The 144,179-nt window shown below is 35.4% G+C and overlaps 6 protein-coding genes across 8 annotated transcripts; 1 reads left to right on the forward strand and 5 right to left on the reverse strand.

Annotated features, from left to right (window-relative positions):
- Nucleotides 1-3,573: 3,573 nt before the first annotated feature.
- LOC140750058 (aldehyde dehydrogenase 1A1) lies at nt 3,574-22,687 on the reverse strand. Its single transcript, XM_073083378.1, has 11 exons — nt 22,590-22,687; nt 19,389-19,493; nt 18,815-19,082; nt 12,966-13,082; nt 11,955-12,142; nt 9,142-9,244; nt 8,294-8,478; nt 6,713-6,877; nt 6,141-6,298; nt 5,274-5,348; nt 3,574-3,840 (listed from the first exon to the last, which is right to left on the reverse strand). Exons 1-11 carry the CDS (start codon nt 22,614-22,616, stop codon nt 3,771-3,773), a joined length of 1,461 nt encoding a protein of 486 aa, XP_072939479.1. The 5' UTR covers nt 22,617-22,687; the 3' UTR covers nt 3,574-3,770.
- Nucleotides 13,183-48,915, reverse strand: LOC140750059 (uncharacterized). Of its 2 annotated transcripts, none has more exons than XR_012103152.1 (6): nt 48,608-48,903; nt 48,178-48,310; nt 47,887-48,066; nt 47,567-47,762; nt 46,645-47,481; nt 13,183-13,254 (listed from the first exon to the last, which is right to left on the reverse strand). XR_012103152.1 is itself a non-coding variant. In XM_073083379.1 (6 exons), exons 2-6 carry the CDS (start codon nt 48,667-48,669, stop codon nt 47,177-47,179), a joined length of 876 nt encoding a protein of 291 aa, XP_072939480.1. In that variant the 5' UTR covers nt 48,670-48,672; nt 48,855-48,915; the 3' UTR covers nt 43,260-47,176. The 2 variants fall into 2 exon arrangements, 1 of the variants encoding a protein (XP_072939480.1); XM_073083379.1 differs by lacking the exon at nt 13,183-13,254 and having other exon boundaries at nt 43,260-47,481; nt 48,608-48,672; nt 48,855-48,915.
- LOC140750187 (aldehyde dehydrogenase, cytosolic 1-like) lies at nt 25,243-35,035 on the reverse strand. Its single transcript, XM_073083584.1, has 11 exons — nt 34,729-35,035; nt 34,529-34,633; nt 32,046-32,313; nt 30,244-30,360; nt 29,434-29,621; nt 28,953-29,055; nt 28,446-28,630; nt 27,834-27,998; nt 26,307-26,464; nt 25,935-26,009; nt 25,243-25,485 (listed from the first exon to the last, which is right to left on the reverse strand). Exons 1-11 carry the CDS (start codon nt 34,756-34,758, stop codon nt 25,416-25,418), a joined length of 1,464 nt encoding a protein of 487 aa, XP_072939685.1. The 5' UTR covers nt 34,759-35,035; the 3' UTR covers nt 25,243-25,415.
- Nucleotides 48,916-51,330: 2,415 nt separating the features above from the next.
- Nucleotides 51,331-72,199, forward strand: LOC140749981 (uncharacterized). Of its 2 annotated transcripts, none has more exons than XM_073083253.1 (6): nt 51,331-51,554; nt 57,681-57,875; nt 58,775-58,913; nt 61,030-61,168; nt 61,831-61,990; nt 72,095-72,199. In XM_073083253.1, exons 1-6 carry the CDS (start codon nt 51,417-51,419, stop codon nt 72,134-72,136), a joined length of 813 nt encoding a protein of 270 aa, XP_072939354.1. In that variant the 5' UTR covers nt 51,331-51,416; the 3' UTR covers nt 72,137-72,199. The 2 variants fall into 2 exon arrangements, with proteins under 2 accessions (XP_072939354.1, XP_072939356.1); XM_073083255.1 differs by lacking the exon at nt 72,095-72,199 and adding an exon at nt 62,899-66,203.
- On the reverse strand, nt 55,650-57,666 carry LOC140749980 (uncharacterized). The gene is made up of 2 exons (XM_073083252.1): nt 57,369-57,666; nt 55,650-57,157 (listed from the first exon to the last, which is right to left on the reverse strand). The coding sequence occupies exon 2, from the start codon at nt 57,131-57,133 to the stop codon at nt 55,943-55,945; it is 1,191 nt and encodes a 396-aa protein (XP_072939353.1). The 5' UTR covers nt 57,134-57,157; nt 57,369-57,666; the 3' UTR covers nt 55,650-55,942.
- RabX4 (RAS oncogene family member RabX4) lies at nt 71,840-78,013 on the reverse strand. Its single transcript, XM_073083256.1, has 5 exons — nt 77,746-78,013; nt 76,611-76,810; nt 74,135-74,227; nt 72,318-72,431; nt 71,840-72,109 (listed from the first exon to the last, which is right to left on the reverse strand). Exons 1-5 carry the CDS (start codon nt 77,867-77,869, stop codon nt 72,026-72,028), a joined length of 615 nt encoding a protein of 204 aa, XP_072939357.1. The 5' UTR covers nt 77,870-78,013; the 3' UTR covers nt 71,840-72,025.
- Between the last annotated feature and the right edge of the window lie 66,166 nt (nt 78,014-144,179).

Consider the following 144,179-nt stretch of genomic DNA (forward strand, 5'->3'; position numbering starts at 1 on the left):
CGAAAAAGGAAAAGGTGTTAGGTTCGGCTCTATTTAATTTTTTTAAGTTTTAGTTATCTTTAGTTAGATATCTCGAGTTTTAGGTTTTAGTTTAGGTATTAGGTCGGTAAACGTAACAAATACTACAATAACTTATTGAGTATAAATAAATAATCTTATATTTGCATTGTCTTGATTTTTAAGAATCGTATAAGAAATCCATTAAATAACAAGTGCATCGAATACTTAAAAAGTAAAAACTTACCAAAATATAATTGAGGTAAATCCGTTTATAGCTTATTAAGTTAGGAAATTCACAAAAAATTAGTTCAAAACTTTTTTCACGCACTAAAACAAAGTTTCATTTCCTAATTTCACTGAAACCTCCCAAGAAGTTCTGAAACAACTAAACATCACTTAAATAGGGTTTTTAAACACGAAATGTCAATTTATATGAACTTTTTAAACACTTATTATTAAGTATATAACTTTCACAAGTTGTTATGGAGACGCATTCGTATCGTAGGCAACGTTCGCACCCCCGGGGCGAGTTGTAGATTGTAGCAGCTATGGAGGCGAGTGGCGCCGGACTCTGTAGCGCATGCTCTGTGCTACTCCGTGTTTCATGTTATTTGAGCACCATGGGTAACTTAATATGATACATGCATCCACTATAAATATAGGGTGACGCAATTAATTACCCTATTTTGTTTTTTAATAAATTTTGTAATTTATTACAAAATAAAAAAACCGAATTTTGAGTAATGGAAATCTTTACCCTGATAAATATGCTCTGGTAAAGAAGGTGGAAGACACTTGACAGATATCAGATTTTCTAATAAGCAAAAAAAAAGTTACAGGTCCTGGTAAAGATTTGTATTACTCAAAATCACTTTTTTTATTCAGTACAAAAGTTATTTAAAAAACAAAATAGGGTGATTAATTTTGCGACCTTATTTTAATTATGAAACATAGCTGTAACCACAGTCCGTTTCAGCTAATATCAAAATATTGGCAAATTTGGGTTGAAATATTGTCAAAAAGAAATAAAATCGGGTATCACATGTACTTACACATTACAAATTGAAATATCTTAATTCCAGAAATATTTGTCAACAACTTAGTCACTGATGGGCACGAGTCTCGTCGCACAGGGGTTAAGACCATAATCCATCCTGAGAAAGTGCGGATTGGTAGTCTTCACACATCGTCGAGTACTTTTTTAGGGTTCCGTACCCAAAGAGTAAAAACGGAACCCTAATACTAAGCCTTCGCTGTCTGTCCGTCTCTTCGTCTGTCACAGGGCTATATCGCCGGAGCCGTAATAGATAGAGACATAAATTTTACAGAGGATGCATAACGGTGGCCGCTTTAACAACAAATACTAAAAATAAAATAAAGTTGATTATTAAAGGGGGTTTCCATACAACGAACCGGATTTTTTCGGCATTTTTCGATCTAATTGTTAAACCGTACTAGAAAGACGGTTGAAATTTTCACAATCCGTTTACTACTATAACTGGTACTATAATAAATACAAATAAGAACCATAAAACATATTTTAATATAGTTATATTATTTTTTATTATACGTTGTTTACGTATCATTCACCATCACCCCAACGCCATCTATTGTTGTGTCATATAACTAAGTATTGTTGAAAATAATAAAATGAATAAAAATAAGAAAAAAATAATGAACATTTGTTGGTACGGAAGCCTCCATGTGCTAGTTCGACTCGTACTTAGCGAATTGTTAATATCCCTTAGGCGTGTAGATGTCCTCGCGAAGTTTTCTTTACACTTCCCTCAAGGCTCTTTGTAAAGGAAATTACTAGTTTCAGTAAGTCTATAACTTTAAGGTTCATAACTGCTTATTACGTTACACTTAACAGAGACTGAACCCTTTTGGAAGGTGGTAGAACCCTTTGTGGTTCGACTCCGGCGGCACCACCGCCACATCTATTTCTACCTAATAACAGCAGTGTTAGGCGCTGCTGTGTTCCGGTTTGAAGGGTGTGGTAAGGGAGACAGCCTTCTCCGAGGCGTTCCAGCTTAGTCCTCAGGGGTAGCGGCGCATCTGTGGCCGACCTCAGGTAGCAATATCTAATCCTATCTGGGGTTGATTGCAGATGTCCATGGGCGGTAGTAACCACTTACCATCAGGTAGACTGCATGTCTGCTACTCTTACATTATAAAAAAAAAAAACCTTTCTCAGTCTGAGAGTCATCCCGCGCCCAGCCATGGGACAGTAATGGGTCGAGGATTGATTATTGCTATCGTGTTTCAATTGTGTTTTATTTTTCCATTTGGGATATGAAAACGAGACATACTTGTAAATATACAGGATATTTACGAGAATTCCAGAACATCAGAATCTTTACTCAAGTGGCGAATGCTTCCAAACATTTCAGTTTTATAAAGGAAACGTTCACAGAGTTAACGTTTGTCAAAAGAATCACTTGACTCGCTTTTGTATGACGGTCCTTACAATAAGTCGCTTAGAAATTAAAGCAAGTTGGATATTGTTATTAATATTTATTTAGACACAATTTAATTCGTAGCATAGATTAAAAATCACTGAAAGCTATCGATCGTAAGGGGTGGCAAATTCTGATGCGTGATTCTGTACTTCAGAGGGATATAAGCTATCACGGGCAAGGTGAGATTATCGTTTGCTTAAAAGTGAAGGAAAACATCGTGAGAAAATGTATATTCTATTCTACTTTTGTAATGGACATTGGGATATTATTTACTTAAATATCCAAACTATTTAAAAGTTTTCTTACTAAAGATTAACATTTGAAAATTTCTGCATAATTTTCATTTCTACAAATTGTGAAACTTCGATCTTTGGTAAGCAATAGATCGATTATTCATAAAGGAAATTGTCTGCATGTTTGGCTTAAAAGAGATACACGGACCTAAAAAAGCCTTTTAAAAACTACAAATACATAACATGACACAAGGGCCAACTGATTAAATCGATTATAATTATTTGCTATCGGATTTATTTAGGATATTTTTCTTCTTTGAATTGATTTTTTTATTTCTTATTAATATGTATCTCAGTTTGTTTGTTTATTTATTTTGTCTATTTCCAATTATACTGTGTGTTGCAATTTTGCAATAAAGTATTTTTCTTTCTTTCTTTCATTTACAACACACATCGTATGTGTCAAACACATGTGTGAAGATGAAAAACACCATTCTATACAATGTGTATGAACGTATTTATATCATCCATAAAACCGCGCGGACAGTCAAATTATTCTACAGAAAAGAATGATTTATGACATGTCTTTAGACATAGATTGAGCCTAAGAGTTCACATTAAACTTAGCTTTAGAGGACAGGTAAGAAAAAACGGGCAAGCTGGCAATATTAAATTCCACAGTTTTCATATAACGCTTTTACTTTGAGTAATGTTCAGACCCTATCTACAATACCTGGACTACTACAATTAATTAAAGGATCAACGTTCTAGGGATTAATTCTATTCATGAAACAACCTTTCTCATCAAATGAACTTTATTTAAAACATGTTTGAAATAACAAAGAAATATAACTGGAAAAAAATAATTAACGTAGCAGTTATGTTTACTTTCATTATTAATAATTATTCTATCCAATATTTACCTCGACATTTGATAATTTCTAGTAACCATAAATTGTCAAACTTCACTCTTGGTAGGCAAATATTAGATAGCTTGATTTATTGATAATGAACGTGTGTCGGCACATGTATAAGTACAAATCCAAGTTATGTAAGTGAACAAGTTGAACATTTTTTACAATTTCTTCGGTAAGGCAGTTATAACACTTTTTACTTCAAGGTAAGCTTCAACACTCATCATCCCACTGAAACAGAAAATTGAAAATTTGGTTAATGTGTTGTCACATTCAGGAAAATAATATTAAAATAATGTCGAGATTTCTTTAATTTTTCTTTATGATTGAAGTAACAAACGAGTTTGCAGTCTATTCACTGAAAAGTGGTCACATCTAGATTCGAAGAAAGGAATAAAATATGTAAATAGGAAAAGAAAATTAAAAGAACTTTTCATTAATTCATTCATTTTCCGTTATGTACGAGTATCCAGGAGACAACACACCCCTTGTTGGGTGTTATTTATTTGGAATAAAATTGTGAAGTTTGGTCTATTTTTAGATCTTAATACTTTAAAGGGCCATTTAGATGGAGAGAGTTTCTCGCACGTTTCGGGTCGAGAAATCGTAAGCAACTATCACAATCTATAATTACCATAACATAATCGTATCAAAATGTTTACATACAGGCGAGAACTACAATCTCGCCTACGATTATGTCATAGGAGACTTGCATATTACTTATCGCCAGGCGATAATTGCCTGTTTACGCGACGAAATTATAGTAAGGAGATTCTTGCTTATGAGAATCTCGACTTATAAACACGATCTCGTATGACATATTTTGAAATTCATACGAGTATCGTACGTATCAGTTTGAATCGTCAATCAGTGCAAGATTTCTCATTCTAGTTTATCTATTATGCAATTCAAGAAACAACGTGTTCTCCGTGTGCTCCCACACTATTTCTTCTCGCTGTCCATTTTTTAACCCAATACCTTTTCTTATTTTTCCGTTTAAATACAAGAATAAATTAATCGGAAAATTTGATATAATTTAAAATTAAAACATTTCGCGCACTGAACTCATGGTAGCAACTGGTATAAAATCTCGAAATACGATTAATGCTTTTGAAATTCTGTTTACACGGACGCAATAAAATATTCCATGCGAGGCAATTATCGCCCAAGGTAACGAGCGAGAAGAGCGAATGTTTAGCCAAACAAAATATTTTATAATCCTTCGATAATCGTATCTTCGAGACGAGAAACTCTCTCAATCTAAATGGGCCATAAGAGTCCGAAATGTTTGTTAGTCCAGAAATTTGGATTTTTTAACATTAATATTTTATTGAATTATTTTAAAGAACAAATTCGTAATAAGAAAATTGCTTTTTAAAAAAAGTACTCTAATTGGTTAAAACTAATTTAACTTAGGTAGGAGCCTAATTAAATTTATTGTTTGGGAATTATGTATAGAATCTTAAATAGCTGTATACAGAGCCGGATTTGGGGAAGGGATTTTTGTAATTGCTACTGACAACACTTCCATTTAAGCACATTCTTTGTTATTGTCAGCAATAACGTGTTGAAGGAGTTGACGGAAAAAAATGTTCCGTGTATTAAAAAAAAGGGCTTTCGCTCCTCCGGACCTGCAAATCCGACCCTGTCTGTATTGTACTTACTTTTCTCGACCGAGCCCAGATTCTTTAAAGCCTCCAAATGGCATTTGTGGCGATGTGCTAAAATAAGTGTTTATCCTGAAACAAAAAATAATATTACTAAACCTCTTAGCTTACTCGTGTTTTTGAGAACATCAAATTAATATTATTAAGCCTAAGCCTTTTAGCTTAGTATAACATCCAAAGTTGTTTTCTGAATTTTCTCGTTTCAGAAACATTAAGTTTCCCTTAAATACACGCCGTGGTTTTATTACACTTTGAATAGGACAAAAGTGAAAACAATATTTCGCCTCTTCACATCAGGGGTCAGGGTTCCAATATAAATTCGTACTTCTGAGTTTAGCGAATAACGTACGTATTGAAAATAACTTTATGTTTGTATTAATGGAGAAGATAAATATCTTGGGGATACGTAAATGCTTGGTATATCCTCATGATCTATTAATATGCATAATAGTCACGGTAGGAGAATGTTTGAATATGTTCTGGTTTGAAGACACACCCTATTTCAAGGGTACTTCATTACGGGAAGTATAATTTTCCGAGGCTTTCCAGCTTAGCCCTCAGGTAGCGTTACATCTTCGGCCGACCTCAGGTAGAAATTCAAGGTGGCAGATCACACAGTCACATCATATGTACTTCGACTCCAGAGACACCTCTACAACTCCTATTTCACCTTAATAACAGCAGTGTTATGCGCTGCTATATTCTGATTTAAGACACATCTTATCTAATCTTATCTGGGGTTGATTACAGATGTCCATGGGCGGCAGTAACCATATACCATCAGGTGAGTGCCTGCTCGTCTATTCATATTATAAAAATGTAACATGAAATGAAACGATGACTACATGGTTAATATATATTTACCATACGACTCCCGCCTCCACGTGTTTGCTGAACTGCAAGGCAGTGTCAATGTTTGTAGTGAATATACCAGCTGCGAGACCGTAGTTGGTGTCGTTGGCACGGTCGATGACTTCTTCCAGTGTATCAAACTTTAATATACTCTGAACGGGGCCGAAGATCTGTCGAGAAAGTTATTAGGTTCTATCATCATTGATATAAGAGAGTGTCTTGTCATAGCGCTTACTTAGTGAAAGCTGATACATTGGCAGTAACCAGAATTAACTTCCAACATTACGAGTATATTTATTATCTTAACCATTACTACTAACTGTGCTACGAAACGCTACACCTTTGTTAGCCAGATTACAGATTTGGCATGTATTGTAGGCCGGAGAACAGATAGATATTTTGGACAATCCAAACACAGACAGGCAAATGGAAGTCCAACTCAACCACTGACAGTCGTTTAAAACCACATAAAATATTCCCTTTGTTATACTCATACACGTGAATAAATAAGTAGTAAATAAAACGACGAAAAAAAGGCCCTTATTATTGTACTTTACGCAGTCTGGTAGAAATGTTATTTTTACCTCCTCCTTAGCAATGGTCATGTCATCCTTGACATCAGCGAAGACGGTCGGCTCGACATAGAATCCTTGATTTCCAATCCGCTTTCCACCCGTCAATAACTTCGCACCCTCCTGTTTACCCTTTTCGATATATCCCAGAACTTTTTTCATCATCTCCTCGTCGATCTAAACAACAAATAAATGTAATATTTAATGTTCATTGCTAGAACAACAAGTTGCTTCAATTATTAGTGGTTAACGCAACTTTCAGACTATTTGGCTTAGTAACTTAAGCATGTCAAAACAAAAAATCGGCTTTTGATGTGTTTTTCGAATAACATCTAATATGTACCGCTTGTTGCTCAGACAACAAATTAGACGCTCTAGTGGAAGCGAATTAATCTACTGTTCAGAAGCTTCGTAAAAATCAGTGCATATAGTGCAACTGTCGCTCAAGTTGCTTATAAAATGTAAAGACGTAAGACGCTCTTTCAAAAAATGTTAGTATATTTTGGGCGAAGTATTATGGATAAAGTCAATTCTACTGTAACATAGATATTAAAATGAGTTAATAATGTTTATTTAGTCAAACTCCGTAGTTCCTGGTAAACTGAAATCATAGCGTGTATTATCGGTTTAAAAACAACAAAATACACGATAATATCAGTGGTCCTATCAGAATTATGCCAAAATTAATTAAAGTGCAAATATGTATATTAATATTCTACAATTTGGAGCATAATTATTATAATGCGTACGCAACAGTTAGCGTAATGGCGTCACAGCGGCATGTTTATTAAATATCAAGGAAAATAGGAAAATAAGAATATTTTTGCCTTCATATTTAACAAACATGCCGCTGAGACGTCATTACGCTCAGGTTAATAAGGGATCAGGTATCCGGTGTTCAATTGATTTTTATATTATAGAAGTAGTAAACGAGCTAGCAATAGCCACTTGAAAGTAAGTTGCTATTGCCGCCCATGGATATTTTAAATAATCCTAAATAAGATTGACCCCCTCCCTATATAATATATATTTGTATATTTCCTTCAACACACCTTTCAAAACAGTGTACAACATCGCTTATGGCTGCTGTTATTAGGTAGTAATGGATGCGGCAGTAAAACACCAGAGGAGTCGCCAATGCACCGCCGGCTTTGGATGAGAGCTCTTTTTGCACCTTTTATGAAGATCTCCATGTCATAGCGCTCCGGGAATACCTCAGGAGGAAGTTCATTCCACATCTTGCACGTCCGTGGCAATAACGTCCGTGCAAACCGAACCGTGGAGGGCCGCCACGAGTCCAGTTGGTGTAGATGAAAATTCATCCTTCGGCCAGTGGTTCGATGGAGGAATGTTGACGTAGGCATCAGGTCAAATAGTTCATCGGAACACTCACCATTGTAAAGCTGGTAGGACACGCAGAGGAAATCTATGTCCCGCCGCAAACTTAAACGTCCTAACCGATCGAAGGTCACAGGGTTGTTGACTATTCGTACCGCGCGTTTCTGCACGGAGTCAAGTGGGTTAACTTGGTATTGAGACGTTCCTGCCCAAAGTTGCCAGCAGTACGTGTCGTGTGTGTGTGTTGTCGAGTACCTGAGGGCCTTGCTGAGATTTGGGGTCTTTCGGGTCACCGACGACCCTCGCCTTCGCGAACGCCACCGCCCGTTTCACGAACTCATCATATATCTCCGCCTGCACGAACAGTCTTGACGCCGCTATGCAAATCTGCCCTTGATGCGTGAATACCCCGAGAGCTGCGTACGGCACTGCGATATCCACTGAAATTGGGAAAAAATCTATAGAATTTGTTTATATTATTTATTTTCGGGCATTGGGTAACATATATATGTCATTGACTTTGGACACTCACACAAAAACGACAGGATCGGATGACGGCAAAACTACGATTTAAAACATGTTTTGAAAATGAGATCCAGAGCTTTATATCTTTCTTTATATATTCGTGGGATACGTCCCCAAAAGTGCTGCATACAATTATGTCGATTATGTTTGCCTAATAATAACAATGTTAACCAGACGTATGAACAGTGTAATAGGGAGAGGCACTTGTCCCTATAAGTAATGGGATCACAATAGGGCTACGGTATCCCCTACCAGCCGTAAGAGGCCACTTAAAAGATGCTCCGGGGTAGCAGCAAGGGAGAGATCGAACCGTCTAGCAAGCGACCCCGGAAAGAGCGACGGTATATGTGGTCTCATACCGTCGTAAACAACAGACTATGTGGCGAGCTCTGAAGCTCACCATGTGGCCAATTCCATGTGGCGAGCTTCAGAGCTCAGAGTAAATTTAGTCTTCAGGATTAGCAACATATCTGCGCCCGAATACAAGCGGTACTCCAATCCTGCCTGGAGTTAATTACTACTATATTAAAAAAAAGAAATAACTGTTTTCATAAATACACGTAGATTCCATTACTTACGATTAGCATCATTCATAATAACTAGAGGACTCTTCCCACCGAGCTCGAGTGTAACCCGTTTTAAGTTGTTAGCTCCAGCTGCTTGCTGAATTAGTTTTCCCACCTGAAGCAGAGAAAGATATTGAAGGAGTATGTTCGACCCGGGAGTTATAAATAGTAGATCCTATTTCTATGGCAGTGATAGCCTAGTGGTTAAGAAACATCGCGAGGAATCTGTATACCTGAGAGTTTATTAAAAAATAATCTCAATGTCTGTGAAGTCTACCAATGCACTTGGCCAGAGCGGTGGACTATGGCCTAATCCTCCTCATTTTGAGAGGAGACCCGTGCCCAGCAGTGAGACAGTAATGGGTCTGTTTAACCTTAATTGGTAGGTCTTTTAAATTTTCATAATGCATTATCTACGTCTTTCGCAGCTATGATATCAAATACTCAAAATGAATGAAAATTTGATCATACAGGACCTCCGTTTTCAAGATTGGCTCGTATCATAGGTATCATAGGTATCATCATAGTTCCACAAAAAATAAATCCAATTCATATGATCCGTTTGACGCCTACGAATCCAGACTAAGAAGCCTCGGCATTTTTATTTGATACTTTCAGTTTTTACGTAATTATTGAAATAGCAACAACAGATTTTTGCAGTATATAATAAAATATAGTTAGGAATACATTAACTAAATTATTTATACCTTTTTTGTACTATACACCGAAACTCGCGATGGCAAATTTCCCATTGATACTGTGAAAACCTTGCAGAGACAAAAGGGCCATAACTGCATATTATGGACTCTTTCAAATTATTTTTGGGTCATGAAATAATTGTTAAGTTATTTGTTTTATTAAGTTAAAATGGAGTTCAAATAAATTTTTGGTCTTCAAAAAGTTATCCATTTAAAGTACCGTACCGTACCGAGCTCCGTACCGTAAAAAATATACCCCAAACCATAACCGATTCCGATATAAAAGTTTCGGATAAGGACGGGGTCTAAATGAGCTACTATTATGAAAAGTTTTCGTCCTACCAAGCCGAAGTCGGTTTACAAATAAGATCAAAATATCACCTACTCATATAAACATATTTTCACAGCATATTTTGCTAATTTTCTATGCTTTTACAATTCCTGAAAATTTAACAAGCCTAACTGAAACTATCGGATAATCCAAAATAATTGTTTATGCGTAACGGAATCAGATACCCGTAGGTATAATATTTTTAATAAATCAGTATCCATATCTGTAATTTCATGTCCATAACATGCCTACCACACACCATTAAGCAACGTAATTGCTGATGTAATAGCAGAAACGAACGATAGGTGTGTAGGTGGTGCCTTACCTTTTTCTCTTAACGAGGGGGAAACCTTCAAAAAGTACCCGACAACGTGGGAGTGGCGCCGGGTTATGTGGGATTTTTACCACACTAAACCCTTTTATAAAATTATCAATTTTAACCAATCATATTTAACCAAATTAACTAATTTATATAATAATACAGTATGCATATTGCTTTTTCTTTACGGCTCTACTATGTAAAGTAAGACTTACAAAATATATTTCAGCAGTTTTTTGGTATCTCTGATATGTCAGCAAAGTTCTAATGACATTAATAATGATTTTTTATCTTTTAAGTAATTATAACTAAGACCTGAAACAGTATTTTAGGAAGCGGTTAATTTAATTGGATACGTTAAATTGTATAACCAAATTGACGTTGGGCTTTTTACGTTGCCTACAAAGAGCTTAAAGCTTAGGCGTTATATATCTATATATTGGTATAATTTTAGGTGTACCATACAATTGTACTAAATTTATGTTTGTATAAAGAAGTTCCTCAGCTCGATTTCTGACAGAAGTTGCACAGTAGAAAACGTAACGTAAGGATAATAATTCGCCAAGTACGAGTCGAACTCGCACATGGAGGCTTCCGTACCACCAAATGTTCATTTTTTACTTATTTTTATTCATTTTATTATTTTTAACAATAGTTAGTTATATGACACAAATATAGATGACGTTGGGGTGATGATGAATGAATGATACGTAAACAACGTATAATAAAATTAAAATAACTATATTAAAAGATGTTTTATGGTTCTTATTTGTATTTATTAAAATACCAGCTATAGTAGCAAACGGATTGTAAAAATTTCAACCGTCTTCCTAGTACCTACGGTTTAACAGTTAAATCGAAAAATGCTGAAAAATACCGCTTTGTTGTATGGAGACCCCTTTTAATATTCAACTTTATTTTATTTTTAGTATTTGTTGTTATAGAGGCCACCATTATGCATCCTCTGAAAAAAAAAATCATGTGTCTATCTATTGATACCACCAAGCTCCGGAGCTATAGCCCTGTGGCAGACGGACAGACAGCGAAGTCTTAGTAATAGGGTTCCGTTTTTACCCTTCGGGTACGGAACCCTAAGAAATTATGCCTCTTCCATGCGATTTTCGTCTCTCACTTTGAGTCTTTCTATTATAATGTTTATGTTTGTGTAAGTATGTGTGCAAACATCAAGATTCGAGCTACGTGAGCGACCGATTGTATACATTACATTTTTTGTTCTAAGTCATGCGCAGGTTTATTAATTGTTTCATTGATGCAGTTTTGTAGATAATAAAAATTAAGGAACTACAATCCCTGTTAGAGGTCGTTGCGAGGAAATCTGTAAGCCTATGTTTGCTTAAAAAATCTAGTCTAAATTAATTTGGATTGTTATTTCTGGTCAGTGTTTAATATTTTAATTTATCTCAGTTTGTGTTCGTTGTCTGATAAGAGCTTGGATTAATGGAAAGTGTTATTTTACCTCAACAGACCCGGTGAAGGAGATCTTAGCCACATCCGGGTGGTGTGTTAGAGCGGAACCGGCTCCCGGGCCAAATCCGGGTACAACGTTGACCACGCCAGGAGGTAGACCCGCTTCAGCCAACAACGCAGCCAGAGCCAGCGCGGTTAGAGGAGTCTGTTCTGCTGGCTTCACGACCACTGTACAACCTGAGCATGGGAATATATAAAAATATACAATTCATAATTGATCGCCTTTTCCATTTTTTTTAAATTTGGTGTGTTAGTAGATACGAACAGTGTAAGCGCCAGTATGGTTTGATCGGGGAGGCACCACCGCCACACCCATCGCACCCGTAGCAATTTTGGTTTTGGTAGAAAGGTGTGGATTCCGGCTGACAGTTGGGGTGAATGTATTCGTCAGGTCTTGCTTTAGGTAGTACCTTTTCCATTATAATATAGACTTGGTCGTTGCCATTAGATAGACTGTCTTATTTTCAATCTTAGATTCATTCTTAAGATAATAAATATTTTTACAAGAATATGTTTTTTTTCCTTATCATTATGAGAAGAGACCCATGCCCAGCAGTGAGACAGTAATGGGTTGCTGATGATGTTTTTTTCTTTAAGTAAACTTTATAAAAAATGAAAATTTGTACTTGCATTCAAGACATTTACTTTTGAAGGTGGTAGAACCCTTTGTGGTTCGACTCCGGCGGCACCACCACCTCACCTATTTCTACCTAATAACAGCAGTGTTAGGCGCTGCTGTGTTCCGGTTTGAAGGGTGTGGTAAGGGAGACATACTTTTCCGAGGCGTTCCAGCTTAGTCCTCAGGGGTAGCGGCGCATCTGTGGCCGACCTCAGGTAGGAATATCTAATCCTATCTAGGGTTGATTACAGATGTCCATGGGCGGCAGTAGCCACTTACCATCAGGTGGAATGCATGCTCGTCTGCTACTCCTTTATTATAAAAAAAAATACCTTTGAAGGTTTGAGAGTAATATGCAAGAATATAAACCAATCATTTTACCTGCAGCTAAAGCTGTAATCACTTTGCTAATGAACATCAAGATGGGGACGTTCCACGGTAGGATGAGACCACATACTCCGACAGGCTGCTTCAGGGTATATGAGAACAAATCACCTCCTGTAACCAATAATCATCATTATATGAAAGGTGGTAGAATCAGTTCCTTTCTCCCTTACCACACCCTTCAAACCGGAACACAGCAGCACCTAACACTGCAGTTATTAGGTAGAAATAGGTGTGGCGGTGGTGCCGCCGGAGTCGAACCACAAAGGGTTCTACCACCTTCAACCTTCAACCAATAATTCACACCTTGCGTGTGAATTATTTTTGACATAATAATATGAGGCCATCATAGGTCGCGTTCCGATCCGGTAGTAGTTTAAGAAAATATTGTAACTGACAATTTGTAAGTGCCGCCGTTGGCCTATACAAAATAAATATATTTCATTTCATTTCATATTTCATTTCATTTCATTTCATTTCATAGTCAGGACTTGGGTACTAGTGCATGGTCGGTTGGGACCATTTACTATCAAGTACATTGCATACTCGTTGCCGATTTCCATAATATAAAGGAAAATAATAATAATAATATCCCATTTCTGTACTGATCTTTCGTCAGAATGAGAAAGTATCAGGTCCAATTCCATAATACTTGCCAAATGCGAATTGGCAGACTTCACACACTTTTGATATAAAAAATCCTTTAAAAGCCTATTGCATCTTAGATACAATTTTGAACAAAATTATCTTAATTAATAATTCTTGCCACGAACGTGCAAGTTGTGGAATGTACTTCCTCCTAAGGTATTCCCAGAGCGCTATGACATGGGGCTCTTCAAAAAAGGTGCAAAAAGAGCTCTCCTTCAAAGCCGGCGATGCATTGGCGACTCCTCTTGTGTTGCAAATGTTCATAGGCGACGTTGACTACTTTCCATCAGGTAGCACGTCTGCTTTATCGTTAGGCTCAAATATATGAAAAAAAAAACTTTTTTAATCTAACATTTTAAAATCACAGCATAAGTGACTATAACTGTCGAACTTAGTTCAATCAAAAACGTGGGAAACAAGCAATATGTGCTATTTACATAAGACCACAGGGCAACAGGGTACAACAGGTTCCGTTATATTTCCTCGGGATCTACATTTGAAGTACTCTGGTAAATATATTTCTCCTCCTAGAGAGAAGATAACGAGCTAATAGTGGTTGTTCTCAATAACTGTTTCTACTTGATACACCGATGTTATAACAAGATACGATACGATATTTGCAAATACAAACAACACACTTGAATGTGCATACTCCAAAGTGGAATACGATTGCAAAGATATTTTCCTTCCCACTTGTAGAATATATAATTCTATTTCTCGTTTAAGTGAAGTACTTTGAAGGTAGTACTTCAATTCATGCTATTATTATGCTAATAGGTAGTTAATATTTTTTCTGGCTCCGGCAAAATTTATAAATTTGATTTGTTTCTTATTAAGTTTTATTTTCGGCCTATCTAATAAATTATAAGTATCTAGAGGAAATTTATTTGGTAGTAATAATATGTAACAGGGACGGAAATAACTTTTTCAAATTAACTTTTAGTAAAAGTATATTTAAATTACACATTAGGCCATGGTTAAGGCCGTCACATTGTCATTTTTACGATTTATTTTCGAAAAACTCTGTCATGTAGTTTTCCTCGCCATGTTTACCTTGACCGTTATAGGAAGTGCTCATTAATTTCTAATACACACATAACTTTTAAAAATCAGGGGATCGTGTCTGAGATTAAAACTTCGGATCCCTGAGAGGCTGAGTTTCAACCACTAGGCAAATCACTGCCCCTAATTATTTGATCCTAAATATTAACATTAACAATAACTCAAACAACACTCAACAACAAGAAAGTGTTGATAAAGCAAATGAAAATCGGATACCAATGTAATAGTAGGGGAGCCATACGATTACATATACGAGGACAATGGACATATACGATTGTGTAGATTAGACATTAGAATGAAGAAAAGGTTATATGATATTTTTCGATTCAGCGGTTGCATTCTTATTCTGGCGATTTGAAAAAAATGTATGAGAATGTATGAAAAGTAATGTATTTTCCTAAAAATGAGCCTTTTCCTTTAGTTTGTGATGCATCATTATTTCCCAGGGGTTCATGCTAATAAGTGACACTATCAGATAGCATAATAATACAGGATGTTTTTTTTTTCAAAATGACTTTTTTTTCACTACTTCGACGTATGGTAATCGGCAGATTACGATGTTTTCCGTTTTCTAGCATAATTTCCTTTATATTAAAAAGAAAATTTACCACGTTCAAGCATATCCAGTGAACGATTTTTTTGATTCTGCATACCCCCCGACATAGAAAGCTCATTTATGGTTTAGGACACTCTACAGGGTGTAAGGTATCTCCCATATCTTAGTCTGATACGCTCCAGAAACTCCCGAAATCCCCTCTTGGGCTCCCCAACCATAATCAATGTATACGCCCAATGTTTGGCGATATCCGCGAAATTGTTTTCCAACTTTACTGTTTGCGAGTTTAATCCTCATTAAACATTTGATTTCCTGAAGTTTTGACCCAAATTGTTATAAATACGTAAACTTTAACAGTTTATTCTTATTAATATCCTACCCTCCCACAGTTGGCCAATAATTTGTACCCAACAACAGTATTGGAGCAAATTGGACTACACTCCCAAGAGTGGCGATAAATCCGATTGAACACTGGGTTATAAGGATTTTAGTCAGTTACCGCCTTACGCAGGCCCGTGTCGACATACAATGATACAACTAAGTGTTAAAGTTTTTGATTCTTCTAAATATCGTTTAACAGTTAAAGGGTCATAGCCACAGGAAACATTTCTACAGCTGCAGATGTCGGAGTCAGTATTCACGCTTTCAAAATATCTAAGGGGTAATTATTATTACGCAAAGTTCGAAAGCTGTCGATTATTGCCTCGAAAACATTGTCAAATTTACTACCAAAATTTGATATGCAAAAATTGTTTAAGTTTGATTATTGTTAGTAACGGACGTTAGTCGAAATGTATATTCTAAGTTTGTCTAATTTACCATAGATATATCAAAATAAATAACAACCAAAATGTTTGCCGCCATAAACATTTAATTAAATACTTAGAATAGGATTTAATTAGTTCTTATCTTCATATTAGATCTTGAGTTTGAGGTTGTCATTTACATATTTCGAGACTAGTCTTCTAATTAGAGTTAGAACTAAAACTAATTATTTAGTTACCTGTAGATTCCATTCAGGGGTCTAACCGATGTAAGCCGAGATAGTAATCTTACGAATTTGTTGAATCCCAATCTAGACGTACGGCTATGCGTCCCCCAAATTGCCTTCACTCATTTAATTAATCCACACATTAATGAACCCTACTAAAATGAAAACATTAATAGAATTAGTTCAGTGTAATTTTATTAATGGTCCATCTGTTTATCTTAGATGAGTAAAATATATAGATTGATCTTACGTAACAAGAAAGCGTAGCCAGTTTTGAGGATTGAAATTGTTGCTTAAATAAAGTATTGCCACGTCGCCGTTCTACAATGTCCATTCAATATGTTTGAAATACTTATTTATTTAGTACGTAAATTACGTAGTATTCGTTATTTATACGTAAAAGTGTCTCTTAAAGTGTTTTTATTTATCAACAATTCAAACAATAAATGATAAAACATTATTTTGTGGCTTCATTCAATTTCATGTCGATGAAGTAACTTTTTATTTTACTTATCAAAACTATTTATAGTCAGGAAATTTATAGCCCGTTTGATGCAATTATTAAATATTTGATTCAAGAATATTTGGTATGTGACCATACCAACTAATTGAAACGGGACTAATTATACTAGTATGTCATCGTCAACAACCCATCCATTACTGTCCCACTGCTGGGCACGGGTCTCCTCTCATTATGAGAAGGATTAGGCCATAGTCCACCGCGCTGGCCAAGTGCGTATTGGTAGACTTCACATACATTTGAGATTTTTTTTATAAATCTCTCAGGTAGGTATGCAGGTTTCCTCACGATGTTTTCCTACACCCTTTAGCAAGTGATAATTAATTTCTAATACGCACATAACTTTTCAAAAATCCTGGGGCTTGAACCTCGGAGCCCTCGATCGAGAGTCCGAGTTTGTTAACCACTAGGCTATCACTGCTTCTACTACTAGTATGTATATTATATATACTATATTGTTTTAAATATAAGTGTTACCAGTGTGATTGGTTTAGAATTCAGCCTTTCACATGGAGGGTGCGATAACCCCAAGCACCTCTGATTTTTCAAAAATATGTGCAATGTGCATTTAAGAAATTCATTTCATTAGCTTTAACGGCAAAGGGAAACATCGTGAGAAGACCTGCATGCCGAGGAGTTCTTTAAAAACGTTTTGAAAATTGTGTGAAGTCTACCAATATATGCTAGGCCAGCGCGGTGAATTATGACCTAATCTACTACCAACTATGGTTGTTGTTGATGATGATGATGATGCAGTGAATTGTGCAAACTAAAAGCAGGTATTATTTCATAGAATCAAAATAATACGAATAAATAAAAATCCTAACTTCCCAGAATATCTGTAATTTAATGAATACCATTTTAACAGAGACTATTTATTCTCTCTTTATTAATTCTATGAAATGTTACTTCATAATACTCGTACATGATTAAAACGTAAGTATAAAAAGGTATGTTTTACGTACATCATAACGAAAAAATTAAATCGCTTTAAGAACACTCGTGTGTCTGTCTGTGAAGCCAATCTTACGCCAATTCTCTGAATCTATTAGGTTGAAATTTAATGCAAATAATTTTATTATTTAATGTATTTTTTTTTTGCCGGACCAACTCGCATCGTGTGTGTTGTTTATATTTACTGCTCAATGTGAAATTGATTTAATATTTTACACAGTACTTGTTACGTATAATAGTACATTACGATACGAGGACGAAAAATTTTTTTCTGACAAGTGTGAGTTTGCAGGCCGAGCCGCAGGCGAGGACTGCAATCACACGAGTCAGAAAAACATTTTTCGTCCGAGTGTTGTATAAAATTTTATATTACGGGGTCGGAAATGGGGGTTTTGCGCACGCGAAGCGTGCGTAAAACGTCAATTTACGCACGCCGTGATATAAAGATTATTATAATAATTAAGAGCTTGTTATACAGAAACTCTAAGGTACTACGGTAGGTATTAAATAAATCGGCGAATTCAATATTATTGAGATAATGGAACAATGAATGACCTGATTCTGCAGCTAGAAGAAGACCAAATTCAATTTGAAACATATAGATATGAATTATGACTATAATAACCTAATTAAAAACCTAACCTAACCAAACTTCAGACGTAAACAAAAGAAGATCTCTTGTCTCGCCGAGCAATTTATAATTAGCCCTTGTATGTGAATTTTTTTTCTAGGTATTCAATACCATAGATATAAATGAGATTTTGCTCACTATAATACAACAAGATACGGTCGTAGAAACAATGGTATCCGTATGATACTCAGCCTTTCAATTGGGGGAGTCCTTTTCTTATAAAAAAAACTTAAAGAGAAATTTAATAATCCCTACTTGACCGGCGTAGTTAACTATAACCTAAACCCTTCTCATTTTGAGAGGAGACCTGTTGAATGGGACAAAAACGATGTGATTATGTAGAAAGGGACAAATTACGGACTCATTTCGGATACTGTTTTACTTAAAGCTGACTGACATGTACTAAACATTTCGATGTTTTATCAAGACTCTGTGCACCTTTGTCCTTCACCTGAGCATGTAATGAAGGTTGAAGCTAACTTACCTATAGGCATAGTATCTCCCTGTATCTTATCCGCTAAGCTTGCCAGGTAACGGATGGTATCAACCACCCTCGGTATGAACGTGCGGCTCATGGTGATCACGGCACCATTGTTGTAGGTCTCCAGCGCGCAAAGGTATTCCTCATCGCGGTGCACCAGGTCTGCAAACTTGTTGAGCAGCTTCCCCCGGTCTTGTGCATCGATCAAACGCCATTCTGAGTTCCGGTGGAACGCGCGTTTCGCCGCACTCACCGCCAAGTTTATATCAGCCTGTTGATGCAAGTTAAAACGTCAGTACTCCATCCAATTTATAGTTTTTATTGTATGTCTGAAGAACTGAGGTTTTCAATACATCACATACTTTTTAAGTATGCTTCGATTGATTGAGAGAAGTCAAACGGTGCTGTAGATTTATTCTTTTAAAACGTTTTATTAATTATGGAAATATATTAATTTAAACCTTTTTGATCTTACAGTCTACGTGCTATAAAATTTCATATATCTAAATATCTAAAGAATAGGTGTTCTGAAAATTTAGGAGCAGTTGTTATACGTAAATATGAAAGTTTAACCCACCTGATCTCCTTCGGCAACCTTGGCTATGACTGATCCATCATGAGGATCGTAGGTGTCAAATGTCTTCCCGCTCTTTGCGTCTACCCACTTGTTGTCTATAAAGATCTGGAATAATACAATTGAATTACCAATTATCCTTTAGGTTTTGTTGACTCTTCTCATTCTGAGAGGAGATCCGTGCCCAGCAGTGGGACAATAATGAGTTGATGCCGGAATAACAATTGAGATTAATTAATTACGGGTAGGTAAGTATAATAACTCTGCATCCGGTTTTTGCGCCGTAAATTCCAATTTTCCCGCACAAATAGAAGCTTTCAGTAATTCTCATATTTGCAATACACAATTATCGTTATGTTTGCAAAATAAATATTGAAACTTGATATTTATTTTCAACTCCAATGTTCGTTTAAACGGACTTTTAATTAAACACTCTCTTTTTTCTTTAATCTCAATATCATTATAAACAGTCAGAATTAATAAATTGTACTTGATATGTTTGAGAAAGGTGTTTAATTTTTATCTGACTCGGAGAGTAATGTTTTTTGAGCATACATGGGGCTGTTAGAACCAGAGTAGCGTAACTACAAAAAACGATTTACAATATGGAGAAAAGTAAGTGTATCCGTTGTAGTGTAGTCCGCTCTGAAGTTGTTGCGAGGAGGTGTAGTCATACAATTTATTATGGCGACGCGATTCATTTCTATATTCAGAGCGGACTAATAGTTTAACGCGGACTATACAACATTTCTAAATTACGAAAATACAGATAGGTCAGAAATCATTAAAATGCAGTTAGGGCTTTTTTTGTAATATAGGAGTAGCAGACGAGCATGCAGGCCACCTGGTGATAAGGGGCTACTGCCGCCCATGAACATCTGTAATCAACCCCAGATAGGATGAGATATTTCTACCTGAGGTCGGCCACAGATGCGCCGCTACCCCTGAGGGCTAAGCTGGAACGCCTCGGATAAGTATGTCTCCCTCACCACACCCTTCAAAACGGAACACAGCAGAACCTAACACTGCTGTTATTAGGCAGATATAGGTGGGGCAGTGGTGCCGCCAGAGTCTTACCACAAATGGTTCTACTACTTTCAAAGGTCACTCTGGTTCTAGCAGCCTCATATGTAGGTACGTACTATGTATGTTCTTTGGAATGCCTGGCAGCCTAAACGGTTTGACGGATTTTAACATACCTATGAGGTGCCATTAATTTCATTTAAAATGTGCCAGTGACAACAGGTGTATTTTAAAAATGTCCACCTGAGGGTATATGGGAACTAAGTCTTAACGACATGTACTATTATATATATTGTTTTTGTGTGTTTGGTAATAAATTAGGAAATATATGTGATCGGATATCATATGGAATTTTGCAATAGTGTAGTTACACAGTTCGTATATAGATATATAGTACCTACTACTATAACAGTATGTTTATGCCAAAACATGTACATTGTTTGCACAAAATATAAAGATAAGATAATATCACGTTATTATCATAAAGATACGCACAATTTGTATATTAAACACACGAAGCCGCTAAAATATCCCTAAGATATAGTGAAGACAATGTTTAAACATTCGAAAATAATATTATAGTCCGCGCCAAACTGCTAGTCCGCTCTGAAGTTGTTGCGAGCAGGTGTAGTCATACAATTTACTATAGCAACGCGATTCATTTCTATATTCAGAGCAGTCTAGCAGTTTTACGCGGACTAAAACAATCAGTTAAAAAACCTGATGTTTTCTTCGTTCAGTACACATAATTAGTATTAGAACAAAAAACCCAACTGCTTTAAAATATGAGATGAATCCAACGACACCTCATATATATAAAATATATATTAAATATATATAATAAATATTTCTTGATCCAACTAACAACTTTTATAATTCCCGCGCAGAATACAACTCGAACTTCAAGAGCGTTTTATTTTTCTTTTTTATTCTCACTCTTATGATTATTATTATTTAATCGTACCAGCCAGTCAATATTTCACTATCTATATAAATGGGCACTTATTATAAAACTTATTATTATAATAACTAATTAAAATACTTCTATAATTAAATAATTTGAATATATTTCTAAGAATATGTTAAAATCTGTCGAGCCGTTTGACCTGCAAGGAGTTCCAAAGAATAAGGCACAAACGATTACATAGTTTATCATTGATAGGCTCCAAAAACATTACCGTCCACAGTCGGGTAAAAAGCATATCTAAATTGCTAATAAGCAATGTTTTTTCCATAACTTTTTGAGTTTTTGTATCGAGAAAATAATTACGTACGTTTATTTTGAAATATGTACATAATTTACCTACTATACATCCTTTTACTACCAGTAATATATGAATAAAACGGCCTTTATTATATTATAACCGTGAATGGCATGCCAAAAATAAAGTTTGATTTTCATAAATTTTTCCTTCCTAATAAATTACTCCTTCTTAATATGTCATAAATTAAATAGTGTCTTTAAATGTTGCAAGATAAACATATTTTAAAGTTTTTAATCTATCAAATACGTACCTACACGTAATAGATAAAAATAATTATCTAAAATATAATTTTTAATACCACCACGTTTTTACAACTGACTAAAAAGTAGAAAATTAATTACACGAAAAACTTGGAGCGCATTCGACAAAAAGTGATGCATTATAGTTAATCTAAAAATTATGTTGCACTGCAAATTGTGTGAATTAATCGGTCATCTTTCTGCTAGTCTCCTTACTAATTTATACCTATTTTCCAGCGTGTGTATAATTTGAAGGTGAACCTATTTTGAAGGTGGTAGAACCCTTTGTGGTTCGACTCCGGCGGCACCACCGTCACACCTATTTCTAGCTAATAACAGCAGTGTTAGACGCTGCTGTGTTCCCGTTTGAAGGGTGTGGTAAGGGAGACAGACTTTTCCGAGGCGTTCCAGCTTAGTCCTCAGGGGTAGCGGCGCATCTGTGGCCGACCTCAGGTAGGAATATCTAATCCTATCTGGGGTTGATTACAGATGTCCATGGGCGGCAGTAGCCACTTACGATCAGGTGGACTGCATGCTCGTCTCCTACTCTTGTATTACTTATTAAAAAAAAAATAGAATCACTAGTTTGTATGTACTTTGTACGAATTATAATTACTTTACACTACACTAATTACACTTAAATCACTATAATTACAATTACACTACTAGAAACCTACCTTAGTATATTTAATTTCAGGCGCCATTATTTAAAACGATTGTGATTCGCGTATAATAACGTAAGACTGGTATATAAGTGTAACACATTCCTATATATATATAAGTATATTTGATATTGTCTTTGGCAATGATAAACTGCAAATATATTTCGTAGCGTAAAACTAGCGATAACGTATAGTGATAACTTAATGACGTCAAATATATTATCTCATTGGGCTCTTATCCCCATAACAAATGTCATAATTACCGTGCAAAAGTCTTTTTAGGGTTCCGTACCAGAAAGGTAAAGACATGATCAAATTAATATGCCACTGGTGTCTGTACACCTGTCCGTTTGACACAGGGCGTTTATCTCCCGAATTTTAATAGATAGACACAAATATGTTGCTATGACCGCAATAATAACAAATACTGAATTAAAATAAAATTGGTAGGTAGAAATGTGCTGTGTCTAAAAGTAGCAGAAACGGCGCTTTTTGTTTGAGAGTCTAGTTAATCTATATAGTTTCCAAAAAGCAAATAAATAGTCGATCTGACGCTAAGAGAACGTCTGTTAGGACCCTAACTCACACAGAGATGAAAAGGTCGATGCTTGTAATATAAAGCATAACAGGAAATTAATCTGCTACTTTTGCAACACTAATTTCATTTTAAAAAAGTAAGTACAAAAACCAAAAGTCAGTAGTAACTAATTTTATGTTTTGCATAATGATTAACTTATGATCATGTTAAATATAGTCCGCGTTAAACTGCTAGTCCGCTCTGAATAAAGAAATGAATCGCGTCGCCATAGTAAATTGTATAACTACACCTACTCGCAACAACTTCAGAGCGGACTAGCAGTTTGGCGCGGACTGTACATTGGTAAGTACCCATACGTGAATTTATTTCTACGATAATTTATCTTTATTAACACTCGAATGATAAGTAGCTTAAATCAAGATATTAAATTATCAATTTCAATATTTATTAATTCAAATATCGTCTATTTGCAACTGTAAGCATGATACTCCTTTTTCAACTATTAACTACTGAGTGAGTATACGTCACTTCTTATCTAAGGCGTTATAAATTAATCGATCTAATCCTATCTTTGATTGATTACAGATGTCCATGTACAACAGTAGCCACATATAGTCCTCGTAAAACTGCTAGTCCGCTCTGAATATAGAAATGAATCGTGTCGCCATAGCAAATTGTATGACTACACCTACTCGCAACAACTTCAGAGCGAAGTAGCAGTTAGGCGCGGACTATACCAGATATACTACATACTCATTATCTGTATGCTAGTTTTGTATTATAAAAGGTGTAATGTGTCACTTTACAACTTGAGCTACAATACTCATTGCGGCAAGCCGTTGTATTCTCTCGTAGGTCCTTTTGAGTATTACATCACAAGTCAGTATAGCTTGCACAATTATTGTGCAGTTGGAATGTATGTTACGTACCTCTACTACAATGTTACGTTTGTTTTTGGGATAAATTGTACTTATTCTCGTTCTCTCGCTTTCTCGCTCTTTGGACTTAATTAGGCTAGGAATAGGAAACTCGCTTAAATTGAAAGTGGTAGAACTCTTTGTTTGACTCCGGCGGCACCACCGCCATATATGTTTCTGCCTAATAATAGCCGTGTTAGGGTACTGTGTTTTGGTTTGGTAAAAAAAACATTCTATCCGAGGCGTCCCAACTCTTCAGGGGTCGTAACACATCTGTGACTACCATATGGGACTTTAATCTTATCGAGGGTTGATTATAGTTGTCTTTGGGCAGCAGTAGCCACTTAACATCAGGTGGACTACATACTCGTCTACTACTTCTAGACCTTGACCTTGACCTTGAGGATAAGTAACAATATTGATAGTACTATTGATACTATCGATATCACCGATATAATCGATACTATTAATATCACAAGTTAACTAATACTATTGATGAGAAGCAATAATATCGATAAAATAGATAGTATTACTTGATAATACTATCGATAGTATCAATTTTTTAAATGTAATACTGTCAATATCATCGATACTCTCGATAGTATCGTTGTATTTAATCGAAAATAGTATAAATAATATCGATAGTATGGAAAAGTATTGATAGTATTACATTATCGATACTTTAAAATCAACTGATCCCTAATTTAAGCTTTTGTATTAAGTAGCATTAGTACTACTAAATTTTTGATTAAATTCAGATACTCTTTATAATTAATACGTTTTCTATACTAATATTTTTATGAGATACTTCCTTGCTATGTACTTGATTATAGAAAGGCAATACTATCGCAGTTGCTTCAACTATCGATAGTATATATCGGTATTCGATACTATCGTTACTATTTTTATATAACTAATCGATAGTGTCAATATTATCGATACTATCGATAGTCTATAGATATTTTAGCAATAGTCGACTATCGATAGGCAACTGTAACTACTTCTATAGTATAAAAAAACTCAACAAGTGTCAAGTGGAAAATCAATCAGCGACACCACACAATAAACTAGAGCTTATACGAGTATTATCGAATAACGAACAATCATCGTAAATTTCGCATTAATACCGGTAAAAAAAGTTATCATTATTTTTATGTATGTTTGAGCAAGTGAGATTGGAAAGGTTTCCCTTGAAAGTAAATAAAACAACAGATAAATGTTGCTTTCATATAATAAGGATTTTACATATAATAATAATATACTTTTAATATTTGCATACAATTATTATAACCTTAATGTTTCTTAATACAATTTAATAAGCCCAATTTATTGGAATTATATTGGATACATTTAAATTGAAAGATTTATAACATTTTTTGATATTTCTTATAACTTCTTAGACATATTGATAGCAACTGTCTTCACTTCTAAGTAAGCTTCTACGCCATTTATGCCGCTGAAATGAAATAAAAAAACATTTAGTATATTTATTTTATCATCAGCAACCAATTAATCTCCTATCGATTGACAAAAGTCTTATTTTAGAGGGAGGAATTAGTTATTATCTGCTTTAACGGTGAAGGAAAACATCTTGAGGAAATCTTCATGCCTGAGAGATATTTAAAAAGTTCTTAAAGGCATGTGAAGTCGAGGTTGACTATGGTCTAATCTTTCTCATTCTAAAACACTCGTCTCCAGCAGTGGGACGTTAATGGGTTGAATGCATATTGTTTTCTCAAGGTGTTTTGCTTTATTGTTGATTATTTTCTAATACACACACACATAACATTACGCGATGTCTTGTTTTTTATGTATCCACCTGGGATTTGAACCCAGGACCTGCAATAAGCGGCCGAAAAGTACACTAGAATTTTCTCGTTTTTATTTGAATCGCTTTATACGTACTTTTCCCTTCCGATTCCCGATTCCTTGAAGCCTCCAAAGGGAGCTTGTGGTCCAAACTCCATATAGGTGTTTACCCTAGAAAATAATGTCGATTAGTTAAAATAGAAATGTTTATAAAGATTTTTGAAAACATTATTTATATCTATTCAGAAAAGTCTTTTGTTTGATGTCCACATAGATAAGTATAGATCTCTCACCGCCTTGTAATTGAAGGAAGCCATTAAATGTCTTAAACGGCTGACATTTCTGTCAGCCATTTAATGGCTGTCATGGTGTAATTTACGCGGAACAATGCCGAAATGCACAGCTAAGTATTCTATACCTACATATACGATAATCCGCCGATAAAGTTTAAATACATTTACTACTTACCAAACAGTGCCAGCCTCCACATGTTTGCTAAACTGCAAAACGTTTTCGACGTTATTAGTGAAAATGCCAGCTGCCAGCCCGTAGTTAGTGTTATTGGCGCGATCGATCACTTCTTCAAGCGTGTCAAACTTCAGAATACTCTGCACAGGGCCGAAGATCTACAACATATGCCCGAAAACGTTTAGTGTTATTGCCGATCATAAAGGCCGAACATACTGAAGCGCTACATTATCCAGTGATACGCGACGCTTGTTGATTCAGATCTAATCTATATATTTTCTATGACCAAAAGCGCATTAAGAACTACGAACGGAATTCGAACCCCGCAATTTGCCTGAGAAGCCGTATTTTAAACCAGTAAGTGACTTTGTATCACTAGGCCACAGACTCTTTTTAAATGAAATAGCGACAGAAATGATTTTTAGATTTAATTTTAACTTTTGATTAGAAATTCATTATTAACCTTTATAGCCATCCCTTCCGGCGGGGGTGGGTCGCTAGGTGGATACATATTTTTTAACGCTTTAGATTCCACGCCTTGATTTAGAAAAGGTAATTAATTTCCAATTACTGAACAAATTGATTGTGGATTTCCTCGTAAGTTATACGAAAGCTAGCAAATGATAGTTTAATGAACATCGGCTGAGGAGAATTAGTTTGCTTGTTAGGGTGTACTTTGTACATATCAAACTTTAATACTTTGATTGGTACCTACATGGATCCACCATTGCTATGAATGGAAAGTGAAATGTTATTTCATGAAATAGAAGTATATTATTTACACAAAATACACTTATCTATCCAAATTTTGGTAATCAAACGCTTTATTATTAGCAATGATATGTTTTCTATAAAGAGCAAAAGTTTAATAAAATCTATCTTTATAAAGTCTATCTCATTGTTAATGGTATTTGCCGCCCATCTATGTATCTATAATCAACTGCATATAGAATACGGGTTATACAGGGTGAATTTTTCAAACGGGTCTTCAAGGCCAAATCCGAAACTATAAGGACTAGCGAAAAATGCTGAAAGGAGATACGAGGCCGATTTTGATAAAAAATAAAACTGCATCATTACTTTTTTAACCGACTTCAAAAAGGAGGTGGTTAACAATTCGGCCGGTATCTTTTTTAACCGACCGAACCTCATATTAGACACGCGGTTTACATCGTTATCCAACGAAATATATAGAGCACCGACTTCAGAAATATGTACTAAATCAACATTTATTTGAATTATTTTTTACTTTGTAGTGACATAGAAGTCGGTTGTATTTTTTTTTTAATTATTTTTCCCTGGCCGGAAATCGAACGAGTGCATTTTGAAAAAAAAACCTCTATATAATTCCACTATCTGATAGTGTTGCTTATAAGGATCAAATTCTTGCCCTATTTGAAAAATTCACCCTGTATGTCCTTCCAGTCCGAACCAAACAAATCCACCAGTTCTACCACCATTAACAATCTAAATGTATAATAATTTATACTGAAACATCAAAATAAATTATTTGAATTAGAATATTACCTCCTCTTTGGCAATGGTCATGTCATCTGTGACGTCAGCAAACACAGTGGGCTCAATATAACAGCCGGTGTTGCCGACTCTCTTTCCTCCGGCCAATAATTTAGCACCTTCCTTCTTACCTTTTTCAATGTACCCCAAAATCTTCGTCATCATTTCGGTATCAACCTATAAAACCGAATAAACATTTGATAAACTTAAAAAATCTGTGATTATATTTGTTCTATAGATAATAATAGGTATAAGTAGATAAAAATAATTTATTTATCATTCAAACGTGACTCTCACTTTCTTATCCAAATAAGGTGATGTTTAGATACCTAAACTAATAACTAGTAAATAAATTATTATCTATTTATACTTATATGTAGAAATAATTAAATATACAGTTATTCTAGTACTATTAGATATTTCCCAGATTGTCCCTGTAGTCCCGAGACCACAATAGGGCTACGGTATTCCCTGCCTGTCATAAAAGGCGACTAAAAGGGGGCTTCCGGGGCTTTAGTGCGGTAAAAGTCCCACATAGCCCACCGTCGCTCCCACGGCCTCGGGTGCCTTTTGAAGGTTTCCCCCTCGTCAACAAACAAAAAAAGGTATTTCTCAGATACTAGCCTGTGGTCCATGTTGTGTGGTAGGTTCACATGGATTCCCAATTTTTATAGTTTTAGCATACTCCACTGCTTTCTTTACGAATTCGTCGTAAATCTTGGAATGGACGAATAAACGTGACGCAGCTATGCATATCTGGCCTTGGTGGGAAAAAATGGCTTGCGCTGCATACGGTACTGCTTTGTTTACTAAAAAAAATATATACATAAATCTACACTCAAATCGAGAGGTATTGAGCAGCTTTAACATTTTATATTATGTTATAAGTTTCAAGTGTTTTTTTTTACAGTAATTGAGTCATTAACGTTATTAATAGCGTTAGCGTTAGACTCGCAATAATAATTAACGTAATTTTCATTCCATGCGAAAAAATACACGGCTTATTTAATTCTAAGATTAAATACGAATAGCATGGATTTAAATTAATAATACAATATTCATTGTATGAACTTATGTCATAAAATAATTGTGTGTGTTAGTTTTGTGTAATAAAACTTATTAAATTCATACGGTCAGCATCATCCATGATAACCAATGGACTCTTTCCACCGAGTTCCAACGTAACTCTCTTCAAGTTGCTTGCTCCAGCTGCCTGTTGTATAAGTTTGCCGACCTGTCAATTAAATAAATACATTAAAAATATTCCATATTACTAGAAATTTAAAAAAGTTGGTATATTTATAAGATATGATATTTGAAAATGATATGATATTTTAACTACGGGGTAGTTAAATATCATATCATTTTTGCCTTCCAAATATCGCCATTTCATATTTTTCTTCATAATAGTTGACAAATTTCGATCTTTAATAGATAGATTGAGTATTAATACTGGACGTAAAAAATATTCTTTCTAAACTAAATATAAAACTCCTCCTGTGTTTTTAAGATGTAAATAGATGTGGAAACAGTACTCCCTTGTCGTTCGTTTCCTTGTTCATTGTGGAACCACAAAAAGTTCCAACCTCTTTTAAATATTATGACGGATTACCTCAACAGAACCAGTGAAGGATATTTTCGCGACGTCAGGGTGGTGAGTGAGAGAAGAGCCTGCGCCGGGACCGAACCCGGGCACCACGTTGACGACGCCGGGGGGTACGCCCGCCTCCGCCAGTAGCGCTGCCAACGCCAGTGCAGTCAGCGGCGTCTGCTCCGCCGGCTTCACCACAACCGTACATCCTGGACATTGATTTCGTATTGTACAAGATCCCTTTTGACATATCAGAGTAGCAAACGAACATGTAGTCCACCAGATGATCCTTTGTTCCATTCCCATGAACACTTTTTATATAATAAGAGTAGCAGACGAGCATGCAGTCCACTTGATGGTAAGTGTCTACTGCCGCCCATGGACATATGTAATCAACCCCAGATAGGATTAGATATTTCTACTCGAGGTCGGTCACAGAAGCACCGCTAGCCGTGAGGACTAAGCTGGAAAGCCTCGGAAAAGTATATCTCTCTTACCGCACCCTGCAAACTAGAACACAGCAGCGTTTAACACTACTGTTATGAGGTAAAAATAGGAAATATATCGACAAACTCAAATAAGATTAGAACCATACCTGAATTCGGCTACAGATTCATAATTGCACTAGAGGAGTAAGTTGGAACGACTCGGATATATGTCTCCCTTACCACATTCTTCAAGCCGGTGCACATCAGCATCTGAACTCTGCTGTTATTAGGTAGAAATAAGTAGAAGCGGTGGTGCCTCCGTAGTCGAACTACAAAGGGTTCTACCACTTTCAGATTATACCTCATACTTTATAGAAATGTTTGTGATAGCATTTAGTTTTACCTGCAGCTAAAGCGGCGCACACTTTCCATGTGAACATTACAATGGGTCCATTCCATGGTAGAATAAGTCCACAAACACCTATTGGCTGTTTAAGAGTGTAGGTAAATAGATCGCCACCTGCAATATAGTACACATCATAATCATCATCATCATCATTATTATCATCATCAGCAACTCATTACTGTCATCAACTGGGCACGGGTCTTCTCTCAGCTTGAGAAGGATTAGGTCATAGTCCATAGGTCGCGCATGCGCATGGTATCACATACACATTCACATACCTTTGAAAATTTTTTTGCATGCAGGTTTCCTCACGATGTTTTCCTTCGCCGTTTAAGCATGTGATAATTAATTTCGTATACGCTTCTAAAGTTAAACTTTGAAAAATCAGAGGTGCTTGGTATATGAACCTCGGACCCCTCTGTCAAAAGGAATTTCCTACCCACTAGGCAATCACTGCTTTTACGTACATAGTGTAAGATAGTACACAAGTACTTATTCAATGTAAGTTACAAGAGCACTCTCATTATTTATATCTTATCCTTTATATCTTTCTTTCTATATTATAAGTAGCTTATTTACGTTACGTCGATTAAGTGGATTATATTACTATACAGTTTATATAATAATTATGTTTGTGGAATGATTTGAAAACACCTTGATAACATTATTGGCCCCGTTCATACCTACAGACATTGACCGTGCTGTGACAGATAAGATAATATCTTTTTTCTTTGCAATATTTCGACAGGCACGGTCCTTATCTGCGCTGCCGTGTTATGGAAGATATAAATACGTTCAAACAGTGCATAGAACGATATCACGTTTTCATTATGCCACGGATCATGTCAGACAAATACAATGTCTCGGTATATATAATAGTTTATAAAACTAAACACCACGCTTTTATTATTAATGGAACTAAAAACTAATAATTGTTGCAATCAAGTACATTTGCCATGAACTTTCTCTAAGGCGCTCGAACACCGCCTCTAAAATTGATAAAAATCACAGGTTACGTGACATACATACATAGGTCAAGCTAATAAAAGCATAGTTATAAGTCAGGTAGCTAGTTTCTATGGAATATCTTAGTAGATATAATGGAGTATCATTAAAATGCATAAGGAGTAGGACGATTAACGTACAGCTATTTATGGTTCATGTAAATAGGACTAAGGGGGCCTACACACGAGCGACTGTCACCGGCCGTCGCCACGAATAGTCGTATGTACCTACATACCTTCTAGAATAATATATTGTAGAATAATAATATTGACACCGTTCAAGGATCGTAAGAACACAATCGCATTAACATTTTGTAAATAATCTCCATTTGCGCAAATATTTATTGCATATGCATAAGAAAAAATTACGAACGGTCAATGTTAAAGGAAAACATTAAAGGAAATCCGTAGATTTCCTTCCAAGCGCGTACGCTTGAGAGTTCTTTAAAAAAGTTCTCACAGGTGTTCAAAATGTACCAATCCACACATGGTCAGGTTCAAAATGTACCAAGCCACACGGTGATGAACTAGACTAAGCTAAAACTGTCACTCCGAATTGAGACCTGTGCCCAGTAGTGGGACAGTAATGGGCTGAAGGCGAAATACAAATAGACTTGACTAGTATTGACTAGCTAAAATAATATTATTAGTAACGTCACAATTTTCATTAACAGATCGATTTTTTACTTTTATTTCAAATGTGTTAAAGACATTTTCACAAAATACTTAAAAATAAAGTACGCAACTACTTAAGTAAGCCAGTATCCTAAATACTGTTACAATCTTTTGTCTTACGTGCTGGTATAGTATCGCCTTGAATTTTGTCAGCTAAACTAGCAATGTATCGTATATGGTCCACGTTCATTGCAATGAAGTGCCGGGCGAAGTTGAGGACCATGCCATTGTTGTACGACTCCAACTGAGCGAGATACTCTGCGTCGCGGAGAAGGAGATCCCCGAACTTATTGATGACTTTGCAACGCTCAGCTGCGTCCATTAACCGCCATTCCGAATTCCGGTGAAATGCACGCTTGGCGGCCGCTACCGCCAAATCTATATCCGCCTATACAAAATACAAAATGAATGTAGTTTGGTGTGGTACAGAAAACATACTTTACAACTTTGTCCTCATAGGTAACATTTTATAGTACTTTAGGGGGTCTGACTTTATCCTCATAGGTAACATTTTATAGATAGGAATTTTTGGGGACCCCTTGTGGATTTGACTCCGGCGGCACCACCGCCACATTTTTTTCTACCTAATAACAGCAGTGTTAGGCGCTGCTGTGTTCCGGTTTGAAGGGTGTGGTAAGGGAGACAGACTTTTCCGAGTCGTTCCAGCTTAGTCCTCAGGGGTAGCGGCGCATGTGTGGCCGACCTCAGGTAGGAATATCTAATCCTATCTGGGGTTGATTACAGATGTCCATGGGTGGCAGTAGCCACTTACCACCAGTGGACTGCACGCTCGTCTGCTACTCCTATAAAAGTTGATTACGGATTTCCGGCAATAGCCACTTACTATCAGGATCAGGAGGACTGTATGCCTTTATCTTTTAGTGTAAAGAAAATCTATTTCTATAATCCATTGTGAATTTTTTTCCAGGATTAAATTAATTACGAACGAGAATTGGTCGCTACGCCATAGCTTCCAATTATTGGAAAAATAAATAATAATATACATAATCATAAACTTATGCCTTAATCAAGAAAATTGCGCGAATTTAATTTTAGATGTGCCATTATTTTTTACTACGATAAAAAATACGCGCCTTCGAACGTAAAGAATAGGCTAATAATAATATAATAAGATGTAAAATATTATATGATCAATAAAATAAAAAAAATATGCCAATTTCATTAAACAATTTTTTTGGGGCTAAACGACATGCTTATTTGTAATTTTATTAATGACTATAAAAAAGAACACAAATAATTTCAACATTGCAGTTTATATTAGGTAAAGTCGCTAAATCACTTCGATCTTTTTGAAAATAAAGTACCTTCGCTAGCTGTCAATTTTATTTAAGCCTTGAGGATATTTCGCAATTTATTATGACTCATCATCGTCATCATCAACCCATTATTGTCCCACTGCTGGGCACGGGTCTCCTCTCAGAATGAGAAGGATTAGGCCATAGTCCACCGCGCTGGCCAAGTACGTATTGGTGAACTACACATACCTTTGATATTTTTTTTTTATAAATCTCTTAGGTATGCAGGTTTCCTCACGATGTTTTCCTTCACCGTTTAAGCAAGTGATAATTAATTTCTAATACGCACATAATGTTGAAAAATTAGAGGTGCGTGCCTGGGGTTTGAACCTTGGGCCCCTCGATCGAGAGGCCGAGTTTCTTAACCATTAGGCTATCACTGCTTATTATAATAAATTCCATTTAATTAAGATTTAATTAAGTTTACTTGCTCGTTTTTAAATGTAAAAAAAGCAGTAACTATAATATTTTTACAAAACATTTTTTGTACCTACAGTGAAACATTTATTACGTAGTTAACCGTTACTATCATTGCCTTTTTATAGGGACTTGTTTTATATGAAGTACCGTCCGGCCCTTATCGCGTGACTGGTAAGGCCGCGGACTAAAGATTAGCCAACGGATTTGGGAAATATTCCCAGATTTATTACTCTATATTTTACCACATTATTAAGTGCAACAGGTACATGATACATCATATCATTTTAAAAATAGTTTTTTAACAACAGATAATACACAATTAATTTCAGATCTTATCTGTCACCTTGTCTAAAATTTCGATACCGATTTCGATACCTCCCTATAATTTAAAAGACATTTCAGTAGACTTATCTAAAAAGCATTATTGGCAAGTAATACAAGTTTCATGACAATTCGGTCAACGAAAATATATCATCATAAATCAAAATAATATTGGTTATTTTATCACCCCTTTAAATTCGCACCATCGGACCATATATATACGAAAGCAATAAAATAAAAAAATAAAAAAAAAAAAATACCGCAATAAAATACCCTTTCCAATGAAAGAAATTGCAAAATTGTAATTGATCTAAAAACACTCCAATTATTTGATATGAACACACTGAAGTATAAGAATGATAAGAAATCATGTTTTTCTGGTTTCTGAGAAAATTGCTGAATGTTTTCCAATTTCCACTAATTCGGACCTCTTGTAAATCCGCATACGCATTTAAATTTAACGTTTCGGCATCGCGAAATAATCGCTAGATCTAAATAAGTCGGTTAAAACGTTTCGATAATATAAAATATGTTTGTAAATATTACCTTATCTCCTTCAGCGACTTTGGCAATGACAGAGCCGTCATGAGGGTTATATGTGTCGAAGGTCTTCCCGCTTCTCGCGTCTACCCAATTATTGTCAATGAATATCTAAAGGACAAAAGTTCCATCAACATCTTTTTGACACAGTTTAAGTTATTGAATTACTGATAAAACTCAAATAGAAAGAAATAAATAGACTTTACCTTAGTATATTTCACTTTCGGTGCACTCATTTTTATAATTGATATATTTTAATAAAATATTATATATTAATATATACAAGCACTGTATCTATGTATACTTTAAGCGTTGAATCGAAGCGAACTCTAGTATTCAAATGAACTAAGATCTAGCGGACGTATCTCTAAATAAGCCTAACCTATTACAGACACCTCAACCAAATAATAAGAAATGTTATATGATAACAAATATAATAATATCACAATTGGACTACACTAGCAGTATACGAGTGTACCTTACGCAGACTCTCGAGCTACAGAGGCAATACTATATTTGGCGAATAAGCACTTGTTTTACAAGTCATGATGAAACCGTTTATTTTAATTCAACGGCAAAAACACACGTACATGCGAGAAGTTGTGTGTCGCCAACATAGATTAGTAAAGATTACTCATTCCTAACAAAAAAATGTAACCAGTTTTGACAATTTAAATTCATCTAACTTCGTGTTTAAAATTTTTTTAAAAAATATAGTTTTTAACAAAAAATCCTTTATACTGTTGTTGCTGTCCGCCTCTGGAATTCCCTTCCTAAGTCTATCCATCTATCCAGTTCTTTGTATATTTTTAAGAACCAAGTCAAGGCTCATTACTTGCAGCTTTGACTTGGTTTCCTTCTTACTTTTATCCTTTCTTCCTCATAACATATTTCCTTCTTATGTTTCCCTTCTTACCTATGTTACGCCATTGACACAGGACCTTTCTGATATGTATTTATGTACATACTTTCTTATTTCTATTTATTATATACTATATGTGTACACCCTACCTTCTTACGATCTCATATTTCTTTAACTCCATCCCAAAGGTTGTCTGGAAGAAATCGCTTCTAAGCGATAAGGCTCTCATTTATTGTGTTATATGTATCTTATATGGTGTACAAATAAAGAGTATTTGTTGTTGTTGTTGTTGTTTTTAGATTATTTATGAATGAAACTATATTTCTCCGCACTTTTTCTTCGATTTCGTGTTTTTGTACAGCTGCACATGTCGGCATTGTTCCGCGTAAGTAAGTCTTTAGTCAACATTACAAGCTTTTATTTCACTTGTTTGGTTTGTTCGTATGTATGTGAGGGTCAAGTCTTGCAAATTAAATTTGTTCCCCTTCCCGATATCCGATTGAGCTATACCTTGAACCAATTCACAACATTTTATTATTCCCGCGCAACATGCAACTCAAACAACAAGCGCGTTCTTTTTGTTTTTTATGCTAACTCATACAATCGTACCGGCCTTTAACTATATAAATAGACCAGGATCGATAATTTTTGAAACCAAAAAAAATTACAATAGAATGAAACCCATTGGAAAAGGAGGGGAATATGATCAAAATGAAAGGAAAAATAAATTACGGTCGATCCGAGTTCGGGAAGTGGGAGGGGGTGAGTTTTTAAGGGTAAAAAATGGTTTATCTTGATTTCCGGCTAAACTACACGTCCTATGCGAAAAAGTTAAATGGCAAAGTTGTAGGTAATAAAAAGATCTACAACTTTTGTATTTGCAATTTTTTCACATAACCTCAAAATTTGGATGAAAAATTCAAAAAACCAAGTTTTTGGTTTTTTATTTATATCTTATTCAAAAATTATTTTTTTTTACGAAATTTGGTGAAAACTTACCTTATTATGTCCCAAATACACTGTAATTTATTTGATTAAAAATATTTATTTTTTCGCCTTATTTTCACTTAGTATCAAAAAAGCACCCTAATTTTCAATCGAAAATTCTGACGTCAAAATATCAGCTATTTTCAAAAAGTTTGGGGGCTTTTTGTTCGTTGAACTATCTACTTTCTGATGGTGTAAAAAAAAATATACATTACTATAGGAAATGTTCTCAGAAAATGCAAAAAATTGAAAAAAACCCAATTGTATTTATTGTCGATTCTCTTCTTTATTTTTTTTTGTTTCATACACTTGCTTGTCATCTGACTTATTGCAGATTATACAAACAGATCCATCCATACTGATAATCTGAAAAGACAAAATTAAATTAATAATGCCTTCAAAGTTTTATCATGAGTATAACTAAATTTGTTTGTATAAAATAAACGAAATTACTATTTTTTATTCTTGTACTAAAATATCATTCAATTTTAATTTTTTAGGTTATGTTATGTTAAACATACTATTTATGAAAGAAAATATTACTATTTTTATTTTAAAGTTGATTAATATAGATTAAAATACAGATTGTATTTACCTTGCTATGTAGATTCCAAACGATTTTTTGAATAAAGTAAATTTCTCACAATTCACTTAGAGTAACTGAGCCTGCACGTGTATTTTTAAAAACGATGTTGTACACTGCTCTGTATCTCGAATACTGGCTAACGGTTTTTACAGCTGCTACGAAATAGCAGGTATGTAGTAAGGCCCAGACCCTCCTAGGTCCGTCCCCACTTCTCTATGAAATAACTTACAATGGGCTAAAATTTACCGAAGGTCACTCAGGTATATAAATTATCTTAAAACAGCAGTAAATAGACATCTACGAATATTATTTAAATAAGATTCTACAACTTTTTCAAAATATTGTAGATGTCTTATTAAATATTAACTTTATTAACTTATTTGTTTGTTAATTATTGAAGTATATTTTAATTTGCAACTTTTTCATTTATCAATAAAACATGAAATCGTACGTTTTTTGAGTAATTAAAGTGTAAATTTTAATAAATACCTCAAAATTGTACATAATGATATAAAAAAAATTTCGAATTTGGGTTTTTTTCAATTTTTTGCATTTTCTGAGAACATTTCCTATAGTAATGTATATTTTTTTACACCATCAGAAAGTAGATATTTCAACGAACAAAAAGCCCTCAAACTTTTTGAAAATAGCTGATATTTTGACGTCAGAATTTTCGATTGAAAATTAGGATGCTTTTTTGATATTAAGTGAAAATAAGGCGAAAAAATAAATATTTTTAATCAAATAAATTACAGTGTATTTGGGACATAATAAGGTAAGTTTTCACCAAAATTCGTATAAAAAAAATTTTTTTTGAAAAAGATATAAATAAAAAACCAAAAACTTGGTTTTTTGAATTTTTCACCCAAATTTTGAGGTTATGTGAAAAAATTGCAAATACAAAAGTTGTAGATCTTTTTATTACCTACAACTTTGCCATTGAACTTTTTCGCATAGGACGTGTAGATTAGCCGGAAATCAAGATAACCATTTTTTACCCTTAAAAACTCACCCCCTACCACTTCCCGAACTCGGATCGACCGTAATTTATTTTTCCTTTCATTTTGATCATATTCCCCTCCTTTTCCAATGGGTTTCATTCTATTGTAATTTTTTTTCATTTTTTACCATTTTTAAAGGCTTCGGCACTGGTCTAAAACGGGCACTTATTGTTATAAAAATAACACATCACTGAAATAACACAAAATCATCAATTAAAATAATACCAAAATTTCGTTGAAATACGTTGAATATATTCCTAATAGTATGAAATGAAAGAGTTTTCCGTCAATATTTCTAACATGAAGAACAATATGACGGTATTAAAAAGCTTGTTTTTTAGAACCTTTTTAAAGTGTATCATAATATATTTTTATAATCTATCATTGAACTGTTAATTTCTACGTTTATTTGTATTATACTGAAAATAAATTTGAATAAATACCTTAATTGCAGAAGTATGTATGTAATATATAAATAAAATTATTTGCAACCATATTCTTAGTAATATCTGTATATCTATAAATTACCTACGTCTAATTAATTTAAGATCTTATCACCTTTCTAAGCTATCAGTTAGTTTGACTTATACAACTTAATTTGTAATTGATAGTGTTGACATTTCCTTGTAAAAGATCAAGCCAAAAAATAAGCGTACTTAACGAAAAAAATATAAACGACATTAAGTCTTTATTTTTTATTTATTTTAATGCTTTGTGCGCTTGTAAGTTGCGATAGCATTACACATCGTTCTATTTGTGTCATCGTGACTTGTAAAATCACGTCTTCCTGTTATTTACGTATACAATTGTTATTAATTATAAGTGTGGTTGTATCTAAGTGCGGAGTTCGTCCTAAGTAGGGATGTCGATGTCCTAGGTAAGTATCGATTGTCCCTGTAGTTCCGGGACTAGAATAGGGCTACGGTATCCCCTGCCTGTCGTAAGAGGCGGCTAAAAGGGGGCTTCCGGGGTTGCCGGCGGCAAGAGTGGGAGCTCGAACCGTCCGGAGAGCAACCCCGGGAAGAACGGCGGCATGTGTGGTCGCATGCCGTCGTAAACACCAGGTGTGCGGGAGGAGCGTAAAGTGCTTCCCCCAGGGCAGAGCCCGATCAGGGCATCGCGCTCGGAGGACTCCGGTTGTGTTCCATCGGAGATCCCGGAGTTCTCCACCAAGCGCTAAGGACGGCCACCGGGGGGGTTTTAGTGCGGTAAAAATCCCACATAACCCGGCGTCGCTCCCACTTCGTCGGGTACCTTTTGAAGGGTTCCCCCTCGAAAACAAAAAAAAAAAAGGTAAGTATCGATGTTTGGACTAAAATATCGATCTATTTAACGCTAAGAAGCAATGAATCGATCTAGCGAATCGTTAACCATCGATTCGATCCAGCCTTCACCAAACTGTCATTTGATTTTTCTTTTGCTTGTTAGTTTCGCGTTAATAATTTGTTTTTATCAACCTTTTTGGGCATCAAAATTATATATTTATGGAGGGTAGCAGTAAAATAAATAGAAGATTGATTTTTAAGTCAATTCTCTAGTCATCGATATGTTTGTTGATCGATTCCTAAGGCTTCGATTTGAATCGACTCAAAATTGATCTTTCTTTGGAGGAATCGCCATCACTAGTCCTAGATGGATAATACTATCGTGACTCATCAACTCTGCAAGCGACTCTGTCGGCGTTGATAGCAATTAATCTTGAATGATACTGCCATGCCATCTAAACATACAATTACTTCTACTGAGTTCAATTTATTCTTATTCCTACATTTTATCTTCCACTTATATTAATGCATTATTGTCGTCCAATTCGTGAACTTTTAAAAACCTTGAACGTGACTGAAACGTGAATCTTTTAAAAACCATCATTGTTCAGGAAAGTTGTATCTCAATATTGCATCAACATTATTTTGTTTCGTACCACCCACCTCCTTAAAATTGTTTTGTTTTGTTCCTGCCGAGTGATGTCAAAGAATGAGTAATTTGTCTATTCCTTGTCTAAGAGGAAACGAGACATTGCAACCAACAGAAATAGTCATATTTTGCTTAAAAAGTAAAATTTCGTGCAAAAAAGAATGAAGAATTTCGTCTGACATCATGCAAAACTGCTTATTGTAATATTATAAAAACAAACTTACTTTAACGAGGTCGTGGTACGAAATTTCAATGTACCTATGATTAAAATTATATTGTTTTAAGAGATGCTAGTAGGCCCCAAGGGTAAGAGTATAAACAACTAAGAGAGGACCATACATGATATGTGTATAGACAGATGAACCGTTTATGTTAAACGTTGATAATAATCTTCAAGGTAAAAGATGTTGGCGAATTTAAAATTACTTGCACGTATGCGTTTATGTACGAGTAGATGGCTGTTCGATTACGTAACATTAATTATTTTTAGAACTCAAGTATATATCATGTAAGAACTGCAGTTGCAAAACACTAGATATTTTGACGACATAATCTGATCCATTAATGACATTGAATTAGTATTGATAATTATTATCACAAAGGTGGTAAAATCCCCTGTAGTTCAACTGGCGCGGCACTACCGCCTATTTCTGCTTAATAACTTAACAGCGTTATGCGTTGTGGTTTGAAGGGAGGAAGGCAGGGAGGAGGTAAGGGACACGTACTTTTCAGAGGTATTTCAATTTAGTCGTCAGAGGTATCGGCGCAACTATTGCCGATCATAAGTATGAATTTAATCTTATCTGGGGTTGATTACAAATCAGTCCATGGGCGACACCAGCCACTTATCATCAGGTGTGCTGCATGCTCGTCTGCTCACTGTATATAATATAATAAATATAGTTCAAAAAACTAAAAAAAAAAGCTTTTATGATCAAATCAACTAAAAAGTAGAAAATAATTTTCAATTTAGGAATCAATTAAGGAACAGTAAATTGTATAATTGTAAAAAAAGCGTGGAGTACTCCACTTATCAATTTTCGAAAAGCACCCCACACTTTTTCCACAATTATACAATTTACTGTTCCTTAATTGATTCCTAGATTGAAAATTATTTTCTACTTTTTAGTTCATTTTATCATAAAAGCGTGTTTTTTAGTTTTTTGAACTATATTTATTTTATTAATTTTTAGTATTTGTTGTTATAGCGACCATCATTATGCATCGTCAGTAAAAAAATCAAGTGTCTATCTATTATGGTTTAAGACAGGGGTTCCCAATCTTTTGTAACCCGCGGCGCAGTTACAAGTTTAATATTCTTTCACGGCGCCCTGTCCTAGCTAACTATTTGAAGAAGACAGTCGAAAGAAATAGGTAACTACAATAATAGTAGTTACCTTAGGTTGATCGAAACAAATTTAAAACACCACAATATGAAATTGTACAATACGTTACTATAAAATAATTTAAACGGAAAACAAGAAGAAAGACTTGAGAAAAAACAAAAATTAAATACGATATTTATTCAGTCAAATCAATGTGAAGGGTGAGCTAAGTGATCTCCGCGCAGTTTTTCAAAGCGGGGAATATCACTTGACACTGCTATTCTCATTTCTTGCTCCACATTGATCCGATATTTGTTCTTTATCATAGCTACATCTGAAAACCCAGCTTCACATAGATATGATGTTGCATACGGAATGAAAATTTTTAATGCTTTGGATGTTAAATTTGGATTTTCATTTTGAATCAATAACCAAAACGCCAATATCTGTGGTGTCCAATAATTAGAAGATCGGCTCACGGCGCCCCTCTTTACTTTCTACGGCGCACCAGGGCGCCGCGGCGCACACTTTGGGAACCCCTGGTTTAAGAGATAAAGCCCTGTGACTCACGAACAGACAGCGGAGGGTTTCGTTTTATCCTTTGAGTACGGAATCCTAAAAATCATTGTAGAAGATGTCATTATAGATATATTTCAGTACATTTGAGTTATAGGGAAATAACATTATTATTTTCCAAAGCTAAAAATCAATCTAGTAACTTTGCCTGAACGCTCCATAAGGCGCTTTCTCTCGCCTCGAAAATCGTTAATCCTGAGGATATTGATAAGGACAATGGTACAAAATTATTAAAATCGTGTATTGTCATCGGTTTTAGATAATTCTTCAAAATTTTGAATTAAACTGAACGTTCAAAGTGGATAGAAATCGGGCTCAAATATTCCGTTACTGTTACGTACATACATACAAACGTACAACCCAAGCTAATAAAAAAGTGTTAAAAATAAAAAAACTCCACTTCTTAAAAATATGTCTACGTTACTTCGACTATATTTTATGTTATTTTTTTTGTGATTATATAATAATTCTCTACTTACCTACATTTAAATTATTCTATAGTATAATGTTCGGAAAAAAATTTATAGAGTCTACTTTAATTAATACTTATTACCATAAATGGTAAATTATTATATTAATGAGTAATATATTGTATAATTTGTGGCTGACAACTTAATAAAGTTTATTCACTATCTGCTTAAATCGGTGTCTGAATATATTAAAAATTAGCAATAAGCCTATAATAAATTCTAGTAGAATCTTACGTAGAAAAAATATAATTACAGTTGTAAAATAGTAGTTGCAGAATAAAAGTAATTATAGAACAAAAAATTAATTAATTAAGCAATTAAGTACCTAAGTAATAAAATTTTTGAAGAAAAAAATATAACTCTATATTTAGTGTTTCATTTATGTTGACTTCAAAGTATTAATAAAAACAAAACAAAAAACTATTACAACTTTTTAATACGCGGTCTTCTTAAGTAAATATAAAAATGAGATACCCAAAGGGAATTTTTAGATCTATTATTAAAATTTATATCTCGCCATTTAAGCAGAGCTCCGAAAAAAGTGTTAGTTGACAATCGTACCTATAACTTTTTCAAAAATCGAAATTATTCCATTGAAATTTAACTTTTGTGTTCCATTTATAAGAGGACGATTTCAATGTAATTATGTGGTGTCCTTAGATTAAGGACTGCGGTTTGTGTGATCGCATTTCGCTGTAATCACCTGGAGATGTGAGAGGACCGTAAATGACTTTTCTCCCCCAGGGCAGAGCCCGATAGGAGCATCGCGTTAAGAGGACTCCGGTTGTGTTCCGTTGGAGGTCCCGGAATTTTCCACCAAACGCCGAGGACGGCCACCGGGGGGATAACCCGGCGTCGCTCCCATGTCCTTGGGGTAACTTTTAAAGGTTTCCCCGTCGTCAAAAAATAGCATTAAAAATGTTAAACTTGCGTCAGGACTAGTGAATGCAATCCGGACTCCAGATCGTAAAGTCGGGATCCCGCGGGATTAGAAATATCAATCCCGTGGGACCCCGTGGAAACAAAAGCCTTCATCCTTTATTTAAATAAAGTAACGAAATAATTCACTTCTACCGGCACTCCCGGGATGCAACCCGTTGATTTTCTTTTTATTCTCTAGTTTGCCGTCATATTTCCCGAGGTCGCGGGCAGAGCAGTAGAACAACTAGATAGATAATAGTACAACTAGATAGATAATAGTAGTGCGTGATTATAAAAAATAATGTATTAGCTATTCATACTCGGAACACTGGGGAAACCAATTAATAATAATCTGTTATTAGCATTTTTGTAACAGCTCTTGCATTGTCATTAAAAACTAATTGCTTATAACTATATACTTACACTGTTATTAACTATATTCAAACAATGGTAGTTTTTATATAATATGATTAAATACAAGTAGGTATTGTGTCAACAACACCCACCATCATCATCAACCCATTATTATTGTAGCTGGGCACAAAGATTTCTCCTATATAGGTAATTAGGTATGTACAATTAATTTTAATTCGAATACGAATATAACATCGACAAAAATGACGCTCTTTCTTTACTATGCTTCTTGTCTGGGATTTGAACCTTGGATTTCAAACTTCATAATTAACACTAAGTTATCACTGAGTAGATACCCTTTTATAAACATAATAGTGACATTGTAGTTTGTATTTAAACTTAAGTACCTAATATTCCCAATTAATGGATATCTTATAAATAAGCTCAAAACCTTGTTTTGGAAATTAATACAATATATGTAAGGTGTACTAAACTCAGCTGTATTATTGCAATAAAAAACACTATAATTTCGCAAATCCTACCTGGCAACACCGCCCTGACAGTAGAGCTGGGGGAAACTGCTGTTTTTAAATAACGTATTTATTATCATAATACTATGATAATCTTTTTATATAACATTGTGAGGCTCACAGACCTGTATTTGTTTTGTACTCAATAGATCCCGCATGTGTAGGGACTTAGCCTGTTTCAAGAGTGCACATTGAATTCACATTGGCAAATGTTATTTAGTCCGGAAGTAACATTTATGGACATCGGATGTCAATTGCCATCAAAAAATATGCCGACTCGCGCGATAATAAATTGTACAAATTCCGCAAAAAAATATTGCCGCGATAAAGAATTTCCTTTTATGAGTATTTTTTTTTTTTATGTATGATTTATTTCATAATCATTTATTAATTAAAAAATTTGTTGTCGTTTCACAAGGACAATTAGTAACTGAGTGTGTTTTCATAACTTATAATACATTGCTGATTTTGGTTACAAAGCTTCTATATTAAACACGCAATGAAAAGTAAAACAATCGATATTTCCTCTCGTCGCTAAAATAATATTGTCATTGGGTACTTCAAATTAAGTAACTAGTGTTGTACATGCCAGATTCTTGTTCTCGATTATTTAATCGATTTTTGAAATAGATGAATAATAGTTTTTGCTTAATAAATATTTCGTAACTATTTTTAAAAGCAATAATGTTTCATTAAAATTTATTGTAATGTAAAATTTGTTAAAACGTGTAACGTTTATTGTGTAAAGTAATTTTTAATTACACTGTTGAGAGAATTACTGAGAATTACTCGAAAATCAATCTTCGATCGTTCCTGACGCCGACAACAAGTGTCAGCCGATGGGAAAAAATGGCACGCTTGGTTTTCAATCAAATGACACTGTATCTAAATAGATGACACATACCGTTGTCATTTATTTAGATACAGCGGTCCTAGACAAAATACATGTCGTACATACGTTTAGCCGTTCTTCAAAGTATAAGTATGGTAGCATTATTATAATAATATCATATTAATAAGTTCTAAAGCTATGGAAAAATTAAATTACTATATTTTTAAACTTGCAGTATAATAGATGCAGAATTTTTTACAAAGTCTTAAATATTTATTATAATTTATTTGTTTCAGGTGACTCTGGGTATCCACTGAGGCCATGGTTATTTACACCAATTTTAGATGCAGCTCCTAGCTCTAGAGATAAGATTTACACCCAGCGTCATCTAAAAGCCAGAAATTGTATAGAGTGCTGCTTTGGATTACTCAAGTTACGCTGGAGATATTTACTCAAACACCGAACATTGTATTACCATCCTGTTAAGGCTGGGAAAATAGTACTTGCTTGATCTGTTTTGCATAACATGGCAATAGATGCAAGTTTACCACCTCCTCCACATTACCCAGAAGAAGAAGAGTTACCCTTCACAGATACACAAGAAAGTATTTCCACTGAAGGTAGTCAAAATGAGCTTATTCAAGGCAGAGCTATACGAACCAGTTTAATATTAAGATTACAGTAACTGTTTTTAAAATAATTATTTTAGTTAAATGTTTAGGAATAAAGAGAAATTACCAAAGTATATGATGTTATTTTTATTATTATTTTCTACTATTAACTACTTTTAGTCTTAAAAGTTCTTAAAATATATATTTAGTTTTTTAGAATGTTTTATTTAATGTTTTCGTGCATATATGTATATGTCGGAGAAGGACGGCTCTCATCGACATCATTGATAGAATTTATGGGTTTTGTGGGCGTTGTCATAGGGTAGATGCAGGCACAAATACAGAAATCACAATATTTGTTGTTCTTAACATTTATAACTTCGGATTTAGAAAGTAACTATACTACTACTACTATTACGTTACAAACAAATGATTTGAGCAGCAGGTTCAAGGTAGTGACTACACGCTCCAAAGCACAACAAAATAATGATCCACCTCGATCACGCACATCAGTTCTTATCCATGTTTCCCCACCGCGCGGCCAGATACCTCGACTCCGCTAGAGACCTCTTAAAAGTCTCTACTCTGATTCGACATCTAATACGATAGCAATACAATGACTGTTAATTATAGTTTAAAACAATATTCCCTTCGATTGATCAAGTATCAATAACATTACTAAAATACTAAAGTAACAGTAAGTCTAGCTATATTAAATAACTTCTTTGTTGTATTCGACTCTTCCTCCGACACATATATATTCCTTTACATATCTACCTATTATCAACTCCAGATAAAGGTTGCTCTACATGAAGTTGAATAGATGCATTTCCTTATGCATGCAATTCCTTAGCTGAGTACCTAAGTTCAAAATGATTTATCACATCCTAATACACAGCTATACAAATACAAACACTACTGCAAGGTAGTTGTAACTTACCAAGAGCATGGGCAATTAGTACCGCCTGAAATTTTAAATAAAATGAAACTATATCTTTTGAATAAGTAATAGTGGATTATTTACAATATATATTTATCCCAATTTTCATAACATATAGGAACTTACAACAAAATAATAATCAAAAATCGTAATAACAGTAATATACTATAATGTAATAGAATCATTTAAAATGAGAAATGAACAATATATTACCTAGGTTACACAAAAATGTTACATGTTTAATGTTAATGTCAGTCTTATATTCATATACCTACATCTTTAGTAGAGAGCATCATTTGTAAAAAGTTAATAATTATTTCTTTTTAATTTGAAATAGGATGTTGTATTACAGAGATTGCTGTATCCAGACTTATGGCTAATTGTTAGTCTTAACTTCTGTGAGATAATGAAAACCATCAAAGTTTCTAATCAGTCTTATATCTCGCATTTCGTCCTTTGTTATGAAAACAAAAATAAAATTATACTTTTGTTCAAGAGAATTAAAATTAATTAACATTGGAAATAAAAATAATAAAATTGTACTTTATTTAAAGACAAGAAAAACAATTGTTTCTATAAAAGAGAACAAAATAGTACCTGAATTTAAAATAAGAAATAGATTATAAAGCATATTTTATGAATAAAATGGAAAATTAAATAACACCAAAATACAAGAATTAGTGGAGCAACAAAGAAATGAAAATTGAAAGAATTCATATGATACCTCATTACACATTGCAATTATTTAAACACCATCTGTTCGCTGTGACTGGGATAATGTTTCCAATATGTTAGTACCTATAACAACAATTCTCTCTAAAATTTCATTTCTTTGTTGCTCCACTAATATTCTTTGTGACTCCACCCTTAACCGTTCCAACTCCCTCTCATGCTCCATTTGAACTCTCTTTTCTTCTAACCGTAATCTGCCCTCTTCTATCTGGGCAAAACGGTTAGCAGCGTGTTCAAATAGAGTCTGACGTTGCCTTCTGCGCTGTCCAAATATACGGCGACGACGTGGAGTATATGGAACCCGTGGTGATGAAACTTCTAAAATGAAAAATATTTATGCTATTTAGTATAAAAATTAAATTGCACTATAATACAAAGCATTAACAATTTAAAAAATATATACCTCTTTGCCTTTCAGTGTTAGATGTGGCAGGCACACCCTGACTTGTTGAAGCTACATTCAACAACTCCATATTGCAAGGCTCAGGATTGCGACATAGCTCCAAGACTGGGGTAGTGTTTGCTTGTACGTCTATCACTTCTTCGGCAGGTTGTGGCTGAGTTGAAGACAGCGTGTGATCTGAAGCAGGTTCTGTGGACTTTAGAATGAATGATATAATAAGACAATTGTTGCAGTTATATAAGGATTAATATAATAGGGTGTTGATAATGTTGATAATGTGATGATAACTACAAATCTGCAAAGGTATGTATAATACTAACTTCAAAACCTGCTTTCTGTACTATCTGTCCAGTGACTGATCGTAGACCCATTATTCTTAAAACCCTTTCTTCCAGGGGAGTAAGGGCTTTAATTTTGCTGGGTTCTCCGCCAGTACTGTTTGCATCTCTATTAATCAAAGACGCCTTACTTTTTGTCTTTGTCTTCCAATCAGACCACACCTAAAACAAGTGAAAATATAACAGAAATTTCATATGAATGTTAAAACTAAAAAAACATTATTTTGTTTGTTGGACATATTTATATTCTAGATAAGAATATTAAATATTTACCCTTTTCCATTTGTCTGCCTGTTTTTGAATGCCAGCCCCAGTAGAATTTAATAGTTCGCTGAGCTCATTCCACTGGGCTTCCATTCGCTGCCGCCCTTGAGCTCCAGGGTGCGGTCTAGAAAGATCACCATTTCTAGAAAAATAATAATTTGCATTATTTATTAGCTGTCTAAACAATTTAAAAGTTACCTGCTGCATTTTTTTATTATAATGAATTAGTTCATGAAATGCCCATTAAAAAGGCTATTGGTATTCCATTTATTCAATTTCTACCTTAGTCAGTAAATAATAGAAGCGTTATTGCTTACCAAGAAAAGTAAACATTCCTAAGAAACCACTTAAGAAATAGCTGGGATAAGAGCTGCACTTGAAACAAATCTCAACTTTCGTTCCTAGTTATGTATAAAACAATTATGAATTTTGTACTTACGTTTCCATAAAATCTATCATTATTAAAAATTGTTCACGACTAGCTCGAAGTCGACTTTCCATCTTCTAAAATAATAAGTTGAATAAAAGTTTACAAAGATTAAAACTTCTTCGTTCGCAATTCATAAATATTTTAGTATGTTCTCTTCGGTCAACAACATAACACGTAATTCCAAATAGATAGTTATTTCTACGTCGTAAACAATAAGTACATATACGTGAAATAAAAATCAAATACACATTTTTACCTAAAAATAAACGCTCTAAACACTCGCACAACAATTTGAAATCGTCTAATATTAGCGATGCGCGATTGTTACTAAAAACAATCGAATTATTCGATTGTTATTGTGTTCGATTGTATTCGAATAACTATCGAAATTCTTCGATTGTATTCGAATAACTATCGAACAATCGAAATTGTTCGATTGTTGGTCGATTGTTCGATTGTTCGTCGATTGTTCGATTGTTCGTCGATTGTTCGATAGTTCGATTGTTCGTCGATTGTTCGATAGTTCGATTGTTCGTCGATTGTTCGATTGTTCGATAGTTCGATTGTTCGTCGATTGTTCGATAGTTCGATTGTTGGTCGATTGTTCGATTGTTCGTCGATTGTTGGTCGATTGTTTAGTACACGCAAAACTAGTAACAGCACAGTCAAACGATACGCGAATGTTACGTAAAAAAAGAACTATCGAAGCTATTTGGTTGTTGGTCAATTATTTAGTATACACAAAGCTACTAGCAGCGAAGAGCCCCTAATTTCTGTGTTTAAGAAATCTGAGTCAGTCTTATATATTTGGTGGGGGAAGCGCACGTGCGTCGTGCACCCTTCCGCTGCTTCGTTGCATTCCGTTATTTAATGGTGCGTTCACATCTTGCTTCTCGCACTGCTCACTGCGCCTCGTGGCCACACACTCTCACACCCTACTCGCGTTGTTAACATTATTTTTCTTCAAAGATATAGTATTTCACCGATTTATTTTAATGTAACTATGAGTACATAATTTTTTGTGATAACTTTTATCTATAATATACCCTAAAAAGACATATTTTATATTTTCTGATAATCTTTTTCTATAATATGCGCCATGAAGACGTATATTATATTTTTCAGATGACCTCTTTTTGAAAACGTTGTCATGAAACGAACTTAGGGGATGACTACGACATCTGGATTATCGATGATACTCCATAGTATTTGATACAAAATGATTTATGGTATAATTATTTCTCAACAATATATAGTACAATTGACTAAAATGTAATATAATACTTTACATTTTCCAACCAGTGGCAAGTGACGATAGCTTTGCAACACGACGCACCTGCACATTGTCCTGAGCACACGTATGTGGCCGCGCGGTATAATTTGTATTCGGTTATTCCAAGGTCGATTTTTATTCGTACGTCGATTGTTATTTCAAGGTCGATTTTTATTCGAACGTCGATTGTTATTCGTACGTCGATTGTTATTCGTACGTCGATTGTTATTCGTACGTCGATTTTTATTCGAACGTCGATTGTTATTCGTACGTCGATTGTTATTCGTACGTCGATTGTTATTCGTACGTCGATTGTTATTCGAACGTCGATTGTTATTCGATTGTTTTTTTGTTACTACGAATAAATCGACAATCGATTGTTGATTCCGTCGATTGTCGATTTATTCGATTGTTTTTTTTTTAGAACAATCGCCCATCGCTATCTAATATCAGTCACGCTAACTTCCATAGACAAACTAGAGTTTGCATTTCGACGCTGCGGAATTAGAGATGTGCCAAGTCAGGTCGACTCGAGTCAGTACTCGAGTACTTACATAAACTCGCATACTCGAATACCAAAAGTGATACTCGAGTACCAGTAATACTCGAATACTGACGATACTCGTATACTACAACTACTACTCGTACAAGTAAAAACTTGTTTAATTTTGTGTAGTGAGTGGCGTTTTTTTTTTGCTCTTCCGTGCTATTGGACTGTATGTTATACAAAGTACTCGAGAACTTTGTGAATACTTTGGACTCGAGTACTGACTCGATTCTTTTTTATATGAGTACTAAAGTATTCGAATACCAAAAATGGCCGACTCGGCACATCATTATGCGGAATGGGCGTTTGGCGTTTGGTTATAACATTGTTTGTCTACCGATTTAGCGTTAGCGTGAGACGTTAACGCGCAGTCCGTAGCGTGTGCGGAAAACGAAACGGTTGTATTTTTTCTAGGCCCGCTGGACCGGAATAAAATATTAATTTAACGTGGCGTTTTTATTTTAGTTAATTTAATCTATTAATTTAATTGACCATAACCAATGTTACATTATTACAGCAGATTCGTAACAATAATTTTATATTCATTATAATATAAAATAACGCATAATATTACAATAATTCAAAAACAAAAACATTACAATAATTGAAATAATATAAAAAAATGATATAACGCGTAATATTGCCACCCATAGATATATTAACCTACTTGCCGCCACTAGTTCTCAAATTGGTACATGACCAGTGTTACCAGATACACCGTAATTACAGTAGATTTATTGTACTTTATTTTCCTGCACTTACTTTATAATGTATTAAAATTTTACAGTGTATTTGACTAAAAGCACTTTATTTGACTATATAATTCACTGTACTGTTGCTGATTTACTGTAATTTTTACATCAGTGCACAGTAATATTACAAATCTGACCTGGCAATACTGCACATGACAAATCTTGTTAAACTTGTCGGATCTTGTTGATCAACTAATCAACTAAATCAGCAGTTGATTGAGTCTGCATTTTTGCAGGTCATATAATATGTGGAAAAAACTACCTTATTCCACCCCTTATTTTTTATTTTTTACAGAAGATAATGGATATTATATTTATATTACTGACTTTATCAACATCTGGTGGGTCAAATACACAAAAAATGAATTTCTGAGCGTTTTAAAGGTGAGTTTGTCGTTTTCAAATTACTCGCTGATATGTTGTCCTGACCAATACCTAATTGAGCAATATTTATTCGATATACTGTTCACTGTTTTCTTCGTTGTGTCAAATGAATTATAGTTTGGACATTTCTTTAAAACCGTAAATCTGTCTCAGATGCATTTCCTTTGAGAACTATGTTTAATACCTCACATACAGTGTTATATTCAGTTTATAATTCGAGGGAGATTATGGTGGTAGAACCCTTTGTGGTTTGACTCCAGCAGCAACACCGCCACACTTATTCCTGCCCCATAACAGCAGTGTTAAGCGCTGTTGTGTTTCGGTCTGAAGGGTGTTGTAAGGGAGACATATTTTTCCGAGGTGTTCCAGCTTAGTCTTCAGGGGTAGTGGCGCATCTGTGGCTGACCTCAGGTAGGAATACCTAATCCTATCTGGGCTTGATTACAGATATCTATGGGCGGCAGTAGCCACTTACTATCAGCTGGACTGCATGCTCGTCTGCTACTCCTAATTTATAAAAAAAAGGAAAATGTGCTAATACATATTTTTCTCAGGCATGTATAATTTTAAATGCCCTGAACTTGTCATTACATGATGAGATTGTGTCGTAAGATATCAAAATAAATACACAAATACTTGGTCTAAAACCTAGAATTCTACACTACCAGGTTATCAAAAAAAAAAGCTGATAAAAATATTTATTATAAAAATTTTATAAATGTTTTGTTGTATAATATTGTTTGGTATTTATATGTCTAACTAAATAGTGACGTTTTACCTTACAATAAAACGTTTATTAAACATACTTACCTTCTTCCAAACCTAATAAAACATGAGAGTAGCGTACTTGACTTTCCGAACATTTCCTATTCGTGGTCTCTGTCTTACCTATCTATCCGTCCCTTTCTAACGGTCCGGCGACCCTCTCTCACCGTGGCAGAGGTTTGCAGGTAGCTGCAATGCCTCTTGCGATCATTGGCTCGCATGTTTTCACCAGGCAGAGTTGGAGTATTAGGTTTGGAAGAAGGTAAGTATGTTTAATAAACGTTTTATTGTAAGGTAAAACGTCACTATTAAACTAACTTGACCGTTCTTCCAAACCTAATAAAACATGAGAGATTTGTTTGTTTTCGCCTGGTGAGAGAGGACGCCAAGGTGATGTCATAATGAAACTATTTTTAGATTTGAACCAAAAATAATATATTTCTGTAATTAAATTATATTACAACATAAGTATAATTTTTCCAAGAATAAGTAATCACTGTATATTGATTTCAATCATTAGGAGAAAATAAATTTGTAATCAACGTTTCATTACGGTTGTCTGATGAAGGTTCAACTTCCCGTTGATAGAACTTTATGAAAGTATTAGCAGACCTCCAATTTCCCCTAGCCAATATATCATTAAGAGAAAAGTTTTCAAGCCAATTCTTCGACGCCACTGCTGATCTACAACTTCCAGGGCTCGCATCAATTTTGGCCTCTTTTAAATAACGCTTCACCCAGCCTGATATCACCGTATTTGATGCGGGCTTTGCTTGACCTGCAGTTGTCAGAAATAGACATTCACTCATTGCAGATGAAAGTCTTCTATGTTGCGATAGTTGTATCAAGAGACGAATCCAATGAACGGGGTCTAGAGCCTTATTAGTTGTATTTTTTATGAGCTTCCAGTAAGACTGCCGATGGGTGATTGAATCTGTTTTTGACCCAAAGGTTGGTTTCAAGATTATGTATTCTTCAGATATAGTAGCAGTGATAGCCTAGTGGTTAAGAAACGCGGCCTCTCGATCGAGGGGTCCGAGGTTCAAATCCCAGGCACGCACCTCTGATTTTCAAATTTATGTGCGTATTAGAAATTAATTATCACTTGCTTAAACGGTGAAGGAAAACATCGTGAGGAAACCTGCATACCTGAGAGATTTATAAAAATCTTAAAGGTATGTGAAGTCTACCAATACGCACTTGGCCAGCGCGGTGGACTATGGCCTAATCTTTCTCATTCTGAGAGGAGACCCGTGCCCAGCAGTGGGACAGTAATGGGTTGATGATGAGATATAATACAATGTTCGGGGGAAATTTTTAATAAAGTCAAATCATGAATACGTCTTCCCGAGCATAAAAGTAAAATAGATGCGGTGTGACATGATGCTTCATATAAGCTTTTAGTGTCTGGGTTTTTCGTTGCCAAGTAATTCGCGAAGGTATCTATATCCCAAATGGGTGGTTTTAAGAGTTTAGGTTTAGCTAAGCTTATAGCTTTTAATACTTGTTTAACAAGGATGTGGGAGCTTAATTTATACCGGTTGTTTGGGTCACAGAATGTGGAAACCACAGATTTGTGGACTAGTATGGTGTTTAGGGCGAGCTTGTCTTTCTGATGCAGGTCAGCTAAAAATCGAGCCAGGTCAGATCCAGAGGGCTTGCATTTATTAACATTGTTCTGTTGGGTCCAACTAAGCCATCGATTCCATGCAGGGCGATATGTGTTCAAGGTTGATTGCCGCCAACTAGATGTAAGTAATATTCTTTGCTCTTCAGTCCAATTTTTCAGGTGCTCATCCCACCCCCACATCGCCATATTTCGAGGGTCATCTCTTTCACATTTGGAGGAGGAAGACCTGTGGACACGTCTATCAGAACTCGGTCGAGATTCTTCAAGGTGAACAGGGCTCATAGAGCCCGGTGTTTCAGATCGGGCCTCCAGTATACCTTTTCCCAGCGTGGGGCTACTATAAGATAAATTCCTCGAGCGCGATTGAGGTGAGCCAATATTTTGGGCATTAGATAAGGTGGGGGAAATATCCAAGCCAGACTGAAACTCCAATCGATGCTCAGAGCATCGTAGATACTCGCCTTGTTGTCTCGTCTGTCTAGAGTGCCGTACGTATCCACCACATGAGCTTGTTCCGAGGCAAATAGATCTACCACAGGTGTCCCCCATTTTGCAAATACTCTGTGTGTGATCTCCGGTAGGAGGTGCCACTCTGGTGTCATTTTTTGTCGTGACAACCTGTCCGCATGACCATTGTATTGGCCAGGAATGTGGTAAATCGAGACATGAATCTGGAAATCGTCTAAGATCGCAAACGCCTTGCGTGTTAAATCCATTAATGCTTTGGACTTGGTGCCTCCTTCGTTCCGAATATACGAGACCACTGTCATGTTGTCGCTTTGTATGTGAAGTGCTGTGGATTTCAGGAGTTGATAATGATCGCGAAGTACATTGACTATTGCAATCATCTCCTTCAGGTTGGAATGTAAGGACTTTTCTTCCGAGGTCCATTGGCCCGAGAGAGGTTGGTTGTCCAGCATTGCTCCCCAACCTACGTCGCTCGCGTCGGTCACTAGATGATGCACTGGGGCATGTACGTGTATTTTGGACCGGACCTTGTAGTGCTGAAGCCACCAGCGAAGTTCTGTCATCGTTTCTTTCGAAAGGGGTAAATACCTTGAAGACTTTTTCAACGTAAGGTTTAGTTGCTCTTGAAGGTAGCGATAGTGCAGACGCCCTCTGGGGACTACAAAACTGGCGAAGTTCAGAGTTCCAACTACTTTTTGTAATTCGACCAGATTTGCCTTCCTTATGTGTAGGAGTTTTGAGACTTGTTTTTCCAATTTGCATGTTGATCTCTGTGGCAGATATTTTTCGTTTTTCCAGGGGTCCCACATTACGCCTAGGAATTCTACAGACCTTCTCGGGGAGGTTATAGATTTTTCTAAATTTAGTGTCCATCCCAGGTTTGTTAGGGTGTGGATTGTCAAGTTGACATGCTCCTTCAAGTGATGGTAGTTTTGGTGAACCAAGAAGAAGTCGTCTAAGTAAATGAGGACACGAATCCCCTGATTGCGAAGCTGTTCGCCGATCCAGTTCGTCATCGCCGCGAAAGACTTTGGTGCTGTGCTTAGCCCGAAGGGCAGACAAGTCATTTGCATTAATTTTCCTTTGTACAACAACCGAAGGAATCTCCTGTGAGCTGCGGCAACCGGGAGATGAAAGTAGGCCTGGTGAATGTCCAATTTTGCCATCCAGTCGTAAGGTTGTAAGAAGTCGGGGACTCTGTACGTATTTGTTTAACCGCTTTAGGTTGAAAATGGGTCGCGACGTGCCGTCGCTTTTTGGCCTCAAAAATATGGGTGATATGAAGCTCGGAGAGAGGTCCGCAGGTTCGAGTACCCCTTGTCTGAGCATTTTTGTTATGATGATATCCATCTCTGGAGATGATTGTGTTATTCTGCTGCGAGAGTTGGGTATATATAGCGGGGGTTTGGCCTCGAACGGTATATGATACCCTTTTATCATCTTTAAGATGTGCACCGGTGCTCCCAGGCGTTGCCATTGTTTGTAGTGAAACGTGAGCTGACCGGCAACAAATGTGCTTTGATTGTCAAAATTGTGAACGTTGCCGACTTCCCCGATCCCGGTGGGATAAGGAGGAGCGGGACTGTGGTCCTTTTGAGGACTTGTAGTTATGATGGCCTCTAGAGCTCTTTCCGCTATGAAACGAATTTCGTTTGAACGAACCCCTTGAGGCGTTACCTCTATTGCTCTGGGGCCGACTAGTCGCATTGCCGTGTTGATGCAAGGCTGAGGTAGACGGGCTCGGATCGTTCTGCGGTGCAGGGGTTTTGCGATCCTTATAATTAGGCCAGAAAACATTTTTCATTCCACCGAACTTTTCTATCAAAGCGCTGAATTTGTCCACATCAAACAAATTGTTTATAGTTGGGGGTATTTTACGAAAAGCACTTCTATGGTAAATATCCTTCACAGACGCCAGGGTAGCCTCTCGCCTGCGCTGTATAATTTCGGCCCTATGGCCACACACTATTTGAAGGGTATCGTTATACGCCTTAACGTATTCACCGTTGGTGAATATTTCATTTATTTTATCATAAATCGTGTTGTACGATAATGATGCTCCTTGTTCATTCACCCAAGACAAAAACGTCGTGAATTCGGCTTGTAAAGCCTCACGTTGCTTCAGAAGAGCGTAAGTGGTTCCTGCAAATGCTTTCTCTAAGGTAGCGTCAGAACGTGATACGTCGTAACGCCTAATCTCGTCATTAGCTTGTAAAGCAGTAAAGCCGGGCGAGCGGACGTACAGCTTCTGTACATCGGCGTATCTGACATTGTTCCACTCTTCTTGGTTGAACCGTTGTATGTCACTTAGTTGTTGCACATACACCGGGTCTGCGGCTGGTATCGAAGGCTCCTGTGTTTTGGTGCCCAAAGTCCAGGTGAGTTCAACAGGTTTCCCCGTAGGAGAAGGACCCGCCTCATCAATTAAATCGTCGCTACAATTAAGATCAACGTAGTCGCATTGATCATTATAACTACAACATTGTTGTGGGTAGTTATTGGAGTTAGAACTATTAATTTGATTTTTAAGCATATTGATTTCCCTGAATAATTTGTCATATTTACGATCGCGTCGTCGTTTAGCTTTTGACTTACCTCTTGAACTAGATTCCGAACTTGTTGTGTCGGAATCAGAGGTACTAGTTTCCTGTTCCTTCCGTTTTCTAGGAGATTTCTGCGCACCCTGTGCAGTACTTATGCAGTTAGATCCCTCCATAGTTATTCCAAAACTACAAGAAAACTGAAAATAAGCATTTAGAATCGAATGGTAACACCATTTTATTGAAATACACTTTGTTAAAATTGCTATAATAATATTAATTATTGGAGGGTAGATTATAACAACACATTAATAATCCTTTAACTGATATTAATGCAAAGACCACTGTAAAGTATTGTGGTAATAAGGCATACCACAAACTTAGAATTTAAAAAATATTTAAAAAACTCACCACAAGATATATTCCGTAATAATCACTATATTTTAATATTAAGTAACTGAACACTATAATCTCTTATATCTTGGGGCTACGTCCGTTTTAGATCGAAAGTCAAGACGCCAATGATCGCAAGAGGCATTGCAGCTACCTGCAAACCTCTGCCACGGTGAGAGAGGGTCGCCGGACCGTTAGAAAGGGACGGATAGATAGGTAAGACAGAGACCACGAATAGGAAACGTTCGGAAAGTCAAGTACGCTACTCTCATGTTTTATTAGGTTTGGAAGAACGGTCAAGTTAGTTTAATAAAGCTGATTTTTTTATAGAAAAGTAATGATGACTTGGAAATGGAAAATGAAGATGAACTTTTACAAATCGGTCTCAAAATGCTGCGATATCCAGAAGACCTGAAAAAGCTACAGTTAATATTTGAGGACAAAAAATTGGCTGTTTCAATGACATTATCTCATGGATTCCCTATATACTTAGATATACAGCTACTTGAAGGATCAAAAGAAATGGTAAATATGCTTTTCCTGCCTTTAATATAAGATAGACTTCGAACACCATTAAGAATATTTATAAGAACTCTAAGTTTTAAAATTTTTAAAATTTTTCAGAACTAGTAAGACAATATATTAATATATATTTTTATTTCAACTACTGTATATTATCTCTATTAATGATCTGGTAAAGTTAGAAGTGGCGAATTTTCACACTATTTTTGCTCTCCTGTAGAATTGATAAAATGTAGATAAGTTCAATTGAATCTTACACTGCAATATATATGACGTATAGCAAGAAATTAATAATATTTCTAATACACACATAACTTTTCAAAATGTATCACTAAGCTATCACTGATGTGCATTTACCACATAACATTATTGAACAACATACAACATATTGAAGGTGGTAGGACCCTTTGTGGTGGGACTCTGGCGGCACCACAGCCACACCTATTTCTGCTTAATAACAGCAGTTTTAGGCACTGCTGTGTTCCATTTTGAAGGGTGTGGTAAGGGAGACATACTTTTCTGAGGCGTTCCAGCTAAGTCCTCAGGGGTAGCAGCACATCTGTGGCCAACCTCAGGTAGGTATATCTAATCTTATCTGGACTTGATTACAGATGTCCATGGGCAGCAGTAGCCACTTACCATCAGATGGACTGCATGCTCGTCTGTTACTCCTATATTATTAAAAAAAAAAACTTCAATTCATCACTGATGTTTTTGGACATCTGTAACTAACCCCTTATACATCAAGGGTTCTGTCTGAAGTTGATGACAGATGTGTTCATGTGTGATTCATGAGTTTTGTATTAAAATTGATTTACTCCATGGAAATTATGAGATAAATACAGAAAATAAGAATTGCTTTGGGACTGTATTTATACATACTTGTGATTTTTTTATTTCAGTTTTATCAAAAAGTTACTCATGAACTTATAAATACTGTACATGATTTAAGACTCAGTGAGAATGAGTTGCGTTCTTTATTGATCAAGAAAGACAAAGAGATTGAGGAGTATAAGGGTGAAACAGATGCCAGACTTGCAAGTAAGATGTAATTAACACACTTTTTATCTTAGAAGTAGTAAAGGAGTGTTAAAATTAATATCAAAATAATATAAATTTAAATATTTTTATTGTCTATTGGGTATACAGGAAATTACTGTCTGTCTGTGTCTGTGTGTCTGTACATGTTTATTCTGTAGTTTGGAATAAAATATATTTAGCCACTCGTTTTATTAATGAGCACCTTCCCTCCGTCAAATTAGTAGGGGCGCCATCCAATGGAGGCCCACAGTAAAATATCTATAAGTAACCTTAGATCCGTGCCTCACTCTTAGACCCCATGTCACCAAGGTAACCCATACTGCCCGCTCCTACATGAGCCACCACAACCGCATGATTGGTAGACACAGTAAGTTGTCAGACAGAAAAAAGCGAACGCTGTATAAGGTTTGCATACGACCGGTGTTAATTTACGCTTCCCCAGACTTCCTCACGCGAATCCCACCATTCTAGCAGGTCGTCCAAAATATCTGTTGTCGTAGGGCTCTTAATGCCCCATGGTACGAGTGTGTCAGGAACGCCGACCTACACCGTGACCTGGAGCTCGCTCCCATTCAACAAGCCCTTAAGAAATTCTCTGAAGCGTTCTTCACTCGCTCAGAAAACCATCCTCACAACCAACCCTCTTATTAAAGGTGCAGCAGACTACACTGCCCCCATTCCTATTTGCCATAATTGCCGTTGGAGCGTCGGCCAAGAAGAATCTTGACCGACGCTCCAAATAAACTCTCCTCGGGACTGAACAATCTCCTGGCCGCCCACAGGGAAGAGACTGTCTCCGATAATGATCATCGTCCCTATGATGCAAGTCTTGTATCAATGACACCTTCTGTGTCAATAACCCATCGGGCGCTCCCTATGGTGCACCGCTAGCGTTTCTTCTCGCAGTCCGATGTGGGCTTTACGGTCCCCTAGGACTATAGCTTGAAGGAGGTGTTTAGTAGGTAGGCATCCCTTAAGGATGAGTCCTACACTCCCCAGGCATCGTCGTCGCGGCCTGGACGTGCTTAGAGCATTCACCTGCCTCCCTCCGCAAAGGGTCTCTCTCTTGCATATTCGTCTGGGCGCAAAAAAAAAATAATAAAGGAGCATGCAGTCCACTTGATGGTAGTGGCTATTGATGCTCATGGATATCTGTTATTTACCCCAGATAAGATTAGACTCCTACTTGAGGTTTGCCACAAATGCGTCACAAGCCCTGAGGTCTAAGTTAGAACAGAAAAGTATCTGCCTTAGTACTCTTCAAACTGGAATATAAGAGCACTTAACTCTGCTGTTTTTAGGCAAGGTGGGTGTGACAGTGGTGCCATTGAAATCAAACCACAAAGTGTTCTATCAACTCCAACAATGTTTTTTTATGTTTACTTATATGTATTTACTTATGAAATATAATCAAACCAATAAGTACTTTGTAGTGAACTTTTTTAACATAGAACTATGCTTAGTAGGAAGCATGATTTAACTATTATATATTTTTTTCGTAACCTGAGGTAATATGATAATATACATTACGATTTAGTATAAAGACTAATGTATAGTTTCATTTTAAATGAATTTTCAAAACCATTATTATACATCTACATCTAATGAATTGGGCACTAATCTTTTGTATATTTTTTTTCTAAATAAATCTTATCTATCATTTATGTGTTACTTACTGTACAGCCCGGCTCGAAAGCCAGACAAAATTGTAGGTTTGCGGGCAATCCTAACGTGATATGGTGTATGATTGTAAGAGGTATGACCCAGTCGTCGTCCCAACAGATGAGTAGATAAAACCACCAAACTTGCCTTCTAAGTCGATCTGCGGGCTGGAATAGCATCATTGGTGATGCGCACGGCGCTGTCACGGGACTCAAGGAAGCAAGTACAGCCGGATCTTCCGGCTCTTTGCACTTCACAATTCACACGCGGTAGCACGGCTAGTCAATGTGTGATACAGGAGCGAGAGGGCAGATGCAAAACGCCTGTATGTTCTCGCCGAGCGCAAGACGAGGACTGGTTGCAAGAAGCGACATTGACAAGACTAGACAATTCTGAATATATCCATCTACCCACCTAAAGTTGACAAATATATATGTTTAATATTCTCTTACAGTGTATCTAAAAACTGCATTTTTTCATGATGAAGAACATATGAGTAAACATCCAATGTACTCTAACGTTTTTGGGACATTAGCTATACCGGACTGCTTGTTACAACGGACCCTTGATGATACAGAAGACAAAGTTGTTGTGTATGTATTAAACTATTATATTTTTTAATATTTTCTTGAATTAAGAATGTTTTTAAGAATTACATTTCAGTACTGTTATGTAGACACTGGGTTTAAGTAAATCAGTTTCTTTATCTGTTGTAGATGTAGTAGCCAAGCAATTCATGTGATGTTAAGTGGTAAATACATACTATAAACCCAAGTCTTAATAGAATTTCTTGAAGATTTGGAATTCTATTATCTATTACAAATGATTTCCTTCCTATGCTTACATTTTGTATTGTTTTGGCGGGCTATGAGCGGGAACTACCACGGGCTAGATTTTTATAAAAGGGAAAAAATATGGTATTCATCTGGCTACTAATATTTTAGAATAATTTTAGTTTACGGTTCGACTCCGGCAGCACCACCACTACACCTATTTCTGTCTCATAACAGCAGTGCTGTTGTGTTCTGGTTTGAAGGATGTGGTAAGCTAGACATACTTTTCCGAGGCGTTCCAACTTAGCCCTCAGGGGTAGCGGCGCAACTGTGGCCGACCTCAGGTAGGAATGTCTAATCCTATCTGGGGTTGATTACATGCCATGGGCGCCAGTAGCCACTTACCATCAGGTGGACTTCATGCTCGTCGGCTATTCCTATATTATAAAAAAGTGTACTAACAAATATTTATTGTATTTCAGGAAACAAGAAGAAAAACAAACAGTTGACCGTAAGGTTAAGGTTGAAACAGATTCCCAACTTGTTAAAAATGAACCAGAGTCACAAGTACCTGATATTCAACAACAAATTATGATAAAACAAGAAACAGTTAAACGGAAAGTTAAAATTGAACCTTTAAATGTAAGTCCAAAGAAAAGGTTTAGAATGTTTAAAATATGATATTTTACAGTTTGTAGTTGTAAAAAATATTTAAAGTAACCATGTATGTAGATATATTTTAGTTTAGTGTTGTAATTTTATTTATAACGATGTATTTTATTTATTGGCATTCTATCCTTACTCCTTACTAATATTATAAATCCGAATGTAACTCTGTCTGTCTGTCTGTCTGTCTGGTTGTCTCTTCTTCACGCCCAAATCACAGTACCGATTTTAATGAAATTTTGTACAAAGATAGTCTGAGACCCGAGAAAGGACATAGGATATTTTTTATCCCGGAAATGCCACGAGAACTAGGGATGGCGATCTAAGATCGATTAATCGGAAAATTGATCTTTTGGACCCAAAACGTCGATTATTTTAATCGATATTAGTAAGGATTGAATCGTAAACTATACATTTGATCAAGTTATGATCTTTAGCAAAGTTGAAGGTACGAATTTTGAGTTTTATGTATGTTAGTATGTTATATTATCTTCTTCTAAACCCGAGCTGGCCGGATAGAAAGAAGCAATGGTTGATGACCTCGATGACGATAACAGTAATGACTGATAAGAGAGATGTCTAAAAACTATGGCATGGTTATTCAAAATCAATAAAGATAAATTCGTAATCAATAAAGATTAAATGTTTTTGTTACATGATGTTTTTAATGCTTGCTGCTAAATTTATTATTAACGAGGTGGAATTTTGAGACACTATTGCTTTGGCCTTCAAAGTGACAGAACAGCTTCCTCACAACCCCGCTTTCTCATTATTGATTAAATGTTAATTCTGGCTTAAATCAGTATTGTTTTAGTGCAACATGTATGTTTACGCACGCATTATAAAGTCGAAAATAAATTAATTGTGTCTGTCTGTTTACACAGAAGCTTATGATGACGAAGGAACTCAGGCTAAGATAACCAGACATGTCTACTACAAGCTGCTGGTGCTGCAGGCGTTCTCCTGCGCTACAGGCGCTGTAGGGGGCTGCAAGAGGTGTTTGACTGGTGCTGCACGGCTGCTTGTTGTGTGAAGCGTTGGCCAATGAATGCTGCGTGTGCTACTTGACGCTAAGGGCCCTACCGAACACTGCGCGCGCTACCAAGTGGAATTCCTGTGCGTTGCTGGTGCTGCCGGACTATGACAGGTGTTGTGGACGCTAACTGCGTTATGTGTATGGGTGCTTAGGTGATTTTGTGATTCGCGATACACGGTAGACGTGCGCTTGCATTGCAGCAGCTACCTATGGCGTGTGATTCGCGATATACGGTACCCGCGCGCTTGCATTGCGGCAGCTACCTATGGCGTGTGATTCGCGATATACGGTACCCGCGCGCTTGCATTGCGGCAGCTACCTATGGCGTGTGATTCGCGATATACGGTACCCGCGCGCTTGCATTGCGGCAGCTACCTATGGCGTGTGATTCGCGATATACGGTACACGTGCGCTTGGATTGCGGCAGCTACCTATGGCGTGTGATTCGCGATATACGGTACGCGTGCGCTTGGATTTCGGCAGCTACCTATGGCGTGTGATTCGTCATATACGGTACGCGTGCGCTTGGATTGCGGCAGCTACCTATGGCGTGTGATTCGCGATATACGGTACGCGTGCGCTTGGATTGCGGCAGCTACCTTTGGCGTGTGATTCGCGATATACGGTAGACGTGCGCTTGCATTGCGGCAGCTACCTATGGCGTGTGATTCGCGATATACGGTAGACGTGCGCTTGCATTGCGGCAGCTACCTATGGCGCGTGATTCGCGATATACGGTAGACGTGCGCTTGCATTGCGGCAGCTACCTATGGCGCGTGATTCGCGATATACGGTAGACGTGCGCTTGCATTGCGGCAGCTACCTATGGCGCGTGATTCGCGATATACGGTAGACGTGCGCTTGCATTGCGGCAGCTACCTATGGCGTGTGATTCGCGATATACGGTAGACGTGCGCTTGCATTGCGGCAGCTACCTATGGCGCGTGATTCGCGATATACGGTAGACGTGCGCTTGCATTGCGGCAGCTACCTATGGCGTGTGATTCGCGATATACGGTACGCGTGCGCTTGGATTGCGGCAGCTACCTATGGCGTGTGATTCGCGATATACGGTACGCGTGCGCTTGGATTGCGACAGCTACCTTTGGCGTGTGATTCGCGATATACGGTACGCGTGCGCTTGGATTGCGGCGGCTACCTATGGCGTGTGACTTGCAATATAGTACACGTACACTTGCAACCAGCAACCTATGACCTGTTAAATATGTGTGTGTTATATTTCTATTCTATGAGATGTTAATTTTCATGTCTTGGTCATGGTCGTTGGAGTGCACACTTAAGATTGTGACACGGGCTGTTGATGAATATCGAGGGCGCCTTGCCGTCAGGAGAGGCCGTGTTATAAATGGAAAACTATATAGATGTCACTACTGTGTCTAAAATGTTAAGCTGGGCGGATAGAAAGAAGCAATGGTTGATGACCTCGATGACGATAACAGGAATGACAGATAAGAGAGATGTCTAAAAACTATGCCGTGGTTATTCAAAATTGGCTTTTTGTTTATAAAAAAGCGTGTTGGTTATTTCAATTTTGTAATATTACCGCACCATTAACCATTGTTCTGGTTTATGGTCACGTTTCCTCTAATTTATTTCTGATTGTAAATGTTTTTTATTGTACAATAGTAATAAGCTTGCAAAATGTCAAATGTATTGTAATTAGGAATTACATTTTTATTATGTGTATGAAATGAAAACAAATTTCTTTTTTTTTAATTAACTGAAAGATTCAAATAAAAATTCAGTAGAATTCAGATGATGTGTATGATTGCACAAAAGTAAATAATGTTTTTCTTTGTATATTTTATTATTCATAATTATTAATGTCCATATGTATGTATTGAAGCAGCAATGTTTTATATTTTCTATAAATTTTGACTTAAATGCAATAGGAATTATTAAATAAAAAACTTTTTATATGAAATTTTTATTCATACAGAACAAATTTCCAATTGTAATGTTGTTATGTTGCAAGAATGTGATTCATTGGAGGAATATGTTAAATATATTTTCACTAATAAGAATATAGATCTAATTCGCTAACTGCAACATCTAATTCGATTAATTAAATATTATATAAGTATAAATAAGTAACTATACTATTTCCATTTCTTTATTTTCTTGATGACAGTTCTTTGTAGTGTTGTGACCATATAGCAATGATATCGATCGCATATATTTATTATATGTATTTTGAACAAAGACAAATACAACAAAGCTCACGCCGTAAGAAAAATAAGACAATTTACTGACGTTGATACTGCTAAGCTTGTATATTTTCCGTATTTTCATAAAGTTATTTTACAACAGCTTAAACATTTTTAAAGAAGTAGACATTATATACGTGTAATTTATACGTAACATCTTGTAATGAAATATAGGGGTCAGTTATCGTGTTACGTTTATCGTTATAGCTCCTATAGTAATCATCACTACCTGTCCATGAAGTACAGTATTATCTGTGTGACATTTTAACGTAAACAACACAAAGTTACATGGGCATCGTATGGAAATGGAAATATTATAATTATAATGAAAAGTATACCTAGTACTAATTGATACTGGTAGAAATGTTCTTTATTATTTATAATTATTTCTATTATTCTATTCTATGGTAAGGTTACAAAATTTTCAGAATTTTATAAGTATGGTTAAAAGTCAATTAATATGAAAATCACCATATTTCTAAGCATTAGTAGTGTTGTTCTATTATCTCTTTATTTTCTTATGTTACATGGCAGTGTTATATAAAGTAAAGTGTGTATAATATAAATATAATAAAATAAAATATAAATATAATAAAAAGTACAATGAATTTTGGCATATTTGATTGTATGAATATTTGCAACCTTAAACCCCTACCCTTCTTAACCTGAGAGGAGACTATATGCCCTGAAATGTGAAAATAAGTATATATATTAAATTATAAAGGCAATGATGGCTAATAGTACAGCCATACTAATGAAGAAAAACCATTTTATACCTACTTCTAGCTATCATGCAGTAGTAAGACTAACTAATACATATTATATTCTCCAATGTAATCACACTATTGCTTCGAACATATTTAATGTAACAAATGAATGTACTACTTTGAGTAATCTTTATTAAATAATATTTAAATTCGTAAAATGTGCTTTTATTGATTCTAACATTACATTTATTATACTTTAGTGAGCAAATTGCATTGATGCATAGGCTAAATACATGTTACGTAAGCCGACACAGTGAAGCTCATTTTTTTAAGACAAATACATTTTACCCGATAAATAAAGTTTTATAGAAGTTGTACTTATTTGGCGCGTTTGAGAGTAAAATGTACTTTAAAATTACTTTGTAATGTTTAATTACCCCTGCTTGCCGCACTGTCAGTGCAATTAAATGCTCTGTATATTTTATTGAACACGCCAAAGAAGTATAACTTCAAATAGGCGTACATAAGTACAGACACTTTATATTATAAAATATATCAAGTAGGAATTTGGTGTTGTGACCACAATGAAAATGAAAACTGCAACGTCTTAAAGTATGTAAAATTAGTATCAGATCATCACAAATATCTTATTTTAAACGCAACTAACAATTATTGACATTTAGTTCAAAACATATTAAAACTTATATGTATTTAACGCCTTTGAAAATGTTGATAGCAATAGTATCGTACTGCTGTAAATTTAAAACCATAAGTGAAATATAATTTAATTTATACAAGATATTGAAGTTATTGTATAAACATACTAATTACAAAAAGAAAATCCTTTGAAAACATCGTTAGACCTCTTAAACATCGTTATTACTTATTCATATAATCTATTCGGAATTAATCCGTGTGAATTACCACTTACTGTTTGACGAGGTTCATAAATATTGATATTTAATTATATTAGGCGTTGTTTAATAAATTTCAAAAGTGGTTGTTCATTAAATGTTATTTATTGCGTAAGTTGGAATAAATATAACAGTAGATTTATCTTTGAAAATCAGTGAAGGCTTTATCTATGTCATTTCATTGTGGTAATTGCCAGTTAATGCAATGGTGTAATTATTTTTTTCTTTGAAATACATATCATGCATGGGATTGCAGCATGTAGCATTTTATTGGGAGTTACAGATCGGTAACTTTAATATCACATTTTAAATCAAAGTGCCATAATTCAAAATTATGCGAATATCAGATTTTTCGTGGCGTTCATCTTAATCCATGAATACAAATTAAAAACATGTCACTTTATTTTCTAAAGGTGCCATTTTATCAAAATAATATATTTTTAACATTAACATTAAACTAAAAATTCTCATTAGACTTATGTGAAACAAATATATTCTACAAACTAGTATTGTTGTTTTGTTAGAAATAACTTGAATGATAAATATAGGTACGTAATGTACTGGTACCTAATAAAAGAGCTTCGAATAAGGTTTTAAAATATCAATCATCCCCTGTACTAAATATTTAAGTTTGTTACTGAATTTCATATTCATTTGACTTCACAGCGTCGAACAAAGTTATGGCAGTGATCTTAAGGGAGTATAGGGGGTGATGGGTGACCGCGAGTGGCTTAATAGTACACAGGGCATGTTAAGCCGTCGGTCTCAGACTATAGCAATTGGTAATTCTTCTGTAATATACTGTCTGTATAATATTTATGTCAAACGTCAATTAATCCCAGACGGTGAGGTGTGAAGACCAATGAAATGTTTTAATATCAACAATTTCTGCTCTTAATTCCTGTATATTTTTTCTCTTTGGCTATAGGGCTCTGGGTCTACCAATTTATAGCGCCAGAGCCTAATATTGCAACAAATATTATGTCAAGCAAGTCAAGTGAATATCAAATTCTGCATTTTTAACAAAATCGTTTCATCGCGCCACAATTTCATGAGATTCATTCCCCCCGACAGGTAGTGCGAAAGGTAGGACTGCATCTATAACAATACAAGGTAAAACTAAATACCTATTAAATAACGCACTAACAGACTGCAGTGCTGAAGCGGGCTACTCACACACCCACAGGGCCAATCTGGGGATGAACCGTTCTTGCCTCCATAGTTGTGATCAGTGGCAGCCCTAGCAAAAATTTTAAGTGGTGCGACATCTCGTCGTGGCGCTCCCTAAGTCCCGGCAACGTTTTTTTGTAGTTCGCATCCTATAATTACGCCACAGAATATGAATATGTACCTACCTACGTTGCAGCCAAGTAGTTTGCCGTTCAATGAACAGCCTAGCCTCTTTATTAAACAGTGAGGCTCGGGTATTTTCGGCACCCCTCGTATGACGGCACCGGTCGCACCGTCCTAGGGCCTCCCCTGGTTGTAATGTGTGTAGGCAAGCAGAAGCAATTTCCGAAATTGGCCCTTTAGGTTGGCAAGGACGCGAGACCACCCTTGGTCTCTAGATTGCCCCTGCCATAACTTAAACAGACTGTTGCAGTAGGCAAGTGTGTAGAGATACTCTCGATATCGCCTCGACCACCATGCACCCTATATTGCCCGTGCAGGTGTGTGTGTCGCCCGTCTTAGATATTGCGACAGTCGACAGGTGTTACACGCACGCTACTAGACATAGATTTATGCAAAGCGTGCTATACAGTCTCTAAGCCTAGGATTTCGAAGCAAGGGAACACCTAGACTCGCCTAAAGGTGACTCATTTATCGCTTTGTTGTTTAAGAGAAAAAGATATCTTTAATTAGGTATGGTCCGCGCCAATCTGCTAGTCTGCTCTGAAGTTGTTGCGAGCATGTGTAGTCATACAGTTTGATATGGCGACGCGACTTATTTCTATATTCAGAGCGGACTAGCAGTTTCGCGCGAACTATAAGCTATGTAACTGTCACCAATACTTTAATATTAAATGTCATTTCGTTAAAATAGGTATTTGTGGCCAGAATTGCTGGCCTTTGATTGTTTTTTTTTTTACCAAAGACTTTCTTCTAAAATGCTTATGATTCAATGTTAATAAAACATTATAAAATGAACATTATAAAATGTGTATAAGAAAATAACATGAATAATATCGGTAAATTGCAAGAGATTGATAATTGAAAATAAAGTAAATTCTATTTGAATCGGTTGACAATATTAGAACCTAGAACGCAGCCATTGTACTAATGCAAGTTGAATACCTATAACACGAAATGTTTCGTGTAACAACTATCCTAAAGGCCTAATTCTGTCTCTTGAATTTCAAATTATATAAAAACTATTAACTACCTCAATATTTATTTTACCTATTTCGAAGGTTTAGGTACTTTAAAATCTATGTCTCTTCCTTCCTTTAGAGCCCCCCCTAGGCTTCTAGACTTTGATAAATATTGAGCTATGATGTAATAATGTTAGATATAATGTCACCATCAACAACCCATTACTGTCCCACTACTGGGCACGGGTCTCCTCTCATAATGAGAAGGATTAGGCCATAGTCCACCGCGCTGGCCAAGTGCGAATTGGTAGACTTCACATACCTTTGAGATTTTTTTTTATAAACTCTCAGGTATGCAGACTTCCTCACGATGTTTTCCTTCACCGTTTAATTGGTAATTAATTAATAATACGCACATAATTTTGAAAAATCAGAGGTGCCTGCCTGGGATTTGAACCTCGGATCCTCGATCGAAAGAAAGGTCGAGTTTCTTAACCATAAGGCTATCACTGTGCTGCTTGGCGTATCAATGTTATAATGTAGCATATTTTTTTGGGAATCTGAGACTACAATATGTCTATGTGATTCCTTGCTTCGCCAGCCTAGCTGTACTCGAATCTACTCTTAATTAATTATTCTCAAAACCTATTAATCATCTACACCTGAGGTACAGAAATTATAACAATCTTTAGTCTAATCTTGTACAACATTTTTGCGTGCATTTTTAAAACCCAACATTTTCCTAAAATCTTACTTTTGGTCCGAACTTTTCTGTTCAGGTGTAGAATGTTAATCAAAGCATATTTACAACAGACTATTCTTCGTTGATTCTTTACTATCTTCCAAATCTCTACATTTCGATTCTAACTATATTAAACAGATATATAGATATTTCCATTGTTCAAATTATGTGTTACGCTGTTTGTCCACCGCCATCGTCACCGAGCCAATACCGATAAATAATGACGGCGCCGAAGTAGCGTACATACATTTACTATAGCCGCTTGTCCACCGCACGTCCGTCACCCGAGCACCGTCATCCCGGCCGCCGATATTTCGAGTAGATCGGCGTGACCGCTAGATCAGCACCGAGTTATTGTCGGGCCGATGTGCCGGCAATATAAAACACGTTGGAACTTGTCGTCACATGCCGATATCGATCGAACAAAATAAACCGCCGATATCGGTCGCGGTGGACAAACTATCGCCGTCACGACATATTGAAATCTGCCCGAAATAAATCTCGTGCTCGGTATCGGCTCGGTGACGGTGCGGTGGACAAACGACCGTACATGTACCTAATACCAATTTTTCTTCTAACGTTTTATGGATTAGATAACGTTGGTAATAAACTTTAGGGTCGGAAAATAACGTATCTGACGGAAAATGCGTCGAGCGTATAATCGGTCGCGTCTATTCGATTAAATTAGACCTGCCACATTACGCGTGTTGTCTTGCCTGTACACAAACGATGTTGCATTGTCAAAAATTTCAAAATACTCGTGGCGCGTGGCCGACCGACTGATAATGCGTTGACGGAAACGGAACAGACGTCGTATACTCGCCGCACTAACGCATCATCGGTTAGGTGTGAAAGGTTGAATATTTTATTATATAATTGTCTGTTCTGGCGTAACGCGACCGATAATACGTGACGCATTTTCCGTCAGATATGTACCGACCCATAAGCTTGTATAAGGTTATTGATAATTACGTTATTGATAACCAATATCCAATTTATCCCTACCAAGAACATTTGACAACGTGTAAGTAGTACTTATGGTGTAATTATTAGTTCTTTGGTAGGCAAAACATTCGATAGATTGTTTATTAACAACCAGCGTAAGAGACTTAAAATTGACTGACATTTTTGTTTATTTTCATTTTCCTTATAATAATTAGCTCTGTATTCCATTGACTCATTTACCCATTTTCATACAAGAAACGATCAAACTCGAACGGTTCCTTATTACGGCAGTTTTGTCAGTCCTACAGATGGATGATTAAAATAATATTTTTGTAAATGATGAATATTAAATCTATCAAATCTGGGGCATTATTACGTAACAGAGAGAGTTCTAACGTCTTTCCTTTTAGAATAGCCAGACATCTGTCGGCCCTTTTCGAGGTCTTTAGGAGTTCCAATCCAATTACGAATTACGACATTATCGGCATACATTATTACTGCATTATTTTAGAACCGCAAATAAACGATTTCTACACTCATAGCCTCACACTAGGATGCCCTGTGTCGTGGGTACCATGGACAAAGTCTAATACATAAACACCTAAAGCCAGACCAGATATCTAAATTCATGATTCAGATATCTGTCTGTCTGTAAGGTGACCGCTCCGCCACGCGGATCGACAGAAACGGGCTACTTCAAAAATACGTTATTCAAGCAGTTGATGTACATACGAATCTTTCTGTTTAATATTTGGAAGCCCGTCTTGCACTAAACGCGTATCAAAATCACATAAATCAGTGGCGTAACTATTCCGTATGAGACCCGGGGCAAATTCATTGCATGGAGCCATAAAAAAAATTCGTGGCGACCTTATGCACATACCTATAAACTTTTCAAGAGATTAAATTTTTCGGTGATTTAAAGGTACACATTTTTTGGTCAGTATTGAACTTGGCCGGGAGCCCCGTGAGGCCGGGGGCCCCGTCAGACCGGGGGCCCCGTCAGGCCGGGGGCCCCGTCAGGCTGGGAGCCCGTGGCATTTTGCCAGCCCTGCCTATAGTTACGCCACTGCAGCCACCCTGTCTGTTGTAATTTGCTTTGTGTTGCGAATATTACAATGAAGTGGCTAACAACTACACTTTGACACGTCCGTTTCGGATTCAGAGGGCTTGATCACGTTGTCCCTTTCTTTCAGTTCGAATGCGTCGGCCTGGAAATTAAAGAAAACAGTATATAGGCATATTAGGATTTTGATGAGTTAAAAAAACTGTTATAAAATGATGATACTTTATGAAGGCAGAAGATTTCACCGGACTGCAAGAACTACATAAAAATTAGATGTTTTAAAATTAGATTTTTCGAAATATATCCATTTTGAAAATAAATTGATATCTGATATGAAATTTAGATATGAGTACCTTGGTTTCTCTGTATTCTCTAATTTTCCTGGCTAGTGTAAGAAAAGCTTCTTCTATATTTATGTTGCTCTTACAAGAGACTTCGAAAAACGGCATATCAAAATCATCTGCAATCTGAAAAAAATCAGTATGTAAAACATCATTTTTCTTTATTATTTAGTTTAAAGAGGGAAACGAGCTTGTACTCAATCTGATGGTAAGCAGTCACTCCTGAACGGGACAATCTTTAACCAACTCCATATACTTGGAACAAGAATTCAACCTGAAGACGGTTACAGATGCGTTGCCACGCCCGAGGACGGTTAAGGTGGAAGCCTCATTAAGTTAGCTGGCATCAAGAGCCTTCTAGCGAAATGCAAAACTGTTCCCTGAAATTGGTGTGACGGTGGCACCTCCCCGACAGCGGCGGACTAAGGTCATCGGAGGCCCGGGGCGGCAAGTTGAATGGAGGCCCCGAGTATAAAAAGTTCGCCTCGGTGACCTTTTTTTTCGCTGACTGATGCACATTTCATAGATTGTTTGGTTCTGACGACGTTTTTTAAGCAACTTTGTTTGGAGGCCCCCTGGATCGGGGCCCTGGGTGGAACGCCCCTTCCGCCTCCCCCCCTTAAGCGGCTAGAGCTCCCTAATCAAAAGATATTTTCAAATTACACAGTTACATTTATCGAAGTTTACGAAATTTAATTTTTCTTTAGAATTCATATAACGGTAGATACACAAAGATCACGACATCACATCAAATACACGATTTTTCATTCGACGTAGTTAAGTATTCGAGGAATGTTTCTTATGACCAGCCATTACTAACATTGCTGGTACAAGAGGTAATGATGATGTCATGGACCTCCAACAAAAAGACATCTTGACGTTTATTACGTCTTCAACAAGTGTGATGGATGTGTCTTTAGATTCTGTTGTCGTGGATACGTTGATAAAATAAAGGCTTCACAGATCAACTTCTTTTGAAGACGTTGTGTGATTGGAGATGATTTTTAGTTGCATTGAAAGAAAAATTGTGCGACTGAAATATTAACGTACCCTATGTGCGTATGACAGATGATAGATAAAATTCGCTGTTTAACGTAATGTTTTTTTTTTATAGTATAGGAGTAGCAGACGAGCATACAGTCCACCTGATGGTAAGTGGCTACTGTCGCCCATGGACATCTGTAATCAACCCCAGATAGGATTAGATATTCCTACCTGAGGTCGCCCACAGGTGCGCAGCTACCCGTGAGGACTAAGCTGGAACGCCTCGGAAAAGTCTGTCTCCCTTACCACACCCTTCAAACCGGAACACAGCAGCGCCTAACACTGCTGTTATTAGGTGGAAATAGGTGTGGCGGTGGTGCCGCCGGAGTCGAACCACAAAGGGTTCTACCACCTTCAATATGTGTTAAGTATCAACCGATTCGATGTTTTGGTTTTTAATACTTAAAAAATGTGATTATATCATAGAAGGGTAACATTTTAAGAAATTATTACTTTTATTATTCAACAATCCTACTAAAACTATATGTCGACTTTGTATATAAAATATGCTCGATTTAAGGAATTCAGGACTGTTGCTTTGTTAGAGAATCAATGATCGCAGTTATTTTTTTTTATACGATATTATGTAGCAGACGAGCATACAGTCCAGTTGATGGTAGGTTACTGCCGCCCAGGGACATTTGTAATTAACCCCATGTAAGATTAGATTCCTACATGAGGTCGGCCACAGAAATCTTATAGCTAAAGTGGCTAAATCTGTTTTTAAAGCTGTTTCTTAAAGAATTGGCATCAAAAACAAGTCGAGTGCTCTTTGGCTGACTTACCTTTTGTCCTCTCTCCTTTGGAACAGCTCGGTGGTTCTCATGCACGTCGCATTTGTTACCCACAAGCACTTTGATCACGTCGGGGGATGCATACTGAAAAATATTAATAAAATGTTAGGCACCAACTCATTCACGGGGTATGTGGCTCTAGACAAATGGAATTGACTCTATATAATCGAATAGATTATTAGATGTATGGGATTGACTTAAGCTTACGTTGCATAATATTACTATATAGCGTAACGATCTTCAATTTGGTAGGTAAGTGTTAAATTGGTAAAATAGGAACGACGATCAATCTTAAGATAACTTATAAAGAACTTCAGAAAATGTGACATACCTACCTATATAATATAATATGTAGTAGGTTATGTATGTGTTATGTTTATCTCAGTAATATTTTGAGACTAATCTTATATCCAGCAGTGGGACTGAAGTGGATTAATGGGTCTTTTTGTCACTTTTTTTTATAATATAGGAGTAGCAGACGAGCGTGCAGTCCACCTGATGGTAAGTGGCTACTGCCGCCCATGGACATCTGTAATCAACCCCAGATAGGATTAGATATTCCTACCTGAGGTCGGCCACAGATGCGCCGCTACCCTTGAGGACTAGTTGGAACGCCTCGGAAAAGTATATCTCCCTTACCACACCCTTCAAAACGGAACACAGCAGCGCGTAACACTGCTGTTATAAGGCAGAAATAGGTCTGGCGGTGGTGCCGCCGGAGTCGAACCACAAAGGGTTTTACCACCTTCAAATACTATAGGTACTTCTACTAGTTCTAATAGGTACTTGTATAGTACAACTATAGTACTATAGTACAACTATAGTACTATAGGTACTTCCTCAAAAAATAGCCAAAATAATCTCTAGCCCTGCTAACAATCATTGGAAGATATTACAGAATTATTTTGAGTCACTTTGCATAAACGAATTCAGACTTAAATTTTAGTTCCGAAATATCAAAGTGAATGGATAAGCCGAATTTATCACGCTTGATTATCACAATGATAGTATCAACTTCCTGTCTATTGTAGTCCGCAGCGTGTCCTTAATTCTTGAATAAATATCACTTTTTACTCATGCGAAATGAGATTTAGCGTATGTGCTAGGGCTGTCACTCATTTTTGAAAAAAAAAATAGTATTTTTTTAAATCATTACAAAAGTATACCTGGTAGATATTTTAGAAAAATATATCGTATATACTTTTTTTCGTTGATACACTGTAATATACCTACTGTAACTGTAACACTAAGACTACCATTTTCGTGAAGAACATTTTTTCGCCACTATATTCAAAACGTCTGAATGAAACACAACATCTGAATTACCGATGAAAAATTAGTTCCTTTTGCACTATAATATACGAGTACATTCATATTATACGCGTGACAACCTTATCTTAATACTTCCGTCACATGAATTATTAAATGTATTAAACATTTTATATTTAAAAAATTAAAGAATATAAATATATAAATGATTTGCCTTCAAAACACCATATAAGGATTCGCTGAATCCGAGCTATAGGTTGTCACACTCGCAGAAATGTAGGATTTTTTAATGTTGGGGCTGTTTATGCTGGGGAGGGTTATGTTATAACTTATAACATATATATGCACCATCTCTTAAACTCTTATAACTTATAAGAGTTTAAGAGATGCCACTGAAGTGGCCATTTAATTGGTCATGGACTTATTTGTGTTTTCATGCACACGTCTCGAAATCGGTAGGTAAGCGTGGATCAGCTGTGGCTTACGGTAAACCACTTACCACGACTAATAATGCCACAGCTGTGGCGCTGTGTAAAACAGCCTTACTTTACGAAAATTGCGCATGACGACTGCATGCTAATGTATTGTATCACTTTTACCGAAATCCTTATCAGTGCTAAAACAGTAATATATAACCCTGTGAAGGCTTTAGTTAATTTAGGTTTACCAAACATTCTGTTACCTGTTCCAGATGAGGTCATTTGAATTTATAAAACATTTAACTGTACTAAATTAACTGTACTAAATAAAGAAAATAATGTATGTTCACATTATGTCCATTGTTTGGCACAGATTTATCCCGAAATGATGAGAAACTGGAGCAGACCTATTCCAATATAGTTCGAACGTCTTTGTTGGCATTTTATATCCAAAGGGCGTGTTATAATAACTAATAATATTCCTGTTTGCATTCTTCATTAACAGTCGCAGTCTTCATTAACAGGTATTGTTTTTCGTGGATTAGGGCACTAAAGAATGAAATCCAGAAAAAAACACAGCAGATGGATGTCCACGCATAGCAGACTCTCTCAACATTGTGAAGACTGTAAATTTCTTTGCTATGTATATTAGATAAAAATAAAAGCAGATGGATGACATTATTATGTGCTCTCTTAAGCACAGAAAAGCTTTAATGGTTATTACACTTACCTTTACCTAAAATTTTGGAGAAGACTATGGAATGGAACTATAATCTCACCTCTTGAATATTCCGGAGCCAATACGATAAATGGTTGAAGGATTCCAGGTTAGTGATGTCATACATGAGGATGATGCCCATAGCTCCTCGGTAGTACGCCGTGGTCAGCGTTCGGAATCTCTCCTGACCCGCTGTGTCCCATATTTGCAATTTGATTGGCACCCCATCCAGGTTAATGATCTTCTGTTTGAAGTCTATGCCTGGAATTTTAAAGTAATTTTTGTATATTTCAATGTTTTCATGTCTATAAAGAAACTAAATTTATGTCTGGTATTCAAAGACGTTGAACTCGTATATGAATAATTGCAGAATATTTAAAATTAGCATTGATTTTATATCATGTTTCACTATTTCAACATTTTAAATAAAATATGTTAACAAAAGAATCATTTCGAGACAAAGAAAGAGGATTTATAAACACCTAGGTTACTTTTACTTCGACAACATCTCGTATTGTTGCAAAGATAATACATATGCAACGGTGGCAAATACTCCGATAAAAATCGACGTTGTTAAACTAAAAAGGTTTTTAATCCTTTTCTTGACAATTTAAGGTAATATGAAGGTAAAATGGTAAAAGAATAAAGAAAAAAGAAAAAACAAGCATTACAAGCAATACATTATCTATCGTTAAAATTAATCTTTAACTGTAAATTTTAACACAGTAAAAAAAAATTCAGATTGAAAATTTAGAATATTGTGATGAAATAGATATGATGAGTAAAAACAATATTGCTATATTTTGTGCTGTTAAAATATAAGACATCTCTGTTAAAATATTAAGCCGAGAAAATGAAGAGGAATTAAAAGTTCTGTTACATTTAGACAACACTAAGGCAATAAGTCAAGAAAAAGACAGATATATTTTTGCTGGATAATACTGTTCATTATACATTTACACATTTTTCTTATTACTGTTTAAATAGATAATTGAATCAATATGCACTTACGTTAGACAATGCATGCAATAAAAATACACACAACATATTATATGCACTAATTTATTGCACTAAGTAAGTACCGTTTGCAACCGCAAAATAAACTACAATCCAACTATTTACGAAGAGAACAAATCTAAAACAGAAATCACCTGACTGACAAAGGATCGTAAAGCCAAAGTAAATATTTCACTCACCTATTGTGGATATGTAAATATCGTAATATCGCTCGTCGCAGTACCTGTGCACTATACAAGTTTTCCCTACATTAGAATCGCCTAAAACTAGCAATTTATACGTAGCGGAAAAGTCTAAAGCCATATTTTTTGTTTACTTTGTTGTCGGAACGCGGGTGGGTGCTCAAAACATCGGTGGAACTGTCAAAGTAAGAAAAATCAATGAGAGCAACGGCGCATGTGCGGGTTTACCCTTCTCGCAACAAGTAACTATAATAAGATAACGTCCGTCGGGGCTCGGGTTTTCGTACTAACTATCTATCAACGAAAATATTTTTGTTGCAGAACAATTTTTTGTTAGGTTAAAGATAAAAATCTCTGTAGTGTTTTTTACCTTTTGTTCGGACAAAAACTCGCGAACAGTCGCTTTCAGACAACGTTATACTTAAATGCAATTGGGTTAGACTTGAAATTACTGGTGCAATAAGAAGCGTCAAAATCTAAATTTTATTTGTAACAGGAAGTTAAATACTGTTCACATTTACATTTCTTGCATTTTTCCGAAGGTATCTTATTTGGTATTTACCGTACTTTTGTATTTTGGTACTAATTACTTATACAGGATCTCTGCCTTGAGAAACCTACCACATTTGAAAAACTTATATAGATATTGCTTAAAGAACATTGTAATAATCCGAATTTTAAGGTTTTATGGTAAAGTAAAGTGATATAAATAGATCTACAAGTATGTGTGTATATAATAAAGACAGACAGGTAAACCAGTTATCTTACCAATAATAGCAGCGTCATGAACAACGTGACCAAAAATCAAATATTTTTTTTGTTAATTTTGTCTAATAATGGGTTTGCTGTAGATAAGTTGAGTTTGTCACAATCCTTAAATTCACATATTGCACTGTACTTATGTTTAATCAAAGAATAATTAAGTTTTACTATAAAAGTATCTAAAGTATTATCTCAAACATTGTAGTAGACATAAATCCAATTATTGTTGTTCAAGAATTACAACTTTTGCACGAACTTGCTAAAAAAATGTAAAAAAAAATGAAAAAGCACAATCCAGGTCTGATAAGGATAATCAAATTGGATAATAATAGTGGAAATGGGATAATAATAATGGAAATAGGATGATAAAAAAGACTGATGCACACTTTTTGGTGTTACAGTCAAATTCAACGTACAGTATAGCAAGACCGACTAATATTGTTATTAATGTTTTACCAAGTTTTATGGCGCGTTTGGTCACGCCAATTAGTGTGCACACGTCTGCATATGTGTCATAATGAGTTCACTGACTCGAATCTGATGAAACTGAGTGATATGAAATATATGAAGCTCATAAGAACCATTATGGTTACTTATGAACACATAATGCACTTCTGAATTGTCAGTAATGTGTGGATTACAAATTAATCATCAATTATGCAATGATAAAAAAGAAAAAGCTATTGACGACCCGCGTGGCGGAGCGGTCACCATACCGATCTGATACGCGTAGGGTCCTGTGTTCGATCCCCGGTCAGACAGAAATCTAAATGATGTATTTAGGTTTCTGTCTCCGGGTCTGGGTGTTTGTGTATTTGTCTCTGTGTGTGTCCATGGGACCCACGATACAGAGAATCCTAATGTGGAGATGTGAGTGTAGAAAGCGAAAGAAAGCGTATTTCTAAATAAAGACCCGTGGCCAGCAGACAGCAAATAGTGGGATTGGATGATGAAGGTTGAGCTCTACGCGTCTTGGTCTAATGGTAACAAGAAGAAATTTTTGACTGTTTTAAAAGGCACGTTAAGTCATTTAACCAGTTGGTCAGTATGTTGAACTATGATCTTCCATGGTTTATACTGCTAAATTTATACAACGACTACTGAAATTTAACGAAGGATTGTGATTTTTTTACACTATCAATAGTATAGGAACTTTAAAAGGTAGTTTTATAAATCAATATACAAGCGTAAACCGATAACGATTGCTTTGCATTACATTGCAGTTTATTTCGTACTTTTCTTGAACTTAAATCTTGTATATCTAAAGGATTCATCTCGGTGAGCCCTGTACTATGTAAATCGGTATTTGTGTATTAATGCCGCTTGAACCGGAGATCGGTTATCGTTTCTTTGTTCTGTTGTATTTTTGTCCCATTTTCGAGATATTTTACGCAGAAGTTCAAGGTTACGCAAATCTCTTTCTGAATAACTCCCAGTAGGTGACAATCGAGATATTAAATTAAATGAAAATCTTTATGCAAATTCATATAAATACATAAAATTTATTTAGTAGACAGGATTTACTGTGATAAAACTTAAGTAACGGGTCATTTAATTGAAATAATTATAAGGGATACAATAATATAATCAAGGAATTGCACTAAAACCTCTTTTTCAGCGCTGTGTCAAGACTTTGGGATTTTAGCAGAACGCCAGTTGAGTCCTTTTAGTACGCTTCCCCTGTCGAACTATGCCTGTAAGATCATTGCGATCTTCCCATACCTTCGGATGTTTATGACGGTGCGGCCACGCAATCCCCGGAGTCCACATCAACATTCCAATAGTCTCTGGCTGGACGGCTTAAGTTCCAACTCTTATCACTATCAACTCGAAAACCTCCTTACAGTCATCACTTAAGACTTGCGGGATACCGTAGTTCTATTGTGACTTTCATATAATATTGCTCTTCTGTTTTTGTTAATAGGTGTTAATAAACAACTAAAATTGCTTTGTTTATAACAAAAATAACATAAAAACATCGGCAGCTACTTATAAATTTCAACTGTTCCGATACACATCAACAGCTGTTTTAAAATATTAGTCCTTTGTTCTCTTGTAGAGGAGCTATAATGTCCTATTTTTGCGGTGTTTTGTTTTATTCAAGGTGACGCAAATCACTGTGTGAACTTGCTTTCTATATTTTGTAGATATCTACTCTGTACCTATAGGTATAATAAATTTTGAGGTGAATATAAAACTTGAAAACTTAAAACAGTGCGATTACTTTGGGAAGTCCTGTTAATTGCTTTTTATTATTTATTTAATAATTTAACAATCCTTAACTTTATTTTTTTTATTTGTTTTTTTATAAAATAATGTTATGCATCGTTAATGTTCGTCCTCGAATAAAAGCAAGCTGCGCTGATATTTTTTGTTTTATTTCTACTGAATACCTCATCAGCAACCCATTACTGTCCGACTGCTGGGCACGGGTCTCCTCTCATAATGAGAAGGATTAGGCCATAGTCCAAAGCGCTGGCCAAGTGCGTATTGGTAGACTTCACATACTTTTGAGTCTTTTTTTATAAATCTCTCAGGTATGCAGGTTTCTTCACGATGTTTTCCTTCGCCGTTTAGCAAGTGATAATTAATTTATAATACGCACATAACTTTAAAAAATCAGAGAACCTCAGACCCCTCGAACGAGAGCCCGAGTTTCTTAGTCACTAGGCTATCGCTACAATACTGAAATTAACAAATACACATACATGAAATTACAAATACATTTTATTGTTAATATCATAATCGTTCATCAAGATTTTCGATTTAAATTATGACACAAGGTATACGATTCATAAAAGTGGTAAAACTTTTTGTAGATTGATTGCGGTAGTATCTATTCTATTGATACTTTACGCTTATACGAGCAATTATTATTGAACTGATGTAGTCTTAGAAAAGTTCTTACGTTATTGTACAATATACCTATGCCATCTTATTCATATCTTATTTATGTCATTTGACATCATCTGACTGAGTGGTGTTAAGATATTTAACGAGAACTTTCTATACAAAAATAAGATTTTTAACATTAACATAATTTACAATGGCATTTTAGATAATAATATGCCAAAATAATACTTCACTGGTCTTTTATGTGGTCAACTACAAAATAAATAAAACATATACGAAAATATGAGCACGTTCAACGTACCACACTTTATGCAGTAGTCGCATACATTACGCAGGAGGAAACAACTTCATTTGTCAAAGAACCGCAACTGAAGCCGGCGGCTTAGCGTGATGTATTGTAAATAGCTGCAATTTTGACATTCACATTCCGTTTGCCATTCAAGACAGTCGCTCACTGCTTCTGTAGGACTACCATGAGTTTACAAAAGTATTACTCGCTAGCGACTGCGTAAAATAAATGTATGAAAAATTGTACAGCGCCTCTGGTGGTTACTCGTAGAACTAAAATCCGTAGTGACGTAACTCGATACGTAAAAAACCTATCGAAATCAAATCGCTAGCGAATGTCATTATGATCTATTGCCATACAAATTCGGTCCCATGAGTCATTAATTTGACAGACGTTGTCAAGAAATACCGTAACGATAGTAGTTATGTTATTCACTAGCAAAATGACAATAGTTTTCTATTTACCATTTCTATAGTGGCGTTTCTATGCCAACTCATGGTAATGCTACTGTTTTCCTATAATTTGCGGCGATGACAAATGTTCCGTTGTTCGAACAAATCTAGTTAGGTGCATTGAGTTGGTTTGACGCGCTGGGCTTATTTACGCGTTCCATTAGTCATAAATTAGATACATGCATTGTAAGTTAGGTTTATTAGTTACTTAGTTAAGCAGATTTTCGGCTTTCTATCTATCTATACTAATATTATAAAGAGGAAAACTTTGTTTGTTTGTTTGATTGTAATGAATAGGCTCAAAAACTGGACCGATTTTAAAAATTCTTTCACCATTCAAAAGCTACATTATCCACGAGTAACATAGGCTATATTTTATATGTAATATATTTGATAAATAGATTTTGAGGCGGTACAAAGTTTGCCGGGTCAGCTAGTACTAATATTATAAAGGAAAACTTTGTTTGTTTGTTTGATTGTAATGAATAGGCTCAAAAAGTACTGGACCGTTTTTAAAAATTCTTTCACCATTCGAAAGCTACAGTATCCACGAGTAACATAGGATATATTTTATATGAAATATATTTGATAAAAATAGATTTTTAGGCGGTACAAAGTTTGCCACGTCAGCTAGTCTTCAAATATAAGGACAGCATCCTGGCTTTTTTAAGTGTGTATTGGAATTTAAGCATCAATTTTTTAAAGTTAAAGGAAAACATCGTGAGGAAACTTACCTACATGTCTGAGAGGTCATCTTCTAATCTAGTTGGTGCAGTGAAATAGATTTGACGCGCTGGGCTTATTTACGCATTTCATTACTTATAAATTAATTAATTAATTAACTAACGAGATATAGAGGATGTTTCAAGTTCGCTCCAGCGAGAATTTGGAACGACTTGCCACCCCCTATGAGACAACACATGTCTATTAAATGCTTCAAAGCAAAATATAAATTAGCTCTGCTAAAAAGGCAACTCGCTGCAGAAAACCTGAAACATTCCTACCACAAATCCCTGAGCCTAAAAAAGTTTTTCGAAACTAATTAGTAAGCCAATGCAACCAATTAGTAACAATACTTATATTTACACACACATACTTACACGCACACACACACACACACACATACACTAACACGATATTCTTAGTCCATAAATTAATTGTTATTATTTTTATATCTTTCTGTCTGTTTTTTTTTTTTTTTGGATGGCTTTATGAAAATTTGTCTATCGGTAAATGGGGACCGCTTACTTTTAACTCCCTAATAATATCTTTGGGAGTAGGGAGTGGCTGAAAAACAGCGCTGCGCGGGATTTCTATCCCGCGTTAGCTAAAGCTGAGCCACTTCCTATTGCCCCAGCGCATGTTTGTTAAAAAAAAATATTTGTTATGTATCGTATTCTATTGTTTTATTCATGTGTATGGCAATAAATGATTATTATTATTATTATTATTATTAAATTAGATATGTATGTGGTGTAATGACTAAAACTAATATATTTAGGAGCGCTGTTAATTATATTTCCCGTAATTGCAGGCAATGTGCCAAGTTAAGCAATACAGAGCATAGCAGGTTAGATGTGAACTCTCCATGTCTTTCGTGTTAAGAAGTCGGTACCAATTCTTCCCCAGATCTAATTAAGTAAGTAACTTCGAGGGTATTGTAAGCAAGATTAATTTGTTAGAGACCTTTCTTTTTAATCCATAACAAGAGCAACGCATCCTTTTTATAATACCAAGAAGTAGACTGTGCTAAGAAGCATACGAGCATGCAGTCGATCTGATGGTAAGTAGCGACTGTTGCCCATGTACAGTCTGCGCCAAACTGCTAGTTCGCTCTGAAGTTGTTGCGAGCAGGTGTAGTCATACAATTTGCTATGGCGACGTGATTCATTTCTATATTCAGAGCGGACTAGCAGTTTTACGCGGACTATACAGTTCTAATTAACTCCAGATAAAATTAAAGTCCTACATGAGGTTGGCGACAGATGGTTTGTTACCCCTAAAGATTCCCTTCTAACCATACCCTTGAAACCGAAACACAATAGTGCATAACTCTATTGTTTAACGCAGAAACAGGTGCAACAGCGATGCATCCAGACTCGAACCACAAAGGATTCTACCAGGTAGAAATCTATAATGGATGGAAACTAATACATTTGTTCATCAGTGACTGTTACGAGTATCACTTAGTATACGGTGAATTGCATGCGGGTTGGTTAATTCAATTTCATAAAATATGCATTTGACTATAAATTAAAATCGTAATAGCTACAACATGTTCATTGCAAATAACACGTCTTTCACAAATTGTTATTACATTCGATTTTATGGAATGACAAATATCTTCAGACAGATAAATTATTCAAACTTTGATTAATGCTTTCGTAGATAATTTGCAAGTATGTGAATTACATTTTTGATTTAGGGAGGTAACACACGAGCGATAATGAGCTTATGGAAGATCGACGACGACGACAGGTCGCGACAGTCTTCAATAGTCGGCTTCGTCGGTGGTTCGGTGCGCGGTGACAGCCGGCGACCATCGTCAAGGCATGTCGTTGTTCGCTAACATGGACGACTGTCGTCGGCGATTTCCAGGCCTGGCTCTCGCTCGTATCTTATCCCCCTTATAATCAATTTGTATTGTTAGTACATAATAAATTATAGTCTTCAAACCATTTCTCATTCGATAACAAATAGGATTAGCATAAACGAAACATTAGAAAAATTATTATAATTTTACAATTTTTGCAACTATCGGATTTCGTATAAATTTCTGCGGCAATCATTATGTTATAACTTTCAGTTTCAAACCGCTTTAGTCATAGCCGGCGGGCATAGATCGCTAAAATCCAACATAGATAAATTATTTCCCCTCACGTAAATCCAATTACAAGGGTATCTATCTGATGGTTATTAATAGCTATTTTCAAGAGTGCAATTACGTCTTGAGATGATGACCCGTGATAGTCCTAGCTCATCTAGAATATTAATCAGCGAAGAACCGATGTTTCGGAAAATTACCACATTAATTTATCATAATCTAAGGAGTCGAATTTCAAATAACCTTGCGTAGTTTGACTGTGAAGTATTCACACCTGTTTATGAGTTATAGGAATGTTAAGGGCGCTGTGTTCTGCTTTTAGCTGTGATAAGACGTGAGATATTCCAAGTTAGTCGTAAGGGATAGTAGCGCATCTATGACCGAACTCGGGTTTTAATCCAATAGGGAAATTCTTGGGCAAAAGCAGTGACGTGATAATAATTGCGGCAGAATCCGCAGACCCTATTATACTATGTAGCAACAGACAGACTGCATGCTTGTTTGTTACTTCAATTTCATTAACAGAACAAATAGCTATTCAAATGTAGACTGATGAATTTTAGGGACCGTTGTGAGGTTGGATACCTATGCAATTTTTACCTTGGAATTTCTGATTTATGCTTTACCTACCAGGTTCGTATAGTAATTCAAGATTTTAAAAAATGTTTCAGGTCTACGAACTTTACCCGTTACCGAATTGATTAATTGAACTTTACGCAAACGGAGCTTACACGGAATTCATGTTTATATAGTATCGACGCAATCGAACTGTTTCATTCATAAATAAAATACATTAACAAACTTTACTCCGTGCGAATACATTCATAAAACATTAATCATTGCGTATCAAACGATACGTCGTCATTCGCAGAAAGTGCACAAATAACGGTTGCTAAAATATCGGATATGTATCATAAAGAGTGACTGGACACATTGGTCACCGATATCGTCATCGTCTCGCTAATATCTATTAGACTATCACTTTCGGTCGCCGAGTGCTCTATTGTCTGCGATATGATCTTTTTTCGTTTAATGAGCCCGCAGATCCGGTTGTCGTTCGTTACCTAATAGTGACGCACTTGTGGGAACCGCTGAGCAATTTTTAAAGCAAACCAACGTGCCACAAGCCAGTGGGCGACTATTAATGATAATTTGTTTCAGTCTCAACGGAGCTCGTTTATCACAATCCCCAGACTCAGGCATGCAGGTGAAATATCCATGCGAATGTAGCTATCTATTTATAACTTTGGGCGAAATCAAAAAGTGAAAATAGGAACTGATGTACAGTAGCTTATCGCGTATTGATGAATGAATGAGTTAAAATACGTTCTGGCTATAATACATACGATACGACGTCGTGTCGTGGGACGTTGCGACGTCGTGTAACGTTGCGATGTTGCGTCGTGTAAATTCACGGTCCTTAAAATTAGAGATGAAAGCTTGCATTTTTTTCCACAGTGCTTTATCCATGAAGATACTGATTCCATTCATTTATTTTTACCACAATGCGATGTATCAGCATTTCCGGTTTTATTAATGAGACCGACGTCAGTTATGAATAAGATTCCGTGCGATATCGATACCAGCTCCTTAATTTAGCGATGGAGATTGTTTGAGTGGAGGCCGAGGCGTGAGGTCACACCGGGTTGAACGCGACGTTTTCCGGGAATGTGTGACAAGCTCATGTATTGTTCGCAAATTGTTGCGTGCAAGGTCCCGTGTAAATGTCATTTTGTAGGCGCCGGCGCCCGCCAGTCGCACTTCGTTACTTATTTCTGCTCCTACGGGTCTCACGCACAACGTGCTCCAAATTTGTATGCGTAATTCTGAATACAATACTGCATTGTAAGTTTCAATTTATAAAGTGTGCTATTGGGTAGGGTTACGATTTTACCTAAAATTAATTTAACTCCATTTGTGAAGCGGCTGCAGAAGGCGTCGGCCTCACATATAGTAAACACTGCATTGATCCTTCTTTTACTATCCGGCTTGCGTATTTCTCCATATAATTCAAGATAAGCGAATTTCTTTTTGAGGTGCCTGGTTTGAAAATTTCGGGTTCCTGAAATGGTATGGCCACTGCTGCCTGAAGTCTATTAATCAACTCCAGATAGGATTAGAATCCTACCTGATGCCGGCCCACGTGTGTTGATAACCTAGAGGACATCTCTTAACACTGCTGTTATTTGGCAGAATTACTTATACCACAAAGAATTCGACCTTTTGGTATAAATTAAATGTTTACAAGCTGCAAGACCATATTTTCACACGTTCATTTGCTATAACTACCTCGTGGAATGCAAAATTAAATAAAATGCGTGAATAAACACGTTTAAGTAATTTCAAGGTATCATTTTTGGTATTTTTAAAGATAGGTGTCATGTATACGACCCGTTGGCTATAAAGAATACTTCCATAATGTAATTGGAAATATTGTTCATACTTCCTATTGAGGCTTCGTGTGAATCTGACATCTCTTAATTATAAAACAGAAAGATATGACACGTTAAATATTATTAACTTACTTTGAATTAATCTGCTTGAGTTAATAATAAACGCATTTTGAAAGATAATAAAATATTTTTTTCTTGATCCGATGTGATCACTGATAAAGTTTTGAGATCTAACTTGGAATGCCTGATGTTATGTATGTTTGAAGAATCATAACATGTTCTGTCTGAAAAATTCAACTCAGTAAGATTATTTATTTTAATAAATAAACGAATATAAAAAGCTAACAAAGCCCGATATAGGAGATGCTGCTATAGTCTCTATGGATACACGTAATAAATGCATAAATACCTACCTATACTCAAAATAAATATTTGAAGACAACATTTATTTATATAATACAGGAGTAGCAGACGAGCATGCAGTCCACCTGATGGTAAGTGGCTACTGCCACCCATGAACATATGTAATCAACACGAGATAGGATTAGATATCTACCTGAGGTCGGCCACAGATGCGACGCTACCCCTGAGGACTAAGCTGGAACGCCGGAAAAGTATGTCTCCCTTACCACACATGGACATAGATTTACATTTACCTAATCAGAATCGAACCCTGAACTCTTTTCATATCTATTAACTGTAGATTACACAGTAGCATAGCAGATATTAATCACATCAAATGAAATCATAGGGCAAGTTTCAGTAGCAGTAGTTCCATCGTCAACTTAGCGCAATATGCCTTCATACTAAATCGTTTTGAGGTTTTACGTACAACTTTGAATTATCGCTCTGACAATTTATGACAGGAAACTCTCCCACTAAACAGTTGAATGATTAAACGTTAAGCTTCTATCTCAAACAGGCGTCAAATTAAACAAATCTCTTGAAAATTGACACTGAATAGTCCTAGAAATTCCATTAAGCTATCCAGTCATCATCAGGCACATGCCATGACAAACTGTGCTGATAATATCCAATAGAGCGAATTATAACTGCCATAAAAGCCATAGGACAGAAAAAAATATCGATACTTTGTGGTAAATTGTATTGTATTCATATTTGTTTTTGATACCGATAATTTTGTACTTTATACTTTATAATATTATTACTAAATAAATACTTTTTGACAGGTACCTATCGTATCGTAAGTCCAAGAAATTACCTACTTAACCTTTTTGGCAAAAAAAAGTTCTTCGAATTGGATACACAAACAGTCCCTGATAATCTTTCGAAACTGGTATGAATACGATACTTTTGTATCGATACTTTGAAGTATCGTTACTTGTATGAGTATCTGCGAGAATTTTTTACTACTACTCATGAGTACAGTATCGATACTTTCCATTCGATACCATGTCCCTATAGATCTCGCAGGAACATGAGACCATAATGATGGGGCGTTTTTCGCTATGCCATTTTGACCCAGCGCTAAATCACCACGGCTCACCGTTTAGTTATAGATTGGATAATAAATTGCGTTTCACTTAACATTAGACGAACCCAGCGAAGCGTTCATAGCTTTTATTACGGAGAATTTATAGCTACGAGTGGAGCAGTCAACAACAGTAAACATAAATCGTGGACAAAAATCGACCGAGACGAAACAAGTGGCGGGGTAATAAAAGTATTTGTTTAGGTTCTAGTCTTTTCTCCAGTCCTAGATGTAATATATTTGGGATAAAGACGTAATTTAAATTTATCTAGAAATCTGCTTGTAGATGAGGTAATTGATAATATAAGTTGAAGGTGGTAGATCCCGTGATTCGGCACTACCGCACTTATTACAGCAGTGTCAAGAGCTGTTCTTTTCTGGTTTTAAGGATTTGGTGAGGGAGACATAATTTTCAAGACGTTCCAAATTATTCCTTAGAGATGACATCTGTGGCCGACTTCAAGTACGGCTTCAGTAGTTATCTTACATGGCATTGATTACAGATGTCCATGGGCGGCAGTAGCCACTTGCTATAAGGTGGATTGCATGCTTGTTTGCTGCGCTATAAAAAAGTACAAATAAAAATCTAGTATTACCGTACTATCTAGTCACCAAAGTTCCTCATATTGTGGAGTAAAAATAGCTAGGCTTGTACAAACACGTAAACTTGACGTTGAAGAAATATATCACGAGGTCTGACGCTATGCAAATCACTTGCACACTGCAAATGAGCTTAGGAAATGGGCGGGTATTTTAAAATCACAGACAGACGTAGTTTTTTTATAGATTTACGATTTAGTGGATCGGTTCTGTCTACGTACTTGGCTTTGAAATACAGCGTTTAATGCTAATAAATCTTAGGCAAAGGCCTTTTACGGCCTGACTTTTTTGTTTTGACCAATTTTACAGTCTTTGCTCGTTTGAAAAATCTTTCGTTAGAGAATTTACAACTCATTCGCCTGTCCCTTGCAAGAGTTAATGACGTGTTATTTCTGCCGGCCATTCTTAGCGTGGCAGTAAAGATTTTTATAGGCACTGTGGCTTTTTTCAAATTGTCTTATGCCTTAGTAAAACTTACGAGGAATATTGAACCTCAGTCGTTTACACTATCTATATCTACGTGTTATCGTCGTTAATAAGAAGCTTGGATATTAACGATATCACATTTTTATAACGTTACATTAAAGTAATAAGTGACTCATTTGATACTACAGTTTAAAAACAGATGCGGGTAGGTGAAGTGGGGACGACACCTTGGCGGCGCTCGAATTAACAGAGAGCGACATTCTGGTCGGAGACTTCAGCAAGAGCAGTCGAATAACGGAGATACTTGTGTAGTTATAATACTTCTAATCACTAGTGTGAACTTACTTACGTATAATTGTTATATCGTTACTCTGTACCGTTTATGTGACTATATTATTTCATGACTTCAAGACCTACAAGATGAGTTTGATTTCATCAGAAGTGTACAAGAACCAGCTCACAATCATGGACGGCGATTCGTAAGTACGAACATACTTGACACAGGAATAAAAACCGTGAGTTAAAACATTATTATGTCATATGTGAATTCATCTTGGTAGAATAAGTAAAAATGGGGGTAGATAAATGTCGTTGATGTAAGGGAAAACTCATTTGAATTAAGAAAATGGATAGATTGAGACTAGTAATTCAATGAAATGTTAATACCCTCTGAAAATGATATACTTAAATTTTGTGAACAAACTTTACTCTTATCAAATTACTTGTTAACATTGTAAACTGAGGTGTTTACTTCAAAATAAGTGCATTTTCTGTGAAGAAGTGTCTAAAAGTAATTTTGCAAGGCAGTTCTTGTGGTAAATCTGTCCATTTGGTTAAATTCTGTGGTGTAAAAAGTAAATCCTAATTGTTCTAAAGTTACACCTACTTTGAAATATATAGAAATACACGTACTTATGAAAATATTTTAAGGATCTTTAATCTTAAATGTCAGGCTTTATAGATATGGGAACCTAATGGTTGTTAATATAGGCTAATGTACGCCAGAAATTGCATACAGGTTAGATTTGAATTTATTTTTGATAACTTTTAATGTTTCAAACGGGGTTTACGTATATGCGTTTGTTTTTATTGTATGGAAGGGACTATGCGGTAGCAACAAACGCAGTTACAGAGTACAGTATACCTACTTGATATAAGTGACACGTTTATTAAGTTGCAAAATTTTGATTATTCATAATTGTACAGAAATGTATAATATCTACGTGGTACATATTTAACTGCCTGCAAAAAAGTATCACGACCACGGTATTGAGTGGCTGAGTGTACCCAGGAGGGAAATGGTAAATGAGTTTAAGGTTTATTGTTTTTTTTTTTGGATATTAATTGACTATATTTAAAAATAAACTTGCATTCACATCTACATTGTTCACATTTTCATTTTATAAATCAATGAAAGTTTCCTTTTGATTTCATATACTTGATACGTAATTGTTATGAAAGAAGCATACGTACGTTGCCAAATTTAGATTTCCATCAATTCTAGGCGAATTCACGCAGTACTGTGTACTACTGTGTTTTGACTCCCATAAAGTATAAATGCACATTAGTTAATGATCTATAAGAAAACTGAGAAACTTATGCGCAGCGGTCTTTGGAATATTATATATAAAAATATCTCTCTTATCTCCCATTCTACTTCAGACTGACTCACTTATACATAATATTAAATGTCTGTTTTAAATTTAGTATGCAACGTTTCGTTTTGTATTAATATTTCTTTACATCTCGTAATTTTAAATCTTTAAATTTCAATTTGAATTTGACACATTACACGTCCTTTTGGTTTGAAAATTGGGCACTATCAAATACTGGTAAATGAAGTTTGTACCTTAAACGTTGAGACGCTTAGACTATCGATATTATTAATTATGTGAGCCATTTACGAAATGATAAACGGGATCCACTTTGTATGGGATTGAGAATAAATTATTTTAAGTAAAATAATAATAATAATAATAATAAATTGATGCTTTTATAACTTGAGCTTAGTTCTATTTACAAGTTACAGCAATTAAGTTATTATACGTATTAAGTGAGAAACGGTCACTGAAGCCTACATAAATTTAGATAGTCTCTTGTATACCATATTTAAAATGAGTCTTGCCTGCGACTTTGTTCATGTGGAGTCAGAATATAATTTGAATTGCATTTTTAAAACGAGTCTTGCCTGCGACTTTGTTCATGTGGATTCAAAATATAATTTGAATTGCATTTTTAAAACGAGTCTTGCCTGCGACTTTGTTCATGTGGATTCAAAATATAATTTGAATTATACAATGCCCTCTGTCAAGATCACGGAGTACGTTAGTAATTTGGAATTGTCCATTACCTGGTCATGTAATGTTTTTTAAAAAAAAATGTATACTTTTGACATCGACTTCGTAGTTTTGGTTTTAATGCATTTTCAAATATACAAACCGACAGACAATTTTTCTTTTTCAAATATATTCGATGTAAACACGTGAAGATTTCATTCTTATTATATGTATATCATAGCCAAATGAATAATAATGTAATCAAATAAAAGCATAGGTACATTTCGATGGGATTTTCTTATACAATAATTTACTTTTCATATAAATTTCATACGGTTCACAATTGCGTCATGTCTAGGTTTTCTCTATAGAAACATCGAGCATCTCCTTGAGAGTGTTGGTTGTAAATGATACATATTATATTAATATAATCTATATAGATATTACGCACTAATATAATTTTTATTACAAACTATATAAAAGTCAGGTGAAGCCGAGGCGTTTGAAATATATATAATAAATATGAATTGTTCGGTAATAAGGTGTATCATAAGATAGTTTGACTAACTGTTTGTTTGGCTGGCTGGTATAAAATCATGATCAACTTTAATAGACCTTTTTCAGGTCATAGAAATTTTAGGTTGTGATTGATAAGGAGCCACATGTTATGTAAAACAGTTATAGTTTTAAATCTGACGATCGTGATGAGACAAAATTAGAATCGGACAAGATTATTAAAATCATGTCATGTCATAGGTATTTCAAAATTTTTAAATAAATCTGACCGTTCAAAGTAGGTAAAAATCGAATTCAAATATTCCGTTACATACATACAGGTCAAGTTAATAAAAGCGTGGCAAAAATAAAAGCGTGTTTAAAAAAAATCTTTTATCAGTTGTAGACACAAATAAGTATAGTTAAATAATGGCCGGTTTCTGAAGTCATTTTTCTTGGTAGGTAGTTTACGAGTGTGTATTCAATAACACTATCCGTTTGATAACTACCTACGGAAAAAAAAATCCGCTTCCGAGGAACTCAATGTAAGACAAGGTCTGTTTAAACTCCGTTTAGATTAACGGACCATTTTAATGTGTTTATTCTTTCCATAACATTATTTGATTTTTTTTTAAAAACGACGTTTGCGTAAAGTCTAGCAAATCTTCCTTAGTATAATGCATAACTTTTACAGTAAAATAGCCCAAACTATAACTTCCTTATGGGAATCTTAATTTAAAACTTTTGGTGAAATAAAAAAAAAAAAAAGTTAAGTAGTTAAGCCATACACAATTGACAAGTATGTCGCTGACGTGAACGCATGGGTCCTTTGCTTTGTTAATTAAATTTTGAAATTCATGTAATAGTATGTATTATTATAACTGAATATAAATTCAATTTAATGTAATGAAATTTCTTTCTGACTTTCAAAAGTGGGTTATGTGGCCCTACTTTGAAAGAAATAATTTGAATTTGTGATAAATAACGTAAAAAAATTGGGTTCATACAACTTATACGTGTTATATTGTGTGAAATTCATGGTTAGTTTACCATTATTTAGTCTTTAACTTTGATATCATTCATTTCAAATATTCACGATATATTATTATTTTGATACTGCTTCATCAGTTGATAAAAGACGTACATTGGAAAGGCAACTATTTGTATAAAATAACATTGTAATAATTAAAAGAAGTACTAAGTAGTAATAAAATAATTTTATAATAGTATTTTGAGTCGCACAGATTCATTTAGTGGCCAACTATAGATCTATCTATCTATCAGTATAACAGTTATTGAACAGGTTGTTGAGCATTCCGAAATGGACTAATAAGATAAACGTCGTTATTCTGATGCGTAACTTTATCGAATCAATAGTTGTTGGAGATTTAACTATTGGACTTAGAATCCAGACATAAGTAAAGTGGGCAGCTAGATGTTGTCATTACTGTAGGTGTAGGAAACTTTTTTTTAGTTTGATTTTTATTTATCTGTAGTTAAGATGGATTAGTGCAGATGCCTCGAGCAGTGTAATGTTCGCGGGTGTCTCTTGGTGATGCATATGGTTGGGTGTATGTATGTATGTATGTTGGGTGGATGTATTACATTGAGTGAATATTGCATTTTTAGAGTAAATTTGAGTTGAGCACTGGCCGAATGTTATCGTAAACAAGGTATAAAAACTGCGGTGATACATGACTAGAGTGATCCTATATGAACATCACCTAGTTTAAACCGTGTGTTTTATTATTTAACAATGGTCTAATGCATTCGCTTCAATACCTGTCGCGCATATGACATTTATGTAAAGAGTCCTTATGAACTATGCCTGCAACAGAAATCCGTGGTGAACACTGTTGGGGCAGATTTATAACCTAGGTAATACACAACTAGTGTGATTCTATATGAACATCACCTAGTTTAAGCCTTGGTTCGGATCAACAGTTCGGGCTTTTTACATGCGAGTCGGTATTGCAAGAAAATGCGTAGAGTTTAAGCCATGTTTTTGATAAACAGTTCGGGCCTCTTACGTGCGAGTCGGTATTACAAGAAAATGTGTAACTCTTCTGGACTTAGGCATTAAACAACTGGTTTTCTTTTGCAGCTCTTGCATCAGACCATACACGATCGAGGACGAACGTGTGAGCAGGACGGCCGAATGTTATCGTCGTTAATAAGAAGCTTGGATATTAACGATATCACATTTTTATAACGTTACATTAAAGTAATAAGTGACTCATTTGATACTACAGTTTAAAAACAGATGCGGGTAGGTGAAGTGGGGACGACACCTTGGCGGCGCTCGAATTAACAGAGAGCGACATTCTGGTCGGAGACTTCAGCAAGAGCAGTCGAATAACGGAGATACTTGTGTAGTTATAATACTTCTAATCACTAGTGTGAACTTACTTACGTATAATTGTTATATCGTTACTCTGTACCGTTTATGTGACTATATTATTTCATGACTTCAAGACCTACAAGATGAGTTTGATTTCATACGTATGTACCATTCATATTCTACATATCTCTATATGAATGGAAAATGGAATGAGAAATAAATGGAATAGATACTAACTTAGTAGTACAAAGTCTGTGATTTTGAACTATTTTTTATGAATTCATTCATATAATAATCTTATAAATATGCTTATTTCCATAGTAATTAAATACTGATTTAATTTTTAATTATATTAATCCGTGTGTCTGTCTGAATGGGCGTGAAAAACACTGAAATCAATTTCATGGAAGTTTGACGAAAATAACTTGTACTGAATAAATAAGGTTCCTCATCGGGGAAGAGAAAGGGAGGAATATCATACGATTTCACATCTTACACTAAAACGTCGAACGGTGAAAGAATTTTGATATTGTTGCAATAAACGAAATCCAACTAGTATTGGTTAATTTTGAACACTTAAGAGGTTACACAACTATTTCTTAAGTTAAACATAATATTAGTTGTCGATGATGCAATAAAACAAATAAGTCGCTGTTGCCTGATTAATGACTAAATCTGTACGATTCGCAACATGGAGACAAATGATTGTCGCAATTCCTAACGTAACATCATTAATTAGTAAATGCACGATCTATCCTACTTTCGAGGTGTCTTCTAACTGTTTATCCATCATCAGATGGTTATCACTTTGATACGTAAATAGAAAGATACTTCACCGCCTTATGAATGAATGCCAAATTGAATGAAGCTTCAAAAATATGATTTTATCATTTATTGTTTAATTCTAGACAAATAATAGTACATTACAATACGAGGACGAAAAATTTTATACAACACGCGGACGTCCGCGTGTTGTATAAAATTTTATATTACGGGGTCGGAAATGGGGGTTTTGCGCACGCGAAGCGTGCGTAAAACGTCCATTTACGCACGCCGTGATATAAAAGACATTTTTAAAGAAAATTTACGTAATAAATTATTAAGTACATCTACTTCAAACATTTCAGGGACATTTTAGAACGAGACGTGGCTATACTTTATTTATACAAAAATTTCAATTCTCAAAACTGGTTACAATTTATTGTTAGGAGTGATCAATCTATGTATTTTACTCATCATAGGTTATCATGAGATAATCAATTAGACACCGGTACAATGGGAAACGCCGATTCGTTTTGATTCGCCGCTAAATTAATAGACGGTTTTTGCTAGTATTTCAATTGGTTACATACATACTTTGGACATCAGATGTTGCATAATGTATTGACTTTAAAGTAATTTAAGACATTAATCATTTACACTATTTAGCTTTTGGATGGCAAAAAAATTTCAAGGAAAATAAAGCAAAGTTTGAATTCAATATTAACTCAATATTTATTAATTTTGTGGAGGGTAAAACGAAGAAAATAATTCGTGATTCGATATGACGAGATTAGTAATACGAAACTACGAAAACCTTAAAAGATGATATTTGAACATATTATAGGTACGTAATAATAAAGACCCTATCGTGCTGTATACCGACTGTTGATAATTAATATCCTATCTATGTTATGATTATCAAAGATCTACATTTGATAATATCTGAATAGATACTAGAAATCATGATATTCCGATCATTGGTACTCAAAAATCGGATAAATTGACTTTCAAAATCAATGTTCGAGTCAGTGGAATTTCGGATAACTAAAAATAAAATAAATCAAGAATTCCGGCTATCACTACCTGTTTGCTCGCAAATTTCGCAAAAGTGTGTCGCGAGCGCTCAGCAGTTATGTCATCAAACGCCATCGTCGAATCCGTTTCGGAGATCCGCTACGCAAATATCCAAAACGTACAAAAACAGTGAATTTCACTCTTGAGATAATAAAAACAACAAGTTTGTAAACAACTTTTGATGTGAAACATCTATAGCCGCACGTAAAACCGATTTCTGGCGTGGCGACGCATGCCGTGCCGCACGCTATACGATGGTATATATATACAGTCTATATGCAATAGTGTGTACGGTGTGGCGACGCGTCGCCATGCGCAAAAATCGTAATATTTTATTTTATCATTATGACATATTTAGATCCTATCACAATATGTTCTTTTCTGCATATTACTTTTACAAAATAATGTCGATGTTTCACATCTGCCAGGCGTCCCGTGACGGCTCACATTGTTTTTTTTTTTATGATAAATGAAGTAGCAGTTTAATATGCAGTCCACCAATACCGCCAGTCAGTAATGGAGTAATGGACCCTAAATAGAATTGCTTACTAGAGGTTGGCCACATGTTGCTGCCTCTGCTGTTCTCTCTTTTACCACAGACGTTAAAGAAGAACACACGGCAGTTTTAAGGAAGAAGTTTATTTTTTTTTATAATATAGGAATAGCAGACGAGCATGCAGTCAACCTGATGGTAAGTGGCTACTGCCGCCCATGGACATTTTTAATAAATCCCAGATAGGATTAAATATTCGTATCTGAGGTCGGCCACAAATGCGCCGCTACCCCTGAGGATCCTGAAGCTGGAACGCCTCGGAAAAGTATGTCTCTTTTACCACGCCCTTCAAACCAGAACACAGTGCACAGCAGTGCTAAACGCTGCTGTTATAAGGCAGAAATAGGTGTAGCGGTGGTGCCGCCAGAGTCGAACCACAAAGTTTTCTACCACCTTCAACTCGTACTCAAAAGTTTCTACCACCTATTTTCTTAGAATTTGGTGGCCACACTGCAGTGCGTCTAGATTATGATCTAGAATTCTATTATACAACTTAAACATACTGTTACTAACTATTTAAGAGTTGATTCTATGTGCCCGTTTTGAATATTTAACGAAGTACCAACGAATAAAGATGAGGCCCAGTCGGGAGTTGGTCGCAATTTAAATTTTACATAAAGCGTAATTCCATTGCAAATGTTCTAACATGTATAGGATCTGATTGTAGATAAGGAATATTCTGCTAATTTTGAAAAATAGTGGCTTTATCTTATACCATCAACTTTTAACGATCAATTTGTTTTCATTATTATATGTTATAATTATTAATCAATTATTATTTCTTTTCATAATACTAGAAATAGCTAGTGAGCAATGAGCGTGCAGTCCACCTGATGGCAAGTGATCCTTGCTGCCCATTGATAACTGTAACAAAGCTCTTTATAAGAGTTCTATCCAAAGATGAACAAATCCCAAGGATTAGCAGTCCTGCATTTGATTGATTGGATATAGATACCGACAGACTAACAGATGAGGCGAGCAATCCTCAAGACTGGCAGCGCAAGTGTGATAGCATTCAGATTCTCTTATTAACATTACATTAAAAGGATTGAATGCTCGTTTACCATTACTTAAATATTAAGCTGTATCAATTATTATATGCTTTATGGAAACGTTTTGTTCAACACTGAACTCGTAATTAATACCATCATTATACTTGGACTCGTAAATTATAATTGTTGGTAAATTTTCCATGAATCAAAATCACAGGTCATTCAATTGTAGCCTCCTGTACCATAAACATAGAAGTCTATTATTACACAATGGGTGCATCACAATATAATGTATCGAAACATCTAAAGGAACTAAGAAAACGGGATTGAACAGACACATAATGAAGAAAGTCCGAGTCATTATTCTTAATTTATTTTCTATTCAATTCCATTCCTAATGAGCGATCATTTGTGGAATGTCAAGTATCTAGACTTCTATATAATTTTATCGCGAAGTAAAGTTAGTGTTGGCGGAACAAATATTTTTAGTATGTGGTATTCAGGTCGTTGTAAAAGGAGTTTTCGCATAATTCCAATGACATAATGTTTTGCTAGGGAGTAAGTGGGCCAAATCGCATATGCGGTTACACGTGACGCGTAACTTATCTTAATAAATATCTCGCTTCCTTCAAGATGTCACAGGTGCGAAGATTGACTCATATTATACCTAATAATAATTAACGCTTTCCACAGTATACTTACAGCCGCCACACTAAGATTTCTGTCGTGGGTGTCATGGACATAGAAACATTTGTATCTGTATACAATTCAGAACATTCAGATTCAGAACTGAAATCCAAATTCATCATTCAGATATCTTTCTGATCGAGGATCGAACGTGGAACCCTTTGCAGCAGCGCGTCAGGTCGATGGTGACCGCTCCACGAAGCGTATCGTCTACCATCATCATATGTAATAGACAGTGTTTGCTTTGCATTTGGAGTCTATTATTCACTTTATCTGTCATCATCATCATCAACCCATTACTGTCCCACTGCTGGCCATGGGTCTCCTCTCAGAATGAGAAGGATTAGGCCATAGTCCACCGCGCTGGCCAAGTGCGTATTGGTAGACTTCACATACCTTTGAGTTTTTTTTTATAAATCTCTCAGGTATGCAGGTTTCCTCACGATGTTTTCCTTCGCCGTTTAGCAAGTGATGATTATTTTTCTCTAATACGCACATAACTTTGAAAAATCAGAAGTGCGAGCCTGGGATTTGAACCTCGGACTCCTCGATCGAGAGGCCCGAGTTTCTTAACCACTAGGCTATCACTGCTTCTGCACTTTATCTGTACGAACACCTAATAAAAGGTCATAATTATGGCCATGATATTTAAGATTGCTTTTACCAAACGTAAGCCCAGGAATATTTTGCGTTCATTGATGAAAGGTATTTAAAGCCTTTCAAATACTTCACTTAACTATTTTGACGAAATGACAGCCGCGTGACTGAGATCTAATTAGGTACGAGTAGGAACTTTAAATTGTTTCGGTATTTACTGATTACTGATTGTTTCAGTATGCGCTGATATTTGTAATTAGAAGACAGTTCATGTTGCAGTGGTCATCTATTGATGTTTTTTTTTCTACGAGGGGAATTTTCAAAAGAAACCCGGTGCCGTGGAGCCATCGCTGCGCGGGTTCCCGGCATGGCTCTGCCCTGGTAAGCGTTTACGCTCACCACTTCTTCAGGTGTTTACGACTATATCAAACGTCAACGTTGTCGGGATTGCTGGCTGGATGGTTTAAACTCCAAAATGGAATACGTCGTGATATGGCTCAGAAATAATAAAATCTATTTTTGATTTCATTGTATGTCATTTCTATATATTTTTGTCAATTTAAATAAGAGAAACTTATAGGTATGCGTATGCGCACTTCATTGCAATATTTTTACCTACTGCAGATCTCGAAATATACTTGAAGCATAAACATAAAACGCCATCTACAGACCTTTTAAGTCCATAACTCAATTCTGTCTCATTTATCTGCTCTGATATTTATGTTACAACCAAAAATAGAAATATTAAGGCTATTAAAAATCTCGCTAAGCAACAAAACTCTGGACGTGGGCCGTGCATACAACAGCGCTAAAAGAAATAATGTGGGCGTTATCCGTATAAGTAACCGCTAAACAAGTTATTCAATTGCAGAATTATTTACAATGGAATTATGGTGTTTGTGCAATGTGAAATACTCCTCTAATACAGAAATAATATAATTTCAGATACGAGAGCTCGCTGTATTATGCTAATACGACATTCAAGCGCGTCGACGGGTTTATTCTGTAGGGTTTTAGCAGACATCCTGCTTTTAGTATCAGCGACCGACGATTTAGCAGATTTAACTACACGTCACGATCAAACACTACAAATTTAACAAATTTCAGCGTCAATCCCAGCTACTTTTGGAAGCATAATACAAAAAATAAATGTGAAAAATGAAGTGCGGCTTTAATGCGGTTGCTAAAACGCGTGTTTTCGATATTGCGACTTTATATATTATTATTATACTGTAATTCGCCAATACGTGTTGCAGCCTTAATGCAATCGACAAAACGCAAATCCTGGATACTAAAAGTAGCTGGTCTGCAACGGCAGTAAATGTTCACAGTGATGATCGGTTATCTTCGAACATTGTAGTAAGTTATAATAATATGTCGTAATCGAGGAGTGCTAAATAGTGTTTGTGCATAGTGCTAAGTGCAATAGCTCCTTACGAGTTTTAAGGGGCATGACACAACATCTTCAATAGCGGGGACTTAACAATTTATCTCTCTTTTAAATTATGTTAAGATATCTATTAAATTTCAACTAATTTGGTACTTTAATTCCTTTTTTCATTTACGAGACTACTTTCTAAATTACATTAGAACTCGTTAACTTACTATAAATAAAAAAGACAAAATAAATCAATCTTCTTGAAGAACTTTATTAAATTGTACCCAACGTAGTAGAGTTGGGAATAAAGCATGGCGTGCGCGGGCGCATACCTGTCTATGTAGGCGCTACCTGCCCACACCGAACAGAATCGCTCATGTTGCTTTACATCATTATCATACTGTTTTGCTTTATGTCGACCTGCAGTTTTGTTACAAACTTATTACCCGTGTTGAATTAATGCAAATTAATAACTGAACCACATTCCTGCTGGTGATCTGTCATTTCTTAACAGCGTAGTGATGGATTATGATTATGAACTGTTTTTTTTAAATTAATGTATTGAGTCTCAGCTACTGGTTTATTGATTTGTTTGATAGTATTTACAGTATAATTGCCAAATGCTGTCTTTCAGATAACCTGACTGGCCTGAGGCTGGTCAAGTATTATTGTATTACTATTTTGTACCCTACCTGTACTACATGAATGATGAAGAAATTAAGATGATGATAGCCTAAATAGATGACATAGTTTTAATTATTGTAAAATTATCTAATAAAAAATACCAGTATAAGTAATCCAAGAATTTTCGGTGAAAATGTCAAGGTTCTTATTTTCTATCTCTTGTCTTTGATTTGATTAATGGCCATGTTTTGTAACAACTATTATAATTTAAAATCACAACTTTTACCAAAATCTAAAGCTACTAATACTACCTTTAGTTAAGATTGTTTTCCTGAGCAGTCTCATCGACAAGCTCCGAGATCTCAGCGGCGGAGTTATTACACTCGGAGCCTATCTTGTAAAACATTGAAGTCAAAATTAAATTACAAATCCCGTACAATTTCGTAATTTATCGATCGGAGTTATTTTAAGATACTGGTAATTTAATCCGTTTCCTTCGAAAGAGAGGTGAAATTTTAAATGTTACACTCCAATGCTTACGCTGGATATTGCGTTACGATCCTGTTCGCTGTACGGTGTCGCAAAATTCAAGTACTGTTTCAAGTTACAATACTGTGCGTATCATTTATCCTTTTCATTTTACTTTCAAGTTGACATTACATTTTACTGGTGACAGTGTTTTCATGTGAAACTTAGTTGTCCAGGAATTTGGTGCTTGCGTTTGGTATATATTTTGTAGTGTTTTGATCCTTACCTAACTTTGGAATATTTGTTGCAACTGTAAATCCCGTTGGTCTAAAGACCTGATTACTGTTTTTATAATTATCAAGATCTCTAAACATATTACCAAAATTAACTACCCTTACGCTATATTACTTTCAATAGCCTTCCCCGAATCGTATTATGTAATAAAATTAATATTTGATACTTTGTATATTTCTCTTATACTAATTTAATAAAAATCAATATATCCATATTTTTCTAATCAAATTTCAAGATTTAACTATTTCTTCATACTAGACATTCCGAATAGCAGCAGAACGTTTTTATCGATCAATTGTTTTTAAAACCATATTTATCTACTGATCAGCTACAATCAATCAATCAATATGATCAATCTGACGTCGCTTGACACCGTAAGATGCCATAAAATACAATAGTGAAAAAAAAACTAATTAAAAAGAGAAAAGTGTTGCATAAACGTCTAATACTTACATTTAATAATATCAACGATAATAAATGTTTAATGTTAAAATCGAAATTTTGTAATTAATTTTAAATTTTCAATTTGTGTCGCAGATTTACCTAAATATAATGAAATTCAAAAGACATTTCGAGGAAAAGATAAAACCAAATTCATTTCGTACTGTAGTATACAAATCTAAAAGCTAGATTATAAGTCGATTCTCAGAGCTATAAATAAGTTTTATGATAACTATAAAAACACTGTGAACGCTTCCTAAGATATTTTCAATCAGTGGGCCACAAATAAGATTATATTCCGATAACATCATAATAGTGGTGATAGTTCATTCATACCGGTCGCCGGTGATTAGGTGCGTTTGCTGAACAATGCTTTATTGTGCAATTATACTATCGCTTGCATTTCATCTGCTAGAAAAATCTCCGGGACCGACCCACGCGATTCTTTCCTCAAAATTTTATTATACTTCGCTTTACATCGCTATTTTTGTTCTACGATGTAATTTAAGTTGCAAAGAAAGAGGGTAATGGAGAGTGGTTCAAAAGCGAAATATCTCAAGAGCGTTACGTCATTTAATCGTCATCATGCTCATCGAAATAACGGAGTACTGTCAAGGTGCGCATTGCGTAAGAGCATCCGTTTGGTGTCATTGACATTACGGATGTAATGTGATTTGTGATTAAAGGGACTTGAGAGTTTTGCAGTGAGAGTGGGCTCGTTGAACTCCGAATTAATGTTTATGAAGTGGGCGCTATTGGTTGGCGATAGTAAGCGTCAATTGATTGCTTTGATTTTGCTCGCGGTGATTAAGAGTGATCTAAGCTTTATAAAAGAAATCTTAAATACAATTTGCTTTGAATAATTTCATTTGTATTGTTATTATGATAGATGCAGAAAGTGCCGTTCTGTAAACTCGCATACACAATGGCAAAACTGAAGCGCTTAGTATGCTGGTATGGACTAATTTTGGAAACATAGAATTGATGCAATTTTTATGGGGCTTTCGCAAAATGAGCATAGACTTATTTGAGAGAATATTACATAACTATATTAAGTCTTTATAATTTTTTAATATATCAAAATATGAAGCTGCATAATATAGTTTTTAAGAAATTTAACATAGCTGAAAATAAATCTAAATTCTTTCGTCCTTATTTAAAATAGGATAAACACACCAGGCCTGTTCAACTAAAGACTAAAGCTTCAGCGCCAGAGAAATCATGAGTAACGTCATATAAAACTCCATACCATTACGCAGTTGGGGGTACTTCAATTTATACTCAAGCATGTCATGGCCAGCCTATCGTCATTTGCTTTGGTCAAGCGTGCGTAATTGCGTCAGTGTTGAGTAAACACAAACTAATTAGACCTCTCCGGGCGTATGTTTGCAGAGAAAACAAGGGGTCAGCGTGGCAGAGAAAATAAACGAACATTGATCTCCGAAGGAATCTTCGTAGCGGAAACTGTAACGTCACGTTTTTATTTCATTGTAGAATTTATAGAAGCAGCAAGCGAGTATGCAGCGCACCAGAAGGTAAATACTGACGCTCATGTACATCTGTAATCAACCCCAGATAAGATTGGAGTCTTACCTGGGATCAGCCACAGATGCGTTGCTGCCCCTAAGGGCTATATTGTAATGCCTCTAAATAAGTACGAGTCCTTACCCCTATCACTCTTCCTTTTTCTTCTTTTCTTACTTCTCTTCAAGCGGAATACAGCAGGCTAACACTGCTATGTTAATCCATTAATAGGCGCCTGAGACTCGAATCACAAAGGGTTCTACTACATTCACGACCACCTCGTTATACGTCTACCTTATTGAATTTTATAGCGATCGATGTGATATTAACAAAAACGACAAAGTAATGTCTAAAAATTGCATTTTTTTTAATATAAAATGATAATTCGAGTACACACATAAATTGTTGCGATGATTTTGCAGGAAAATCGAAATATTTAAGTAGATGCCATTCCATAATGTCACCCACAATGGTACATTGACTCACGGAATTGCAACTGAAAACAGATTCATGGTCTTAATTATCACGTGAGAAGATATCTATTACTGTTTTGAATACAATATTTTCCAAAAAAAAGGGTGATTAAACTGTTAAGTGCAAAGTTTTATTTTAAGAATATTAATATTTTAAAATTATTTTCAATTCACTATTAATAAACTTGCACTCTTGTAACTTGTTTTGTATGCATATTTTTTAACATCTCGTATAAGTTATTTACAAAAATTTATTAATATTTTTTATATAGTTTACCATGCGAGAACTGTTCGTGGTATTTGAATGAGACTTTGGGCGGGCAAAGATACTTTTAGACTAATTGAGCTGAAGTCATTGTCACACCTATTATAATAGTATCAAAAGCCATTACTAAAGGCAGAAAAAGAAAATGTCCATGTGTATCAAAAATATTTCTTTTTATTTAAGTAATTCTTCTGTCGCTACGTCTGTAGCAAACGAGCATGCTTTCCACTTGAGTACCCTTTAACACTAGATAGGATTAAATTACTTCTTAAGGTCGTCCATAGATGCGCTCCTACCTACTATTTAGGTTAGTCTAAACCTCGTCAAATCTCATTACCTTCAACTCTAACTGTCTTCCTTTCCTCTGCTCCTTCTAAATTTGTGCTCTTACTATCAATAATTTTTTAAACAATATTAATTTTGTTTTTAATTTTTAATTTACAATTAGTTACTCTATAATTATAAGTATGTATATCAAGTATGTCAATTATTTATTTATTTATAATTATATTTTAAATTTACACTTGTTTTTATGTATTATGTAGGTAGTCTTTTAACTATTATTTATTTGCACCCTACCTATTCTTATAATCATCCACTCTTTAACTCCTCACCCTAAGGTTGCCTGGAAGAAATCGCTGTTTTAGCGATAAGGCCGCCTTTTGTATCGTTCAATATTTGTATGTTTTTATTCTTGTATTCTATTGTTTTTGGGTACAATAAAGAATATTATTAGTATTATTAGTTAGTGACGGATCAAGAGTTCTGACCGCCCTAGGCCAATTATGAAGACGCGCCCCCACCGTTACGATAAACCTCAAAAGTAATATATTAGTTTTGAATTTGCTTACTAGCATGATATTAAAAGTGCCGAAGACATAATTTTGGCGCGCCCCCCCCCCGAACCTCGCGCCCTAGGCTGCAGCCTAATTAGCCTAAGGGTTAATCAGGCCCTGAGGTTAGTCTTTCTTATTACACTTTCCTAATCAGAACACAATAACCCTTAAAATTGGTGTTATAAGGCAGAATAGGTATAGTGGTATTGCCTCTGGATTCGAGCACAGTGTGTTCTACCGCCATCAATCAGATAAACAGTGTGCATCATCAACATATGTTATTTGGGTAACTCTAAAAATAGGTGCGTGAATGTCACGGCGAATCACGACCCTTTGGCTGGAGTAATTCAAGATTCTGGTTTTCAAGGCCTCTCCGACTCATCTATTTTCGCGTCAGCCACCGTGTCAACACGTATTACTCACGCCGATAAAGAAACAAACTGAAAATAACACGCGCCCACTCAACTCACCGTTCTAAAAATAAACGCGAACATTCTACCATAACACGTGCTTCCATTGAAAAAGATCAATTCTCGTGTGGACGTTGTCTTGTTTTATGCGTTTGTGGGGACTGAACTCACACACCAAGCCTGTAAGTAAGTAAGGGGCTTCGATCACTAATAAGAACTAGTGATCGAAGGTTAGGGGGTATAAAACTATAAACATACTAGTTTCTGCCCGCGGCTTCGCCCGCGTTTAAAAGAAAATAATATAACATACTAACATACATAAAACTGAAAATTCGTACCTTCAACTTTGCTAAAGATCATAACTTGATCAAATGCATAGTTTACGATTCAATTCTTACTAATATCGATTAAAATAATCGATGTTTTGGGTCCAAAAGATCGATTCACCGATTAATCGATCTTAGATCGCCCTCCCTAGTACCCGTGGGATTTCCAGGATAAAAAACATCCTATGTCCTTTCTTGGGTCTCACACTATCTTTGTACAAAATTTAATTAAAACCGGTTCAGTGGTTTGGGCGTGAAGAAGAGACAACCAGACAGACAGACAGACAGAGTTACTTTCGGATTTATAATATTAGTAAGGATAATAAGTATGGTATGTTTTTTAGAGTTGTCTTACCTAAACAGTACCTATTGTTGAATGAGAAAAAAATATTTACTCTTGAGAAATTGTTACTAGAATGACTGTCAAAATTTGGTAATGCATTCCGTGCTTATTGACGAACGAATATTTAATATAAATAAACGATATAGATTTCACTATACCGACCTAATGTCATTAATGAATTAGAAGATTGCGTGTTCAAATCACGTCGGGGTCAAAATAAAGGGAAAGGGTACACTGCTAAGCACACATTTGTATTAACATTAATGATTTAAGTATCATCATATTTTTTTGAAATAAATAAATACATACGTACGAATGTGACAGATGTGGATCCATCTATTGTTGCATAGTTAAAATTGCCGCAGTCATAGTTTCAACCACTTCAATCGAGAGCAAGGCCTTAAGGCAATGAAAATACAAGATCCAATTTAATATAAATGTAAATGTTATTTCTGTCAAGTTTTCCGCTCGCCCACTTTATTGAGACACGAGCCATGTTGAACTTTTGAATCTCGGTCACAGATAAAATTTGATTATTATGGATTAGGACGGTTTACAACATTGTGTCGAATTAAATGATACTATCTCTCCACAATGCCAGCGGTTGCGTAAAATACTGTGTATTAAATTGTATGTACCAATACGCCACATCAAAAATGTTTGGGTTTACGCAAAGGTTGATTTAATTTTGTAATATAATACACAAAGACTTGATTGACGCTTCAAGTCCCTTCGTATACGTCCATAGGATGACTTAGCAACGGCTACCAGTAGTCAGTTGTCACAGTACGTGTCTATTACGCAACGTACGATTTTGACTGGTTCTAGAACGAGATATTATGATAAATGGCGTTGGCAAACGGTTAGTCGTGACGGGGTCTAATCGTATCGAGTTAAATGGCTAATGGACACTAATGGAAATAATCAGAGGAGAGCATCGGACGAGTACTGTCCGCCACACCGCGGAGAAAGTGACAAGTTTGCCCCTGTTTGTGTTAAGGCTACGCTCTTAGTTTCCAAAATTCAAATACAAGGAATTTCTGATAATTGTTTGAATAACTAAAAAACTTACTTATTTTTTTATTTCCTTTGAATAAAGTATTGATTAAGTCACTTTAAGATATCTTTTAAACTAAAATTGTAATATTTGCAAATTAAATTGCACGTATAAAATGATACGCTATCTTAATAGCCTACATCAAAATACATGATATATATTATAATATATTCTGTAAATAAAAAAAACAAGTAATAAGAAAATATATTGATGAATTAACTTAGATAATTATTATAACAACAAAAAGCCCGAATGCCTTAAATAAAGTATTTGTCACTGCTATAATTTAGAATCCAATGACAGCTCAAATGTTAAAATTCGTAAAGCCCTTTTTGGCTGGAGAGTGGATCAAACAATGAGACATACATACATACCCTTTAACATTACCCTCCGCAGTCAGGTAAAAATTAAGCATAAACTATGTCTAGAATTACTTGAATAGTAGTAAGTTTAATCTTAGTATTTTATAACCAGTCTTCTTTGAATCCATACATATATCACACTTTTCCATTCATAATTTATCGGTATATTAATCAAATATTAAGAAAATGAATTAGTAAGAGAAATTGAGAAATTTAATTACATTCTAATTAATAATCTTATCTACTTTCAACACGCTTAATTTACGTTCAGAAATAGTCAAGGCCATATCGGTTATACATATTACCTGTTATATATTTCATCATAATTCATTAAGTATATCTAATTTATTGGCAGTAATATTGTCATGATTAGATTTACTGCAAAACTAAATCTTGAGTAGTTCCCAGCTTTTCGCTTCATCGTTTTCTTATTATTTTTTATTTTTCATATTTTTTTAGATTATAATAGCAGCCTACCTAATTATCAATTTTTGGACATTGATTTATTCAAATTTTGGTTCTAAATGTAGATCATTTGTCGTTTAGTTCATCAACAATGTCAATTTATTTGGTCATTTTGTCTATATGTGTGAATATTTCATCCCCTGGTCAGAAAATAAATAAATTATGAATTTAAATAACTGTTCTGGTTTTAAATTTTCCTGGTATTGTCAGTTATCATATAATATAATATGTACGGTGAAGTACAATGTATAAGTAACAAATAACTTTGTAATTAGAATGTACCTAGCAGTCATACTTATAGTACCCATCATTATTACACGAACAATTTGAAACTGATGTGTGATGTGTGAAACTGATACGTAGGAGATATTATACTTCAGCCTATGTTGACTAACATGAGGTTTTCCAAATTGGTCCTCATTAACTTGCTAATATCATGCCTATCATCATATCATGTATACATGATTATTGCTTCTATAATCAAAAATATTAATATACAAATAGTCTTACAAGCTTCATTTATCAATAATTAAAAATTATATTTTAAAATTAACTTTGTAAGCACTGACCCTTAACAGTAATTTAATGTAGAGATAACAGTGAGAACATGTCGTACGGTTGTGTAAACTAACGTCAATACATAATAGCAAACGAAGATAAAGGATCTGTCGCGGATAGACGCATAATATAAATTTGCAAATATCATGTTAATCGGATTTAAGAGATAACGGTAAGTGAATATTGAAAAGTAATATTTACCTAACAGGATATTGTATACACGAAGAGTGATAGTACGACATACCAGTTATTTCCAAAACGGGCCAAATTCCAAATGGATCTAATTTTGTACAAAAAATAAATATGTGTGAGTCATAAAAATACTTCCTATTAAGTACAAATCCTGAAAAATAGCTCAGATTATCATAGTTACTAAATGTTTTACAAGTAGCAAATGGGTGTGGAGCAGTTGAACTTTATGTTAATAGAATGGACACTGCAATCCCTGAACATATGTAATAATCTATCCTAATTAGGATTAAACTTCTTTCCGGGGTCGGTCACAGATATACACCTTACCCGAAACTGATAAAGACCTACATAAATCGGCATACTCAACACATCAATAGGTCAGCACACAAATATCCAGGTAGATACCTAAATTAGTCATTTGGCTAGGCAAACAGTAAAGTAAATATTTGACTTGTCAGAGATTGTTTGTCAAAGCAGAATATTGAATTGTTTTCTCGTAAACACAACAGCGGCTTCTGTTAAAAAACAAAGCATCTGGCATTTGACATAACAGTTAAGATCAAGATGGTTAATTAAACCGTTTCTTTGCCTCACGAACCTTCGTAAGAAAACGATATTGCGCAATCGACGCAAAACGAGCCGCAGTACTTGATGGATGTCTTAGGATAAGGTTCCAGTAATTAGACAATATTAACATTTTGTGTGAGGTAAGAGTCGTGTGGCTTACGACTGCGCAATACTACAAGTCTATTGAGAAAATGCAGATAAGCTTAGCTCGGAATTCATTGGTCCACTTCGGTTTCTGAGTACGCAATATCATATATCATTATAGTGTTCCGATTAACTTGGCTTAAAAACTAATAAATAAGATAGATTACATCTCTTTGATGATATAATTATCTCGAAAGAATCTTTTGTGAATGGCAAATTAAATACTTATGATGATGAAACGCGGATCTTCCCGTGTGCTTTTTTGGCACAAGGATCCTAAATATTTTCGTTTCGTCTGTCTGATGTAGTGTTAGGTTGATATACTTATTTTTTCAGAGCTGTCGCAATTATAATTAAAAAATCGATAGGACAATTGTGAAATGGTGTCTTCTTTTGAAGCTATTCATCTACTGCGATCTCTAACAAAAATACACAAACCCTTTGAATACGAGAAATCCCTTTTTTTTGGGAAGCGTAATCAGAATTTCAAGAAGGCAGTCAGTTACATCTTACTTTACACTTAACTGACACACAAAAACGAAACGCAATAAGGTCATGAAATCAAAATGACAGCTACATAAGCGAGTCAATTTTGCAAATGTATTCTATTCAAATTTATTCCAACTCATTTTCCTCTTATTATATTTCGCTTGTCGATCCTCTTTTGTTAATGTACAATTATATTTGCAGTTTTAACAATCTTATATCCCCGTCTGTCATATTTAGCACGACTTAGTTCACCTTGGCAGTTGATAAGCAGGTCCATTCATCAGTAACCTTGTCACTTGGAAAGTGTCTATTGTGCGAAACTTTTGGTTTATGTAATGTGTTTTTGCCTTATTGTGTTAGTCTAGTGTAGTCTACTTTAAACACGCATAAGTTTAATACGGGGATTTTTTTCGTTTCAACGCATCAGAGATCGGTTACAGGTAAAACTTCTATTATAGTATGTTCGTTGCAGATGATCTCTCATCTGTCTCTGACCAAGTCACATCAAGCGTTGCATGCTCTTTTTCCACTCCATCTCACAAAAAAAGCAACAGGCACAACTGCAATTTTCATCAAAAGTATTAAACATTTATGATCAGGTATATTCAATGGATCAAAATATTAAGACCTGCTAGTCAAAACAACTTCCTGAGTCAAGAAACTAGAAGAATCGATTACGTTCGTGTTATATTCAATAGACAAGTAAGATGACATTATCATACGAATATACACCTACAATAGATCCTTCAATCAATTTAGTCCAACATTTATACAAACTTATATTGCATAATTTGTCTATCCGTATACCAGTACTGAGAGTTCAACGGATATACATTTTGTATATAGCGTGTTCTTTTTTTATAAAACTAATGAAATTTTCTGTTTTTCTTTAGTGGTTTCAATTAATAAACATATATTCAAGAAATTATACTTTCTGGGTACTTTTATGTTGTAAATAAAGATGCCTAATAATATTTACAATTACAAAATGTTATGTTTATGTTTTTTCTTAAAAATACATAATATCTTGAGCATTTTACAAATTTTACTGCGGTATATAAATACTTACAAAATATTCTGTTTCTTTTTTCTACATAAAAGATCCAAACAAAATGGAAAGTTTTCTTTGACAAGTGCTTTTTAAGTCCAAAATTATGCTGAAAAATGAATGTCCAAAATTATGCTAATTAGGCGCTAAAATTGTCAATTCCACGTGACGGAAGTAAGTATAACTACCTACCCTAAATTTAATTTATAAATATATATCCGAGTCATATTCTTTCATTAGGGCGTAACCACACCTACGCGATCGGATCGATCAAATCGGTCGACGTTGATTTGTTGGAGTGGTTAAAGCTATGCGCGTACGCCGAAAACGGATCGAAAATGTCAATCGATCATTTATCAACAATCGATCGACCGATTGTACATATTTTTCTTCTGTCGTCGATTGATCGATACTTAATGTAAAGTAACCAGGTCGGTCATCGAAAGTAGTTATTGGAACTGATAATTGAATAGAAAACAAACAATGCAAGTATCAAATTCAGGGCATATTTTGTATGCAGATCCGTATCAGTGCCTCAGTTATTAATTTAGCCTGTTTTCTCTTATAAAAGATATTCGCCTCTAGTCATTAATCGACATAGATCGTAAAGCTGAATGAGGTAGTACTATTCGCCTACTTAAGATTTTTTCTTAATTACCTATACTAACAAGAAGCAGCAAAACAAACTTACCAACTCGAGCACTCTCTACGTCACAGCATTAATTATTTAGGCCACTGGCTATATTGTTTATTTATTAGCCGTACGTTGCATAATTTGATTATACATTGCTGCTAACGTAATAAATTTTTATGATAATATTATGATGAAGTATAATCGGAGTGTGATAGGTCCGAGATCTGTCAAAACGTTTTGACAGACTTCCGCCAGGCGAACTGACAGTGGCGTGAGTGGCGAAAATGCCATTCATTAATTGCATCCGACATAGCCAGTTCCACTTTCGTTTGTTATACAAGACATTATTTGCATAATGTTAAGACTAGGTCGGTTGGGGTGCAAAGGACATCGCAACCTGCTCGAATAGACCTTTCTAAACAAATCTTATCGTTTGGTTACTTGCGATGAACCTTTTATGCAATAGTTATAAATAAATAGTCTGTAGACGGTACAGTAAATTCTAGTGACCCAAATTGAACGGAAGTTAATAGAGTTTAAAGTTTAGATTCGCTTCGATCGATACAGTGCGCTGCCAACCTAATAAGCTTTTCTCACATTATGTCATGGAAGTCACTGTGTCACAAGGAAAAGTCACTGTGAGACAAGTTTTTTTAAAGATGTTGAAAACAGTGTTGCATTCGTACATATGTGTATAATAAGTGACCAGTATGAACTATTTATACCTGTTAACTCTAAGGAGAAGGAGTCTTGGTTGCAAACGTTATTAACGCTGCAAAGCATCATAAATAAGGATGGTCACCATACCCTTAAACGTATCTTAAGGCTACGTTTTTTTATATATCTACAGAAATTGAACGTGTTAGTCACAGGTCATTGCAGACAAATATCTTATATATAAAATTCTCGTGTCACAATGTTAGTTACCGTACTCCTTTGAAACGGCTTTACCGATTTTCACCAAATTTTATATGCATATTCAGTAGGTCTGAGAATCGGCTACTATCTATTTTTCATACCGCTAAGTGATAAGGGTAGTTCACCCTTAACATTTTTTTATTTATATGGCAACACAACGTTTGCCGGGTCAGTTAGTTTTTCTATATAATATTTTGAATGGCATTGCCCGTGTTAGTAGCAGCAACGGCGCGTTCGCCGTACTTGCCATTTTAATGTGGAAATTGTAATTTCCATTGCCATAAAGTATGAGGTCTTGTTATTAATTAATTTAAGTAATTAAATAATAATATAAATTATTTTCTATTACCTTTATTATATTTTTTAATAATCACTAACTTAAAACAAAATATCTCTTCAACCCATTACTGTACCATTGCTGCACTCGACCACTTACAGAGTTTAGTCCACAATCAACCACGTTGGCCAAATTTGAATTGGTAATTTTCACCCCCATTTCTGAGAAGTTTATTCAAAGATCTCTTAGAAGATTTTTCATATTTTATAGATTTTTCCGCCACCATTCATGCAAATGTTAATTAATTTTTCATACCTACGTTACTTCGAAAAAATTGTGTCTGAATTCAAAGTTCGGAGTTAGGACATGTGGTTAAGACCCCAAGTTCAACCACTTGGCTATCACTGCAAAGTACACATATTAAAATACAAGCAATTGAGACGGTTCCGTCTTTTGAAGTATTTGCGTCACGGACAATCTGTTGTAATGGCGGTCCAACAAAGAACCGATATGTTATTATGAAATCGAATAGCTCCGTAAATTCTGAGATGCCTCTCCGGTGACAAGTCTTCCGTGTTTCATCTTGAACGTGATGGTATGCGTCGGTCGTTAGGGACAAAGTCATCCTGTGTATGTAAATAGATAGTAGATAGATTCGTTGGCTGGATTGCGGCATCACCCGAACACTACATTGTCTAGGTAGGTAATGTTTATGTTCTTACAGTGTTTTAGTGTCGTCGTCAACCCAGTACTGTCCTACTGCTGGACACAAGTCTCTTCTCAGAATGAGAAGGATTAGGCTATTTATTTGCGTATTGGTAGACCTTTTTTTAAAGATTTAATTAATAACAATATTTTCCTTCACAGTTTTAAAACAATATTTTCCTTCACCGTAATAATTAATTTTTAATACGCACATAACATTTAAAGATCAGTGCGTGCCTGGGAATCGAACATTGGACCTCTCGATTGAGAGGCCGAGTTTCAAACATTAGACTATCACTGCTGCAGTGTTGTACTAACAATTGTTATACAATACATTATTTCCTTAATGGTGTAAAAATCGAATCTTCGATTAATTGATCTCGGATCGCGACAGACAGACACGTGGTGGTGTAATTTGTAATTACACCTAATGGGAAGTTCCTTGTATCAACTTTATCAATACAAACTTATGACTTATGACCTATTTACCTTGTCGTGATAGGTTCTATGGCCTTTAGTCCTAAGTTAGATATACTATTATCTTGTTTATCCTACCTTTTTGCCATGTTTACGAAGCTCATACATTTAAGTAGGTTTTTAGCGCTTTGAAGATTTTAGTAATAACAATTACTGAAGACCGTAAGTCTAAAAAGTGCATAATTAATGAATACCACGGTAGAACATCAGGTTTAAGAAAATATTCTTATTCATAAGTCGGCACTGAGCTTGACATTTCTACGAATCCGGCACTTCATTCACTATTATCTTTTTACAAGCACGAATGAGCTCTTCTTCATTGGGACGATACGACACGACACGGCACCGACACTGTCAGAAACTGCTGTCAGTTTTGACAGTGCTAGCCATAGACGCAAAATAGCAAATGTATATAGCACATGTATCACCATAATAGCAGCGTTAAGCGCTGCTGTGCTCTAGTTTGAAGGGTGTGGTAAGGAAGACATACTTTTCCAAAGCGTGCCAGCTTAATCTTCAGGAGTAGCGGCATCTGTTGCTGACCTCAGGTATTAATATCTAATTCTATCTGGGGTTGATTAAAGGTGTCCATGCGCGGCAGTAGCCACTTACCATCAGGTGGAATGGATGCTAATGTAAAAAAACTGTATGAAACAGGGTTCCATTTTTTTGCCTACTGTGACGATACAAGGACATTTTAATGACTACCAGTCCGAGCGAATAAATTCAAAATAGGGATATCGATCACTATTCAATTATCTATAGTTTAATACATCTGTAAGAGTGTTGCTCTTCCTCGTACCTTTTGATAACCGAAGTACATACTTGCGGCATCTATTTATATATTACATCTGTGGTGCCGGTGCTGTGCCGTGTCGTGTCGTGTCGTGCAAAGAACCGAATGCAGTGCAAGCTTATGTTTTTTGCAATAAAAACGTATGCTCGGTAAATGCATCGTATAGCACAATGTGGCTAGGCGTGACGAGATAAAATCTAGGGAACTCGGTGAAACTTGAATTAAATAAATATCACATTGAAAACGCTCTGAATAGCCGTAAGGAGCACATTAAGCGCAATTACTTACCCGCGCCGCCATTTACACGTAGTAAGGAAATAAAAAGAGTGGTGGCTACGTGTTTGTTCCTCAGAATACTTTGCTCGTTGATAATCGGCTTGTTCTACTGCTAAGGGATAAAGGAATATGAAGTAGCTTTGTATAAATGGTATCAGGAACAGGGGGATCAAACAAAGAGACAGACGGACAGATAAAGGAGATTCAGTAGGGTCTCTATCTTCACGGTATCCTAAAACGAGTTGAAAGTGACACCTACACATTTTGAACTTGTTACCATTACTCTCATATTTTTTTGGAGTTTACTCCTTAAGAAACGATTTGAGTTATAAGGCCCGGTACGGAAATTTTATGAGGAGTAAAATCAAGTGTAACACGAAAAGTTGAGGCGTTACGTAGGAAGAGACAAACATATATATCCATACTTTACGCGCAACACCAGTGAAGTCACTGAATAGAAATGTCATAATTTTATTTTTTTGTACTAGTGGCGTGAAGGAATGCGTTGTATCGGTAAAATAGGTTCACAGACTACATATTAAAAGTATTTTTAGTCACAAATAAAACATAGATAATTTAAAATAAGCCAAATACGAAGGTGCTAAACTCGGACATGTATACATGTCCGTGGACGGTTACGGTACATTTCGTTTCGGACATGTATACATGTCGCTGGGCGGCAACGTATTACAATCCCTCCTTTTTATTACAATCATCATATCCTCTCAAAAAGGAAGTAGCGTTTTTAACATAAATATGAATCAAGAATGCTTTTATTAATTTAAAATACAGTAAGTTCAAGTCCCATATGAAAGTAATTATTACAATAAAAATAATTAGCAATATATAAAACATTAAAACGTCATTAACTATTTTCTATTCGATATATATCATAATTATCGTTCGTAAGGAGTAAACTCCAATCGTGCGTCGTAGCTGACACACACACACTTTTTTTATATTCATACTATAACGACGAGGCTGACGGGCTAACTTATGGAAAGCAGTCACCACCGCTTATGAATATTTGCAACACTAGAGGAGTCGCCAATGTATCGCTGGCTTTGGTGGAGAGCTCTTTTTGTACTTTTTTGAAGAGCCCTATGTCATTATCAGGCTATTGTTATACATTACTACTTGATATCTCCCTCTTCAAAACCTGGTTTCTCGCTGATGCTGTAGCAAGTGTACAAATTGCGCGGCTATATGTAATTTTGCACCTATTTGAAACGCGAATACTCTGCCCTCTGTAATGAGGCGTTTCTTGGGGCTATCCGATCGATATTTGCTAGAAATTGCATTGAATTCCTGGCATTCGTTGACGTATGAGTCTGGTTATTTTCAGATCGGCGGAGTGCAATATTTTTTATTTGTGTATAACAAGAATGTATCTGAGCTATTTTCAGATGGAGTTTATCTATTTTTAAAATTCTATCCGACGTTCAATAATTTCGTTTTAAAATAGAGACATATGTTTTTTAAACCAAACTTTTTGCAATTTTTTTTTGGGGTAGGTAAGTGAAGCCTATCAATCCTGTCCTGGACAGCGTAATCTACTTTGGCCTATACCCTCGCTCCATAATGGGACATTAATGGGTTGAAGATCGGTTCAATAAAAGTGAGATCTTCCAAAGGTTAACCTTGTGTTACTCTTTAGACCTAAGTTGGAATTCCGGGAGTAGGTGGTATTTTTACTACACCTGTTGGCTGTTGCTGAAAGCCATGCAATGAAATAAAAATCTGTAAATTCCTTTACAAGACAATCGAATAAATTATATCTACTCTATGTTTAAGGCATAAATTCTCCACATTAACCCAAAAAAGGTAACTTGGGATCGACTATGATATCGGCCATTGTGATTTCAAAAGATCTTTTGTATACAATTTTGAAATGCCTATAAATAATAATATGTAGCACACCAATTTCCGTTCCAACTAAAGATTTCGTGGCAGTTATTAAATGTTTAATCTCGCGTTGCATAAACATGAATAATAAATAATGTATGGAAAGAATTGATTAATTAATGAGATCGGGTTATAAATTTCCAGCGCTTACAGATTACTTCGGAAGATAAATATTTCATTATATCCTAATAGCTTCCGAATTCCTACATTATTAACCAATTTTAGCGATACGCTCAAGCCACTTTATTTTCGACTTATTTTTGAAAGTTAAGTGATTAAAATTTATTCACGTCAGATTTATCTGAGATTAATTTGTATACGTAAAAGCTCTTACAAATTAAAATTAATGTGTTTATAACTTCTTATACTTGTATTTAATTATAAGGAAGAATTCGACATTACAAATTGCGATGTAAGGGAGGTGACATACGAGCGACACTATTTGGTGAGCTATCGCTCATAGTCATCGCTGAAAACAGTCGTCTCCGCTAATGAACGCCGACTGTCGCTAACAGTGACGACACTCGACGACGGCTCTTGAGAGTTTCGATAGTCTCGATAGCGAATGTTGTTGACAGTTGTCGGCTGTTGCCGCGTGTCGTCAGCGATCGTCGACTAAACATGATTGTTTAACCATCATGTTTTATTTATTGTCGCTGTTTGTCTTTAGCGAATAGCGAATATTTTTTTATAATATAGGAGTAGCAGACGAGCATGCAGTCCACCTGATGGTAAGTGACTACTGCCGCAGATGGACATCAGTCATCAATCCCAGATAGGATTAGGTATTCCTACCTGAGGTCGGCCACAGATGCGCCCCTACCCCTGAGCACTAAGCTGGAACGCCTCGGAAAAGTCTGTCTCCCTTACCACACCCTTCAAAACGGAACACAGCAGCGCCTAACACTGCTGTTATTAGGTAGAAATAGGTGTGGCGGTGGTGCCGCCGGAGTCGAACCACAAAGGGTTCTACTACCTTCAAAATATAAATTCGAATAGCCAGCAGAAGTCGCCAGCGCGAGCTGTCGCTCGTATTTTAAAGCCTTAATACTCTTCGAATATAATTTGATTAAGTAAAGATAAGGCAGGTATGCAGTATGCATCTCCCGCGTTCAAGATTTATAAGAGCTGTTTACTTTAACTATAGTTCACGTAATAAATTAAGGAGAAGGTACAATAACTTCATACTTTTACTGCCTGCTCCTTTAATTTCGAAATGAATGTAAAAATAAAATCGTAAGTGCAATAAAATCAATCGGAGACCAAAATAGCCATAACATTTAAATGTCAATCGGTCACTGACTTTTAGGGTTCCGCAGTATAACAAGAAAGGCTTATAAATTTGTTTTGTCCATGTGTTACGCCTTTTTTAATAATCAATCCTAAAGAAAACAAGAAAGGCTTATAAATTAGTTCTGTCCATGTCTTACGCCTTTTTTAATAATTCATCCTAAAGCCTCCTGAAGATCGATAAATAATTTGACAATTTCATTCGACTTGAAATCGTCAAAATTGTACAGTCGTTTACGTTATCTCTTCTTATTGATTGATTGTATCTATCATATGAACGGCAATCTAAATTGTGGGAATCACAATCTAGATGGCAATAGAAGTGAAAATTAAAAAAAACAAACATGTGTAGGATCTTATTCTTGTTTGAAATCATTACAAGTTAAAAAGTTATCCTTTGTCAACCTATAAAAAATATCTTGCATAATTTCTCAAATTCTCATTTGTTTTTAAAGTAAAACAAAACGAGTTATCATGTTTTCTTTGAAGATTAAGGTCGGTATTCATAAACTAAACTGAAGTTAAATACTTGTTAGCTAATTAGTTAGTTGTTACTTGAAGTTAAGTTTGTCAAAATTAATGATATTGGCGAATTTTCGCTAATTAAAAATATATTCTCCCATATTTATCGGTCCTACTAATTGACATAAATAAACCAATTCCCATTTTGAGTCAAAAAAGAAATTATCAGGCTAAGTATAACGTGCATCAATATCCTAATTGCTTTCACTTTCATTTGTTACCGAGGCTTTCCCGACGAGAGGTACGGGAGATGTTATCTCCCTGACAAATGGGATTATTACGAGATACGATTAATGTTATGCAATTTGCATAAGGAGGCCTCCGCAAACCCCTTTACACCGTGACCCGACAAGGAATTATGATCTTAATATTACACGAGATTTATAATGACGTAAGTGCAAGTACGATAAACTTGAGAAATATGAAATCGTTGATAGTGCTTCTTTCTTAAAAGTGGTAGAATTCCTTGTGGGTCGACTTCGCAGGCACTAAGGTTGAACCTATTCCTGCCTTGTAATAGCAGTGTTAATTGTTGCTGTATTCTGGTTTGAAGGGTATGGCAAAAGAGATTTACTTATCCGAGACGTTCTAAAGGTCCTCAAGGGTAGTAATGTATGTGCGCCACCCTTAGGTAGGACTTTATTCTTATCTAAGGTTGATCACAGATGTCCATGAGAGGCAGTAGTCACTGAATATCAAGAGGACTACGTGCTTATTCGCTACTTCTTACAGTATAACAAAAAAAAAAATAGCGAGAATAATGATAATTACACGAATATTTACGTCAATATTTACGAATATTTAATTAACGATAATCCTTATATATTTTATAATATTTTTAACATACATTTTTATACATAAGTTCGTTTGACGATTTTTAAACTTACGTCATTGTAACTCTAAAGATGCGATAAGACCCGACAAGGAATTATGATCTTCTTAATATTATAAAATATCACGAGACAGGCCATTAAGACCTTTCAGTTCACGGGGATATTTCATGTCTGCGCCATCACGGTTATGAGATTTTGCATCGATCATGACATAAGTACGTAATAATTCAATTTTAATTAACGGTGTGTGAAAAATAAGCAAAATTATGATCGTGCAAAGGTTGCCAAATATGTCATGACCGCGATTGTTTGGTGAGCATAAAATGGATTGTGAGGTCGATACTGACCACTATTGCCCTTTAATAATGAAAGTTGACCAATGTTTAACTTACCGAATCATGACAATTTTCGCCTAATTATAAAATTATTAATTTAATATAATCAATCTTAACTATTTTTTGTCTAAGTTTATTGACAATACTTGCCTGTCCAAATTGTCTAATTTGAAAAATTAATTATTACTTACGGGCATTGATCATTAAGTTTTTGTTTAAATTTGAAGATGGTAGAACCTTTTATAGTTTGACTCCAGCGGCACCACCGCCACACTTATATCTACCTAGCAGTGTTAGGCGCTGCTGTGTTCCGGTTTGTAGGGTGTGGTAAGGGAGACAGACTTTTCCGAGGCGTTCCAGCTTAGTCCTCAGGGGTAGCGGCGCATCTGTGGCCGACCTCAGGTAGGAATATCTAATCCTATCTGGGGTTGATTACAGATGTCCATGGGCGACAGTAGTCACTTACCATCAGGTGGACTGCATGCTAGTCATGCATAAAAAAAATATATATCTAAGAAATCGTCTTATCTAGAGTAAAGTAAAATTAGGTTGCAATTTAGTGTCAAGCTATTTGGTTGACACTGCAATTGCTTTCTCTATTTAACTTGCCAGACAAATTAAAGTACTGTTAAAATTATTAAAAGTAACTGAACGCAACATAAATGAAAGATTAATAATCCATTTAATCATTCAAAATAAAAGTTTAAATTCTCTTTAAGCTTTACATAGAACCGGTACGGGTTTAACGGAAATAAACTAGCAATATACTGAATGAATAATAACGTGTAGGAATTTGGAAATGTAAACTAATTCTACGGTTTGACGTGAACATCCGCTGTAGATGCTGTTTACATAATTCTTTATTATGGTCTAGGATCCCGGTATAAGACGACCTTCACCGAGCTGGTTAATGAAAAGTAGTTAAGTCGACTTAAATATGTCGATAATTAAACAAATGGGTTGGTTAAAATCAGTCCAGTACCCTTACCATGAGTTTTCAAAACATCCCACAATATTATGTTCAGTTTGCTTCAGTAGACTGAGTGAACGTAACAATAAGTAAGAGCTTAAGTCTTTCTGTCTGCCTCACATGTTCGCAAAAAAGAGAGACAAATCATAAAGCGCCATTTTGTCAATTTAGACATTTAATGTTACGTTACTGACAGTATAGTTCTGATACAATCCGCTAGGGGCGCTGATTGGAAATTGTATGAGCAAATACGTAATCAAATACCACAACAGTCATATTTGTCAAAACGTAAAAACTCTATGATTAACTATGGGTTGGGTTGAAGTGTGAATTGGTAGAATTTAATCTGTGACTTTTCTTAAACGCTCATGTAGGTTACTTCACGATGATACCGTGATGATTTACCGTGATAAATACTTAATTTCTAATTGTTATTCCTTTGTATATATGTAGGTATATTCTCAAATTATAGATCATAATATGATACAGATATTTTGACATTGTAGAGATTTTTTTTTGTTATATAGGAGTAGCAGACAAGCATGCAGTCCACCTGATGGTAAGTGGCTACTGCCGCCGGCCAGAGGTCGGCTACAGATGCGCCGCTACCCCTGAGGACTAAGCTGGAACGCCTCGTAAAAGTACATACTTTTACGAAGCGAGGTTTGAAGGGTGTGGTAAGGGAGATGTCTCCCTTCAAACCGGAACACAGCAGCGCCTAACACTGCTGTCATTAGGTGTTAGGTGTGGCGGTGGTGCCGCCGGAGTCGAACCACAAAGGGTTCTACCACCTTCAAATTCATTTATTTATATAAGCATTTATGTACAGATGCCGACTATGTGACTACTGATGCTCATCTAAAATATTATTACGTAATTTAAACAAGTATAAATGTACAAGTGTATTTTTTATAATACTGGACTTTATAACTTGCATGATGTCCTCTGGGATTTACAATCCATAATACAAAACTTACACTCGAATGGAAATTACATCGTTTTGGATTAGCATCGGTAATCGAAATTATTTACATAATATCACAATTTTATAACAACTTATTATTCAAATTCCACATTTTACGTGCAACGCGCAAGACTTTTTTTACAAGGAATTTTTGAGAAATTTCAGATAATTTTTGTTGAGTTGTGACTTTCCAGAATAATGTTTTTTGTATTTACTTAAATCAAATACAAATATTGTATTAATATTATTACTCTTCTACTTTTGAAAAACAGTTTGATCAAATAATTAAGTACTTATACTAACACTTGCTGACCCGGCAAACGTTGTGTTGCCATATAAATTAAAAAATGTTAAGGGTGAACAACCCTTATCACTTAGGGGTATGAAAAATAGATAGTAGCCGATTCTCAGACCTACTGAATATGCATATAAAATTTGGTAAAAATCGGTAGAGTCGTTTCGGAGGAGTACGGTAACTAACATTGTGACTTGAGAATTTTATATATAAGATAAATACACCGTATACCAATGGATATGATTGATTACTTACAAATTATATGATTTCTACTAATGCATTTATGAAAGATCCTTTTGGATGTAGTTTGAGTTTTAATTTTAAAAAAGTTCTCATATATCTATATCATAAATATAAATTAGTTCATACAGTTCAAAGCACTAAACACACAAATCATGTTTACATTACAGTTACAACAGTAAAACATAAAATTAGCATAAAAAATGGGATGCCGCACAATGAATAAATCTTTCATAACTAGCCCTTGATAAGTGAAATAGAAAGATACTTCACCGCCTTGAAATTGGACGAAGCCACAAATGGTTGATTTGTCAGTTATTTTTTGTTTTCTTGACAAATAAAAATATTTTTAGAGAAAACGTACGTATAAATAACTATTACTAAGTAATAAATAAATAAAGATTTCAAACATTTAATTAACATTTTAGCAGAGTGACGTGGCAAAACTTTATTTACGCTACAATTTCAATTCTAAAAACTGTTACACTTTCTTGTTAGGAGTGATCTATCTATGTTACTCATCTAAGTAACTAGCGTATAAATTGTTCATTACGAACTACGGAGATACGTAGATATGGAGATATATATACAGATACAGATATACAGAGACGGAGAGATGCGGAGATGCGTGCGATGTAGTACGAGAGCCAGTTCGATAATATCTAGCAGTGCATCTTAATTGCGTAAGCGATGCCATGACATCGAATGCATTCGATCCAAGAACGCGGATGGTGCGTTCCGCTAGGATTTTGTTGCGCTCGCATTATATTCTACGTAGAATTTTGATTACACAATTCTTGATTAATGTAGAAGAAAAATAAATCGGATTTTTATGAAACTAGCCATAATTAATAAATTCATGTTATTTCGTAAGTTAAAATCGTTTATATGAGTACAATGTAGGTCGGTTGCGTGACTTTTACGTTCATCTAATTTTTAATGCATTGTCGAGTTGCCTAAGTTACATATAATAATATACTTCGTATACGTCAGTGTTTTTTTATAAAAAAAACTCATTATAAATTATTAATAATAGTCAGACTTATTCTAAGGTTTATTTACAATGTCTTGTTCAAACATTAGTGGTCTATTTTATTAAGCAGCATTTTATAAATAATATTTAAATAGTAGACTTTATATCTTAAAAAAAGATTTTACAATAATTGTAATGAGTTTATCATGAACCATGGCACACACATATGTATTACCATTATTAGCACTAAATCTATGTAAATTTGCGTATAAAGCTAGCTTCATGTTCTGTGTCTACGCGCATATATTTACTATTTTTTTATAGATTGACTCTTTCATAGAGGTCACCAAAGGGAACGTGCCCCGCAGATGTTGATAAAGATTTCACTGCCCTGTATGTTTTGTTCGAGCACCGGTTTCACAATGCGATGCTCGTAAATTGAAATATTATCGGACCTTAATATTTATTTATTATTTCGATAACTCGGAGAATGATGTAACTTACGTAATTATATAATTGAACTGACTTTCCTTAGTGGGAGTTTGAGTTATCTGTCCGAATTAAAAATTAAGTATAAAATATATTGTGTCTTCTAATAGCCGAAAGTCTTTGAAAATGTTAACGAATAAATTTTAAGGGTTTGCTTTATAAAAACTGATCGCTACACCTGCACGATTATTCTACAGACTCACTTAAAACAAAATTTTGTTGCCCATTTGTATGTACCTACATACTACGGCTCTTTTGAGCTGGTCAATAGTTACTGGTTACTTATATACTTAGATCTTAGTTTTTTCTATAAAATTGGCTTTGCGAAATGGAGAATCAGCACATTAGTCTACTTTTCTCCTGTTACAAAAGTAGGGTAAACAAAGTAAATGTATTTATTTCGCCCTCAAGTCGCACTCCTTTCCCGGGGGCACTAAGAGCCTTTGCTATATTGACCAAGTTAACAAAACGTGTTCATTTAAAGGATGCGTCGATTAGGCCGACGCAAACCTACACGCATTTGCGTCTAAGGCGTCAATTCTCTCGCTTTCACTAGCATTGTCATCGCTCACACATACCGACACTTTCGCCACCAAACTCAACAATTTGCTTTAACTTGCAACTCAAACTTGTCACTTGCGAAATTCCTTACGTCATGCAAAAAAGATTTGCTCAAATATCTCTCGGCCAATTATAGTTTCTTTGCGATGAACGGATACAAGGGAAGAATGTACGGAATCTGGTCGCATGGAGGATGCTAATTGACTATCAACAGGCGTCACCGGACTGGAAATAAGCGCCTACCATGGAATAGCATTATGGCTTGCAAATGAGTTAAGTTTTTTGAACCTAACTGTCGCCTTACAGCATAGGACGTAATGCGTCCACCGGTTTTATTAATGTCCACTGTCTCGACATTCCTCATTATGGACGAACTGACATTCTATATAATAAATTATATTTTTCGGATAACATTCCGTTAAGTGCATTTTGTATGTAAATTTAAAACTGTTTTATTTGTAGTATTGTAATGAGTTTATAAGCTTCATTATTACGCTTATTTTAATTAAAATTAAGTAGGTTGGTTCCATGTATAATGTAGATATTAACCTAAATATTCTACGGAATATTTTTTTATAATATAGGAGTAGCAGACGCGCATGCAGTCACCTGATGGTAGGTGGCTACTGCCGTCCATGGACATCTGTAATCAAACCCAGATAAGATTAGATATTCCAATCAGAGGTTAGCCACAGATGCGCCGCTACCCCTGAGGACTAAGCTGGAACGCCTCGGAAAAGTATGTCTCTCTTACCACACCCTTCAAAACGGAACATAGCAGCGCCTAACACTGCTGTTATTAGGTAGAAATAGGTGTGGCGGTGGTGCCGCCGGAGTCGAACCACAAAGGGTTCTACCACCTTTATATATAAGATATTTACAACTCATGTGTAGTTTCTGTTTTAGAATAACTTTTTTAACGAACTTCTAAATCGTTCATACAATGTCAGTGAACTTATAGTAGGGGTGAGTATCGAGATAAATAAATAGGGTGAGATTAGCAAGTCGCAGGAACGCGGTTTAATTCTATCTTAAAATTTGCATATATTATGCAGTTAAATTCTAGTTTAAATTTTGCTTATTTTGTCTTTAATTTTGAAAAGCATGTCAAGTCTTGGCAAATTGGTATCCCCTTTCAATCAATGTTTTTCTTTATAACATTACTTTTTATATTGACCTGCTAAAGTATTCAGTAACAATATGAAACCATGTTTATCATATGATCAATTTATCCATGTTTATCATGTGATTATTTTAATTTTAGTGATAAATCGTATTCTCAAAGCTTGTTGCATAGTATGTTGCGGTGGTAAGTAATTTTCTTATATCTTGTAGCTTATTATCCGATTGCCGAGGGTAATGTTTGTCGAGCGTATGTATGTCTCATTGTTTTGAATGCTCTATAGCCTTAACGGCTTGACGGATTTTAACATGTGTGGTGTCCTTGGATTTTTTAAATGTCACTCCCGGCTGTAGGTTGTATTTTTAAGCAATCTGGTGTTTTTATTTTTATATAGGAACATTTAATTATATAACTTATAAGGTATTAATTTATTTTTGTTCCTGTAGTCCCGAGAGCAGAATCGGGTTACAGTAGCCCCTCACCTGGGCGGAGCCCGACGGGGCAAGGCGCTAAGAGAACTCCGGTTGCGTTCCTTTGGAGATCCCGGAGTCCTTTACGCAGCGCCGAGGACGGCCGCCGGGAAGGTTTTAGTGCGGTAAGAGTCCCACATAACCCTGTGTCGCTCCCACGGCACCGGGTACCTTTTGATGGTTTCCCCATCGTTAACAAAAAAGGTATTAAATTATTGTAAATAAAATATAATAAATGTTATAAAAACCTTAGTAGGGGCGGATGTCGGGACGGGTAATGACGCGAGGCTAGCGAGTTGCAGGAACGCGGCTAAATCCTAGCTCTAATTTGCATTAGTGCGGCTATTCCTGGGCCTGTGTCCTGTTTCATTCATATACAGGTAACTAATTAAACGTGTATATTAAATTAAACAGGCTGTCTTGAACGTTGAGGTGGTCAACTCATGGCAAAAATGTTTGATTAAATGAAGAATGTAAGTTATGGTCTGGTTTTGTTCATTGTTATTTTATTACTTTAATTATTGTTATGCGATTATTACATTATTATTTTGAATTATTATTTTAGTTTGGAGAACTGATATGAATCTTTGATATCCCAGAACTATAAATAGATTTTTCTGTTATTAAATACCACTTCTGTGTTCTGATTTAAATGGTAAGTTTTTTATGGGGCATTTTAACTGAGTTATTAGATTTAACAACAGATTTTCCTCTCTTTTCTATTTTGCATTGACTCATAGAAGCCCTCAGTAACTGTGCCCACTTAATAGGTATAAATATGACGATAATGTTTCAAATTTTAAAAATAATAAATAATAATAGCGGCTTACAAAGCTGGAATTTAATCGTACGGTTTTACTCTAGATCCGACTTACATAGCTTGGAAATCCTGTACAACAGCCGTAAAAGCGAATGAACGTTGACAAATGCAGTGCTAAAACTAATTTTGGTATTATGTTTAGTGCTTAGACAAATTACAGCCAGCAAATCTTATACGCTTATCTGAATCACGGTCACGAAATTTAATAGCGTTAGGAATGAAAACGGTCATTGCATGGAACTGTTGAAAACACTCCTTAGCATTAAAATAATATCTTAGTCGGGACACACAGGCGTCACGACGCGGCCCGCCCGCCGGCGATTGTGATAGGAGCAAGACACGAAACGGTGTAAGCGACGGGGAGCAGTTTTCAAAAATATTTCTATTTTAAAAAAGACGTAACTATTTTTTTTATAATATACGAGCAGTCCACCTGATAAGTGGCTACTGCTGCCCTTGGATTTCTGTATCAACCACATATAAGATTAGAATCCTACCTGTGGACTATGCTGGAACGCCTCGGAAAGGTATGTCTCCCTTACCACACCCTTTAAACTAGAACTCAGCAGCGCGTAACACTGCTATTATTAGGCAGAAACAGGCGCTGCGGCGCTCTACCATGTTGAAGAACCTAACTTAATAGTAGCGTGAACCGGATACGGGAAAGTATCATCCACGACCTATTGGTACCAAATAATCTGTAATATATGACAAATGTCAATTAATGCGAAATGGTGCCAGTGTGAAGCGAGATGAAAGTTTTGAACTATTTTTTTAACTTTTTCCGCTTTATAACTTTATTACTTAGATATATATTTACCTTCTAGGAAACAATGTATGCGGAGTCCTTCAGACCTATGTAAACGTTTTACTATTCAATGTCACTTACGACATTCATCCACTAATCCACATTCTTCAACCACCAATACTTCACGTTAGGTCAAAAACACGATAACTCTTCGTATCGGAAAAGTAAGCGAATCGTAAATGTAATTTATGTTTAACATTTAACAAGACTGAGCAATGTTCGCAAAAATAACTCCGATAGTCATTACTGTTGTGACCTACCGGTCAAGCGCGTCTTCATTGGGACGACAACGGCACGGCACGGCAACGGTATCATATGTAGGTACCATGTGAAATGTAAGTGACATAAGGCAATTACGTATTAAAAGGCAGAGAAAAGGTATTAATTGACAAATTGTACAGTTCGTTATAAATATTCGAACAGCACCAGAGTACTTTTCGGTAGATTGATTCATTTTTGGGCACAGATACATTCGAATTATTAATTATTTAATTTCTTTGGCATTTAAAAATTAATTATTATCTCAGACATAGGTACATATATAGGTACAGACGTATATGTCTCTTGTGAGGTAATAGTAGGTAAAAAAGTTGGCATGCTTAGTTTTATAGAGATAGGTACACGCACCACTTCGAACCGTCCAGCAAGCAACCCCGGGAAGGACGACGGTATGTGTGATCGCATACCGTCGTAAACACCAGATGGTGTGGGAGGAGCCAAAAGTGCTCCCCCAGGGTAGAGCCCGATCGGGGCATTGCGCTTGGAGGACTCCGGTTGTGTTCCCTCGGAGATCCCGGAGTTCTCCAACAAGCGTTGAGGACGACCACCGGGGGGGTTTTAGTGCGGTAAAAATCCCACATAACCCGACGTCGCTCCCACGTCGTCGGGTACCTTTTGAAGGTTTCCCCCTCGTAAACAAAAAAAAACGTTACACGCACTACTTATTTATGTCTGTGTCTATGGCCGGCTCTGATATTAGTTCTGCCAGAATCGGTGTCGTGCCGTGCCGTTGTCGTCTCAATAAAGAAGGGCGTTCTCGTTCAGAATTAGATACTTGAAGAAAATAAATATACATTTTTATTGGTCATGTTCAGCATTAACAAACGAAATATATATTGTACCTAATTAGCTTTAAGTAAAATAAAGTGCCTAATGTTGTTTGTGTAATATAATTAAAACTTTCAACCTACATATTACCCACTTAACAGTTGATTTCCGAAAACGTTGAAACTTATTTTTTTATATAATATAGGAGTAGCAGACGAGCATGCAGTCCACCTGATGGTAAGTGGCTACTGCCGCCCATGGACATATGTAATCAACCCCAGATAGGATTAGATATTCCTCCCTGGGGTCGGCCACGGATGCGCCGCTACCCCTGAGGACTAAGCTGGAACACCTCGGAAAAGTATGTCTCCCTTACCACACCCTTCAAAACGGAACACAGCAACGTTTAACACTGCTGTAATTAGGCAGAAATAGGTGTGGCGGTGGTGCCGCCGGAGTCGAACCAGAAAGGGTTCTACCACCTTATAAAGTTTTATTATTAAAGTAAAACTACAACTGAACTGTAAAATAAAACCAACTAAACTAAAACTTAAAAGTTTTATTACACATTTCACAATAGACGCCCGCTACGTGGATACAAGTAGTCCAGAATCGAACCTAGGAGTTCGATTTTTAAGTGAGAAATTAAAAAATATAATATTTCTCATCCTTCATCATCCTTCCAACTTTTAGCGTTACGTACTAAAAGTTGGAAGGATGATCGAAATATTATATTTTTTTACCGTTTAATTTCATGTACCTACCTAATAATATTTAGATAGAAATAAGACATTTTTAACTACATAACAAAGTACTAACATGTTCATCCTTGCAAATAACTTCCAATCGCTAAGCCCGATTAGCATAAGCTATCTAGTTGTTGATAGAGTTCTAAATATATAGTTCTAAACAGCATCCTTAGGAATGCTCTGTTCTATTATTAAACGGAAGCCGGTTTTGTTTGTATCGCAATTTAATGTACTTGTACTCCTCTATCGGATTAACTTGAGCTATTATTGAATTAGTCCTTATACGTAGGAAGCAAAATGCCTATAAGTCCCTGTGAGAGATTAATTGACTGATTATATGGTATTTTTAGGAAATTAAGTTAGTAACTTTAGTTGCAATTCCTAAACATAGATTATGTAAGGTGGCTAGAACTTTCATGGGTAACTGTATTCGCTACTACAATAAAATACCCGACCACATTTTGAATCTCACAGAAAAAAAGTTCAACCATGTCGTTAAACTAACGCTATGTAAAAAAGTGATTATTCGACTGACAAAACGGTGTGGTCTGAAGTAGTTCCATCTCCACATGTACTATTAGGTTAAATTTGACAATGTAAAAATGTTTTTTTATAAAAGATGTGTGTTATGGAGTTTCTTTCGCCGCTTCTTCTCCAGAACGAAACACCTTGTGTAGTGGCGGTAGTTTTATTGGCATTCAAAAAGTGCTCTATAAAGAACATATTTTGAATTAAAAAAAAAATTGATTTGAACGATCATTGATAATCTAGTGGTTGAAAGTCGGCTTCCCAATAGAGGGGTCCGAGGTTCCAATCCCAATTATTTTTTAATGTTATTGTATTACAAATGGATTAACGATGATTTGATTATTTTAACAATAAAAGAAAATATTCTGAGAAAATCCACATATCTGTAACACTAAAAACTAAAATCTTAAAGGTATGTGACGCCTACCAATCCACACGTATACTCCTGTCAGAGTGAGAACTTCATTTTTAAACTCAAGTGTACAAATTTCCTCACACTTTTCTTCTTCTTTTACATAACATAAAAAATCAGCGATGTGTAGCAATCACCTAACCTAACCTACCTGGGACTCGAAACTCAGACCACCCGATTGAGTGGATTAGTTACTAACCACTAGGCTATTCTGCATTTGAGCATAGAAATACCATCACAAAATCATATATATAAAATTCTCGTGTCACAATGTTAGTTACCGTACTCCTCCGAAACGACTTTACCCATTTTGACCGTATTATATGCATATTAAGTAGGTCTGAGAATCGGCTACTATCTATTTTTCATACCCCTAAGTGATAAGGGTTTTTCACCTTTAACATTTTTTATTTATTATGGCAACATAATGATGCCCGGCATCATTATGGCAACATAATGATGCCGGGTCAGCTAGTAGTAAAATATAACTATTTTTTATTTATTATGGCAACATAATGATGCCCGGCATCATTATGGCAACATAATGATGCCGGGTCAGCTAGTAGTAAAATATAACTATTTTTTATTTATTATGGCAACATAATGATGCCCGGCATCATTATGGCAACATAATGATGCCGGGTCAGCTAGTAGTAAAATATAACTATCTTTTATTTATTATGGCAACATAATGATGCCCGGCATCATTATGGCAACATAATGATGCCGGGTCAGCTAGTAGTAAAATATAACTATTTTTTATTTATTATGGCAACATAATGATGCCCGGCATCATTATGGCAACATAATGATGCCGGGTCAGCTAGTAGTAAAATATAACTATCTTATATGCAGTGTAATGAAAGCAATGAATAGTAAACAACATTACAAGAAGGTATGTGTTTCCTTTTATTTAGTTTTGTATCAAAATAGACTGGCTCACGCCATCTGTTCGCCACTGTCCTGAACTAAGACGAACTAACAAACTAGACTGCTAATGGTAAAAAGGGAAATAAAGTTTATTCCATACTTAGCACTATAATATAATACAATATGGTAGACAATGCTTTCTTGTATAGATAAAATTGTATGTAGTGACACATTTAAAATGATATTTGGTTGCGGTCCGATTTATATTACGCAAACCTGTGTAAAATTAGTAAATTCAGTTTTTCTGGCAAACGTTTTAGCCGTTTATGTGTTACTTTCGATGCAAAAAATCCACTTTTTCAACTGAAAATTATTCAAAATCACGCTTTTAATGAAAAAATATCTGGAAACGCTGAAACCAGGCTGTATATTTCTAGCAAATGTGCTAATGAGTTGAGGTTTATTCGTATGAAAAAAATCCTTTTTAGGAGTCTATAGTTTCTTGGTCAATGGTCCCGAACTATTTTAGTTTATTTATTTGAATGTAGAATCATTAACAGAACTGCGCAGTGGTTAGTCGTAATATTTTTGCATATTACAAAACACTCCCACGCATCTATTAATTATTGTTAACATTGGAAACTTTTAATAATAAAATATGTAGAAATATGCCAAGTCTTTGTTTAGCTACCTATAGAACATAAATTTTGCTGCGCATAAATTTTATGATTAGTTTTCATAGATATTATTCGCAATAATAAACACTTTCTACTCCTTATAACCAGACCGTACAAATACTCATCAGTAAGCGGAAAATAAATCTAAATTAGAATTAGAATTATTTTAAAGGTGATAAAACTCTTCATTGACACACGTATTTCTGTTTTACGGTAGTGTCAAGCCATGAGATCTTGTTTAAAGGTTGTGGTAAAGGAAAAACCTACGAGCCAATTCAACTTAGCCCATGAATGTAGCGAGCAAAGCGTTTGATGCTGAACGCCTTTTTAGTATGCTTATTTTATAGTATTTACTACATATATTCACCATTGAAATTACAAAAAGTACCAAAAGTAGATAAACTTTGTCTTTTACACTTAATATTTTGGATGGATAGTTTAAAAGTTATAATGATGAACACGTGAACATGTGAACATTGCAAAAGTGTGAACGTCAGTTGCTTTACATACATACTTTACATACACAGGTATGTCAAGTTATCTTGTTTAACGCAAGTGACACCGCGGCATCTAGTTATTAATAAACTCACTACCAAAGCAATCATAATACATGTATTTAATTGTAAAACGGAATGTGAATGTGATGTTCGTATATTCATGACTCTATAGTAGTCTGACTCCGGTCATTAGTGCATACCGGCGGTCCAAGAATAACCCGAATAAAACATATAGGACATACATGAAGACTAAATTATAGGTCTGTCTTTCAATGGCTGATATAAGCTTAACGCTGCTGTCTCATTGTGAACTATTAAATTACAAACGAGTTTATAAATATTTCAGTCTGTTCGTATAAATGATTGTTTTGAAATTGCTGTGGCTTTCTGCAAGTCGTTAATAGATGGCGTTGCAAGTATTCTGAATAATGCTATCGAAGTTTTCTAAACAGCATATAGGTATACGGGTTTCAGATCGAAACTAATGGAGCATGATCGTCTCCAGAGACAATTATCCAATATTTTGGTCACCTAAATTATTGTTTTTATTAGTAAAATAAAGGGGGGGGGGGATTATTTGGGTAGTTAAATAATTCTAAAAGACGCTTTAGATGCTTATGCTTTAAAACTGAATAGAACAGACTGATTAAATATAATTTACGGGGTGATTTCAGCAGTGTTAGGCGCTGCTGGGTTACGTTTTGAAGGGTGTGGTAAGGGAGACAGACTTTTTCGAGATGATCCATATTCGTCCTCAGGGGTAGCGGCGCGTCTGTGGCTGACTTCAGGTAGAAATATCTTATCCTATCTGGGGTTGATTACAGATGTCCATGGGCGGCAGTAGCCACTTACCATCAGGTGGACTGCATGCTCGTCTGCTATTCCTATATTATAAAAAAAAGTTATAGCTCAAAGTATATGAAAAAGATTTAATCAAGGACTTCATACTCATATGTACTTTTATTACCACTTCCTTATAGTTCCTTGAAGCTAGTAAATTGGTGAGACGAGTCATTAACGCCTTACTTTACACTTGCAATTTGTAAACGATGTCAGCTTACACGTGAACTATAATTAAGATGCGATGTCATCCAAAATTTATTCAGAGTCACGTCCCACGTATCATCTTGTCAGTTGCCTGTCAGCTCCAAGACCTTAATACAAGGCCCAATTTAAAGACTGGTATCAGGCAATTCAAAAAGTGTTATAGCGTAACCGCGTACCTAAACCTACTTTCCGGCGAAAAGCGGATTTATCTGGTTTATTGTAATAATTCACATATTTGATTTCTATGTATAAGTAATAAGGAATGTCCTGCGTGTTTCTGAATAGAATACGATGATACATAATAGTCCAAATGTATTTTTTCATATATTTTATAAACATTTATTAATTAGCAGGAGTTCATAGTACCTACCTATAAGAGATATTTATTTATAATATATAATCATTTTTTATTAACAAAATCAGTCATAGCTCAATTTAGGGATCTGATCAAACACACTTCTAATATTTCAAACCTATGTGCGCACTAGAAAACAACTATCTTGCTATAACGGTAACAAAAAAACATTGTAAAGAAACCTACACGCCTCAGAATGATTTAGTAGTTCTCAAATGTGTGGTGTCTACCGATTCGCACGTGGACTATGACCTTAACCGAGAGAGACTTTGAGACGACAAGCTTTACCTGCCGCGAGACAATGATAGGTCGATTATTTAGTACAGATTACGATACCCCTCACAATCAATGGGGGCCTTAACTCCACATTGGTTTAGTGAGAATTAGAAAAGCAGAGTACTAAATCACGATACAAATAAAACAAAACTACGGTAACTACGGAGGCAGTATGCTCACTCGCCCACACTGCTCGCAAATAGTTCAGTGCGGCGGCAATGTTAATTAGTTTAACAAATTTAAATTTATATACACGAATATTACCTATTCTGCCTTTATTATAAAACGCTTTCTATACACATAGTTATAAGGATTCCTTGTGTCATGACTCATACACAGTTGAATACATAAAAACCCGGACCTGGAACAAAAAATCTATACTCATCTTTCCGATCATCGTCATTAAAAAGCAGTGATAGCCTAGTGGTTAAGAAACTCGGCCTCTCGATCGAGGGGTCCCAGGGTTCAAATCCCAGGCACGCACCTCTGAATTTTCAAAATCATGTGCGTGTTAGAAATTAATTATCACTTACTTAAACGATGAAGGAAAACATCGTGAGGAAACCTGCATACCTGAGAGATTTATAAAAAAAATCTCAAAGGTATGTGAAGTCTACCAATACGCACTTGGCCAGCGCGGTGGACTATGGCCTAATCCTTCTCATTATGAGAGGCGGCCCGTGCCCAGCAGTGGGACAGTAATGGGTTGTTGATGATGATCATCATCATCATTATCATCATTTGTCTGACCGGGGATCGAACGCGGAACACTCTGCGTGTTAAACCGATATAATTACCGCTCCGCCACACCGGTTGTCAAAACATTTGTGTAAATCGAAAAATGTTTAGTATTTGTTGTTAAAGAGTCCATAGAACAGTTAACCACTTTGTAAAAAAAACTTTCTGAACAATTTCAAGTACCTATCAATAACAGTTCAAAAGATACAGCCTTGTGATATACGTTCAGACGGACGGTTTTAACATACAGATAGTGGGGTCTAAGAAATTGGGTCCTGTTTTCACATTTTTACTACAAGACCCTAATAATAATTACTTTTAAGTTACAAAAACTGTTTGTTCATGCAAATTTGCAATATTAAAGCCGCTTAATAACAATTTAAATCAAATGGAGTTTTTGTGCAAGTTTTTGTGAATTAGTTCATATTTTATGAGTCCGTAATCCAATTAAATTGAATGTGCGACATGAACGGTGCTGGTAATCTGACAAAGCAAATGTTTGACCGTTATTCGTGACATGATTATCAAGAAACATCGCGAAAAGTTAGGCTTACGACTAACACTATGAAATGTTGACAGCGGATTACATGGAATTAACACGTCAAAACAAATGAGGATCGAATTTGATTTAAAGTTTAGTTGTTATTGAAGCGTGGATTAGTAAAGAATTATGTTGCTTAAAATTAGCGATCTAAGTAGATAAGTATATGTATGGCAGACTAAAACGTTCATGATTAATAGATAATGAGCGTGCCAGGCCCGAGCCGTTGCAAACATATAAAAAAAAAAAAAAAAAAAAGACAAAATCATATTTTTCCATACAATATTATTGACGGCTACGTTTATGGCTACGATAACGTGCTACCACTGTGGCCACTGCCGCCCATGGACATCTATAATCAACCCCAGATATGATTAGATGCGTCGCTACTCCTGAGAACTACGCTGGAACGCCTCGGAAAATAATGTCTCCCGTACCACACTCTTCAAACCAGAACACAGCTGCGCTTAACAATGCTGTTATTAGGCAGAAATAGGTATGGTGCCGCCGTTGGACCACAAAGTGGTCTGCCTCTGCTATATTATTGACGGCCATGAGTCACGGCCGTCAATACGACGATTCCGTGTTACGAAAGACATATGTTTAAAACACATTGTGTGATTTTTTTTATCTATTACTGCCCGTGTGAAGTTCAATGGCCGTAGAATAACGGGCTGTTAAAGGTTTCAGGTTCGATTTTTATTAGTCTGAGTATGGGCTTATCCTTTTTTTATAAAATTATCTATAGCTGGAACTGCTTCCTTCTGAACTGAACCCTTCTATTCCTGATCTGCTGCCCACAGATATTCTTCTACAATTAGAAAAGGCCTGAAGCATGCACTACCACGCTGCTCTATTGCTCTTTACAACACTGTATATACTAATATGACCTACATACATATACATGTTTAAACTAGTGTAGAAATCAATATATTTATAACATAACCCCAAATAGTTCAACACATTATAGTACGATTTCGTATTCGTTTCCAAATATAAGCTTTGATTAATGGTAATGGAGAACCAGGTAAGCAAATGTTAATTATTGTTTTGGGGTTTAAAATTATAAGCTTTAACATTGAACGGAAGACTAATGTTAAGCGTGAATCGCAAGCCATTATTATAGCTACTGTTGCTTTCACCGCACCTCGCTCTGGGGTCAAGTTTATATGACTTCCGATCACCTTCCCATCAAGCCTCATGTGGGTCACATCACCGCCTCAAAAAACATCCATTTGTTATACTGACAGCTCCATGTAATTTCCAATTTAGAGGTATGGTATAGGGATGGCGATCTGATATCGATTCAAAGAATCGATGTTTTGGACCTAAAAATCGATTATTTTAATTTATCTCCAGTAATAGATCGGCAACAAATGGAGGAGGCGTTTACCGCCCCAGGGGGTCCTTAAAACACGATATATTATAATTTTTATATTTAAATAAATGTATTCAAGACATAGATAAAAAATAATAGTATCAAAATTAAACCAAATTAAATTAATTAGGTATTAAATGGAACCAAAATTGTATTATAAAAATTATATTAAATGAATATTTGTAATTAATTTTTAAATTTAAATAGACAAATATGACATGTTTAATGTTAATAAAAGCTTTATTTATTTATTTTATTTACTTAAAATATCGATTCAGTGATATTTTATCCTTGAAAATTGAAAGTCGATCCTTTTGAAGTTGATTGAACATTAAAAAATGTGATATAGACAGTTTTTTTGCTGACAGATATGTATATTAGTACTTGCTTAGTCCTGATGACCTTTATTTTCGCTATGTTCGCTGCTTTTTTAGCTGAAAAGATCGAAGATCGATTTTTGGAGAATCGGTTCTTTGGGCCTCGATTTTTTTGTGAATCGATTTATCACACTTCGATTCGAATCGATTCAAGAATCGATATTTTTCGGAAAGAATCGCCATCCCTAGTATGGTACGCGCGCTTAATGATTGGGATTGGACGAAGTATAAAGGACTCGTTTGATTTTGTCATGCTCACAATGGCTATGATATTTACGTATAAGTCCGTTTGACCTGACATATCTTTAACAATACGCACTTTCTTTTAACCCACTTGATATTGTAGAGAATACTGACTGTATTAAAATGTTACGAGAAGCTGACGGTCAATTTCACCGTGAAACCGATACGAAATACTCACAATGACATGTGGCGGAGTGGTCACCGTGCCGGACACGCAGTGGGTACCGGGTTCGGTCCCCGGATAGACAGATATTTGATCGTCGGTTACATAGTGGGTTCCGGGTTCTATCCCCGGACAGACAGATATTTAAAAAATTAATTTAGATTTACGTGTATAAGTATTTTTCCTCTTCTTTGTGTGTGACATAGAAAAAATCTTAATGTGAACCTATTAGTGTATAAACATAGCTAGATAGAAACGTAACTACAACACAGAGATCGTAAAGATAACATTTTACATTAAGGATAAAAATATATATCTTAATGTTTAATTATCAAAAAAGCGTTTTTACTTCTTAATTCTTAGTAAAATTATTATCCTATGAAGCTTTATCATGTGTTATCTGTGAATTAAATCTTATTTCAATTGACATTTCTGTGGTCAATGAGTTCTAAGAATATTCAATAAAAACTTATTTATATAAACTTATTGCATTTAATGGAATCATAATAATTTCTATATATAGTCTGATTCATAATTAGGTGTCCAAAATGTAAACAAAGGTGTTGACCTATCAAGAAAATACGTTTCAAATGGTAGTTTCTTATTTTGGACAATATTAAATTAATACAACAATAATAAAATAATAATCTAAAAAAATTAAGATCAATTTACATTTTCTAATATTTATTTTACCTCAATTTCGTTCCATACAGTAATAATAATAAAAAACAAGGTTTATGGTAGAAAATTAAAATGTGATCATGGTAACACAATCGGAACCCAGAACATTTCATGTGCCGTCATTACACGCTTTTTATTAGCTTCACCTGTATGTTTGTATGTTTGTTTGTATGTTTGTAACCGACTTCTTTGGGCGCGATTTTGACCCACTTAAACGGCCAGATTTCGTTCAAACTTTGTAAATTTATTTCACAATTATACTATTTACTGTTCCTTAATTGATTCCTAGATTCATTTAGATTTTCTACTTTTTAGTTAATTTTATCATAAAAGCGTGTTTTTTAGTTTTTTGAACTATATTTATTTTTAAGTTTCGTAGCTGATGTTATTCATTTTCGTGATTGTAATTGAACTCGAATGTATTATCGTTGTCATAGCGCGTTTGTTAAATTGTAAATACTTGTAAAGTTTTCGTTTTTTGTTGAGTTTGTTAAAGTTTTTGTTTCTTGTTAATTTTGACAGTGACATTTGTTTGTTTACATTTTGGACACCTAATTATGAATCAGACTATAGTGGCTTGACATATCCGGATACAGAAAATAAAAATAGTATCTACATAATTAAACATGTTCCATGACAATTAATGTGGGTACATTTGTGGTACCTTATATTGCATATTGGATTGTAACCAAGTACATATAGAACAGGAATTCTACCCGAAGCTGATAACAGATGCATTAACACTCTCGAGGACTAAGATATTCGCATCATCACATATAAGTAGACCGGCATCCACACTTTTCCACCGAAACGCTATAACATAGTCTATCAGTGGAGCTATAATTATCATTTTTTTATAATATAGGAGTGGCAGACGAGCATGCAGTCCACCTGAAATGATAGTCCATCCTGAGGTTGGTGTCAGAGGTGCCGCTATCCCTGAGGACTAAGCTGGAACGACTTGGAAAAGTATGTATCCCTGACTACACCCTTCAAACTATAACACAGCAGCGCTAACACTGTTGTTATTAGGCAGAAAAAGGTGTGAAATTTATGAAATATCATTTTTGTTGTCTTAGTCACCATAGTCATCACCTTCCAAATACCGAAGTCGACGTAAATATAAATTAATGTATACGATAACAAGTTGAAAAGTAACAATGATGTGGTGTTAACGGCATTCTACTTGTCACCGATTTGGTCATGATATATTCACACGTACGGTAGCAAATATTTTAAATATTTATTTAATGAAAGTTACAGCCCTAGTGAAAGTTTAATTTAACTTTCAAATAAATATCAAGTCTGTGGAATGCGTCAGCTCGATTTAAGATATGTATTCCCCATTGTGCAATTAATAGTGCTATCTTTTGAATTTAACACGATTTTAATCAATTTAAATGTAATTAATAAAAGTCTGATTTTAACAGATGAAGTGTAGGGTAAGCAATAAGGTAATATAATGAGGTTTTGTAATAAGTATCTAGGATTCTTTTCAATACAAACCAAAATAAATTCTTCCAAGATGTATCTATTAATTCTTACAAAAATACCTGAGTGATACTATTACTATAGCCACCGTATCGTCCATGTGTACAGTACCTACCTATTATTATAAGTGTATTGATCTATTTCCATTTAGCCTTAAGGACATTACATATCTGTCTTTGATATTATTTGTCAGCTACGGCTGTTATTATCCTAATATTATAACTAAATGGTTGTACATCATTACAAATTAATTATTACCTATGTAGTAGATTCGGCTAATATAATAATATAACCGAACATCTAAGACCTTAGCGGAAAAGCATCTGTGATCGAAATTCAATCCGGTATTCAAGCGGTAGTGGCCATTTACCATCAGGTTTACTTCCTTTTAATACATATTTAAAGGAATGATTTTAGGATTAATTTATTAACTCTTACTGAAATGAGGCGACCATCTAAGCGGTTTCAGGTGTATGTGAGCAGCAGTAACTACTTACCATCAGATGAACTGCATGCTCGTTAACACACGTTTATAGTTAATACCAATGACATTGTTAATACTTAATATATGTAGTAAATATTTAAAACGAATATCGAAATTATAAAAACACTAGCTGACTCAGCAAACGTTGTTGCCAAATAAATAAAAAAATGTTAAGGGTGAACAACCCATATCGCTTAGGGGTATGAAAAATAGATAGCAGCCGATTCTCAGACCTACTGAATATGCATATAAAATTTGGTGAAAATCGGTAAAGCCGTTTTGGAGGAGTACGGTAACTAACATTGTGACACGAGAATTTTATATAAGAATAACAGTTCACCGATGCTCAATTGCTCGACGGTGTTGAAATTATGTTATTCATTATCAAGAACAAAAACATGTTGCAAATTAAACTAATTATGCCACGGGGTTAAGTTATGGTTTCTCCATCGTCCTAATCACAACGTCGTAATAATCAATCACTTGACTAATTTCGCAAAAAATATTTTATCATCTTGCAGCGAATATTTTTCGCTTGCTTAATAATATTGTCAATAGTCGTTGGGGCCTGTAACTCTAATATTAATGACCATTGATTGACTTTACACACGACACGATCTGACACACACGAAGTCATTGAGAGACGAGGTTGTATAATATTTTGACAGAAAACACGGGCGCTAGTTTGCGGGTGATCTGTCGCGTTTTACCGTTATCTATAATCAACCTATCTATTTTTTGTCTACCAAAGATCGAGTAATGTGGTGTATTATAAAATTGTCATAATATATAGATCTTTCGTAAGCAAAACCTTGAATAGATTGAATATTAAAAACCGGCAAATTATCTATACAAGCTCAAAAAAACATTTTTGAGTGTTTAACGATTGATAATATTAGCTTAGCTTTATGTTTAATGGTGCATCTGTTAAAAAAATTAAATGAAAGAAAACGTGTATTTAACTATCCTCTGCATACTGTATATAAGTACGTATTATACAAAGAATGTCATTTCAAACTAAGGCGGAATCATTACTTATATACGTATATTTATCATCAAATAATCCTTTTACAACAACAGCAACCTAACTGCAAACTTTGTTAAACCAACACAATTATCAAATATATTTTCTGTGTATTTTTCTCTTAATGTTTATCGTTTGTTTTCTTATGTTTACAGTACGGTCCGAGACGCCGCTACTTAGCGTACGTGTGTTTTAACTAAAGGTATCATTGCACCCGACGTTTATGTGTCAATGAACTCTGCAACAATACTACCTGAAAATTTCTTTCGACAAATTAATAAACACAAAAGTCACAAAATGAAGACAAAGTGGATATTTTAGTCGGCGAGATCTCATTCTTTCTGAAAACGACGCATCGGTACTCAGCACTCGCCAAATATGTGAATGTTCCACTTTACAACAAATTAAACGTATAACTACATGTTTACCTTTTAAAATAATTGTCACATATCCTTATTCCTTACTAATCCTTACTAATATTATAAATCCGAAAGTAACTCTGTCTGTCTGTCTGTTTGTCTGTCTGGATGTCTCTTCTTCACGCCCAAACCACTGAACTGAATTTAATCAAATTTTGTACAAAGATAGTCTGAGACCCGAGAAAGGACATAGGATAGTTTTTATCCCGGAAATCCCACGGGAACTAGGCATGGCGATCAAAGATCGATTAATCGGAGAATCGATCTTTTGGACCCAAAACTTCGATTATTTTAATCGATATTAGTAAGGATTGAATCGTAAACTATGCATTTGACCAAGTGATGATCTTTAGCAAAGTTGAAGGTACGAATTTGCAGTTTTATGTTATATTATTTTCTTTCAAACGCGGGCAAAGCCGCGGGCAAAAACTAGTACTTCATATTACATGGAAGTTATAAATGCCGTATGGGGACTCGAAGAACGCCCTCTTGTGAGTATCATTAGACTAGGAGTCTAGGAGATTGTTAGCAACATTTCCCTGTAAATTTATTTAATCGACCGATTGGCTAACAACAAAACTATTTAAAAAAAATGATTAAATAAGGCTATAATGTATTTGAAACTTGTATGCGTTATCAATAGTCGTTATAAAATATTATTAGTTGAAGTTGCAAGATACTCGTATTATTAAAAGGAATAAATATTATGTCTGAAGAAAATGATACTTCTGAATCTTATCAGTCCAAGCCTATAAGTCCCCTAACGAACGCTAATGTGAGCTGTATACCCGTCTACTCATAGACATCTAGCTGAGCTGTTCAGCGAAAAACCAAAAGGTACTTAGGTACCTTTTGGTTTCGTTACCGTTCTTTCCATTCTAATCCCAATAGATATGAAAGCTACATAAAAGGTTCCCTACCCCTGCCCTAGCCTGCCCGTCACCCATACATGACGGGCCCTAACGAACGCAGATGCGAGCCGGATGCCCGCCATACGCTCTCATGACCAATTAGCCGTCTGCTCAATGAAATATTAAAACGCAGCTTCCGTCCGTGATTTGTTGCCGGGCTCAGGAATACGCCATGTCCGACCCGTCGGTGCTGTCACATTAATTAGATATAAGTTACATCCACGTTATTAAAGATTAATAAATTGTCCTATTATTAAACTTGTACTTTTTTCTATAGAGGTACTAAAAAGGATGCGAGTCTTGTGATGTGCGGTGTTTGTAATAAAATTGGAGTCGTACCTACGAGTACTTAAGGAGAGCGTTGCGTTGCTACATTTTGACGTTTGTTTCAAAGAGCTGCTTATGACAATTTGTTTGGCTGTAGTAAATTTTACTACACTTTGGGGACACGTGCCATCTGCCATCAGGTAGAAACGCATCGGGATTGCCCTCAGTTACGACTATTTTTTCAGGGGTTTATTACAGATGTACATGGGCAGGAGTTGCCATCTGACTGCTTGCTCGCTTGCAACTTCTATATTATAATAAAATACACATACCTGTAAAAACATAAGCAGCCTACATAGTATAATTGTCTTACTGTTCCTATCTCTAAATTATTTATTTTTACTAATTTGTACAATATTTAAAAAGAGAGTCATATATTTTGA

Source organism: Epargyreus clarus, unplaced genomic scaffold, assembly GCF_041222505.1.
Source record: "Epargyreus clarus isolate Ecla_fem2 unplaced genomic scaffold, WU_Ecla_fem_2.2 ptg000019l, whole genome shotgun sequence".
In the NCBI taxonomy this organism is placed as follows: Eukaryota; Metazoa; Arthropoda; class Insecta; order Lepidoptera; family Hesperiidae; genus Epargyreus; species Epargyreus clarus.

Bases quoted from the DNA above. Each gene is read 5' to 3' on its own strand.
- LOC140750058 (XM_073083378.1), bottom strand. From the start codon at position 22,616: ATGGCGCCTGAAATTAAATATACTAAG. The intron at 6,878-8,293 runs GTACTCGACAAC...TTTGTTGTTTAG, and splicing joins AATCTCAGCAAGGCCCTCAG to ATCGACGAGGAGATGATGAA. The intron at 5,349-6,140 runs GTAAATATATAT...TTTTTGTTTCAG, and splicing joins GTGGAGGCGGGAGTCGTATG to GATAAACACTTATTTTAGCA.
- LOC140750187 (XM_073083584.1), bottom strand. From the start codon at position 34,758: ATGAGTGCACCGAAAGTGAAATATACTAAG. The intron at 28,631-28,952 runs GTATGAATTTAA...TATTTTTTTTAG, and splicing joins TATCATGGATGATGCTGACC to TAAACAAAGCAGTACCGTAT. The intron at 26,465-27,833 runs GTAATATTCTAA...CATATGTTGTAG, and splicing joins TGACCATTGCCAAAGAGGAG to ATCTTCGGCCCTGTGCAGAG.
- LOC140750059 (XM_073083379.1), bottom strand. From the start codon at position 48,669: ATGGAAAGTCGACTTCGAGCTAGTCGTGAACAATTTTTAATAATGATA. The intron at 47,763-47,886 runs GTTAGTATTATA...TTCATTCTAAAG, and splicing joins TACAGAAAGCAGGTTTTGAA to TCCACAGAACCTGCTTCAGA. The intron at 47,482-47,566 runs GTATATATTTTT...TTTTCATTTTAG, and splicing joins TAACACTGAAAGGCAAAGAG to AAGTTTCATCACCACGGGTT.
- LOC140749981 (XM_073083253.1), top strand. From the start codon at position 51,417: ATGTGGAAAAAACTACCTTATTCCACCCCTTATTTTTTATTTTTTACA. The intron at 51,555-57,680 runs GTGAGTTTGTCG...ATTTTTTTATAG, and splicing joins AATTTCTGAGCGTTTTAAAG to AAAAGTAATGATGACTTGGA. The intron at 61,991-72,094 runs GTAAGTCCAAAG...CCTTTCTTTCAG, and splicing joins TTAAAATTGAACCTTTAAAT to TTCGAATGCGTCGGCCTGGA.
- LOC140749980 (XM_073083252.1), bottom strand. From the start codon at position 57,133: ATGGAGGGATCTAACTGCATAAGTACTGCACAGGGTGCGCAGAAATCT.
- RabX4 (XM_073083256.1), bottom strand. From the start codon at position 77,869: ATGGCTTTAGACTTTTCCGCTACGTATAAATTGCTAGTTTTAGGCGAT. The intron at 74,228-76,610 runs GTGAGATTATAG...AATATTTTTCAG, and splicing joins GGCTCCGGAATATTCAAGAG to TATGCATCCCCCGACGTGAT. The intron at 72,110-72,317 runs GTACTCATATCT...TTTAATTTCCAG, and splicing joins GAGAATACAGAGAAACCAAG to GCCGACGCATTCGAACTGAA.